Source organism: Hyla sarda, chromosome 8 (genome assembly GCF_029499605.1).
Source record: "Hyla sarda isolate aHylSar1 chromosome 8, aHylSar1.hap1, whole genome shotgun sequence".
Lineage (NCBI taxonomy): Eukaryota > Metazoa > Chordata > Amphibia > Anura > Hylidae > Hyla > Hyla sarda.
In genome coordinates this window covers 227,511,310-227,655,488 of record NC_079196.1, presented here as the reverse complement: position 1 = coordinate 227,655,488, position 144,179 = coordinate 227,511,310, and the positions used below count along the sequence as shown (strand labels likewise).

At 46.1% G+C, this 144,179-nt stretch overlaps 2 protein-coding genes across 2 annotated transcripts; one reads left to right on the top strand and one right to left on the bottom strand.

Annotated features, from left to right (window-relative positions):
* Positions 1-39,178: 39,178 nt before the first annotated feature.
* FBXL19 (F-box and leucine rich repeat protein 19) lies at positions 39,179-75,462 on the bottom strand. The gene is made up of 11 exons (XM_056534777.1): positions 72,601-75,462; positions 72,314-72,502; positions 70,853-70,996; positions 65,934-66,020; positions 65,399-65,569; positions 63,377-63,409; positions 62,643-63,280; positions 57,129-57,292; positions 47,096-47,260; positions 40,752-40,967; positions 39,179-40,669 (listed from the first exon to the last, which is right to left on the bottom strand). The coding sequence occupies exons 2-11, from the start codon at positions 72,479-72,481 to the stop codon at positions 40,479-40,481; spliced, it is 1,977 nt and encodes a 658-aa protein (XP_056390752.1). The 5' UTR covers positions 72,482-72,502; positions 72,601-75,462; the 3' UTR covers positions 39,179-40,478.
* A 6,866-nt stretch (positions 75,463-82,328) lies between these two features.
* SETD1A (SET domain containing 1A, histone lysine methyltransferase) lies at positions 82,329-132,454 on the top strand. Its single transcript, XM_056534767.1, is given in 20 exon segments — positions 82,329-82,913; positions 89,154-89,300; positions 89,565-89,663; positions 91,070-91,340; positions 91,425-91,528; positions 91,609-91,790; positions 95,356-96,169; positions 110,944-111,393; positions 111,395-111,754; positions 111,826-111,993; positions 114,691-114,775; positions 114,869-115,014; positions 118,637-118,700; positions 119,638-119,892; positions 121,788-123,089; positions 126,588-126,757; positions 126,840-126,950; positions 127,080-127,199; positions 130,516-130,653; positions 130,813-132,454. Coding segments are annotated over 19 exon segments (5,145 nt in total). The 5' UTR covers positions 82,329-82,913; positions 89,154-89,168; the 3' UTR covers positions 130,987-132,454.
* Positions 132,455-144,179: the final 11,725 nt, after the last annotated feature.

The window sequence follows — 144,179 nt, the reverse complement described above, 5'->3', positions numbered from 1 at the left end:
TACATCCTATCCATCACTAGAGATCAGCGGTGACATCACTGAGAATACAGCCTATCCATCACTAGAGATCAGCTGTGACATCACTGAGAATACAGCCTATCCATCACTAGAGATCAGCGGTGACACAACTGAGAATACAGCCTATCCATCACTAGAGATCAGCGGTGACATCACTTAGAATACAGCCTATCCATCACTAGAGATCAGCGGTGACATCACTGAGAATACAGCCTATCCATCACTAGAGATCAGCGGTGACACAACTGAGAATACAGCCTATCCATCACTAGAGATCAGCGGTGACATCACTTAGAATACAGCCTATCCATCACTAGAGATCAGCGGTGACACAACTGAGAATACAGCCTATCCATCACTAGAGATCAGCGGTGACATCACTTAGAATACAGCCTATCCATCACTAGAGATCAGCGGTGACATCACTGAGAATACAGCCTATCCATCACTAGAGATCAGCGGTGACACAACTGAGAATACAGCCTATCCATCACTAGAGATCAGCGGTGACATCACTTAGAATACAGCCTATCCATCACTAGAGATCAGCGGTGACACAACTGAGAATACAGCCTATCCATCACTAGAGATCAGCGGTGACATCACTGAGAATACAGCCTATCCATCACTAGAGATAAGCGGTAACATCACTGAGAATACAGCCTATCCATCACTAGAGATCAGCAGTGACATCACTGAGAATACAGCCTATCCATCACTAGAGATCAGGGGTGACATCACTGAGAATACAGCCTATCCATTCACTAGAGATCAGCGGTCACATCACTGAGAATACAGCCTATCCATCACTAGAGATCAGCGGTGACATCACTAGAGATCAGCGGTCACATCACTGAAAATACAGCCTATCCATCACTAGAGATCAGCGGTGACATCCCTGAGAATACTGCCTATCCATCACTAGAGATCAGGGGTGACATCACTGAGAATACAGCCTATCCATTCACTAGAGATCAGCGGTCACATCACTGAGAATACAGCCTATCCATCACTAGAGATCAGCGGTGACATCCCTGAGAATACTGCCTATCCATCACTAGAGATCAGGGGTGACATCACTGAGAATACAGCCTATCCATTCACTAGAGATCAGCGGTGACATCACTGAGAATACAGCCTATCCATCACTAGAGATCAGCGGTGACATCACTGAGTATACAGCCTATCCATCACTAGAGATCAGCGGTGACATCACTGAGAATACATCCTATCCATCACTAGAGATCAGCGGTGACATCACTGAGAATACAGCCTATCCATCACTAGAGATCAGGGGTGACATCACTGAGAATACAGCCTATCCATTCACTAGAGATCAGCGGTCACATCACTGAGAATACAGCCTATCCATTCACTAGAGATCAGCGGTAACATTACTGAGAATACAGCCTATCCATCACTAGAGATCAGCGGTGACATCACTGAGAATACAGCCTATCCATCACTAGAGATCAGCGGTGACATTACTGAGAATACAGCCTATCCATCACTAGAGATCAGCGGTGACATCACTGAGAATACAGTCTATCCATCACTAGAGATCAGCGGTGACATCACTGAGAATACAGCCTATCCATCACTAGAGATCAGCGGTGACATCACTGAGAATACAGTCTATCCATTCACTAGAGATCAGCGGTGACATCACTGAGAATACAGCCTATCCATTCACTAGAGATCAGCGGTGACATCCCTGAGAATACAACCTATCCATCACTAGAGATCAGCGGTGACATCACTGAGAATACAGTCTATCCATTCACTAGAGATCAGCGGTGACATCACTGAGAATACAGCCTATCCATTCACTAGAGATTAGCGGTGACATCCCTGAGAATACAACCTATCCATCACTAGAGATCAGCGGTGACATCACTGAGAAGACAGCCTATCACTAGAGATCAGTGGTGACATCACTGAGAATACAGCCTATCCATCACTAGAGATCAGCGGTGAAATCACTGAGAATACAGCCTATCCATTCACGAGAGATCAGCGGTGACATCACTGAGAATACATCCTATCCATCACTAGAGATCAGCGGTGACATCACTGAGAATACAGCCTATCCATCACTAGAGATCAGCGGTGACATCACTGAGAATACAGTCTATCCATTCACTAGAGATCAGCGGTGACATCACTGAGAGTACAGCCTATCCATCACTAGAGATCAGCGGTGACATCACTGAGAATACAGCCTATCCATCACTAGAGATCAGCGGTGACATCACTGAGAATACATCCTATTCATCACTAGAGATCAGCGGTGACATCACTGAGAATACATCCTATCCATCACTAGAGATCAGCGGTGACATCACTGAGAATACAGCCTATCCATCACTAGAGATCAGCGATGACATCACTGAGAATACAGCCTATCCATCACTAGAGATCAGCGGTGACATCACTGAGAATACAGTCTATCCATCACTAGAGATCAGCGGTGACATCACTGAGAATACAGCCTATCCATCACTAGAGATCAGCGGTGACATCACTGAGAATACAGCCTATCCATCACTAGAGATCAGCGGTGACATCACTGAGAATACAGCCTATCCATCACTAGAGATCAGCGGTGACATCACTGAGAATATAGCCTATCCATTCACTAGAGATCAGCAGTGACATCACTGAGAATACAGCCTATCCATCACTAGAGATCAGCAGTGACATCACTGAGAATACAGCCTATCCATCACTAGAGATCAGTGGTGACATCACTGAGAATACAGCCTATCCATTCACTAGAGATCAGCGGTGACATCACTGAGAATACAGCCTATCCATCACTAGAGATCAGCGGTGACATCAGTGAGAATACAGCCTATCCATCACTAGAGATTAGCGGTGACATCACTGAGAGTACAGCCTATCCATTCACGAGAGATCAGCGGTGACATCACTGAGAATACAGCCTATCCATCACTAGAGATCAGCAGTGACATCACTGAGAATACAGCCTATCCATCACTAGAGATCAGCGATGACATCACTGAGAATACAGCCTATCCATCACTAGAGATCAGCGGTGACATCACTGAGAATACAGCCTATCCATCACTAGAGATCAGCGGTGACATCACTGAGAATACATCCTATTCATCACTAGAGATCAGCAGTGACATCACTGAGAATACAGCCTATCCATCACTAGAGATCAGCGGTGACATCACTGAGAATACAGCCTATCCATCACTAGAGATCAGCGGTGACATCACTGAGAATACATCCTATCCATCACTAGAGATCAGCGGTGACATCACTGAGAATACAGCCTATCCATCACTAGAGATCAGGGGTGACATCACTGAGAATACAGCCTATCCATTCACTAGAGATCAGCGGTCACATCACTGAGAATACAGCCTATCCATCACTAGAGATCAGTGGTGACATCACTGAGAATACAGCCTATCCATCACTAGAGATCAGCGATGACATCACTGAGAATACAGCCTATCCATCACTAGAGATCAGTGGTGACATCACTGAGAATACAGCCTATCCATCACTAGAGATAAGCGGTGACATCACTGAGAATACAGCCTATCCATTCACTAGAGATCAGCGGTGACATCACTGAGAATACAGCCTATCCATCACTAGAGATCAGCGGTGACATCACTGAGAATACAGCCTATCCATTCACTAGAGATCAGCGGTGACATCACTGAGAATACAGCCTATCCATCACTAGAGATCAGCGGTGACATCACTGAGAATACAGCCTATCCATCACTAGAGATCAGCGGTGACATCACTAAGAATACAGCCTATCCATCACTAGAGATCAGCGGCAACAACACTGAGAATACAGCCTATCCATCACTAGAGATCAGCTGTGACATCACTGAGAATACAGCCTATCCATTCACTAGAGATCAGCGGTGACATCACTGAGAATACAGCCTATCCATCACTAGAGATCAGCGGTGACATCACTGAGAATACAGTCTATCCATCACTAGAGATCAGCGGTGACATCACTGAGAATACAGCCTATCCATTCACTAGAGATCAGCAGTGACATCACTGAGAATACAGCCTATCCATCACTAGAGATCAGCGGCGACATCACTGAGAATACAGCCTATCCATCACTAGAGATCAGCGGTGACATCACTAAGAATACAGCCTATCCATCACTAGAGATCAGCGGCAAAAACACTGAGAATACAGCCTATCCATCACTAGAGATCAGCTGTGACATCACTGAGAATATAGCCTATCCATCACTAGAGATCAGTGGTGACATCACTGAGAATATAGCCTATCCATCACTAGAGATCAGCGGTGACATCACTGAGAATACAGCCTATCCATCACTAAAGATCAGAAGTGACATCACTGAGAATACAGCCTATCCATATACTAGAGATCAGTGGTGACATCACTGAGAATACAGCCTATCCATCACTAGAGATCAGCGGTGACATCACTGAGAATACAGCATATCCATCACTAGAGATCAGCGGTGACATCACTGAGAATACAGCCTATCCATCACTAGAGATCAGTGGTGACATCACTGAGAATACAGCCTATCCATCACTAGAGATCAGCGGTGACATCACAGAGAATACAGCCTATCCATCACTAGAGATCAGCGGTGACATCACAGAGAATGTAGCCTATCCATTCACTAGAGATCAGCGGTGACATCACTGAGAATACAGCCTATCCATCACTAGAGATCAGCGGTGACATCACTGAGAATACAGCCTATCCATCACTAGAGATCAGCGGTGACATCACTGAGAATACAGCCTATCCATCACTAGAGATCAGCGGTGACATCACTGAGAATACAGCCTATCCATCACTTGAGATCAGCGGTGACATCACGGAGAATACAGCCTGTCCATCACTAGAGATCAGCGGTGACATCACTGAGAATACAGCCTATCCATCACTTGAGATCAGCGGTGACATCACTGAGAATACAGCCTATCCATCACTAGAGATCAGCGGTGACATCACTGAGAATACAGCCTATCCATTCACTAGAGATCAGCGGTGACATCACTGAGAATACAGCCTATACATTCACTAGAGATCAGCGGTGACATCACTGAGAATACATCCTATCCATCACTAGAGATCAGCAGTGACATCACTGAGAATACAGCCTATCCATCACTAGAGATCAGCGGTGACATCACTGAGAATACAGCCTATCCATCACTAGAGATCAGCGGTGATATCACTGAGAATACAGCCTATCCATTCACAAGAGATCAGCGGTGACATCACTTAGAATACAGCCTATCCATTCACGAGAGATCAGCGGTGACATCACTGAGAATACATCCTATCCATCACTAGAGATCAGCGGTGACATCACTGAGAATACAGCCTATCCATCACTAGAGATCAGCGGTGACATCACTGAGAATACAGCCTATCCATCACTAGAGATCAGCGGTGACATCACTGAGAATACAGCCTATCCATCACTAGAGATCAGCGGTGACATCACTGAGAATACAGCCTATCCATCACTAGAGATCAGCGGTGACATCACTGAGAATACAGCCTATCCATTCACTAGAGATCAGCGGTGACATCACTGAGAATACAGCCTATCCATTCACTAGAGATCAGCGGTGACATCACTGAGAATACAGCCTATCCATCACTAGAGATCAGCGGTGACATCACTGAGAATACAGCCTATCCATTCACTAGAGATCAGCGGTGACATCACTGAGAATACAGCCTATCCATCACTAGAGATTAGCGGTGACATCACTGAGAATACAGCCTATCCATCACTAGAGATCAGCAGTGACATCACTGAGAATACAGCCTATCCATCACTAGAGATCAGCGGTGACATCACTGAGAATACAGCCTATCCATCACTAGAGATCAGCGGTGACATCACTGAGAATAAAGCCTATTCATCACTAGAGATCAGCAGTGACATCACTGAGAATACAGCCTATCCATCACTAGAGATCAGCGGTGACATCGCTGAGAATACAGCCTATCCATTCACTAGAGATCAGCGGTGACATCACTGAGAATACAGCCTATCCATCACTAGAGATCAGCGGTGACATCACTGAGAATACAGCCTATCCATCACTAGAGATCAGCGGTGACATCACTAAGAATACAGCCTATCCATCACTAGAGATCAGCGGCAACAACACTGAGAATACAGCCTATCCATCACTAGAGATCAGCGGCGACATCACTGAGAATACAGCCTATCCATCACTAGAGATCAGCGGTGACATCACTAAGAATACAGCCTATCCATCACTAGAGATCAGCGGCAAAAACACTGAGAATACAGCCTATCCATCACTAGAGATCAGCTGTGACATCACTGAGAATATAGCCTATCCATCACTAGAGATCAGCGGTGACATCACTGAGAATACAGCCTATCCATCACTAAAGATCAGAAGTGACATCACTGAGAATACAGCCTATCCATCACTAGAGATCAGCGGTGACATCACTGAGAATACAGCCTATCCATATACTAGAGATCAGTGGTGACATCACTGAGAATACAGCCTATCCATCACTAGAGATCAGCGGTGACATCACTGAGAATACAGCATATCCATCACTAGAGATCAGCGGTGACATCACTGAGAATACAGCCTATCCATCACTAGTGATCAGTGGTGACATCACTGAGAATACAGCCTATCCATCACTAGAGATCAGCGGTGACATCACAGAGAATACAGCCTATCCATCACTAGAGATCAGCGGTGACATCACAGAGAATATAGCCTATCCATTCACTAGAGATCAGCGGTGACATCACTGAGAATACAGCCTATCCATCACTAGAGATCAGCGGTGACATCACTGAGAATACAGCCTATCCATCACTAGAGATCAGCGGTGACATCACTGAGAATACAGCCTATCCATCACTAGAGATCAGCGGTGACATCACTGAGAATACAGCCTATCCATCACTAGAGATCAGCGGTGACATCACTGAGAATACAGCCTATCCATCACTAGAGATCAGCGGTGACATCACTGAGAATACAGCCTATCCATCACTTGAGATCAGCGGTGACATCACGGAGAATACAGCCTGTCCATCACTAGAGATCAGCGGTGACATCACTGAGAATACAGCCTATCCATCACTTGAGATCAGCGGTGACATCACTGAGAATACAGCCTATCCATCACTAGAGATAAGCGGTGACATCACTGAGAATACAGCCTATCCATTCACTAGAGATCAGCGGTGACATCACTGAGAATACAGCCTATACATTCACTAGAGATCAGCGGTGACATCACTGAGAATACATCCTATCCATCACTAGAGATCAGTAGTGTCATCACTGAGAATACAGCCTATCCATCACTAGAGATCAGCGGTGACATCACTGAGAATACAGCCTATCCATCACTAGAGATCAGCGGTGATATCACTGAGAATACAGCCTATCCATTCACAAGAGATCAGCGGTGACATCACTGAGAATACATCCTATCCATCACTAGAGATCAGCGGTGACATCACTGAAAATACATCCTATCCATCACTAGAGATCAGTAGTGTCATCACTGAGAATACAGCCTATCCATCACTAGAGATGAGCGGTGACATCACTGAGAATACAGCCTATCCATCACTAGAGATCAGCGGTGAAATCACTGAAAATACAGCCTATCCATTCACGAGAGATCAGCGGTGACATCACTGAGAATACATCCTATCCATCACTAGAGATCAGCGGTGACATCACTGAGATTACAGCCTATCCATCACTAGAGATAAGCGGTGACATCACTGAGAATACAGTCTATCCATTCACTAGAGATCAGCGGTGACATCACTGAGAGTACAGCCTATCCATCACTAGAGATCAGCGGTGACATCACTGAGAATACAGCCTATCCATCACTAGAGATCAGCGGTGACATCACTGAGAATACATCCTATTCATCACTAGAGATCAGCGGTGACATCACTGAGAATACATCCTATCCATCACTAGAGATCAGCGGTGACATCACTGAGAATACAGCCTATCCATCACTAGAGATCAGCGATGACATCACTGAGAATACAGCCTATCCATCACTAGAGATCAGCGGTGACATCACTGAGAATACAGTCTATCCATCACTAGAGATCAGCGGTGACATCACTGAGAATACAGCCTATCCATCACTAGAGATCAGCGGTGACATCACTGAGAATACAGCCTATCCATCACTAGAGATCAGCGGTGACATCACTGAGAATACAGCCTATCCATCACTAGAGATCAGCGGTGACATCACTGAGAATATAGCCTATCCATTCACTAGAGATCAGCAGTGACATCACTGAGAATACAGCCTATCCATCACTAGAGATCAGCAGTGACATCACTGAGAATACAGCCTATCCATCACTAGAGATCAGTGGTGACATCACTGAGAATACAGCCTATCCATTCACTAGAGATCAGCGGTGACATCACTGAGAATACAGCCTATCCATCACTAGAGATCAGCGGTTACATCAGTGAGAATACAGCCTATCCATCACTAGAGATTAGCGGTGACATCACTGAGAGTACAGCCTATCCATTCACGAGAGATCAGCGGTGACATCACTGAGAATACAGCCTATCCATCACTAGAGATCAGCAGTGACATCACTGAGAATACAGCCTATCCATCACTAGAGATCAGCGATGACATCACTGAGAATACAGCCTATCCATCACTAGAGATCAGCGGTGACATCACTGAGAATACAGCCTATCCATCACTAGAGATCAGCGGTGACATCACTGAGAATACATCCTATTCATCACTAGAGATCAGCAGTGACATCACTGAGAATACAGCCTATCCATCACTAGAGATCAGCGGTGACATCACTGAGAATACAGCCTATCCATCACTAGAGATCAGCGGTGACATCTCTGAGAATACAGCCTATCCATCACTAGAGATCAGCGGTGACATCACTAAGAATACAGCCTATCCATCTCTAGAGATCAGCAGTGACATCACTGAGAATACAGCCTATCCATCACTAGAGATCAGCGATGACATCACTGAGAATACAGCCTATCAATCACTAGAGATCAGTGGTGACATCACTGAGAATACAGCCTATCCATCACTAGAGATCAGCGATGACATCACTGAGAATACAGCCTATCCATCACTAGAGATCAGTGGTGACATCACTGAGAATACAGCCTATCCATCACGAGAGATAACCGGTGACATCACTGAGAATACAGCCTATCCATTCACTAGAGATCAGCGGTGACATCACTGAGAATACAGCCTATCCATCACTAGAGATCAGCGGTGACATCACTGAGAATACAGCCTATCCATTCACTAGAGATCAGCGGTGACATCACTGAGAATACAGCCTATCCATCACTAGAGATCAGCGGTGACATCACTGAGAATACAGCCTATCCATCACTAGAGATCAGCGGTGACATCACTAAGAATACAGCCTATCCATCACTAGAGATCAGCGGCAACAACACTGAGAATACAGCCTATCCATCACTAGAGATCAGCTGTGACATCACTGAGAATACAGCCTATCCATTCACTAGAGATCAGCGGTGACATCACTGAGAATACAGCCTATCCATCACTAGAGATCAGCGGTGACATCACTGAGAATACAGTCTATCCATCACTAGAGATCAGCGGTGACATCACTGAGAATACAGCCTATCCATTCACTAGAGATCAGCAGTGACATCACTGAGAATACAGCCTATCCATCACTAGAGATCAGCGGCGACATCACTGAGAATACAGCCTATCCATCACTAGATATCAGCGGTGACATCACTAAGAATACAGCCTATCCATCACTAGAGATCAGCGGCAAAAACACTGAGAATACAGCCTATCCATCACTAGAGATCAGCTGTGACATCACTGAGAATATAGCCTATCCATCACTAGAGATCAGCGGTGACATCACTGAGAATACAGCCTATCCATCACTAAAGATCAGAAGTGACATCACTGAGAATACAGCCTATCCATATACTAGAGATCAGTGGTGACATCACTGAGAATACAGCCTATCCATCACTAGAGATCAGCGGTGACATCACTGAGAATACAGCATATCCATCACTAGAGATCAGCGGTGACATCACTGAGAATACAGCCTATCCATCACTAGAGATCAGTGGTGACATCACTGAGAATACAGCCTATCCATCACTAGAGATCAGCGGTGACATCACAGAGAATACAGCCTATCCATCACTAGAGATCAGCGGTGACATCACAGAGAATATAGCCTATCCATTCACTAGAGATCAGCGGTGACATCACTGAGAATACAGCCTATCCATCACTAGAGATCAGCGGTGACATCACTGAGAATACAGCCTATCCATCACTAGAGATCAGCGGTGACATCACTGAGAATACAGCCTATCCATCACTAGAGATCAGCGGTGACATCACTGAGAATACAGCCTATCCATCACTTGAGATCAGCGGTGACATCACGGAGAATACAGCCTGTCCATCACTAGAGATCAGCGGTGACATCACTGAGAATACAGCCTATCCATCACTTGAGATCAGCGGTGACATCACTGAGACTACAGCCTATCCATCACTAGAGATCAGCGGTGACATCACTGAGAATACAGCCTATCCATTCACTAGAGATCAGCGGTGACATCACTGAGAATACAGCCTATACATTCACTAAAGATCAGCGGTGACATCACTGAGAATACATCCTATCCATCACTAGAGATCAGCAGTGACATCACTGAGAATACAGCCTATCCATCACTAGAGATCAGCGGTGACATCACTGAGAATACAGCCTATCCATCACTAGAGATCAGCGGTGACATCACTGAGAATACAGCCTATCCATCACTAGAGATCAGCGGTGACATCACTGAGAATACAGCCTATCCATCACTAGAGATCAGCTGTGACATCACTGAGAATACAGCCTATCCATCACTAGAGATCAGCGGTGACATCACTGAGAATACAGCCTATCCATCACTAGAGATCAGCGGTGACATCACTGAGAATACAGCCTATCCATTCACTAGAGATCAGCGGTGACATCACTGAGAATACAGCCTATCCATTCACTAGAGATCAGCGGTGACATCACTGAGAATACAGCCTATCCATCACTAGAGATCAGCGGTGACATCACTGAGAATACAGCCTATCCATTCACTAGAGATCAGCGGTGACATCACTGAGAATACAGCCTATCCATCACTAGAGATCAGCGGTGACATCACTGAGAATACAGCCTATCCATCACTAGAGATCAGCAGTGACATCACTGAGAATACAGCCTATCCATCACTAGAGATCAGCGGTGACATCACTGAGAATACAGCCTATCCATCACTAGAGATCAGCGGTGACATCACTGAGAATAAAGCCTATTCATCACTAGAGATCAGCAGTGACATCACTGAGAATACAGCCTATCCATCACTAGAGATCAGCGGTGACATCACTGAGAATACAGCCTATCCATTCACTAGAGATCAGCGGTGACATCACTGAGAATACAGCCTATCCATCACTAGAGATCAGCGGTGACATCACTGAGAATACAGCCTATCCATCACTAGAGATCAGCGGTGACATAACTAAGAATACAGCCTATCCATCACTAGAGATCAGCGGCAACAACACTGAGAATACAGCCTATCCATCACTAGAGATCAGCGGCGACATCACTGAGAATACAGCCTATCCATCACTAGAGATCAGCGGTGACATCACTAAGAATACAGCCTATCCATCACTAGAGATCAGCGGCAAAAACACTGAGAATACAGCCTATCCATCACTAGAGATCAGCTGTGACATCACTGAGAATATAGCCTATCCATCACTAGAGATCAGCGGTGACATCACTGAGAATACAGCCTATCCATCACTAGAGATCAGCGGTGACATCACTGAGAATACAGCCTATCCATCACTAGAGATCAGCGGTGACATCACTGAGAATACAGCCTATCCATCACTAGAGATCAGCGGTGACATCACTGAGAATACAGCCTATCCATCACTAAAGATCAGAAGTGACATCACTGAGAATACAGCCTATCCATCACTAGAGATCAGCGGTGACATCACTGAGAATACAGCCTATCCATATACTAGAGATCAGTGGTGACATCACTGAGAATACAGCCTATCCATCACTAGAGATCAGCGGTGACATCACTGAGAATACAGCATATCCATCACTAGAGATCAGCGGTGACATCACTGAGAATACAGCCTATCCATCACTAGTGATCAGTGGTGACATCACTGAGAATACAGCCTATCCATCACTAGAGATCAGCGGTGACATCACAGAGAATACAGCCTATCCATCACTAGAGATCAGCGGTGACATCACAGAGAATATAGCCTATCCATTCACTAGAGATCAGCGGTGACATCACTGAGAATACAGCCTATCCATCACTAGAGATCAGCGGTGACATCACTGAGAATACAGCCTATCCATCACGAGAGATCAGCGGTGACATCACTGAGAATACAGCCTATCCATCACTAGAGATCAGCGGTGACATCACTGAGAATACAGCCTATCCATCACTTGAGATCAGCGGTGACATCACGGAGAATACAGCCTGTCCATCACTAGAGATCAGCGGTGACATCACTGAGAATACAGCCTATCCATCACTTGAGATCAGCGGTGACATCACTGAGAATACAGCCTATCCATCACTAGAGATCAGCGGTGACATCACTGAGAATACAGCCTATCCATTCACTAGAGATCAGCGGTGACATCACTGAGAATACAGCCTATACATTCACTAGAGATCAGCGGTGACATCACTGAGAATACATCCTATCCATCACTAGAGATCAGTAGTGACATCACTGAGAATACAGCCTATCCATCACTAGAGATCAGCGGTGACATCACTGAGAATACAGCCTATTTATCACTAGAGATCAGCGGTGATATCACTGAGAATACAGCCTATCCATTCACAAGAGATTAGCGGTGACATCACTTAGAATACAGCCTATCCATTCACGAGAGATCAGCGGTGACATCACTGAGAATACATCCTATCCATCACTAGAGATCAGCGGTGACATCACTGAGAATACAGCCTATCCATCACTAGAGATCAGCGGTGACATCACTGAGAATACAGCCTATCCATCACTAGAGATCAGCGGTGACATCACTGAGAATACAGCCTATCCATCACTAGAGATCAGCGGTGACATCACTGAGAATACAGCCTATCCATCACTAGAGATCAGCGGTGACATCACTGAGAATACAGCCTATCCATTCACTAGAGATCAGCGGTGACATCACTGAGAATACAGCCTATCCATTCACTAGAGATCAGCGGTGACATCACTGAGAATACAGCCTATCCATCACTAGAGATCAGCGGTGACATCACTGAGAATACAGCCTATCCATTCACTAGAGATCAGCGGTGACATCACTGAGAATACAGCCTATCCATCACTAGAGATCAGCGGTGACATCACTGAGAATACAGCCTATCCATCACTAGAGATCAGCAGTGACATCACTGAGAATACAGCCTATCCATCACTAGAGATCAGCGGTGACATCACTGAGAATACAGCCTATCCATCACTAGAGATCAGCGGTGACATCACTGAGAATACAGCCTATCCATCACTAGAGATCAGCGGTGACATCACTGAGAATACAGCCTATCCATTCACTAGAGATCAGTGGTGACTTCACTGAGAATACAGCCTATCCATTCACTAGAGATCAGCAGTGACATCACTGAGAATACAGCCTATCCATGACTAGAGATCAGCGGTGACATCACTGAGAATACAGCCTATCCATTCACTAGAGATCAGCGGTGACATCACTGAGAATACATCCTATCCATCACTAGAGATCAGCGGTGACATCACTGAGAATACATCCTATCCATCACTAGAGATCAGCGGTGACATCACTGAGAATACAGCCTATCCATCACTAGAGATCAGCGGTGACATCACTGAGAATACAGCCTATCCATCACTAGAGATCAGCGGTGACATCACTGAGAATACAGCCTATCCATCACTAGAGATCAGCGGTGACATCACTGAGAATACAGCCTATCCATCACTAGAGATCAGCGGTGACATCACTGAGAATACAGCCTATCCATTCAGTAGAGATCAGCGGTGACATCACTGAGAATACAGCCTATCCATTCACTAGAGATCAGCGGTGACATCACTGAGAATACAGCCTATCCATCACTAGAGATCAGCGGTGACATCACTGAGAATACAGCCTATCCATCACTAGAGATCAGCGGTGACATCACTGAGAATACAGCCTATCCATCACTAGAGATCAGCGGTGACATCACTGAGAATACAGCCTATCCATTCACTAGAGATCAGCGGTGACATCACTGAGAATACATCCTATCCATCACTAGAGATCAGCGGTGACATCACTGAGAATACATCCTATCCATCACTAGAGATCAGCGGTGACATCACTGAGAATACAGCCTATCCATCACTAGAGATCAGCGGTGACATCACTGAGAATACAGCCTATCCATCACTAGAGATCAGCGGTGACATCACTGAGAATACAGCCTATCCATCACTAGAGATCAGCGGTGACATCACTGAGAATACAGCCTATCCATCACTAGAGATCAGCGGTGACATCACTGAGAATACAGCCTATCCATTCAGTAGAGATCAGCGGTGACATCACTGAGAATACAGCCTATCCATTCACTAGAGATCAGCGGTGACATCACTGAGAATACAGCCTATCCATCACTAGAGATCAGCGGTGACATCACTGAGAATACAGCCTATCCATTCACTAGAGATCAGCGGTGACATCACTGAGAATACAGCCTATCCATCACTAGAGATCAGCGGTGACATCACTGAGAATACAGCCTATCCATCACTAGAGATCAGCAGTGACATCACTGAGAATACAGCCTATCCATCACTAGAGATCAGCGGTGACATCACTGAGAATACAGCCTATCCATCACTAGAGATCAGCGGTGACATCACTGAGAATAAAGCCTATTCATCACTAGAGATCAGCAGTGACATCACTGAGAATACAGCCTATCCATCACTAGAGATCAGCGGTGACATCACTGAGAATACAGCCTATCCATTCACTAGAGATCAGCGGTGACATCACTGAGAATACAGCCTATCCATCACTAGAGATCAGCGGTGACATCACTGAGAATACAGCCTATCCATCACTAGAGATCAGCGGTTACATCACTAAGAATACAGCCTATCCATCACTAGAGATCAGCGGCAACAACACTGAGAATACAGCCTATCCATCACTAGAGATCAGCGGCGACATCACTGAGAATACAGCCTATCCATCACTAGAGATCAGCGGTGACATCACTAAGAATACAGCCTATCCATCACTAGAGATCAGCGGCAAAAACACTGAGAATACAGCCTATCCATCACTAGAGATCAGCTGTGACATCACTGAGAATATAGCCTATCCATCACTAGAGATCAGCGGTGACATCACTGAGAATACAGCCTATCCATCACTAGAGATCAGCGGTGACATCACTGAGAATACAGCCTATCCATCACTAGAGATCAGCGGTGACATCACTGAGAATACAGCCTATCCATCACTAGAGATCAGCGGTGACATCACTGAGAATACAGCCTATCCATATACTAGAGATCAGTGGTGACATCACTGAGAATACAGCCTATCCATCACTAGAGATCAGCGGTGACATCACTGAGAATACAGCATATCCATCACTAGAGATCAGCGGTGACATCACTGAGAATACAGCCTATCCATCACTAGTGATCAGTGGTGACATCACTGAGAATACAGCCTATCCATCACTAGAGATCAGCGGTGACATCACAGAGAATACAGCCTATCCATCACTAGAGATCAGCGGTGACATCACAGAGAATATAGCCTATCCATTCACTAGAGATCAGCGGTGACATCACTGAAAATACAGCCTATCAATCACTAGAGATCAGCGGTGACATCACTGAGAATACAGCCTATCCATCACTAGAGATCAGCGGTGACATCACTGAGAATACAGCCTATCCATCACTAGAGATCAGCGGTGACATCACTGAGAATACAGCCTATCCATCACTTGAGATCAGCGGTGACATCACGGAGAATACAGCCTGTCCATCACTAGAGATCAGCGGTGACATCACTGAGAATACAGCCTATCCATCACTTGAGATCAGCGGTGACATCACTGAGAATACAGCCTATCCATCACTAGAGATCAGCGGTGACATCACTGAGAATACAGCCTATCCATTCACTAGAGATCAGCGGTGACATCACTGAGAATACAGCCTATACATTCACTAGAGATCAGCGGTGACATCACTGAGAATACATCCTATCCATCACTAGAGATCAGTAGTGACATCACTGAGAATACAGCCTATCCATCACTAGAGATCAGCGGTGACATCACTGAGAATACAGCCTATCCATCACTAGAGATCAGCGGTGATATCACTGAGAATACAGCCTATCCATTCACAAGAGATCAGCGGTGACATCACTTAGAATACAGCCTATCCATTCACGAGAGATCAGCGGTGACATCACTGAGAATACATCCTATCCATCACTAGAGATCAGCGGTGACATCACTGAGAATACAGCCTATCCATCACTAGAGATCAGCGGTGACATCACTGAGAATACAGCCTATCCATCACTAGAGATCAGCGGTGACATCACTGAGAATACAGCCTATCCATCACTAGAGATCAGCGGTGACATCACTGAGAATACAGCCTATCCATCACTAGAGATCAGCGGTGACATCACTGAGAATACAGCCTATCCATTCACTAGAGATCAGCGGTGACATCACTGAGAATACAGCCTATCCATTCACTAGAGATCAGCGGTGACATCACTGAGAATACAGCCTATCCATCACTAGAGATCAGCGGTGACATCACTGAGAATACAGCCTATCCATTCACTAGAGATCAGCGGTGACATCACTGAGAATACAGCCTATCCATCACTAGAGATCAGCGGTGACATCACTGAGAATACAGCCTATCCATCACTAGAGATCAGCAGTGACATCACTGAGAATACAGCCTATCCATCACTAGAGATCAGCGGTGACATCACTGAGAATACAGCCTATCCATCACTAGAGATCAGCGGTGACATCACTGAGAATACAGCCTATCCATCACTAGAGATCAGCAGTGACATCACTGAGAATACAGCCTATCCATCACTAGAGATCAGCGGTGACATCACTGAGAATACAGCCTATCCATTCACTAGAGATCAGTGGTGACTTCACTGAGAATACAGCCTATCCATTCACTAGAGATCAGCAGTGACATCACTGAGAATACAGCCTATCCATGACTAGAGATCAGCGGTGACATCACTGAGAATACAGCCTATCCATTCACTAGAGATCAGCGGTGACATCACTGAGAATACATCCTATCCATCACTAGAGATCAGCGGTGACATCACTGAGAATACATCCTATCCATCACTAGAGATCAGCGGTGACATCACTGAGAATACAGCCTATCCATCACTAGAGATCAGCGGTGACATCACTGAGAATACAGCCTATCCATCACTAGAGATCAGCGGTGACATCACTGAGAATACAGCCTATCCATGACTAGAGATCAGCGGTGACATCACTGAGAATACAGCCTATCCATTCACGAGAGATCAGCGGTGACATCACTGAGAATACATCCTATCCATCACTAGAGATCAGCGGTGACATCACTGAAAATACAGCCTATCCATCACTAGAGATCAGCGGTGACATCACTGAGAATACAGCCTATCCATTCACTAGAGATGAGCGGTGACATCACTGAGAATACAGCCTATCCATCACTAGAGATCAGCGGTGACATCACTGAGAATACAGCCTATCCATCACTAGAGATCAGCGGTGACATCACTGAGAATACAGCCTATCCATCACTAGAGATCAGCGGTGACATCACTGAGAATACATCCTATCCATCACTAGAGATCAGCGGTGACATCACTGAGAATACATCCTATCCATCAATAGAGATCAGCGGTGACATCACTGAGAATACATCCTATCCAGCACTAGAGATCAGCGGTGACATCACTGAGAATACAGCCTATTCATTCACTAGAGATCAGCGGTGACATCACTGAGAACACAGCCTATCCATCACTAGAGATCAGCAGTGACTTCACTGAGAATACAGCCTATCCATTCACTAGAGATCAGCGGTGATATCACTGAGAATACAGCCTATCCATCACTAGAGATCAGCGGTGACTTCACTGAGAATACAGCATATCCATCACTAGAGATCAGCGGTGACATCACTGAGAATACAGCCTATCCATCACTAGAGATCAGCGGTGACATCACTGAGAATACAGCCTATCCATCACTAGAGATCAGCGGTGACATCACTGAGAATACAGCCTATCCATCACTAGAGATCAGCGGTGACATCACTGAGAATACAGCCTATCCATCACTAGAGATCAGCAGTGACATCACAGAGAATACATCCTATCCATCACTAGAGATCAGCGGTGACATCACTGAGAATACAGCCTATCCATCACTAGAGATCAGCGGTGACATCACTGAGAATACAGCCTATCCATCACTAGAGATCAGCGGTGACATCACTGAGAATACAGCCTATCCATCACTAGAGATCAGCGGTGACATCACTGAGAATACAGCCTATCCATCACTAGAGATCAGCGGTGAGATCACTGAGTATACAGCCTATCCATCACTAGAGATCAGCGGTGACATCACTGAGAATACAGCCTATCCATCACTAGAGATCAGCGGTGACATCACTGCCTATACAGCCTATCCATCACTAGAGATCAGCGGTGACATCACTGAGAATACAGTCTATCCATCACTAGAGATCAGCGGTGACATCACTGAGAATACAGCCTATCCATCACTAGAGATCAGCGGTGACATCACTGAGAATACAGTCTATCCATCACTAGAGATCAGCGGTGACATTACTGAGAATACAGCCTATCCATCACTAGAGATCAGCGGTGATATCACTGAGAATACAGCCTATCCATTCACAAGAGATCAGCGGTGACATCACTTAGAATACAGCCTATCCATTCACGAGAGATCAGCGGTGACATCACTGAGAATACATCCTATCCATCACTAGAGATCAGCGGTGACATCACTGAGAATACAGCCTATCCATCACTAGAGATCAGCGGTGACATCACTGAGAATACAGCCTATCCATTCACTAGAGATCAGCGGTGACATCACTGAGAATACAGCCTATCCATCACTAGAGATCAGCGGTGACATCACTGAGAATACAGCCTATCCATTCACTAGAGATCAGCGGTGACATCACTGAGAATACAGCCTATCCATCACTAGAGATCAGCGGTGACATCACTGAGAATACAGCCTATCCATCACTAGAGATCAGCAGTGACATCACTGAGAATACAGCCTATCCATCACTAGAGATCAGCGGTGACATCACTGAGAATACAGCCTATCCATCACTAGAGATCAGCGGTGACATCACTGAGAATACAGCCTATCCATCACTAGAGATCAGTGGTGACATCACTGAGAATACAGCCTATCCATCACTAGAGATCAGCGGTGACATCACTGAGAATACAGCCTATCCATCACTAGAGATCAGCGGTGACATCACTGAGAATACAGCCTATCCATTCACTAGAGATCAGCGGTGACATCACTGAGAATACAGCCTATCCATTCACTAGAGATCAGCGGTGACATCACTGAGAATACAGCCTATACATTCACTAGAGATCAGCGGTGACATCACTGAGAATACAGCCTATCCATCACTAGAGATCAGCGGTGATATCACTGAGAATACAGCCTATCCATTCACAAGAGATCAGCGGTGACATCACTTAGAATACAGCCTATCCATTCACGAGAGATCAGCGGTGACATCACTGAGAATACATCCTATCCATCACTAGAGATCAGCGGTGACATCACTGAGAATACAGCCTATCCATCACTAGAGATCAGCGGTGACATCACTGAGAATACAGCCTATCCATCACTAGAGATCAGCGGTGACATCACTGAGAATACAGCCTATCCATCACTAGAGATCAGCGGTGACATCACTGAGAATACAGCCTATCCATCACTAGAGATCAGCGGTGACATCACTGAGAATACAGCCTATCCATTCACTAGAGATCAGCGGTGACATCACTGAGAATACAGCCTATCCATTCACTAGAGATCAGCGGTGACATCACTGAGAATACAGCCTATCCATCACTAGAGATCAGCGGTGACATCACTGAGAATACAGCCTATCCATTCACTAGAGATCAGCGGTGACATCACTGAGAATACAGCCTATCCATCACTAGAGATCAGCGGTGACATCACTGAGAATACAGCCTATCCATCACTAGAGATCAGCAGTGACATCACTGAGAATACAGCCTATCCATCACTAGAGATCAGCGGTGACATCACTGAGAATACAGCCTATCCATCACTAGAGATCAGCGGTGACATCACTGAGAATACAGCCTATCCATCACTAGAGATCAGCAGTGACATCACTGAGAATACAGCCTATCCATCACTAGAGATCAGCGGTGACATCACTGAGAATACAGCCTATCCATTCACTAGAGATCAGTGGTGACTTCACTGAGAATACAGCCTATCCATTCACTAGAGATCAGCAGTGACATCACTGAGAATACAGCCTATCCATGACTAGAGATCAGCGGTGACATCACTGAGAATACAGCCTATCCATTCACTAGAGATCAGCGGTGACATCACTGAGAATACATCCTATCCATCACTAGAGATCAGCGGTGACATCACTGAGAATACATCCTATCCATCACTAGAGATCAGCGGTGACATCACTGAGAATACAGCCTATCCATCACTAGAGATCAGCGGTGACATCACTGAGAATACAGCCTATCCATCACTAGAGATCAGCGGTGACATCACTGAGAATACAGCCTATCCATGACTAGAGATCAGCGGTGACATCACTGAGAATACAGCCTATCCATTCACGAGAGATCAGCGGTGACATCACTGAGAATACATCCTATCCATCACTAGAGATCAGCGGTGACATCACTGAAAATACAGCCTATCCATCACTAGAGATCAGCGGTGACATCACTGAGAATACAGCCTATCCATTCACTAGAGATGAGCGGTGACATCACTGAGAATACAGCCTATCCATCACTAGAGATCAGCGGTGACATCACTGAGAATACAGCCTATCCATCACTAGAGATCAGCGGTGACATCACTGAGAATACAGCCTATCCATCACTAGAGATCAGCGGTGACATCACTGAGAATACATCCTATCCATCACTAGAGATCAGCGGTGACATCACTGAGAATACATCCTATCCATCAATAGAGATCAGCGGTGACATCACTGAGAATACATCCTATCCAGCACTAGAGATCAGCGGTGACATCACTGAGAATACAGCCTATTCATTCACTAGAGATCAGCGGTGACATCACTGAGAACACAGCCTATCCATCACTAGAGATCAGCAGTGACATCACTGAGAATACAGCCTATCCATTCACTAGAGATCAGCGGTGATATCACTGAGAATACAGCCTATCCATCACTAGAGATCAGCGGTGACTTCACTGAGAATACAGCATATCCATCACTAGAGATCAGCGGTGACATCACTGAGAATACAGCCTATCCATCACTAGAGATCAGCGGTGACATCACTGAGAATACAGCCTATCCATCACTAGAGATCAGCGGTGACATCACTGAGAATACAGCCTATCCATCACTAGAGATCAGCGGTGACATCACTGAGAATACAGCCTATCCATCACTAGAGATCAGCAGTGACATCACAGAGAATACATCCTATCCATCACTAGAGATCAGCGGTGACATCACTGAGAATACAGCCTATCCATCACTAGAGATCAGCGGTGACATCACTGAGAATACAGCCTATCCATCACTAGAGATCAGCGGTGACATCACTGAGAATACAGCCTATCCATCACTAGAGATCAGCGGTGACATCACTGAGAATACAGCCTATCCATCACTAGAGATCAGCGGTGAGATCACTGAGTATACAGCCTATCCATCACTAGAGATCAGCGGTGACATCACTGAGAATACAGCCTATCCATCACTAGAGATCAGCGGTGACATCACTGCCTATACAGCCTATCCATCACTAGAGATCAGCGGTGACATCACTGAGAATACAGTCTATCCATCACTAGAGATCAGCGGTGACATCACTGAGAATACAGCCTATCCATCACTAGAGATCAGCGGTGACATCACTGAGAATACAGTCTATCCATCACTAGAGATCAGCGGTGACATTACTGAGAATACAGCCTATCCATCACTAGAGATCAGCGGTGATATCACTGAGAATACAGCCTATCCATTCACAAGAGATCAGCGGTGACATCACTTAGAATACAGCCTATCCATTCACGAGAGATCAGCGGTGACATCACTGAGAATACATCCTATCCATCACTAGAGATCAGCGGTGACATCACTGAGAATACAGCCTATCCATCACTAGAGATCAGCGGTGACATCACTGAGAATACAGCCTATCCATTCACTAGAGATCAGCGGTGACATCACTGAGAATACAGCCTATCCATCACTAGAGATCAGCGGTGACATCACTGAGAATACAGCCTATCCATTCACTAGAGATCAGCGGTGACATCACTGAGAATACAGCCTATCCATCACTAGAGATCAGCGGTGACATCACTGAGAATACAGCCTATCCATCACTAGAGATCAGCAGTGACATCACTGAGAATACAGCCTATCCATCACTAGAGATCAGCGGTGACATCACTGAGAATACAGCCTATCCATCACTAGAGATCAGCGGTGACATCACTGAGAATACAGCCTATCCATCACTAGAGATCAGTGGTGACATCACTGAGAATACAGCCTATCCATCACTAGAGATCAGCGGTGACATCACTGAGAATACAGCCTATCCATCACTAGAGATCAGCGGTGACATCACTGAGAATACAGCCTATCCATTCACTAGAGATCAGCGGTGACATCACTAAGAATACAGCCTATCCATCACTAGAGATCAGCGGTGACATCACTGAGAATACAGCCTATCCATCACTAGAGATCAGCGGTGACATCACTGAGAATACAGCCTATCCATCACTAGAGATCAGCGGTGACATCACTGAGAATACAGCCTATCCATCACTAGAGATCAGCGGTGACATCACTGAGAATACAGCCTATCCATCACTAGAGATCAGCGGTGAGATCACTGAGTATACAGCCTATCCATCACTAGAGATCAGCGGTGACATCACTGAGAATACAGCCTATCCATCACTAGAGATCAGCGGTGACATCACTGCCTATACAGCCTATCCATCACTAGAGATCAGCGGTGACATCACTGAGAATACAGTCTATCCATCACTAGAGATCAGCGGTGACATCACTGAGAATACAGCCTATCCATCACTAGAGATCAGCGGTGACATCACTGAGAATACAGTCTATCCATCACTAGAGATCAGCGGTGACATTACTGAGAATACAGCCTATCCATCACTAGAGATCAGCGGTGATATCACTGAGAATACAGCCTATCCATTCACAAGAGATCAGCGGTGACATCACTTAGAATACAGCCTATCCATTCACGAGAGATCAGCGGTGACATCACTGAGAATACATCCTATCCATCACTAGAGATCAGCGGTGACATCACTGAGAATACAGCCTATCCATCACTAGAGATCAGCGGTGACATCACTGAGAATACAGCCTATCCATTCACTAGAGATCAGCGGTGACATCACTGAGAATACAGCCTATCCATCACTAGAGATCAGCGGTGACATCACTGAGAATACAGCCTATCCATTCACTAGAGATCAGCGGTGACATCACTGAGAATACAGCCTATCCATCACTAGAGATCAGCGGTGACATCACTGAGAATACAGCCTATCCATCACTAGAGATCAGCAGTGACATCACTGAGAATACAGCCTATCCATCACTAGAGATCAGCGGTGACATCACTGAGAATACAGCCTATCCATCACTAGAGATCAGCGGTGACATCACTGAGAATACAGCCTATCCATCACTAGAGATCAGTGGTGACATCACTGAGAATACAGCCTATCCATCACTAGAGATCAGCGGTGACATCACTGAGAATACAGCCTATCCATCACTAGAGATCAGCGGTGACATCACTGAGAATACAGCCTATCCATTCACTAGAGATCAGCGGTGACATCACTAAGAATACAGCCTATCCATCACTAGAGATCAGCGGTGACATCACTGAGAATACAGCCTATCCATTCACTAGAGATCAGCGGTGACATCACTGAGAATACAGCCTATCCATCACTAGAGATCAGCGGTGACATCACTGAGAATACAGCCTATCCATCACTAGAGATCAGCAGTGACATCACTGAGAATACAGCCTATCCATCACTAGAGATCAGCGGTGACATCACTGAGAATACAGCCTATCCAATACTAGAGATCAGCGGTGACATCACTGAGAATACAGCCTATCCATCACTAGAGATCAGCGGTGACATCACTGAGAATACAGCCTATCCATTCACTAGAGATCAGCGGTGATATCACTGAGAATACAGCCTATCCATCACTAGAGATCAGTGGTGACATCACTGAGAATACAGCCTATCCATCACTAGAGATCAGCAGTGACATCACTGAGAATACAGCCTATCCATCACTAGAGATCAGTGGTGACATCTCTGAGAATACAGCCTATCCATCACTAGAGATCAGCAGTGACATCACTGAGAATACAGCCTATCCATCACTAGAGATCAGTGGTGACATCACTGAGAATACAGCCTATCCATCACTAGAGATCAGCGGTGACATCACTGAGAATACATCCTATCCATCACTAGAGATCAGCGGTGACATCACTGAGAATACAGCCTATCCATCACTAGAGATCAGCGGTGACATCTCTGAGAATACATCCTATCCATTCACTAGAGATCAGCAGTGACATCACTGAGAATACATCCTATCCATCACTAGAGATCAGCGGTGACATCACTGAGAATACAGCCTATTCATTCACTAGAGATCAGCGGTGACATCACTGAGAATACAGCCTATCCATCACTAGAGATCAGCAGTGACATCACTGAGAATACAGCCTATCCATTCACTAGAGATCAGCGGTGATATCACTGAGAATACAGCCTATCCATCACTAGAGATCAGCGGTGACTTCACTGAGAATACAGCATATCCATCACTAGAGATCAGCGGTGACATCACTGAGAATACAGCCTATCCATCACTAGAGATCAGCGGTGACATCACTGAGAATACAGCCTATCCATCACTAGAGATCAGCGGTGACATCACTGAGAATACAGCCTATCCATCACTAGAGATCAGCGGTGACATCACTGAGAATACAGCCTATCCATCACTAGAGATTAGCGGTGACATCACTGAGAATACAGCCTATCCATCACTAGAGATCAGCAGTGACATCACTGAGAATACAGCCTATCCATCACTAGAGATCAGCAGTGACATCACTGAGAATACAGCCTATCCATCACTAGAGATCAGCGATGACATCACTGAGAATACATCCTATCCATCACTAGAGATCAGCGGTGACATCACTGAGAATACAGCCTATCCATCACTAGAGATCAGCGGTGACATCACTGAGAATACAGCCTATCCATCACTAGAGATCAGCGGTGACATCACTGAGAATACAGCCTATCCATCACTAGAGATCAGCGGTGAGATCACTGAGTATACAGCCTATCCATCACTAGAGATCAGCGGTGACATCACTGAGAATACAGCCTATCCATCACTAGAGATCAGCGGTGACATCACTGCCTATACAGCCTATCCATCACTAGAGATCAGCGGTGACATCACTGAGAATACAGTCTATCCATCACTAGAGATCAGCGGTGACATTACTGAGAACACAGCCTATCCATCACTAGAGATCAGCGGTGACATCACTGATAATACAGCCTATCCATCTCTAGAGATCAGCGGTGACATCACTGAGAATACATCCTATCCATCACTAGAGATCAGCGATGACATCACTGAGAATACAGTCTATCCATCACTAGAGATCAGCGGTGACATCACTGAGAATACAGCCTATCCATTCACAAGAGATCAGCGGTGACATCACTGAGAATACAGCCTATCCATCACTAGAGATCAGCGGTGACATCACTGAGAATACAGCCTATCCATCACTAGAGATCAGCGGTGACATCACTGAGAATACAGCCTATCCATCACTAGAGATCAGCGGTGACATCACTGCCTATACAGCCTATCCATCACTAGAGATCAGCGGTGACATCACTGAGAATACAGTCTATCCATCACTAGAGATCAGCGGTGACATCACTGAGAATACAGCCTATCCATCACTAGAGATCAGCGGTGACATCACTGAGAATACAGTCTATCCATCACTAGAGATCAGCGGTGACATCACTGAGAATACAGCCTATCCATCACTAGAGATCAGCGGTGACATCACTGAGAATACAGCCTATCCATCACTAGAGATCAGCGGTGACATCACATGACAATTTTGTATGATTGGTGCTTATCATCCTGAACAGTGACACCTATCGATGTAAGGATAAAAGGTGTCTTGTCCACCAGGTGGGAATCATCATCTCCTCCAGTCCTTTACCAGTCATGCCGCCCCTTATCATGAATGCTGGGATATTTTATTGTCCTCTTTGGGCGCCATCTTTATATGTTGCTTTAAAAACCGCCCCCAGGAAGAATCCCCCCCCCCCCCCTCCCAAATCTTATCCTCTGCCAATGCCGATTAGTCACTGACTAATGAAATTACTCAATAACCCCACATCTCATTTACCAACACCTTCGCATCCTTGCATAATTTTTTCCAAAATCTGCCCCAAGCTTATATGTAAAGATTATGAAATATACGACTGCGCCCAAACATCCCGCCTGGGATTCGCCAAAATATAAGAATTTCCTCCCTCTTACTGACCGGAGAGCGAAGGGGAAACACAATCAAGGAAATACAAACGCGATCACAGAAAGAAGGAAAAGTGTACAGAGAACTTAAAGGGGTACTCCGGTGAAAAAGTTTTTTTTTTAAATCAACTGGTGCCAAAAAGTTAAACAGATTTGTAAATGACTTCTATTAAAAAATCTTAATCCTTCCAGTACTCATTAGCTGCTGAATACTACAGTGTAAATTCTTTTCTTTTTGAAACACAGAGCTCTCTGCTGACATCACAAGCACAGTGCTCTCTGCTGACATCTCTGTCCATTTTAGGAACCGTCTAGAGTAAAAGGAAATCCCCATAGCAAACATAGGCTGCTCTGGACGGTTCCTAAAATGGACAGAGATGTCAGCAGAGAGCACTGTGGTCATGATGTCAGCAGAGAGCTCTGTGTTTCAAAAAGAAAAAAATGTCCCGCTGTAGTATTCAGCAGCTAATAAGTACAGGAAGGATTAAGATTTTTTAATAGAGGTAATTTACAAATCTGTTTAACTTTAAAAAAAAAAAAAAAGTTTTTCACCTGAGTACCCCTTTAACAACCCCCTCCCGATGCACAATGGGCACTGATCAGTGTTACTTATGCTCACGACTGCACTTAAAGGGGTACTCCGGTGGAAAACTTTTCTTTTTTTTTTTAAATCAACTGGTACCAGAAAATTAAAGGGGTACTCCGGAGCTTAGACATCTTATCCCCTATCCAAAGGATAGGGGATAAGATGCCTGATGGCAGAGGGTCCTGCTGCTGGGGACCCCCATGATCTTGCACGCAGCACCCCAGTTAAAATCAGTCCCCAAAGCGTGTTCACTCCGGGTCTCATTACTGTCGATCACGGGGCCGGAGCGTTGTGATGTCAAGGCTCCGCCCCCTCAATGCAAGCCTATGGGAGGGGGCGTGACAGCTGTCACGCCCCCTCCCATAGCCTTGCATTGAGGGGCGGAGCGTGACGTCACACGGGGGCGGAGGCATGACATCACACGCCGCCAGCCCTGTGGTCACCAGTAATCAGACCCGGAGCGAACATGATCCGGGGACTGATTTTAACTGGGGGGCTGCGTGCAAGATCACGGGGGTCCCCAGCAGCAGGACCCCCGCGATCAGGCATCTTATCTCCTACACTTTGTATAGGGGATAAGATGTCTAAGCGCCGGAGAACCCCTTTAAACAGATTAGTAAATTAAGAAATATTAGAGAGGCTCTTATCTCCCAGACAACCTGTGACTCGGGCGCCAAAAAGAGAAATATTGGGGCTCAGAGTCCTGAATATTAGATACAAATTAATTTATTGATAATAAGATATTCGTAATATTTGTGTCTTTTGACTCACAGGCAGAAATACACTGATATATTAAATAGTCTATACATCAAGTATTCAATGCATGAAATATGGCAAATATTATTTAACCCCTTAAGGACCAAGGGCGTACAGGTACGCCCTTGGTCCTGCTCTCCTGATATAACGCAGGGTTACACAGTAACCCCGCGTGATATCACGGCGGGCCCGGCGTCATAGTGAAGCCGGGACCCGCCTCTAATAGAGCGCAGCGCCGATCGCAGCGCCGCACGCTATTAACCCTTTAGCCGCGCTCTCAGAGCTGAGCCGCGCGGCTAAAAGTGAAACCGAAAGTGGCTGGCTAGCTCAGTCGGGCTGTTCGGGATAGCCGCGGCTAATCGCGGCATCCCGAACAGCTGACAGGACAGCAGGAGGGTCCCTACCTGCCTCCTCGCTGTCCGATCGCCGAATGACTGCTCAGTGCCTGAGATCCAGGCATGAGCAGTCAACCGGCAGAATCATCGATCACTGGTTTCCTATGAGAAACCAGTGATCAACATAGAAGATCAGTGTGTGCAGTGTTATAGGTCCCTATGGGATAACAATGATCAGTATAAGAGATCAGTGTGTGTGCAGTGTTATAGGTCCCTATGGGATAACAAAGATCAGTATAAGAGATCAATGTGTGCAGTGTTATAGGTCCCTATGGGATAACAATGATCAGTGTAAGAGATCATTGTGTGCAGTGTTATAGGTCCCTATGGGATAACAATGATCAGTGTAAGATATCAGTGTGTGCAGTGTTATAGGTCCCTATGGGATAACAATGATCAGTGTAAGATATCAGTGTGTGCAGTGTTATAGGTCCCTATGGGATAACAATGATCAGTATAAGAGATCAGTGTGTGCAGTGTTATAGGTCCCTATGGGATAACAATGATCAGTATAAGAGATCAGTGTGTGCAGTGTTATAGGTCCCTATGGCATAACAATGATCAGTGTAAGATATCAGTGTGTGCAGTGTTATAGGTCCCTATGGGATAACAATGATCAGTGTAAGAGATCAGTGTGTGCAGTGTTATAGGTCCCAATGGGATAACAATGATCAGTGTAAGAGATCAGTGTGTGCAGTGTTATAGTCTCCTATGGGATAACAATGATCAGTGTAAGAGATCAGTGTGTGCAGTGTTATAGGTCCCTATGGGATAACAATGATCAGTGTAAGATATCAGTGTGTGCAGTGTTATAGGTCCCTATGGGATAACAATGATCAGTATAAGAGATCAGTGTGTGCAGTGTTATAGGTCCCTATGGGATAACAATGATCAGTATAAGAGATCAGTGTGTGCAGTGTTATAGGTCCCTATGGCATAACAATGATCAGTGTAAGATATCAGTGTGTGCAGTGTTATAGGTCCCTATGGGATAACAATGATCAGTGTAAGAGATCAGTGTGTGCAGTGTTATAGGTCCCAATGGGATAACAATGATCAGTGTAAGAGATCAGTGTGTGCAGTGTTATAGTCTCCTATGGGATAACAATGATCAGTGTAAGATATCAGTGTGTGCAGTGTTATAGGTCCCTATGGGATAACAATGATCAGTGTAAGAGATCAGTGTGTGCAGTGTTATAGGTCCCTATGGGATAACAATGATCAGTGTAAGAGATCAATGTGTGCAGTGTTATAGTCTCCTATGGGATAACAATGATCAGTGTAAGATATCAGTGTGTGCAGTGTTATAGGTCCCTATGGGATAACAATGATCAGTATAAGAGATCAGTGTGTGCAGTGTTATAGGTCCCTATGGGATAACAATGATCAGTGTAAGAGATCAGTGTGTGCAGTGTTATAGGTCCCTATGGGATAACAATGATCAGTGTAAGAGATCAGTGTGTGCAGTGTTATAGGTCCCTATGGGATAACAATGATCAGTGTAAGAGATCAGTGTGTGCAGTGTTATAGTCTCCTATGGGATAACAATGATCAGTGTAAGATATCAGTGTGTGCAGTGTTATAGGTCCCTATGGGATAACAATGATCAGTATAAGAGATCAGTGTGTGCAGTGTTATAGGTCCCTATGGGATAACAATGATCAGTGTAAGAGATCAGTGTGTGCAGTGTTATAGGTCCCTATGGGATAACAATGATCAGTGTAAGAGATCAGTGTGTGCAGTGTTATAGTCTCCTATGGGATAACAATGATCAGTGTAAGATATCAGTGTGTGCAGTGTTATAGGTCCCTATGGGATAACAATGATCAGTGTAAGATATCAGTGTGTGCAGTGTTATAGGTCCCTATGGGATAACAATGATCAGTATAAGAGATCAGTGTGTGCAGTGTTATAGGTCCCTATGGGATAACAATGATCAGTGTAAGATATCAGTGTGTGCAGTGTTATAGGTCCCTATGGGATAACAATGATCAGTATAAGAGATCAGTGTGTGCAGTGTTATAGGTCCCTATGGAATAACAATGATCAGTATAAGAGATCAGTGTGTGCAGTGTTATAGGTCCCTATGGGACCTATAACACTGCAAAGAAAAAGTGGGGAAAAAAAGTGAATAAAGATCATTTAACTCCTTCCCTATTAAAAGTTTGAATTACCCCCCTTTTCCAATAAAAAAAATAACACAGTGTAAATAACAATAAAAATAAACATATGTGGTATCACCGCGTGCGGAAATGTCCGAATTATAAAAATATATCATTAATTAAACCGCTCGGTCAATGGCGTGCGCGCAAAAAAATTCCAAAGTCCAAAATAGTGCATTTTTGGTCACTTTTTATATAATTTAAAAATAAATAAAAAGCGATCAATAATCCTATTAATGCAAAAATGGTACCGTTAAAAACTTCAGATCACGGCGCAAAAAATGAGCCCTCATACCGCCCCATACACAGAAAAATAAAAAAGTTATAGGGGTCAGAAAATGACAATTTTAAACGTATTAATTTTCCTGCATGTAGTTATGATTTTTTCCAGAAGTCCGACAAAATCCAACTTATATAAGTAGGGTATCATTTTAACCGTATGGACCTACAGAATAAAGAGAAGGTGTCATTTTTACCGAAAAATGTACTACGTAGAAACGGAAGCCCCCAAAAGTTACAAAACGGCGTTTTTTTTTCAAATTTGTCGCATAATGATTTTTTTCTTCCATTTCACCATAGATTTTTGGGCAAAATGACTGACGTCATTACAAAGTAGAATTGTTGGCGCAAAAAATAAGCCATAATATGGATTTTTAGGTGCAAAATTGAAAGAGTTATGATTTTTTAAAGGCAAGGAGGAAAAAACGAAAATGCAAAAACGGAAAACCCCCCGGTCCTTAAGGGGTTAAAACTAATAAAATACATAAAATGAAAAAACGTTAAAATTTTTCGCTAAGTGTCCACAGAGTCCGTAGAAATAATGCAGGTAGATAATGTGAATAAATATCTCAGTTGCGGCAATAAATCCAGATGATTTAAGTTCAATTATGGTGTCTGTAGATATTGTCTCTAACGGATACAGCGATCCTTCCAGTACTTATTAGCTGCTGAATACTACAGAGGAAATTCTTTTCTTTTTGGAACACAGAGCTCTCTGCTGACATCATGACCACAGTGATCTCTGCTGACATCTCTGTCCATTCTAAGAACTGTCCAGAGTAGGAGAAAATCCCCATAGCAAACATATGCTGCTCTGGACAGTTCCTAAAATGGACAGAGATGTCAGCAGAGAGCACTGTGCTCATGATGTCAGCAGAGAGCACTGTGTTCCAAAAATAAAATAATTTCCTCTGTAGTATTCAGCAGCTAATAAGTACTGGAAGGATAAAGATTTTTTTTTTTATAGAAGTAATTTACAAATCTGTTTAACTTTCTGGCACCAGTTGATTTAAAAATAAATAAAGAAATAAAAGTTTTCCACTGGAGTACCCCCTTTAAACATCTCGCTGTTACGCTGAGCGCTCCGGGTCCCTGCTCCTCCCCGGAGCGCTCGCGGCGTTCTCCTCTCTGTAGCGCCCCGGTCAGACCCGCTGACCGGGAGCGCTGCACTGACACTGCCGGCGGGGATGCGATTCGCATCCCAAGCCACTTACCCGTCCCGGTCCCCGGCTGTCACGTTCTGGCGCGCGCGGCTCCGCTCTCTAGGGCGCTCGAGCCAGCTCTCTAAGATTTAAAGGGCCAGTGCACCAGTGATTGGTGCCTGGCCCAATTAGCCTAATTAGCCTCCACCTGCTCCCTGGCTATATCACATCACTTCCCCTGAACTCCCTTGCCGGATCTTGTTGCCTTGTGCCAGTGAAAGCGTTTAGTGTTGTCCAAAGCCTGTGTTACCTGAACTCCTGCTATCACCATTGACTACGAACCATTGCCGCCTGCCCCGACCTTCTGCTACGTCTGACCTTGCCTCTGCCTAGTCCTTCTGTCCCACGCCTTCTCAGCAGTCAGAGAGGTTGAGCCGTTGCCGGTGGATACGACCTGGTTGCTACTGCCGCAGCAAGACCATCCCGCTTTGCGGCGGGCTCTGGTGAATACCAATAGCAACTTAGAACTGGTCCACCGACACGGTCCACGTCAATCCCTCGCTGACACAGAGGATCCACCTCCAGCTTGCCGAATCATAACACTCGCCTGGTTCGCCAAAATATAAGAATGTCTGCACCCTATAACTGGCTCAGATTCTAAGTTTAAAGGGGCACTCCGCTGCTCAGCGTTTGGAACAAAACTGTTCCGAACTCTGGAGCCGGGAGCTTGTGATGTCATAGCCCCGCCCCCTTAATGCAAGTCTATGGGAGGGGGTGTGACGGAGTTTACTCTTTACTTTGGCTTTCGTGTTCTCCTGTATCCTTGACCATGGTTAATTGTGTCTCTCTGAATGTTAAGGGCCTCAACTCCCCCCTAAAAGATGCCTTTTGCAACGGGAGTTGATAACGCAGAGGGCTGATATAGTCTTTCTTCAGGAGACCCATTTTGACCACTCTGGCTCCTTTCAGTTCCTACATCATCTCTATCCGCTTGCTTTCTCGGCCTCCTCAGGGAGGAAAACGGCGGGGATAGCAATCCTTATATCAAGATCCTGTCCTCTCCAGGTCTCTTCTTCCTTCCTTGATCCTCACGGGCGATTTGTAGTGGTGAAGGTTTCTTTGGATGGGAAGCCGCTTCTTTTGTGTAACATATATGCCCCTAATGTGACTCAGATACCCTTTTTGCGTCGGGTCCTCGCGCGGCTCCACAAATACGTTGGTCTGGCTCCTTGGGGGTGATTTTAACCTTATTTTTTCCTCAACCTGGGATCGCCATTCAGCTCTCTAGGTAATCCTATCCCCCTGCTCAGTTGCACCTCGCTACCTTATTCCGACGGACCATACGTTCCTCGTCCCTATATGACTTGTGGCGGATTAATCACCCCACTGATAGATCATTTTCATTTTGCTCCCACCCTCATAAACTGCATACACGAATAGACCACTATTTTGGTAATTTACCCATGATGCGTATGCTCTCCTCTGCTTCCCTAAACCCTATCTCCTGGTCAGACCATGGCCCACTGCTTCTGTCATTTTCTCCTTTCTCTTCCTTCCCTCGGCGCTGTCATTGGCGTCTCAACAATTCTTTGCTTAAGTCTCTGCCCTCCCGGGAGTCGATCCAGGCCTCTATAACTGAATACTTTTCCCTCAACCAGGGGTCGGTCTCTTTGCAGGCAGTCCTCTAGGAGGCTCCCATCTCCCCTCTCTTCCTCTTCCACTTCCACTTCCTCGGATCGGGACACTCTCAATGCCCCGGTTTCGCGGTAAGAGGTGAGGGAAGTGCTCAAATCGTCGCCTTCGGGGTGTTCCCCAGGACCTGATGTGTTCACTTATCTATACTATAAAACTTTCTCTGCCTTGCTTCTTCCTCATCTTGTTCCTCTCTTCAATTATTTTCTGGGGGGAGGGGATCCGGCAGTCTTTTTTGCACTCTTTGCTCACCCTGATTCCCAAACCGGGGAAGGACCCGCATGATTGTTCTAGCTATAGGCGCATTGCTTTGCTCAATACGGATCTAAAGCTTTTTTTATAAAGTCCTGGCGGCCCGCCTTGGTTGCCTCCTCCCATCTCTCATCCATAAAGATCAGGTGGGTTTCATCCCCCGCAGACAGGGGGGGGTGACAACACGAGGCGGGTAGTTAATTTAATTGACCTGGTGAATCGGCAATCCGAACAGTCGTCCTTAGTTTGGACAGTGAAAAGGACTTTGATAGGTTGGGCTGGCCTTTCCTTTTTGCCACTCTTAGAAAAATTGGGATCACGGGTGCCTTCCTTACTGCTCTGCGGGGCCTCTACTCTTCCCCCATGGCCTCTCTCAAGCTTCCTCATACATCTTCTCCGTCTTTCCCTATACATAACGGTACTAGGCAGGGTTGTCCGCTCTCCCCTCTGATCTTTGCTTTATGTATCGAACCTCTGGCTGCCATGATCCTGGGATGTGCGGACATCTCGGGAGTTGCCCTCCATGATCGGGAATTCAAATTCTGCCTCTTCGCTGATGATGTCCTACTCACTCTCACAAAACCTTTTCTCTCTTTACCTAACCTATATAGGGTCTTACGCACTTATTTCTGGCTACAAGGTCAACCTCTCCAAAACTGAAGTCTTGCCTTTGAATCTCCCTCCTCCTCTGTCTGCTCAACTACGGGCTTCTTATTCCTTCCGATGGTCTCCCTCTGCTATTACCTATCTTGGCAGTTAAGATGACTATCCTTCCCAAGATACTCTATTTTTTCGAGACGCTCCCGGTCCGGGTCCTATTGGCTGCCTTAAAGTCTTTTCAATCTGCCATTTTTTGCCTCATTTGTGATGGTAAGGGACATCGGCTCCCGATGTCGGTTATGCTTGCAAGTAGAGTTGGGGGAGGTTTGTCGGAGCCAGATGTCATCAAGTATTATTGGGCTGCTCACTTGCGTCACCTGGCTGCATGCAAGTGGAATTGAAGAAACTGTGGTTGGAGTCGCTCTTCCCCACCTTCTCTCTCAGGCCCCTTGCTAGGTCCTATGGCCTTCTCTCGGTATGTCTGGGTCTACTGCTCTAGTAAGTATCAGCTCTTCTCTCTTGTTTCCCCCCTGCAATCTTTCCTCTATCATCCATCTTTCCCTCCGGGTCTTACTTCTCCTATGGTTAGAGAATGGGGGGGGTAGAGGGCTTTTCTGTTAGGCAGACCTGGTCAATCCCCTCACTCGTATATTGCTGCCTTTTGAGGATTTAGTATCCCGCTTTGGTCTTCCCTCCTCCGAACGGCTTCACTATCTCCGGCTTAGGCATTTTATGATGTCGGAAATGGAGACCCATGTGGTTTCTTTGCCATCGGCTTTTGAATGTCTCTGCCATTCAAAGCCACAGACGAAAGGTCTTCTTTCCGATATTTACTCGATTATTATAGCCCCTCCCGATGGAGATGCCCCAACCCATCGCTACATGAACCCTTGGGTGAAGGTTCTGAATACCACTATCACCCTCCATCAGTGGCAAATTATTTGGGAGAGAGCTTCCCGGGCATCCATTTGTACCGCTTACAAGGAAACACAATATAAGATGTTAATGGGATGGTACCACACCCCTGCATTACTAAATAAGTTAAATCCCAGTATTCCGCTCCAATGTTGGCGGTGTGGGGTTGGGAACGATTTTCCATATATTTTGATCCTGCCCCCTGATTGTTCCCTATTGGGTAATGGTGAGACGCCTGGTGGAGGATGTGGTGGGGACTAGGGTTCCTCTGGACCCCATGATATATCTTGTTCTCTCCTGTAGCTCTCTCCCTAAGAAACCCTTTAAAGGGGTACCCCGGTGCTTAAACATCTTATCCCCTATCCAAAGGAAAGGGGATAAGATGCCTGATCACGGGAGTCCCGCCGCTGGGAACCCCAGGGATCTTGCACGCGGCACCCCGTTTGTAATCAGTCCCCAGAGTGTATTCGTTCCGGGTCTGATTACCGGCGACCACATGGCCTGTGACGTCACGCCTCCGCCCCTCAATGCAAGCCTACAGGAGGGGGCATGACAGCTATCACGCCCCCTCCCGTAGGCTTGAATTGAGGGGTGGAGGCGTGACTTCACACGCCGCCGGCCGTGTGGTCGCTGGTAATCAGACCCGGAGAGAACACGCTCCAGGGGCTGATTACAAACGGGGTCCCGCGAGCAAGATCTCGGAGGTCCACAGCGGCGGGACTCCCGCGATCAGGCATCTTATGATGTCTAAGCACCAGAGAACCCCTTTAAACTCTTCATGCACATAGCCCTGGCGGCAAAAACCCTGATTGCTAAACATTGGAAATCTCCCTTGCCTCCATCGGAAATTGATCTGGTGGCCAGAATTCGGGAGATTCGTTCGAGTCCCTCACCGCTTCCCTTAACACTCAGCCTCTCTTCCTCTCTGTATGGGAACCTTGGGATAGGTTTCTAGACCATCAGCCTCCTTAGCTGGCTTTCTCTTTTTCATCTTCCCCTTTCCCCTCCTCGCCATCTGTCTTGTGTCCCCTTTTTTTGGTTAGTGTCTGTATGTCCATCCTTGTCTAGTTGTCCTTGGTAACATGGATAGATCCGACAGTGGGCCTCATGGAGAGTTCCAGGAGTTAGTTAACTCTTTTTAGAGATACATTTATTGATTGAGTTATCTTGTGTATGACTTGACATTGTGATGTTATGAGCCTTTTCTCAGTGTTGCTTGTATTTGTACTTATGAAAAAATTTAAAACTTCAATAAAAATCTACAGTTGAAAAAAAACAAAAAGGATTGTTGTCTCTGCTTTTCCCAGGTTACAATTCGGTCAGAGACAATACATCACTGGTCAGGTGTTGAAATGGAGCGTGTCTGTGCTTCAATAGGTAGAGCGTCCGCTGTGTGGAAGGGAGATCATTCTCCACAGGGCTGCAGGGAACTGTAGTTTCATGCACAGCACGCATGGGAGAAAGCCTAGCTGTGCTGCAATGGGTGGGGTGGTTGATGTGTGGGAGGGAAAAAAGTGACCTCACACTTATAAACAAGGGATCTTGGGACTTGTAGTTTCAGGGAGGGCATTCCAAAAGGAAATAGCCATTTCACAATAGAAAGCACCAACCTTATGGTGGACTTCCAACAGTTTAGCACCAAGACCAGCCCAGATCCTTCCTAAGCCTGTCCATTACTGTCTGGCAGGTAATTATTTAAAGTAACCTTAAAGTAGATAACCCCTTTAAATCCATGTGGATAACACAATTCTGGGACAATAATCTCCACCATGATGTCCTTTTCGACGCTTATCTAAAAAATGTCTCTTCTGAGTCACCAAGGCTTGAAAATTAAAGAGTACCTGTCACCAAAGAAAAATTTTCATATAGTGTTCCTTGGGAAATTAGCAGACACTTTCCCATTCACTTGCTTTTAAAATAATCAACATAAATATGTTTAAAATGTAATAGAGAAAACGGTCACTAGGTGGCTCTGTTCTGTTCCCTGCTGCAATTAATATAGCGAGTTTGGTCTCCTTCCTAGCCTGGCAGGAGACCAAACTCGGGAAGTGTTTCTCTGCACTGAGCTTGATTGACAGCTGCAAAGAGGCTCGCTAAAACATGCACAAAGCCTCACTGAAACATGCACCGAGCCTGTGGTCTTCTATTCATCATAGCACTGTAACAGTGTGAGGGCGGAAGTGGTCCCTCAGCAGGCTTCAGTGATGTCATTCCTGCTGGGAAATGCCCACTTTCTTTTTAGAGCTCTGAATTTATTTACTTTTAAGAGTGAGAGGGGTGTTAGGTGTAGTTATGGAGCATAGCCTGAGGTAGTTTAGAAAAGTTTATTTGGTGACAGGTACTTTTAAGTTAACTTCTTCCATTCGTATTTAAAATGTTTGCTTGTTACTTTATGTACATGTGGCTATGCTAACACCCCATTACACAATAAAAAAAAAAAAAAGCACTCCAGACCCTGACCAGATTACCTGATATGATGGGTGATGTAAGACCCCATTGCGGTTCCCATAGTTGTAATGATAGTTATGCTATTCTTATTGAAATGTCTTTTATAACATGGCAGACTTTTTTTGAGAAGCTTGCTCCTTTTAGGTAAAAACAATGGTAATTTGACAAAATTTGACAATAGCCCTGTCCGGCTGCAGCATCATCTTTGTCCCAGCTGAAGCACAGGCAGGGAGAAAGTCCTGGACTAGCACTCTTCTGTTCTCACTCCTGTCCTCTCAGACAGCAGCATGAAAACTGAGAGGAGGGTGTTGCAAAGCAGCCCACAGTGATTGGATGAAGAGACCCAGCACAGCAGACTCAGCGAGGAAGTGAGGACACGCCCCCTCCAAAGCACCGAATGACAAAGAAACAGATAGAAGGTAATTGTGAAAGAAATATAAGTGCTAGACACAAATATTATATATACACATGACCAGCATTATGTACTTCGTCAAATGTAATAAATATATTTTTTTATATGACAGTACTCTTCAATTCTTTGAACAAGTTCAAGAGGGGCCTGAATGCCTTTACTCCCCCCCGCCCCCCCCCCCCCTCTGGTAAAACCTGTACGTTCTCATGCACACAGTTTATTGTTCCGCTCCTTACGTTTCGTGCTTCACTAAACAAGAAAGACGAATCAGACAGAATGTATACAAAAAAAAACACTTTATATAAAATAAAAAGAACAAAAATAACAGAGCAGAATTGTAGAAACCGCAACAACCGGCGGCGAGATGGAGGAGGGGAGAAGAGTGATATGTGCCGGTAACCTGCCACCCGCAGAAATAGACGAGTCTTCTCTCCGCTCCCCAATACATAGCTGCACAGCGACGCTCTTCAAAGCCTTTACCCACCCCAGAATACAGCCAAAGGCGTTAATCAATACCAGCCGAATACTTTCAAGTGGTACTCCCCTGGCCAGCGCTTGGAAGTAAATGTTCCGAATGCTGTTTTCGTGCTGCGTGAGTCAGCCATGCCCCCTCGTGACATTACGACCACGCCCCCTCAATGTAAGTCTATGGGAGGGGGCTTGACGGTACTCTTGCATTGAGGGGGTGTGGCAGTGATGTCACAAGGGGGCGAGGCCGACCCGTCAGCAGGAAAACAGCGTTCGGAACATTTACTTCCGAGCGCTGGCCAGGGGAGTACCACTTTAACATGCCGATATAACGAAGATTCATCTCCCCCACCGTTGTGTAATACTCAGTGTCACCATTTTCGGGAACACTCGCCCCTTTTTTTTGTTTTTTAACCCTGAGAAAAAGGCTACAGTTCTCGGCAGCCTCTTAAGCAGGACGGGGGGTTGAGAGAGACGTTCCGCACCCTGAAAGCCCTGCAGTTCTCTGCCCCGTGTCCCCAGAAGCTTGTCCCGGTCCGTTATATGACATTCATTGCCCGTCTACCACCTAGGGCGTTATTCAGTCCACGATCCCTTTCTCTTGTCCTGCAGAGACGTACCCACATCCCAAACCATGACCCGCCCCACCCGTCGTCCCCGCAAAGTATAAACTACCTCCCGCCCCCTTCTCCTTGGAGTGAGCCGTGACCGTGCCCTTCATGCCTTGCGACCCATGTTGGAGGGGTGGAGAGGAGAATGGAAGGATTGTACAGGTCAATGACACCCGTGATGGGCTGGAGAGAGAGGTTCTGTAGTACGTTACCTGTCGGTACCTTACGTTACACCCCCACAGTGTCCATACCCCCAAGTTCTCAGGCTGAGCTAGTAGGAAGTTCCGTTTTTTTCCCTGCCAATAACCATTTTTAACACCAGATACGACCGCAGCTTTTCGCCGCCCCCTACTGGCATCACAATATAGTTAATAGTTGGGAAGGTTCAGTGCAACCTCCTTTCCAAAATCCAGGTGGAAAAAACCCATCTGGACCGGTAAAGGAGGCAGATACAGTAGAAAAGCCCCTTGCCCGGGGGCAATAGTGCTCTGACGGGAGCCATAAATGTCTGCCGCTAGCTCTCGCGGCTCAGGACGTGCTCCTCCGCACACACGAAAGGTTTTCCCTCCGATTCTGAAGGTGGATCTTGGAGCAGACGCTGAAAGCCTTCGTTGGTGAGGAGGCGGCAGGAACGCAGATCGACCTGTCGTAGGTGGGGGCAGCGCTTGAAGAAGGCCAGAGATTGGTCCGTCAGTCGGTTACACCCTGGAGGAGACAACAAGGACAGAGTCAATAGGATGGTCTATCAGGGGTCGGGGGGGCCGTATAGGAGGCGCGGAGGAGGTACCTGCGAGGTTGAGGTGAGTGAGGCTGTCCCTTAGTGGGGAGGTGGCTGCGGTCAGGATGTGGACCCCATGATCGGTCAGGTGGATGCAGTGACTTAGATCCAGGCTGTGAAGACGAGGAGTGTATCGAAGCAGCAGGCGCAGGGCGGAGTCGCCCATCTCAAGACCGCACAGACGCAGCTCTGACAGAGAAGGAAGGCGCCCCCGGAGGTCAGATCCTGAAATACACAGAAGCAATGCTAATGAATTAGACCAGAAGATAGAGGAAATATGGCTAAAAAAATTGGGACAAGGACGTACACAGATATCGGGAGTTACATAATTATATCATCCACTCCTCTTATAACGCTCCAGTACTGATATAACCTCTATATATTACATCATATGTGACTGATATCATCCTCTTATAACGCTCCAGTACTGATATAACCTCTATATATTACATCATATGTGACTGATATCATCCTCTTATAACGCTCCAGTACTGATATAACCTCTATATATTACATCATATGTGATGATATCATCCTCTTATAACGCTCCAGTACTGATATAACCTCTATATATTACATCATATGTGATGATATAATCCTCTTATAACGCTCCAGTACTGATATAATCTCTATATATTACATCATATGTGATGATATCAGCCGCTCCTCTTATAACGCTCCAGTACTGATATAACCTCTATATATTACATCATATGTGATGATATCAGCCGCTCCTCTTATAACGCTCCAGTACTGATATAATCTCTATATATTACATCATATGTGATGATATCAGCCGCTCCTCTTATAACGCTCCAGTACTGATATAATCTCTATATATTACATCATATGTGACTGATATCATCCTCTTATAACGCTCCAGTCCTGATATAACCTCTATATATTACATCATATGTGATGATATAATCCTCTTATAACGCTCCAGTACTGATATAATCTCTATATATATTACATCATATGTGACTGATATCATCCGCTCCTCTTATAACGCTCCAGTACTGATATAATCTCTATATATTACATCATATGTGATGATATCAGCAGCTCCTCTTATAACGCTCCAGTACTGATATAATCTCTATATATTACATCATATGTGACTGATATCAGCCGCTCCTCTTATAACGCTCCAGTACTGATATAATCTCTATATTACATGTGATGATATCAGCCGCTCCTCTTATAACGCTCCAGTACTGATATAATCTCTATATATTACATCATATGTGATATCAGCCGCTCCTCTTATAACGCTCCAGTACTGATATAACCTCTATATATATATATTACATCATATGTGATATCAGCCGCTCCTCTTATAACGCTCCAGTACTGATATAACCTCTATATATATATATATATATATATATATATATATATATATATATTACATCATATGTGATGATATCAGCCGCTCCTCTTATAACGCTCCAGTACTGATATAATCTCTATATATTACATCATATGTGACTGATATCATCCGCTCCTCTTATAACGCTCCAGTACTGATATAATCTCTATATATTACATCATATGTGACTGATATCAGCCGCTCCTCTTATAACGCTCCAGTACTGATATAACCTCTATATATTACATCATATGTGATGATATCAGCCGCTCCTCTTATAACGCTCCAGTACTGATATAACCTCTATATATTACATCATATGTGATATCATCCGCTCCTCTTATAACGCTCCAGTACTGATATAACCTCTATATATTACATCATATGTGACTGATATCATCCTCTTATAACGCTCCAGTACTGATATAATCTCTATATATTACATCATATGTGATATCAGCCGCTCCTCTTATAACGCTCCAGTACTGATATAATCTCTATATATTACATCATATGTGATGATATCAGCCGCTCCTCTTATAACGCTCCAGTACTGATATAATCTCTATATATTACATCATATGTGATGATATCAGCCGCTCCTCTTATAACGCTCCAGTACTGATATAACCTCTATATATTACATCATATGTGACTGATATCAGCCGCTCCTCTTATAACGCTCCAGTACTGATATAACCTCTATATATTACATCATATGTGACTGATATCAGCCGCTCCTCTTATAACGCTCCAGTACTGATATAACCTCTATATATTACATCATATGTGATGATATCAGCCGCTCCTCTTATAACGCTCCAGTACTGAAATAATCTCTATATATTACATCATGTGACTGATATCATCCTCATATAACGCTCCAGTACTGATATAATCTCTATATATTACATCATATGTGACTGATATCCTCTTAGAACGCTCCAGTACTGATATAACTTCTATATATTACATCATATGACTGATATCATCCTCTTATAACGCTCCAGTACTGATATAACCTCTATATATTACATCATATGTGATGATATCAGCCGCTCCTCTTATAACGCTCCAGTACTGATATAACCTCTATATATTACATCATATGTGATATCATCCGCTCCTCTTATAACGCTCCAGTACTGATATAATCTCTATATATTACATCATATGTGATGATATCAGCCGCTCCTCTTATAACGCTCCAGTACTGATATAATCTCTATATATTACATCATATGTGATGATATCAGCCGCTCCTCTTATAACGCTCCAGTACTGATATAATCTCTATATATTACATCATATGTGACTGATATCAGCCGCTCCTCTTATAACGCTCCAGTACTGATATAACCTCTATATATTACATCATATGTGACTGATATCATCCTCTTATAACGCTCCAGTACTGATATAACCTCTATATATTACATATGTGACTGATATCATCCGCTCCTCTTATAACGCTCCAGTACTGATATAACCTCTATATATTACATCATATGTGACTGATATCAGCCGCTCCTCTTATAACGCTCCAGTACTGATATAACCTCTATATATTACATCATATGTGACTGATATCAGCCGCTCCTCTTATAACGCTCCAGTACTGATATAATCTCTATATATTACATCATATGTGATATCAGCCGCTCCTCTTATAACGCTCCAGTACTGATATAATCTCTATATATTACATCATATGTGATATCAGCTGCTCCTCTTATAACGCTCCAGTACTGATATAACCTCTATATATTACATCATATGTGATGATATCAGCCGCTCCTCTTATAACGCTCCAGTACTGATATAACCTCTATATATTACATCATATGTGATGATATCAGCCGCTCCTCTTATAACGCTCCAGTACTGATATAACCTCTATATATTACATCATATGTGATGATATCATCCTCTTATAACGCTCCAGTACTGATATAACCTCTATATATTACATCATATGTGACTGATATCAGCCGCTCCTCTTATAACGCTCCAGTACTGATATAACCTCTATATATTACATCATATGTGACTGATATCATCCTCTTATAACGCTCCAGTACTGATATAATCTCTATATATTACATCATATGTGACTGATATCAGCCGCTCCTCTTATAACGCTCCAGTACTGATATAACCTCTATATATTACATCATATGTGACTGATATCAGCCGCTCCTCTTATAACGCTCCAGTACTGAAATAATCTCTATATATTACATCATGTGACTGATATCCTCTTAGAACGCTCCAGTACTGATATAACTTCTATATATTACATCATATGTGACTGATGATATCCTCTTATAACGCTCCAGTACTGATATAACCTCTATATATTACATCATATGTGACTGATATCATCCTCTTAGAACGCTCCAGTACTGATATAACCTCTATATATATTACATCATATGTGACTGATATCCTCTTATAACGCTCCAGTACTGATATAACCTCTATATATATATATATTACATCATATGTGACTGATATCATCCTCTTATAACGCTCCAGTACTGATATAATCTCTATATATTACATCATATGTGACTGATATCAGCCGCTCCTCTTATAACGCTCCAGTACTGATATAACCTCTATATATTACATCATATGTGACTGATATCAGCCTCTTATAACGCTCCAGTACTGATATAATCTCTATATATTACATCATATGTGACTGATATCAGCCGCTCCTCTTATAACGCTCCAGTACTGATATAATCTCTATATATTACATCATATGTGATGATATCAGCCGCTCCTCTTATAACGCTCCAGTACTGATATAATCTCTATATATTACATCATATGTGATGATATCAGCCGCTCCTCTTATAACGCTCCAGTACTGATATAACCTCTATATATTACATCATATGTGACTGATATCAGCCGCTCCTCTTATAACGCTCCAGTACTGATATAACCTCTATATATTACATCATATGTGACTGATATCCTCTTATAACGCTCCAGTACTGATATAATCTCTATATATTACATCATATGTGATGATATCAGCCACTCCTCTTATAACGCTCCAGTACTGATATAATCTCTATATATTACATCATATGTGATATCAGCCGCTCCTCTTATAACGCTCCAGTACTGATATAACCTCTATATATTACATCATATGTGACTGATATCATCCTCTTATAACGCTCCAGTACTGATATAATCTCTATATATTACATCATATGTGATGATATCAGCCGCTCCTCTTATAACGCTCCAGTACTGATATAACCTCTATATATTACATCATATGTGACTGATATCAGCCGCTCCTCTTATAACGCTCCAGTACTGATATAACCTCTATATATTACATCATATGTGATGATATCAGCCGCTCCTCTTATAACGCTCCAGTACTGAAATAATCTCTATATATTACATCATGTGACTGATATCATCCTCATATAACGCTCCAGTACTGATATAATCTCTATATATTACATCATATGTGACTGATATCCTCTTAGAACGCTCCAGTACTGATATAACTTCTATATATTACATCATATGTGACTGATGATATCCTCTTATAACGCTCCAGTACTGATATAACCTCTATATATTACATCATATGTGACTGATATCATCCTCTTAGAACGCTCCAGTACTGATATAACCTCTATATATATTACATCATATGTGACTGATATCCTCTTATAACGCTCCAGTACTGATATAACCTCTATATATATATATATATTACATCATATGTGACTGATATCATCCTCTTATAACGCTCCAGTACTGATATAATCTCTATATATTACATCATATGTGACTGATATCAGCCGCTCCTCTTATAACGCTCCAGTACTGATATAACCTCTATATATATTACATATGTGACTGATATCAGCCTCTTATAACGCTCCAGTACTGATATAATCTCTATATATTACATCATATGTGACTGATATCATCCTCTTATAACGCTCCAGTACTGATATAATCTCTATATATTACATCATATGTGCCTGATATCAGCCGCTCCTCTTATAACACTCCAGTACTGATATAACCTCTATATATTACATCATATGTGACTGATATCAGCCTCTTATAACGCTCCAGTACTGATATAATCTCTATTTATTACATCATATGTGACTGATATCAGCCGCTCCTCTTATAACGCTCCAGTACTGATATATAATCTCTATATATTACATCATATGTGATGATATCAGCCGCTCCTCTTATAACGCTCCAGTACTGATATAATCTCTATATATTACATCATATGTGATGATATCAGCCGCTCCTCTTATAACGCTCCAGTACTGATATAATCTCTATATATTACATCATATGTGATGATATCAGCCGCTCCTCTTATAACGCTCCAGTACTGATATAACCTCTATATATTACATCATATGTGACTGATATCAGCCGCTCCTCTTATAACGCTCCAGTACTAATATAACCTCTATATATTACATCATATGTGACTGATATCCTCTTATAACGCTCCAGTACTGATATAATCTCTATATATTACATCATATGTGATATCAGCCGCTCCTCTTATAACGCTCCAGTACTGATATAACCTCTATATATTACATCATGTGACTGATATCATCCTCTTATAACGCTCCAGTACTGATATAATCTCTATATATTACACCATATGTGACTGATATCATCCTCTTATAACGCTCCAGTACTGATATAACTTAAGACTTTCGAATAAACACTCAGCGTCCTGATACAGAACAGTTATGATCATAGTTCTGAGCCCTAAACTATTTAGACATTGCCACCTAATGGTGAGGATGAGGTAGTGCGCTCACTTTTCATGTGTATAGAACAATTTCTGGGTTATTACAATCACATATGTTAAAATCACAGTAAGCAGTCAGCGCCCCCTAGTGGAGACTGTAGGCAGCAGATTAATATTATTGGCTCTGATCGGGGCCCTCACCTGTTTTGCCGTCTGAGTTTGGAGGGGAGAGCAGCTCTCGGAGGTGCGAGGTTTTCATCCCTTGTATCCAGCCGAGGTCAAGTAAAGACAGGGAGGGGAACGTGGTGGTCCAGAGCGAGGAGACCGCCATCCACGTGCAGCCGGCGAGCAGCAGCTCCTTCAGTCCTGAGGAGAGAAGAGATCCCCCCCCGATCAGTCATCACCTCACCTCCTCCATCACCGGGGCCGACACTAAAGTGTACAGGGGATTTATTCTATAATAGGGGGAGAGGAGCTGAGATACAAGAGACAGGAAGTAGGGAACAAAACTATTAAAGGGGCATTCCGCTGGAAAACTTTTTTTATTTTTTATTTAATTTTTTTTTTTAAATCAACTGGTGCCAGAAGGTTAAACAGATTTGTAAATTACTTCTATTAAAAAATCTTAATCCTTCCAGTACTTATCAGCTGCTGAATACTACAGAGGAAATTCTTTTATTTTTGGAACACAGAGTTCTCTGCTGACATCATGACCACAGTGCTCTCTGCTGACATCTCTGTCCATATTAGCAACTGTCCAGAGCAGCATATGTTTGCTATGGGAATTTTCTCCTACTCTGGACAGTTCCTAAGATGGACAGAGATTGTAAGCAGAGGGCTCTGTGCTCGTGATGTCAGCAGAGAGCTCTGTGTTCCAAAAAGAAAATTTCCTCTGTAGTTTTCAGCAGCTAATAAGTACAGGAAGGATTAAGATTTTTTTAATAGAAGTAATTTACAAATCTGTTGACTTTCTGGCACCAGTTGATTTAAAAAAACAAACAAACAAAAAAAGTTTTCCACCGGAGTACGCCTTTAACCCCTTAAGAACTCAACAACTTTTTTTTTACATTTTCATTTTTGTTTTTTGCGCGACCAGTTGTCCGTTGTAATGACATTGCTCACTTTACCATAAAATGTATGGCGCAAACAAAAAATACTATTTGTGTGGGGAAATTAAAAAGAAAACCGCAATTTTGCAAATTTTGGAAGGTTTCGTTTTCACGTAGTACAATTTACGGTAAAAATGACGTGTGTTTTTTATTCTTTGGGTTAAACGATTAAAATGATCCCAATAATTAGATACTTTTCTATTATTGTTGTGCTTTAAAAAAATTACAAACTTTTTAACCAAATTAGTACGTTTAAAATCTCGCTATTTTGGAGACCTATAACTTTTTCATTTTTCCGTATAAGCGGCGGTATGAGGGCTCATTTTTTGCGCTGTGATCTGTACTTTTTATTGATACCATATTTGCTTATATAAAACCTTTAACACATTTATTAATATTTTTGGGAATAAAAGGTTATAAAAAAGCAGCTATTTTGGACTTTTTTTTTACGTTCACCAAACAGTATCATTAACATTTTATTAGTTCGGATATTTACGCACACGGCGATACCAAATATGTATTATAAATTATATACACCCATTCCACTATTCTGGATGTGCTGCTTTTTATGAACTTTCTATATATATATATATATATATATATATATATATATATATATATATATATATATATATCTATCTATCTATATCTATATCTATATATATATCTATATGTGTATATATATATATCTATATGTGTATATATATATATATATATATATATATATATATATATATATATATATATATGTATTTAATTTATTTTTTTTACACTTTTTGGGGGTGATATAGGGAAAATGGGACCATTTTACGTTTTTATTGGGGGACGGGGTTTTTCACATTTATTTTACTTTTTTTTTTTACTTTTATCTTTACACTTTAATAGTCTCCATAGGGGACTATTTATAGCAATCCTTTGATTGCTAATACTGTTCAGTGCTATGCATAGGACACAGCACTGATCAGTATTATCGGTCATCATCTGCTCTGGTCTGCTCGATCTCAGACCAGAGCAGAAGACCCATGGAAGGCAGCGGAGGCAGGTGAGGGGACCCCCGGCTGTCATTCTGGATGATCGGATCGCCGCGGTAGCGATGCGGGAGATCCAATCATCCATTTTAGTGACCGCAATGCTGCAGATGACCTGATCTGTATTGATCACGGCATCTGAGGGGTTAATGGTGGACATCTGCGTCGTTAAGGGGTTTAAGCCCAAAGATGTGTTTGAGATTAGGACTCTATTAAAGGGGTACTCCATGGGAAAACATTTTATTTTCTTATATCAACTGGTGCCAGAAAGTTAAACAGATTTGTAAATTACTTCTATTTAAAAATCTTAATCCTTCCAGTACTTATCAGCTGCTGTTATGATCCACAGGAAGTTCTTTTTTTTTTTAATTACCTTTCTGTCTGACACAGTGCTCTCCGCTGACACCTCTCTGTCTGTCTCAGGAACTGTCCAGAGCAGGAGAGGTTTTTCTATGGGGATTTTCTACTACTCTGGACAGTTCCTGTGACAGACAGAAGTGTCAGCAGAGAGCACTGTGGTCAGGCAGAAAGGAAATTCAAAAAGAAGAGAACTTCCTGTGGATATTAACAGCAGCTGATAAGTACTGGAAGGATTAAGATTTTTTTTAATAGAAATAATTTAGAAATCTGTTTAACTTTCTGGCACCAGTTGATATAAGAAAATAAAATGTTTTCCCATTGAGTACCCCTTTAATAGATTCATAATCTCAAAACACATCTTTGGGCTTTAACCCCTTAACGACGCCGGACTTAAATGTACGTCCTGGTGAGCTGGTACTTAAGTTAAATAAAAAATGTTTCCAGTGGAGTACCCCTTTAAGTGCAAACCAAATATGACTGCGTGTCATTGCAAAATACTGTGGTAGGCATGCTGGTTAAAGGGGTACTCCATTTTTTTGCCAACGCTAGGTGTGGGCTGCTGGGGTCGTGACATCAAGGCCATGCCCCTTGTGATGGCACGCCCCCCTCAATGCAAGTCTATGGGAGGGGGGGCGTGGCATTCGCCACACCCCTCCCATAGACTTGCATTGAGGGGGGGAGTGGCCGTGGCGTCACTACCCCTGCAGCCCGCACCCAGTGTTCGGAATAAAATGTTCAGAACACTGTGGCAGTGGAGTACCCCTTTAAGGCTGCAGGAGAGTGATAGAGCGATATTTCAGATAACAATCCACCCAACCTAAACCCGGTTGAGATAGTTTGGGATGAGCCAACAAGTTCTCAGCCCCTCCGGAGTCTCCTTCAGGACCATTCCAGGTGACTACATCATAAAGATGATTGAGAGAATGCCGAGAGCGCGTGAAGTCGTCAGAATAAAGAGTATGTAAGACATAAAACATTCTGGTTTAACTTCTTAAGAACGTAGGGCGTACCTGTACGCCCTACGGCTGGTAAATAAAACGGGGTCACGCCGTGACCCCGCGTCATAATGGGTCGGTCCCGGCGGCTAATGATAGCCGGGACCCTGGGCTAATAGCGTGCAGCACCTATCGTTGTGCCACGCGCTATTAACCCTTTAGACGCGGTGATCAAAGTTGACTGCCGCTTGTAAAATGAAAGTGAAAGCTTCCCGGCAGCTCTGTCGGGCTAATCGGGACCATCGCGATAAAATCGAGAGGTCCCCTTACCTTGCTCCATCGCATCTGATCAGCGATTGATTGCTCCAAGCCCGAGATACAGGCTTGAGCAATCGACCGCCTATAACACTGATAAATGCAAAGCTATGGCTTTGCAGTGAACAGTGTAAAAGATCAGGGTGTGCAGTGTTATAGCCCCTATGGGATAACAATAATCAGTGTAAAAGATCAGTGTGTGCAGTGTTATAGTCTCCTATGGGATAATAATGATCAGTATAAGAGATCAGTGTGTGCAGTGTTATAGTCTCCTATGGGATAATAATGATCAGTATAAGAGATCAGTGTGTGCAGTGTTATAGGTCCCTATGGGATAACAATGATCAGTATGAGAGATCAGTGTGTGCAGTGTTATAGGCCCCTATGGGATAACAATGATCAGTATAAGAGATCAGTGTGTGCAGTGTTATAGCCTCCAATGGGATAACAATGATCAGTATAAGAGATCAGTGTGTGCAGTGTTATAGCCTCCAATGGGATAACAATGATCAGTATAAGAGATCAGGGTGTGCAGTGTTATAGTCTCCTATGGGATAACAATAATCAGTGTAAAAGATCAGTGTGTGCAGTGTTATAGCCTCCTATGGGATAATAATGATCAGTATAAGAGATCAGTGTGTGCAGTGTTATAGCCTCCTATGGGATAATAATGATCAGTATAAGAGATCAGTGTGTGCAGTGTTATAGCCTCCTATGGGATAACAATAATCAGTGTAAAAGATCAGTGTGTGCAGTGTTATAGCCTCCTATGGGATAATAATGATCAGTATAAGAGATCAGTGTGTGCAGAGTTATAGCCTCCTATGGGATAATAATGATCAGTATAAGAGATCAGTGTGTGCAGTGTTATAGCCTCCTATGGGATAATAATGATCAGTATAAGAGATCAGTGTGTGCAGTGTTATAGCCTATAGTAGAGTATGAAAAACAAAAAAGGACAATGCGCCCGTATCTGTGCCGTTATCCTCACCAACAGAGAAATAAGGTATCACAATGAAGTGTGCTCACCTGGTAGTGTTATGCTGAGAGCATAACATCTATGGTTGCTTTGGGAGCCCAACTGGTGTGGGTCAGTGGTCACAGTGTGCTGCCTGGATCCTTCCGTCTCGCAGGACGGTCAAACGTGGAAGATGCAATAGCAATAAAGAAGCGATCCTTAGCTAAGGATTGGACCTGAGGAAGAGGGGAGCGTGTCCCTTCGTAACGCGTAGTCCCTGCACATGTTCTGAATAAAGTATGTTCCTACTTACCATCGGCCTCTGAATTTCTACTCTGCCGCACGGGTGAGCACCGTCTAAGGATCGCTTCTTCATTGCTATTGCATCTTCCAGTGTTATAGCCTCCAATGGGATAACAATGATCAGTATAAGAGATCAGTGTGTGCAGTGTTTTCGTCTCTTATGGGATAACAATGATCAGTATAAGAGATCAGTGTGTGCAGTGTTATAATCTCCTATGGGATAACAATGATCAGTATAAGAGATCAGTGTGTGCAGAGTTATAGTCTCCTATGGGATAACAATGATCAGTATAAGAGATCAGTGTGTGCAGAGTTATAGTCTCCTATGGGATAACAATGATCAGTATAAGAGATCAGTGTGTGCAGAGTTATAGTCTCCTACGGGATAACAATGATCAGCAGTATAAGAGATCAGTGTGTGCAGTGTTTTTGTCCCTTATGGGAGCTATAACACTGCAAAAAATAAAATAAAAAAATAAAGTGGAAAAAAAAATAAAAAGTTAATAAAAGTAATTTAACCCCTTCCCTAATAAAAGTTTGAATCACCCCCCTTTTCCCATAAAAAAAATAATAAATAAAATAAAATCTAAATAAAAATATGTGGTATCGCCACATGCGGAAGTGTCTGAATTATAAAAATATATCATTAAACTGCACGGTCAATGGTGTACGCGCAAAAAAAATCCAAAGTCCGTAATAGCGTATTTTGGTCACTTTTTATATCATGAAAAAAAATGCGATCAAAAAGTGCCATCAATGCATAAATGGTACCGCTAAAAATTTCAGGTCACGGTGCAAAAAATGAGCCCTCATAACGGCCGTACACAGAAAAAAGTTATAGGGGTCAGAAGATGACAATTGTAAACGTATACATTTTCCTGCATGTAATTATGATTTTTTTCAGAAGTGCGACAATATCCAACCTATATAAGTAGGGGATCATTTTAACCGTATGGACCTACAGAAGATAAGGTGTCATTTTTACCGAAAAATATACTGTGTAGAAACGGAAGCCCCCAAAAGTTACAAAATGGAATTTTCTCTTCAATTTTGTCGCACAATTAATTTTTTTTCCGTTTCGTCGTAGATTTTTTGGTAAAATGACTAATGTCACTGCAAAGTAGAATTGGTGGCGCAAAAAATAAACCATAATATGGAATTTTATGTGCGAAATTTAAAGCGTTATGTTTTTTTAGAAGGGGATGAGGAAAAAATGAAAATGCAAAAGCGGAAAAACCCTGCGTCCTTAAAGGGGTTAAAATATGTTTACTAAATTCAAAATATATCCCTTAGTGTTCAGGTCTTCAAGATGAATCTATAAGTTAGAAAAAGCAACGAAAAAAAAACAACAACAACCAAGAAATGACGACAAGCTGTGTCCAAACCTGTGTGTGGTGCATAAAGATGGAGGGAGAGAAGCTGCGCGCTGGGATATACAGGGTTACAGGGTTGGAGAAGGATTCATGAGCAAAAAGCAGAGTAAAGACCAACTGGACATTTAGGAGAGAGGATGGGAGTCCTGCTTACCCCTCTCAAAGTCTGACTGACAGCGTCCCCCGCCCACACAGGATGACTGACAGCATCCCCCGCCCCCACACAGGATGACTGACAGCATCCCCCGCCCACACACAGGATGACTGACAGCATCCCCCGCCCCCACACAGGATGACTGACAGCATCCCCCGCCCCCACACAGGATGACTGACAGCATCCCCCGCCCACACACAGGATGACTGACAGCATCCCCCGCCCACACACAGGATGACTGACAGCATCCCCGCCCCCACACAGGATGACTGACAGCATCCCCCGGCCACACACAGGATGACTGACAGCATCCCCCGCCCACACACAGGGTAATTGACATCTTCCCCCGCCCACACACAGGCTGATTGACAGCGTCCCCGACCCACACACACACACACACACACACACAGGCTGATTGACAGCGTCCCTGACGCACACACACAGGCTGATTGACAGCGTCCCCCGCCCACACACACAGGCTGATTGACAGCGTCCCCCGCCCACACACACAGGCTGATTGACAGCGTCCCTGACCCACACACACAGGCTGATTGACAGCGTCCCCCGCCCACACACACAGGCTGATTGACAGCGTCCCCGACCCACACACACAGGCTGATTGACAGCGTCCCCGACCCACACACACAGGCTGATTGACAGCGTCCCTGACGCACACACACAGGCTGATTGACAGCGTCCCTGACGCACACACACAGGCTGATTGACAGCGTCCCTGACCCACACACACAGGCTGATTGACAGCGTCCCCCGCCCACACACACAGGCTGATTGACAGCGTCCCTGACCCACACACACAGGCTGATTGACAGCGTCCCCCGCCCACACACAGGCTGATTGACAGCGTCCCCCGCCCACACACAGGCTGATTGACAGCGTCCCTGACCCACACACACAGGCTGATTGACAGCATTAGGGTACACTTACATAGTGCAGTTTTGGAGCCAAAACTAGGTGTGGATTATAAGGAATTAGATCACTTACTTCTTACTTTTGTTTTTTACTATTCCACACTAGGATTATAAAAATTTTATTGTATATAATATTTATTTTCTCTAATTCATTGTAAGAATAACTGCAGCGCAGAACTACAAAACAACTGCATTGTGTAAGAGAACCCTTAGGGCATTGTTCACACACCATAAAAAGCAGCTGCTTTCTTTTTTTACCCATTTGTGGATGAAGCAGCGCGGCCTCAATCCCATACAGCAGTGTCCGGTCATTACACCAGTCATTCATCCCATACAGCAGTGTCCGGTCATTACACCAGTCATTCATCCCATACAGCAGTGCCCGGTCATTACACCAGTCATTCATCCCATACAGCAGTGCCCGGTCATTACACCAGTCATTACACCAGTCATTCATCCTATACAGCAGTGCCCGGTCATTACACCAGTCATTCATCCTATACAGCAGTGCCCGGTCATTACACCAGTCATTACACCAGTCATTCATCCCATACAGCAGTGCCCAGTCATTACACCAGTCATTCATCCCATACAGCAGTGCCCGGTCATTACACCAGTCATTCATCCCATACAGCAGTGCCCGGTCATTACACCAGTCATTCATCCCATACAGCAGTGCCCGGTCATTACACCAGTCATTCATCCCATACAGCAGTGCCCGGTCATTACACCAGTCATTCATCCCATACAGCAGTGCCCGGTCATTACACCAGTCATTACACCAGTCATTCATCCCATACAGCAGTGCCCGGTCATTACACCAGTCATTCATCCCATACAGCAGTGCCCGGTCATTACACCAGTCATTACACCAGTCATTCATCCCATACAGCAGTGCCCGGTCATTACACCAGTCATTCATCCTATACAGCAGTGCCCGGTCATTACACCAGTCATTCATCCTATACAGCAGTGCCCGGTCATTACACCAGTCATTCATCCCATACAGCAGTGCCCGGTCATTACACCAGTCATTCATCCCATACAGCAGTGCCCGGTCATTCCACCAGTCATTCATCCCATACAGCAGTGCCCAGTCATTCCACCAGTCATTCATCCCATACAGCAGTGCCCGGTCATTACACCAGTCATTCATCCCATACAGCAGTGCCCAGTCATTCCACCAGTCATTACACCAGTCATTCATCCCATACAGCAGTGCCCAGTCATTACACCAGTCATTCATCCCATACAGCAGTGCCCAGTCATTCCACCAGTCATTCATCCCATACAGCAGTGCCCGGTCATTACACCAGTCATTCATCCCATACAGCAGTGCCCAGTCATTACACCAGTCATTACACCAGTCATTCATCCCATACAGCAGTGCCCAGTCATTACACCAGTCATTCATCCCATACAGCAGTGCCCAGTCATTACACCAGTCATTCATCCCATACAGCAGTGCCCAGTCATTACACCAGTCATTCATCCCATACAGCAGTGCCCGGTCATTACACCAGTCATTCATCCCATACAGCAGTGCCCAGTCATTACACCAGTCATTACACCAGTCATTACACCAGTCATTCATCCCATACAGCAGTGCCCATACATTACACCAGTCATTCATCCCATACAGCAGTGCCCGGTCATTACACCAGTCGTTACACCAGTCATTACACCAGTCATTCATCCCATACAGCAGTGCCCAGTCATTCCACCAGTCATTCATCCCATACAGCAGTGCCCGGTCATTACACCAGTCATTCATCCCATACAGCAGTGCCCAGTCATTACACCAGTCATTCATCCCATACAGCAGTGCCCGGTCATTACACCAGTCATTCATCCCATACAGCAGTGCCCAGTCATTACACCAGTCGTTACACCAGTCATTACACCAGTCATTCATCCCATACAGCAGTGCCCGGTCATTACACCAGTCATTACACCAGTCATTACACCAGTCATTCATCCTATACAGCAGTGCCCGGTCATTACACCAGTCATTACACCAGTCATTCATCCCATACAGCAGTGCCCGGTCATTACACCAGTCATTCATCCCATACAGCAGTGCCCGGTCATTACACCAGTCATTCATCCCATACAGCAGTGCCCAGTCATTACACCAGTCGTTACACCAGTCATTCATCCCATACAGCAGTGCCCAGTCATTACACCAGTCGTTACACCAGTCGTTACACCAGTCATTCATCCCATACAGCAGTGCCCAGTCATTACACCAGTCATTCATCCCATACAGCAGTGCCCAGTCATTACACCAGTCATTCATCCCATACAGCAGTGCCCAGTCATTACACCAGTCATTCATCCCATACAGCAGTGCCCAGTCATTCCACCAGTCATTCATCCCATACAGCAGTGCCCGGTCATTACACCAGTCATTACACCAGTCATTCATCCCATACAGCAGTGCCCAGTCATTACACCAGTCATTCATCCCATACAGCAGTGCCCAGTCATTACACCAGTCATTCATCCCATACAGCAGTGCCCGGTCATTACACCAGTCATTCATCCCATACAGCAGTGCCCGGTCATTACACCAGTCATTCATCCCATACAGCAGTGCCCAGTCATTACACCAGTCATTACACCAGTCATTCATCCCATACAGCAGTGCCCGGTCATTACACCAGTCATTCATCCCATACAGCAGTGCCCAGTCATTACACCAGTCATTCATCCCATACAGCAGTGCCCGGTCATTCCACCAGTCATTCATCCCATTATTCCCGCTCACCCTGCAGTCGGTGGATCAGCCACGTCAGCTGTTTTTCGGATATGTTGGTCCAGCTCAGGTCTAGTCTGACCGGTTGCCTTCGGACTATACCACTTAACATAGGAGGGGTGATTGATTTTCTTCTACTCAAGTCGATGGATGTCCACAGCTGCCGATCACAACACCTGAAACATCAAAGGACACGTCAGAGAGAAGGCAAAACAACCGCCGGATGAGCGAGAGACGTGTGACGGCCAATTACAAGACTGATCCCCCCCCCACAGAGGGCGAAACAACCACTGGATGAGCGAGAGCCGGGTGATGGCCAGATATAAGACTGATCACCCCCCCCTCCCCCCCAGGGAAGGTGAAACAACCGCTGGATGAGCGAGAGACAGGTGATGGCCAGATCCAACACTGATCCCCCCCTCCCCCCAGGGAAGGTGAAACAACCGCTGGATGAGCGAGAGACAGGTGATGGCCAGATCCAACACTGATTCCCCCCCCCCCCATGGAGGGTGAAACAACCGCTGGATGAGCAAGAGCTGGGTGACAGCCAAGTTGTCTTAGGGCCGGAGTACCCCTTTAAATAAGGGCAGAACAAAACTATCCAAGTAAATGGAAACATCACTAAAAGCGCCAACACGGTAATAAATGTTCTCTGTACGGGAAAGATCTTCAGTAAAAAGAAATCCACATGAACGGCGGACTCACCGTGTAGTTGTGGCCGAATACTTAGAGACTGACACAAATTTTAGTTTAGTGTTTTTTTAGTTTAGGTTTCTATGGTTACTGAAGGACAATTATAAGTGTTTCATCCTTTTTTAGGTTATTTTTACATAGATCTGATGTATTTATTAATAAGACTCTATATATCTCCAGTATTGACCCTTCTCCCAGATTCCTGCAGTTCCCCCCGTGATGCTCCTGGGCCCAATCCTGACCTCTGACCTCCCATTCTTACCCCATCACAGATTTGGGGTTTTTGTTTGCTCTCCCAGGATTGACCACAGGTTCTCCATGGGATTGAGATCTGAGGATTTTCCCGGCCTTGGACCCAAAATTCTAAAAATTTTCCCCCCAATCCCCTTAGTTATGACTTCTGCCTGGTCACATGGTCTCCATAATGCTGTGGAAAGGAACGTCTATCAACACCTTGGTCCTGGATGGCTGGAGATGTTGCACCTGGAAAACATTTTTTTTTTTTTTAAATCAACTGGTGCCAAAAAGTTAAACAGATTTGTAAATTACTTCTATTTAAAAATCTTAATCCTTCTAGTACTTAGCTGCTGCATAATACAGAGGAAATTCTTTTCTTTTTGAATTTCCTTTCTGTGCTCTCTGCTGACACCTCTGTCCATGTCAAGAAGCAAATCCCCATAGCAAACCTCTCTTGCTCTGGACAGTTCCTGAGACAGACAGAGGTGTCAGCAGAGAGCACTGTGGTCAGACTGGAAACAACTACACAACTTCCTCTGGAGAATACAGCAGCTGATAAGTACTGGAAGGGTTAAGATTTTTAAATAGAAGTAATTTACAAATCTGCATAACTTTCTGGCACCAGTTGATTTAAAAAATAATGTTTTCCACCGGAGTACCCCTTTAATGTTTACATCCCAGTAAGTGCCAGGACGTCTCCTGAAGAGGATTTAGCTCAGGGATGGGTTCAGCACCAGGACAGATATTAAAGGGGTACTCCACTGCCCCAGCGTTCAGAACATTGTGTTCCGAATGCTGAGTGCAGGCTGTAGGGGTCGTGATGTCACAGCCACGCCCCCTCATGCTGTCATGCGACTGCTCCACCCCCTCCCATAGACTTGCATTGAGGGGGCGTAGTGTGACATCACGACCACGTCACATGGCAGAAGTGATAACTAACGGGAACAAAACATCAACATCTTGAATCCATGACCAGGAATCTCCCCAGATCTCAATCCTATAGAGAACCTATGGTCCCAAAAACAAAATCCCCAAAATTGTGATAAACTAAACAATGATGAGGTGAGAATGGGAGGTCAGAGGTCAGGATTGGGGCTAGATGCTGATATCCAGTATCACAGGGGGAACTGCAGAAATCATAAAAAAGAATAAGAAGGGTCACAGCAATGGGAGTATAGAGTCTAAACATAAACCTGATGTATTTGTCTATAAAAGCTTAAAACTTATCAAAATGTGTGTCAGTCTAAACTTTTGGCTGACAACTGTACATACATTACTAACCCCTGCATTATACTCCAGAGCTGTACTCACTATTCTGCTGGTGAGATCACTGTGTACATACATTACATTACTTATCCTGTACTGATCCTGAGTTATATCCTGTATTATACTCCAGAGCTGTACTCACTATTCTGCTGGTGAGATCACTGTGTACATACATTACATTACTTATCCTGTACTGATCCTGAGTTATATCCTGTATTATACCCCAGAGCTGTACTCACTATTCTGCTGGTGAGATCACTGTGTACATACATTACATTACTTATCCTGTACTGATCCTGAGTTATATCCTGTATTATACCCTAGAGCTGTACTCACTATTCTGCTGGTGAGATCACTGTGTACATACATTACTTATCCTGTACTGATCCTGAGTTATATCCTGTATTATACTCCAGAGCTGCACTCACTATTCTGCTGGTCAGGTCACTGTGTACATACATTACTAACCCCTGCATTATACTCCAGAGCTGTACTCACTATTCTGCTGGTGGGGTCACTATGTACATACATTACTTATCCTGTACTGATCCTGAGTTATATCCTGCATTATACTCCAGAGCTGTACTCACTATTCTGCTGGTGAGATCACTGTGTATATACATTACATTACTTATCCTGTACTGATCCTGAGTTATATCCTGTATTATACTCCAGAGCTGTACTCACTATTCTGCTGGTGAGGTCACTGTGTACATACATTACATTACTTATCCTGTACTGATCCTGAGTTATATCATGTATTATTCTCCAGAGCTGTACTCACTATTCTGCTGGTGGAGTCACTGTGTACATACATTACATTACTTATCCTGTACTGATCCTGAGTTATATCCTGTATTATACTCCAGAGCTGTACTCACTATTCTGCTGGTGAGATCACTGTGTATATACATTACATTACTTATCCTGTACTGATCCTAAGTTATATCCTGTATTATACCCCAGAGCTGTACTCACTATTCTGCTGGTGAGGTCACTGTGTACATACATTACATTACTTATCCTGTACTGATCCTGAGTTATATCCTGTATTATACTCCAGAGCTGTACTCACTATTCTGCTGGTGAGGTCACTGTGTACATACATTACTTATCCTGTACTGATCCTGAGCTATATCCTGTATTATACTCCAGAGCTGCACTCACTATTCTGCTGGTGAGGTAACTGTGTACATACATTACATTACTTATCCTGTACTGATCCTGAGCTATACAGGGGGGCAAGAAAGTATTTAGTCAGCCCCCAATTGTACAACTTCTCCCCCTTATAAAGATGAGGCTGTAATTTTCATCATAGGTTATAACCTCAACTATGAGAGACAGAATGAGAAAAAACAAAACAAAAAACACATTGTCTGATTTTTAAAGAATTTGGGGGACATTTATATAATCTTGCTTATGCATGTATTTTTTTGTTGTTTTTTTTTGCTTAGGTACAACAAACGTATAACAAGTCACATTACCTTTATAAATTTGTCTCACGTAAGCAAATCAGCTGTTGTATCAGTTTCCCTTTTGAGATTTTGCTCATGTAAGTAAGAGCAGGAGTAAATATATGGCATTTTTTGATGGTGTGCGACTTTTTTGCGACAGTCGCACGTTATAAACCTCTGACCACTGCAATTCCATTTTCAAAACTTAGGCAGAAAGTCACACAAAAAACAGCATGGTCGCATATGCGACATTTGAGAGAATTATAAGCAAGAAAAAGGGAGTAAATCCTTTTATATCCTTTTATATCAAATGATGGTGGAAAATAAGTATTTGGTCACCTACAAATAAACAAGATTTCTGGCTCTCACAGACCTGTAACTTCTTTAAGAGTCTCCTCTGTCCTCCACTCGTTACCTGTATTAATGGCTCCTGTGTGAACTTGTTATCAGTATAAAAGACACCTGTCCACAACCTCAAACAGTCACACTCCAAACTCCACTATGGCCAAGACCAAAGAGCTGTCGAAGGACACCAGAAACAAAATTGTAGACCTGCACCAGGCTGGGAAGACTGAATCTGCAATAGGCAAACAGCTTGGTGTGAAGAAATCAACTGTGGGAGCAATTATTAGAAAATGGAAGACATACAAGACCACTGATAATCTCCCTCCATCTGGGGCTCCACGCAAGATCTCACCCCGTGGTGTCAAAATGATCACAAGAACGGTGAGCAAAAAATCCCAGAACCACACGGGGGGGACCTAGTGAATGACCCGCAGAGAGCTGGGACCAAAGCAACAAAGGCTACCATAAGTAACACACTACCCCGCCAGGGACTCAAATCATGCAGTGCCAGACGTGTCCCCCTGCTTAAGCCAGTACATGTCCAGGCCCGTCTGAAGTTTGCTGGAGAGAATTTGGATGATCCAGAAGAGTATTGGGAGAATGTTATATGGTCAGATGAAACTAAAGTAGAACTTTTTGGTAAAAACTCAACTCGTTGTGTTTGGAGGAGAAAGAATGTTGCATCCAAAGTACACCATACCTACTGTGAAGCATGGGGGTGGAAACATCATGCTTTGGGGCTGTTTTTCTTCTAAGGGACCAGGACGACTGATCCGTGTAAAGGAAAGAATGAATGGGGCCATGTATCGTGAGATTTTGAGTGAAAACCTCCTTCGATCAGCAAGGGCATTGAAGATGAAATGTAGCATGGTCTTTCAGCATGACAATGATCCCAAACACACCGCCTGTGCAATGAAAAAGTGGTTTCGTAAGAAGCATTTCAAGGTCCTGGAGTGGCCTAGCCAGTCTCCAGATCTCAACTCCATAGAAAACCTTTGGAGGGAGTTGAAAGACCGTGTTGCCCAGCGATAGCCCGAAAACATCACTGCTCTAGAGGAGATCTGCATGGAGGAATGGGCCAAAATACCAGAAACAGCGTGTGAAAACCTCGTGAAGTCAGAAAACGTTTGATCTCTGTCATTGCCAACAAAGGGGAAATAAAGTATTGAGATAAACTTTGGTTATTGACCAAATACTTGTTTTCCACCATAATTTGCAAAATAAATTCTTTAAAAATCAGACAATGATTTTATGGATTTTTTTCTCATTCTGTCTCTCATAGTTGAGGTTATAACCTATGATGGAAATTACAGCCTCTACCATCTTTTTAATTGGGAGAACTTGCACAATTGGGGGTTGATAATACTTTTTGCCCCACTGTATCTTGTATTATACTCCAGAGCTGTGGCTGTCCGTTCATGCTGGGAGTTGTGGTTTTGTAACAGCTGAAGACACACTGACACCCTGCCCAATCACACACGACCACAGTGACAATTATTGCCTGTGTGTCCCGCCCCACCCCCACTCTTACCACCGGTTCCAGGTCCGGCACACCCGCATACAGACGCATAGCTCTTTGTGTCCCAAATGCCTAAAAACAGCAAGCCAGACCCCCCTCTGCATTACATGGTCCGTTCCACTGTCCAAAGGCAGGGAGTCTGGCTCGGGGCTATGAGGAGGGGGTCGTACCACGTGTCTCTCTAGTTGGAGGGGAGGTGGTTTAGGTGGAGATGGCACCAGCGGCCTTTTTAGTATCTGAGTCCTGGACAAGGCCTGAACCGCGTTGCGACCACATGTCCCTTTCCTGATGGCCACCCCTCCTCTCCGGTTCTCCTTCTCCCTGCTGTTCCCCCGGGGTGATTTCTGTTTGCCGTTCCTGGTGCCGTTTTGTCCGTCCGTGGCAGAGCCCCCTCCTCCTCCCTCCTCGTCTTCCTCTGAGCTGGTGCTGAAGCTGATCCGGGACGACCGCCCCTCCCCTCCTCCTTCGCCGGTGTCGCTGCTTCCCCGGGAAGCCTTTGAGTCTGAGTCAGAATCGGAGTCGGAGCTGGAGCTCGAGGTGCTGCTTCTGGCCCGTTCCAGCATCTGGCACATCTGCTTGAAGCGCTCGATCTTCTCTCGCTGGTGAGAGCGGTCAGACACTGGCACCGGTTCTGATGGCGCCTGCGGCTCCTGCGGGGGGGGGGGAAAACGGAGCCGTCAGTTCTATTATCAGGAGGAGGAGAAACCTACCACAACAATAATGCAGCGGCTCCGCGGCGGACGCACCTTCTTGATCTTCTTGTCTTTCTCGGCCTTCACCTGCCAAATCAGAAGAGAAAACATGAGAAATACAAAACAAGGGCAAATGTGGGATAACAACGGACTATAGAGAGTTAATAAGGCACTCACCCCAATGACGTTCAGATCTTCTAATGCCATTACGCCCCTGCACCTTCATCCCTTGGTGTCGCAGCTATTGTAATCTGATGTTAAAGGGGTACTCCACCCCTAGACACCTTATCCCCTATCCAAAGTAAACTTCACTCCGTGCCAGATGACTGGCGATGCAGGGCGGAGGCTTGTGACACCACGGCCACGCCCCCTCAATGCAAGTCTATGGGAGGGGGCGTGACGGACGTCACGCCCCCTCCCATAGACTTGCATTGAGGGGGCATGGCCGTGGCTTCACAAGCCTCCAAGGCTTGGATAGGGGATAAGATGTCTAGGGGCGGACATCATCATCAGGGTGAGTGCCACGTTTTAATTTCCTTGCCTTTGGAATGATGTATGTCGCTATATACCATCACTACATAGAGCTGTCGTTTCACTAAATGGATACTCCGTTACATCTGCTGTGCATAGTCCCAATTAGAGATGAGCGAACTTACAGTAAATTCGATTCGTCACAGACTTCTCGGCTCGGCAGTTGATGACTTATCCTGCATAAATTAGTTCCGCTTTCCGGTGCTCCGGTGGGCTGGAAAAGGTGGATACATTACTAGGAAAGAGTCTCCTAGGACTGTATCCACCTTTTCCAGCCCACCGGAGCACCTGAAAGCTGAACTAATTTATGCAGGAAAAGTCATCAACTGCCGAGCCGAGAAGTTCGTGACGAATCAAATTTACTGTAAGTTCGCTCATCTCTAGTCCCAATACCCCCTTGTGTTTTGCACTATGGAGTAAAGCGGATATTTGTGATCTGTCAGCCAATATGATAACAGCAAAAAATGGATTTATACAGCTTTTATCTTATTTAACTAATGTTAAGAACTAATTTTTATTTTTTTATAAATCTCAAAAAAATTTAATAAAATAAAATACCAATAAAAATCAACCAATTTTGACCTCTCACTCCCCCCCCCCCCCCCCCCATCTTTGGGGCTCAATTTTTTTTTGCGCCCTGATGTGTAGTTTCCAGTTGTATCATTTTGTAGTAGTTGAGACTTTTTCTTTATTGCTTTTTATTCTATTTTTTCTAATACACTGGGGTCCTGGGTTCAACCAAAGGACAACATCTGCAATGAGTTTGTATGTTCTCCCTGCGTTTGTGAGGGTTTCCCCTGGTTACTCCGGTTTCCTCCCACACTCCGAAAACATGCTGATCGGTTCATTTAGATTGTGAGCCCCATGGGGACAGAGAACCAAATTGAGTGTACAATACTATGTGCACTATAGGAAGAATCTTATTTTTATTTACATTTTTATTATTATATCATCATTATATTATATAATTTTTATATATTTTTATATTATTGTTATTATATGTTTAGTATTTTATTATATTTGTATGTTATATTATCAAAATTTTATTTTTTTATTACTACTTTATTATTATAGTTATTATATTTTTTATATTTTATTTGTATATGAATTTTTAGATTATTTACTATTATATATATTTTTAATAATTTTTATTATAATTTTTTTTTTTTTTTTTTTTTTTTATACATTCTAAGACCCTGTGTGGTTCCCGGGGTTAAACAAGTGCTGGCAGGTTCCCTTTAGGCTATGTTCACATGGTGGATTTTTTGCGGCGTGTCGGCTCAGCGAACTTTCCGCAGACAGTGAGCACCGGCAAAATATGGATTCCACAATAAGAATTTACATGTCGCTTCTTTCTGCGCAGGCCGCAATTTGAATTTCCATGCCAGATGTTTCCGGCGTGGGAATTCCCCCTTGTGCGTGGTGCGGCAGAATCCCACTGCAACCAGAATTGGTTTTTGCAACAGAATTTGAACAAGGACTCAACCAGACAAGCTGATCATTCAGGATTCTGGAAAGCTGGGTTTCCACAAACCGATAACTGACCTTTTTCTTTACCCCTGCGTCCTGTTCCGGTTCCTTCTCCTTCTTCCTCTTATGTCCCTGGTTCTCGTCGGGCGGTTTCTTCCTGCCGGGGGCCTGGTCATCCGTCAGTTTCCACCGTACGGCGTCTTCTCTGTTGTCCAAGCGCCGTTTACCTGAACCGTCCAATGGATCCTGTGAAAGGAGCACGAAGAGGTATCATTAGGTCATGACGACGGACAATGTGGCGGATTATCGGACGATCCATGTAACATCTGCTTCCCAACCAGTGTGCCTCCAGCTGTTGCAAAACTACAACTCCCAACATGCCCGGACAGCCAAAGGCTGTCCGGGCATGCTGGGAGTTCTAGTTTTGCAACAGCTGGAGGCACACTGGTTGGGAAACACTGCTCTAAATGCTGCAGATGGAGTGACACGTGTTATGGCAACCCAATATGGTTTCCGTGTAGAAACTTTAGGGCCCGTACCCTGGAGTACGGTGATCCAAACAACCTGTCACTGACAGTCCAATGCCCCCTGCCCCTTAGTGCACACTCACCTTACACGTGCGGCCTTCCCTCACACAGCGCGGACACTCCCAGCAGTTGGGGATTTCCGTGTCGATGACGGCTTCAGCTTTACCCATCTGAGGAGAAACAAAGGGCGAGAAGAGGGAAGAAAGTGAGAACACGGATCACAGAAGTGACATCTGCACCAAATCACCACAACAAGGAGGAAACCTGCAAAAACTGCACAAAGTATGCGCCCAGTTGCAATACACAAAAAAATAAATTATAATATAATTAATATATTATAACGAATATAATATAATCATTTAACGAAAATATAATAATTTAACGAATATAATATTATAATAATATAATGAATATATTATAATAATATAATGAATATATTATAATATAATGAATATATTATAATATAATGAATATAATATAATAATTTAACGAATATAATATTATAATATAATGAATATAATATAATCTAATGAATATAATATTATAATAAAATGATTATAATATTATCAATAATATTATAATAATATAATGAATAATATAATAAAATATTATAATGATATAATGAATATAATAATATAATGAATATAATATATATATAGGGATATATAGGAATACACCTAAATTTTGGCTGCTGAAAATGCCCCTTTTGGCTGAGTAAATTTTCCGCCGATAATTTCAGTGGGCGTGGCTTAATCCTCTCCTAACCCATGACATACATGTACGTCATGGATCGGGTGAGGACATGACAATCAGTCCGCGTCATGCACAGAAGATGCCATCAACAGCTGAACTCTGCCTGTAGTGACTGAGATTGCTCCGACATTTAACTAGTTGCCACATTGTATGGTGCGGGTTCCTGACTCGAGCCCGCGCAATACCCGATGGCTCCTGATTCTTGTAGCGGGGGCCGCAGCTAATAGCCGACACATGGGAATTGCCACATGGCGGCTATTAACCATTTAGATTGCTGCTGTCAAAGCTGGCAGCGGCACCTAAAGGGTACTTTAAACACTCTCTGGTGGTCCAATGGGGTGGATCACTTCCCCGCAGTGCGACGATCCACTGTGGAGGTAGCCGGAGGGCTTATCTCTCCATCCCTGGGGTCTGTGGCTCAATCAAATGATTGCAGAGCACACAGATCAAGTGGGTTCTATGGAACCCCAGTGATCTGTATGAGGAATCTAATGATTTCTCCTAAAAGTCCCCTAAGGGGGCTAATAAAGTAAAAAAATAAAAATAAAAAGTTAAATAAAAAAAGTAAAAAAAACAGCCATTAACCCCTTCCATAAAAGTTTAAATCACCCTCCTGTGCTTGTCTCTCATCAGGCACGGAGCGGAGTTTGTTCCGTGCACGGGATGACTGGGGTGCCACGCCAGAAATCCTAAGGTCCCAGATAGGGGATGAGATGTCTAGGGGCGGAGTACCCCATTAATCATATAGATCAGTGGTCTTCAACCAGCGGACCTCCAGATGTTGCAAAACTACAACTCCCAGCATGCCCGGACAGCCATCGGCTGTCCGGGCATGCTGGGAGTTGTAGTTTTGCAACATCTGGATGTCCGCAGGTTGAAGACCACTGCTATAGATGATGTGACCAATGCAGATCATTACATCTATAGGCAAAAAGTAGGTAACTGTGGGTTTAGGTGGGCTTATTGGACCCCCGTAATGGAATAGCAGGGGTCTGATGAACACAAATGGCCGCTGAAGATCTCTTACCCTCCTCCGGCATGAAGGATGGCTGTACGAGAAGATCGCCGATAGTACTGATCAGTACTAGGTTATAACATCGTACAGAACATAGAAATTTATACATAATTTATTGATTACCATTAATAGTCCTCTCCCCCCCCCCAATAAAAATATAAATCAATAACTATTATAATGTTTATGATCCTGCAATTGATTCCATAACTTAAAAGGTGTATTCCAATAAAAAAAAAATTATCAACTGGCTCCAGAGAGTTAAATAGATTTGTAAATTACTTCTATTAAAAAAAAATCTTCATCCTTCCAATAATTATCAGCTGCTGAAGTTGAGTTGTTCTTTTCTGTCTGGCAACAGTGCTCTCTGCTGACATCTCTGCTTGTCTCGGGAACTGCACAGAGCAGGAGAGGTTTGCTATGGGGATTTGCTTCTACTCTGGACAGGTGTCATCAGAGAGCAGGTAGACAGAAAAGAACAACTCAACTTCAGCTGCTCATAAGTACTTAAAGGATTAAAGGGGTTATCCAGGAAAAAAAAAAAAACTTTATATTTTATATCAACTGGCTCCAGAAAAGTTAAATAGATTTGTAAATTACTTCTATTAAAAAAATCTTAATCCTTTCAGTACTTATGAGCTGATGAAGTTGGATAACCCATTTAAAGGGGTATTCCAGGCAAAACCTTTTTTTTTTTTAATATATCAACTGGCTCCGGAAAGTTAAACAGATTTGTAAATTACTTCTATTAAAAAAAATCTTAATCCTTCCAATAGTTATTAGCTTCTGAAGTTTTCTGTCTAACTGCTCAATGATGATGTCATGTCCCGGGAGCTGTGCATGATGGGAGAATATCCCCATAGGAACTGCACATGGGACGTGAGTCATCAGAGAGCAGTTAGACAGAAAACAACTCAACTTCAGAAGCTAATAACTATTGGAAGGATTAAGATTTTTTTTAATAGAAGTAATTTACAAATCTGTTTAACTTTCCGGAGCCAGTTGAAATATAAAAAAAAGTTTTGGCCTGGAATACCCCTTTAAAGGATGTACCCATTAGAGGGAGGTCTCACATCTTCAATCTCAGCTTTCCAGACCCCCGTGGCCTGTTTGTGGCCGCCGGGTTGGTCAGGAAGCGGCGAGCAGATGAAAGGGGGAAGTTACGCAATTTATTCTTCACTCCCATTGGCTTTAATAGGAATTGTGTAACTTTCTCGCTTCGGCTGCTTTCGGATTCCCAATCACATTCACTGGCCACAAAACAGGCCCAGAAGGGTCTGGAAAGCAGAGATTAAGAGATGGCGGGTATTTACCATTAATAGGTGTTCCACCGCAACAAGGAGGTAGATAGCGCAATTTATTTTTAAGCAACATAAGCAAAGATTTGCCCCTAATACATGCAGCATCATTCACACCATCAAGATTTCGGTCATATTTTTTGGTTCTTAAAGGGGTTATCCATGAAAAAACTATTTTTATATATCAACTGGCTCCAGAAAGTGAAACAGATTTGTATATGACTTCTATTAAAAAATCTTAATCCTTTCAGTACTTATGAGCTGATGAAGTTGAGTTGTTCTTTTCTGTCTAAGTGCTCTTTGATGACACCTGTCTCGTGAACTGTCCAGTTTAGACGCAAATCCCCATAGCAAACCTCTTCTACTCTGTGCAGTTCCTGGGACAAGCAGAGATGTCAGCAGAGAGCACTGTTGCCAGACAGAAAAGAACAACTCAACTTCAACAGCTGATAATTATTGGAAGGATCAAGATTTTTTAATAGAAGTAATTTACAAATCTATTTAACTTTCTGGAGACAGTCGATATATAAAAAAAGTTTTTTTCCTGGATAACCCCTTTAACTGCAGGGTGTAAAGCCAACTCCAGGGGGCGTCCTAACTACTCTTGATACTGCAAGGTTCCCCAACCTGTGGCTCTGGGAGAGCAAAACTACAACTCCCAGCATGCCCTGACAACCTTAAAAGTGTTGCTATCACTTTGCTCCGGTGGCAAGATACATTTCAAGGGCAGTGTTTCCAAACCAGGGGGCCTCCAACTGTTGCAAAACTACAACTCCCAGCATGCCCGGACAGCCTTCGGCTGTCCGGGCATGCTGGGAGTTGTAGTTTTGCAACAGCTGTAGGCACTCTGTTTGGGAATCACTGGTCTAGGTCTCCTAGATTGCCATCAAAGTTTAAATGTATCCTGTCGCCAGGGTATAATGATAGTAACACTTTAAAGGCAGCTCTCCAGTTGATGTAGAATGACAACTCCCAACATGATCAGACAGCCTTAAAGGGGTACTCCAGTGGAAAACGTTTTTTTTTTTTTTTAATCAACTGGTGCCAGAAAGTTAAAGAGATTTGTAAATTACTTCTATTAAAAAATCTTAATCCTTTCAGTACTTATGAGCTGCTGAATACTACAGAGGAAATTCTTTTCTTTTTGGAACACCGTGCTCTCTGCTGACATCTCTGTCCATTTTAAGAACTGTCCAGAGTAGGAGAAAATCCCCATAGCAAACATCTGCTGCTCTGGACAGTTCCTAAAATGGACAGAGAAGTCAGCAGAGAGCACTGTGCTCGTGATGTCAGCAGAGAGCTCTGTGTTCCAAAAAGAAAATAATTTCCTCTTTAGTATTCAGCAGCTAATAAGTACTGGAAGGAATAAGATTTTTGTAATACAAGTAATTTACAAATCTGTTTGTTTAACTTTCTGGCACCAGTTCACTTAATAAGACCTAAAAAATAAATATTTTCCACCGGAGTACCCTTTTAAGAGGGGGGGTGAGGTGATTTAACAGGGGAGTGCAGATTTTTTTTACGCAAGCGTGTGAATGCATTTGCCCCCCTGGATAATGCAAAAAAAATAAAAAATAAAAAAAGTTAATAAATAAATAATAAAATAAATAAAAACGCCAACTACACCAACTGCAGCTGGTCGGTGGAGTACATTGGCGCAAAAATTTGCACGAAAAATTATTATTATTTTTTTTTTTGTGCAGGTCAAAGTATCTGTAACCCACAAATCAAGAAAGATGATGAAACAGATGCTGACAACGTGGACATATAGCGCAAAATTAAATAACTTTGGCGCAAGGCAGCTTCCAAAATAAAAGCGGTTTGTAGAGTTGATCCTAAAGTTACAAAACCATCTGGTATAATCGCGGCGTAGGACCGTACGTGTTCACGCAAGGCGCCGCTGCCGCCACGGAGGGGGCGGGAGGGGGGGGGGTCGTACCTTGATGCAGCCGGGGTGGACGATCTCGTTGCATATGGTACATTCCATGAGGGACAGGTTAAACTTCTGCTCCTCCTCCTGAGCGGTGTCTTCCTTCCCGGCATCTCCGCATAGGAGACAGACGGCCGTGTGAGGCAGGACGGGCTGAAAGGGAAGAAGCAGGCGTTACAACGGCGCTTCGCAAACCTGGTTCAAAACTACAACTCCCAGCCGTTGCTAGTTAAGGCATGCTGGGAGTTGTAGTCTTGCAGCACAAGCAGGTGATAGAACAACATTTCTCAACTCTATGGCTCTCCTGCTGTTGCTAAACTACAACTCCCAGCATGCCCTGACAGCCTTCGGCTGTCAGGGCATGCTGGGAGTTATAGTTTTGCAGCACAAGCAGGCGTTAGAATAGACTCAACCCTGTGCCTCTCCGGCTTTTGCAAAACTACCACTTCAGCTGTCAGGACATGTTGTTCAAATAGAATTTCTCAACCCTGTAACAAAACTACAACTCCCAGCATGCCTTGACAAGTCTGCAGCTATCAGGGCATGCTGGGAGTTGTAGTTTTGCAGCACAAGAATGCATTAGAACAGCATTTCTCAATCCAATGGCTCTCCTGCTGATACAAAATTACAACTCTCAGAATTCCCAGACAGCAATCGGCTGTCAGGGCATGCTGGGCGTTGTAGTTTTGCAGCAGAAGCAGAACAATCCTGTAGCACTCATGGTGTTGCAAAACTACAACACCCAGCATTCCCCAACAGCTTATGGGCATTCTGGGAGTTGCAGTTTTCCCAACAGAAGCAAAAGCAGGCGTTAGAACAGCATTCTATTCTGTACCATGGGGCTCCCCAGCTGCCGCAAAAAAAACTACAACTCCCAGCATGCCTTTACAGCTGAAGAAGTTGTAACCTAAAAGGAGTAGTCCAGTGCTGAAAAACGTATCCCCTATCCTAAGGGGGGATGGGTATAAGTTTCAGATCACAGGGGGGGTCTGACCGCTGGGACCCCGGCCGCTGTTGACCACCACACGAAGCGGTGGCTGAAACGCCCCTCAATACAACTCTATGGCAGAGCCATCGGTCGGACCCCCCGCGATCTAAAGCCGTTGGCTGTCCGGGCATGCTGGGAGTTGTAGTTTTACAACATCTGGAGGTCCGCAGGTTGGAGACCACTGGGATAGGGGATAAGTTTTTCAGCACTGGACATCTCCGTCACCACATCTCCTCCTACACAGCTGTTGCAAGACTACAACTCCCAGCATGTCCTGTCAGGGAATACTTGGGAGTTGTAGTTTTGCAACAGCTGGAAAAGCAAAGAAGCAGCAGCAGGAATTAGAACATCATTTCTGAACCCTATGGCTCTCCAGCTGCTGTATACCTACAACACCCAACATGGTGCATGCTGGGAGTTGTAGTTTTAGCCACAGCTGGAGCAGCTTTACACTAGCGCCCCCTTTCCCGCCCCCGTCTCACCGCCGTGCACTGCCTCTTCAGACAGGACTGCTTCATGCGCCCGGGACCCCCGAACTTCTTCATGTCCTTACAGAAGTTGCACTCTCCGCACTCGCTGCGCACACAGGCCTCGCACTTCCGGCAGCGCGTCCTCCTGCGCCGCGCTGCCCCCAGGCCCTTCCCCGACATCTCCCTCAGCTGTGCCCGCACCTAGAGAGAAGGGGGGAGACGAGACGCCTCGGTCACATGACACGTTACGTTTATAAAAAGAACCGCCATATCGGCGACGCTCTGCTGTCCGTATTTACCTGCTCTCCGCTGCTGACTGAGCCGGCTCGGGGCTCATGATCAGAATCAGAGGGTGTTCTGGGGGGGTTATTATTACGTGCTGCCCCCCACCATACTATAGGGGGTCCGTACCCCAATAATATCTGACCCTATGACACGTCTCCCCTTATACTCCAAGCATCCTATGGTAACGGGGGTCTGCGGGAATGAACTACAACCCCACCCTTCCCCCGATTCCCCCAGGAACGTCTTGTCCCCTAATATTGGGGTGTCTAGAGCCCCTCACGCTCCCACAATCCTCTAGGAGGGGCCTGAACACCAATATTAGGGTATCTAGAGCCCCTCACACTCCCAGAATCCTCCAGGAGGTGACCTCTGGCTCAGGTGTAGGGCCTCTGGCAGGGGGCGTCCTGCAGGGGGCAGTGTGGGGCTCAGGGCTGTGGGGTGGGGAGGCCTGCACCCCTTTTCCCAGCAGTCCCAGCTCCTCCTTCCTCTATGACTCCCCCACCGCCTCCCTCATCTCTCTGATTGATGGCCCCGGATTTCCGACTACACGGGACACGGCCGACTACTCCTCCACCACAAGCGGCATGGGCTGGGAGCGTGCGTGGCCCCTGATTGCCAAAACCGGGCCCTAAAGGAGCTGCCCCCCTTCCCTTGCCTGCCTTCCCCTCACATTCACACTCACACACATAACAATACCACATCCAACATGGCCGCCCAGTGGGAAAGGCTACAGCTCCCGCCCACAGAGCCGCGGAGCACGCCGGGAAACGTAGTCCTCACCAGAGCCCCGGCCTCCTCGTCTGCTACGGAAGGCGGAAGTGCGCTGGACTACAGGGAAGATGGCGGCGGAGGGGTGGCCGCGGGGGACGCGTGGAAATGTAGTCTTTAAACGGGGACATGAGAAGGAAAGGGAAGTGTCCGGCTTCCTGGGGGTGGGGGATGCCGGGAAATGTAGTGCGAGGAGCGGTAACTAGGTCAAGGGGCGAATGTGCGACATTGAGGGAGACAGACGAGAAGGGAAGACCTTACACATGGCAACAATGGATATGAGATGGAATCTTGTTGCTATGGGCAAAAAAGTATAACCGTCTCCCATAGTAACCAATCAGACACGGCCTCAATGCTAGAATATGGTTGGTTGCTATGGGCAACCATAAACAAGAAAAAGCAAAATGTATAACCATCACCCATAGCAACAATCAGCAATGGAGCCATCGCCTTTAGCAACCAATCAGCAACGGACTTAAAGCTAGAATCTGGTTAATTGCTATAGGTAACTATAAACCAGTAAGAGCAAAAAAATTAGAGTTGTCACCCATAGCAACCAATCAGCAATGGAGCCAATAACCATAGCAACCAATCAGCAATGGAGCCAATACCCATAGCAACCAATCAGCAATGAAGCCAACAACCATAGCAACCAATCAGCAATGGAGCCAATACCCATAGCAACCAATCAGCAATGGAGCCAACAACCATAGCAACCAATCAGCAATGAAGCCAACACCCATAGCAACCAATCAGCAATGGATCCAACAACCATAGCAACCAATCAGCAAAGGAGCCAACAACCATAGCAACCAATCAGCAATGAAGCCAACACCCATAGCAACCAATCAGCAATGGATCCAACATCCATAGCAACCAATCAGCAATGGATCCAACAACCATAGCAACCAATCAGCAATGGAGCCAACAACCATAGCAACCAATCAGCAATGGATCCAACATCCATAGCAACCAATCAGCAATGGATCCAACAACCATAGCAACCAATCAGCAATGGATCCAACAACCATAGCAACCAATCAGCAATGGAGCCAACAACCATAGCAACCAATCAGCAATGGAGCCAACAACCAGTCAGCGATGAACCATCACCCATAGCAACTAATAAGATACTGCCAGTCGATTGCGATGGACAACCATAAACCAGAAAAAGCAGAGCCAATCAGCAATGGACTTCTACAAAATGGTTGGTTGCTATGGGTGACCATGAACCTGTAAAAGCAAAAAAGTAGAGCCGTCACCCACAGCAACCAATCAGCAACAGACTTCAGGCTAGAATCTGGTTGGTTGCTATGGGAAACCATAAACAAGTAAAAACAAAATGTATAGCCATCAACCATAGCAACCAATCAGCAATAGAGCCATCACCTATAGCAACAAGATATGGCCTCAATGCTTGAATATGGTTGGTTGCTATGGACAACCATAAACAAATAAAAGCAAAATGTATAGCCATCAACCATAGCAACCAATCAGCAATGGAGCCATCACCTATAGCAACCAATCAGCAACGGACTTAAAGCTAGAATCTGGTTAATTGCTATAGGTAACTATAAACCAGTAGAAGCAAAAAATGTAGAGTTGTCACCCATAGCAACCAATCAGCAATGGAGACAACAACCATAGCAACCAATCAGCAATGGAGACAACAACCATAGCAACCAATCAGCAATGGCGCCAACAACTATAGCAACCAGTCAACGATGAACCATCACCCATAGCAACCAATCAGACACTGCCTGTCTGTTGCGATGGAAAACCATAAAGCAGAAAAATCAGAGCCAATCAGCAATGGACTTCTAGAACCTGGTTGGTTGCTATAGGCGACCATAATCTGGTAAAAGCAAAAAAGTAGAGCCGTCACCCACAGCAACCAATCAGCAATGGATATGGGATAGATGGAATCTGGTTGCTATGGGCTGCCATAACCCAAAAGAGATTAAAAAAAATATTGTCGCTGTCCTCTAATCGTACGTATATTCGTAATTGCGAATATTTAGCGCTATACTCGCAATATTCGCGAATTCACGAATATGCGATATTCGCGATAAATATTCACATTGCGAATATTCACTCCCAACACTATGCAAAACTACAACCCCCAGCATGCCCAGACAGCCAACGGCTGTCTGGGCATGCTGGGGGTTCTAGTTTTGCAATACCTAGAGGTTCTTGTAAGACATGTGCAAATCTTAAAGGGGTACTCCGGTGGAAAACTTTTTTTTCTTAAATCAACTGGTGTCAGAAAGTTAAACAGATTTGTATATGACTTCTATTAAAACATCTTAATCCTTCCAGTACTTATTAGCTGCTGAATACTACAGAGGAAATTATTTTCTTTTTGGAACACAGAGCTCTCTGCTGACATCTCTGTCCATTTTAAAGGGGTACTCCGGTGGAAAACTTATTATTTTTATTTTTTTAAATCAACTGGTGCCAGAAAGTTAAACAGATTTGTAAATGACTTCTATTTAAAAAAAATAAAAATCTTAATCCTTCCAGTACTTATTAGCTGCTGAATACTACAGAGGAAATTCTTTTCTTTTTGGAACACAGAGCTCTCTAGTGACATCACGAGCACCGTGCTCTCTGCTGACATCATGACCACAGTGCTCTCTGCTGACTTCTCTGTCCATTTTAGGAACTGTCCAGAGCAGCATATATGTTTGCTATGGGGATTTTCTCCTACTCTGGGCAGTTCTTAAAATGGACAGAGATGTCAGCAGAGAGCACTGTGGTCGTGATGTCAGCAGAGAGCTCTGTGTTCCAAAAAGAAAATAATTTCCTCTGTAGTATTCAGCAGCCGATAAGTACTGGAAGGATTAAGATTTTTTTAATAGATGTAACTTACAAATCTGTTTAACTTTCTGGCACCAGTTGATAAAAAAAAAAAGTTTTTCAAGGGAGTACCCCTTTAATAATATGTGGACAGGACAAAGGGACCTGTTGACTCCCCGCGGAGTGGCTACAACGTTTGGGTTCACTGCAACACGTAAACACACGTTATATATCACCAATCGCAACCATAAGCCAGGTTCACACTGCATTTTGACTCTCATGTATTCGTGGGCATCAGGACAAGAACAGGGTGCCAGCGTACATTGAGGAGGAGAGCAGCAACTTCTATGACCGCAAAAAAAAAAAAACTTCTATGACCCCCCCCAAAAAAAAAAAAAAACTTTATTTGTCATTGGAAGTTGAACACTGTTAGGCAATGTTTACATGGCTGATACTGTGCGGACTGGCATTAGGCACATTTATGGACATTTATCAACGGGTTTAGTCAGGTTTTCTTTATTATAATTGTTGCAAAATTGTCGCAACTGCGACTACGCGATTTTTCGTGCAACATTTTGACTGGAAAGCTAGAAAAGCACGTTTTCCAAAAATTAACTATGTAGTAATAATTTTAAAATGGACTACGGGTAGTCAGGTATTTATTGACTGACGCAAAAAAAAGTCGCAACAGGGTTAAAAATTGACTCAATTTACTCCAGCTCAAACGTGGAGCAGAAAAAGCTACAACCAAAGTAAAAAAGGAAAAATTGCTTACGTGAAAGAAAATCATCAACGGGCTGAAAGCAGATGATAAATAAGTCGCACATAAGCAAAAAAAAAGTAAGGAAAAAATTACTAAAAAAAAGAATACATAGGCAAATATTGATAAATGTCCCTCATTATGAATGTTCCTGTGGGCGCTAGGACCGCTCAGAAATTTGCCGTCTCATAGACGCCAATGCATTTCCGAGTGAAATCCGCAGAAAGAATTGACGTGACTATATTCTGTGAAGAGATTCCGTAGTGTGAACGAGGCCTTACTGTAAATACAGTGGTCCCTCAGCATATGATGGTAATTTGTTCCAAACGACCCATCGTTTGTCGAATCCATCGTATGTTGAGGGATCTGTGCAATGTAAAGTATAGGAAGTTATACTCACCTGTCCCCGCCGCTCCGTACCAGGTCCTCACCGCTCCCAATGCTGTCCCAGGGGCTCCCGATGCTGTCCCAGGGGCTCCCGATGCTGTCCCAGGGGCCCCCGATGCTGTCCCAGGGGCTCCCGATGCTGTCCCAGGGGCTCCCGATGCTGTCCCAGGGGCTCCCGATGCTGTCCCAGGGGCTCCCGATGCTGTCCCAGGGGCTCCTGATGCTGTCCCAGGGGCCCCCGTTGCTGTCCCGCTGCTCCGGTGTCTTCTTCGCGATCCTCCGGCTTCTTCCGCATCTTCTCCGGTGTCCGGGCCTCGCTTTCTGGTGACGTTATTACGTTGTGCGCCGGGACGGCGTGCGTAGTGACGTAATAACGACGCCAGAAAGCGAGGCCTGGACCCCGGAGAAGATGCAGAAGACGCCGGAGGATCGCGAAGTGGACCCGGAGCAGCGGGAATAGGTAGGCGAACCTGCCCGGGATGCTTATACTACTATCCGACAGCAGCTTAAGCATTTTGCGCTGTCGGATAGCAGTTAATGCGATGGCCCCGACATATAAAAGCATCGTATGTCGATTTTATCATATGTCGGGGCCATCGCAGGTCGGGGGGTTACTGTATCCTTGAAATATAAAGATGGGGAAAATGTATCTTGCTTTGTGGCTATGCAGTAAATAAAGTCATGAGTTCTGAAACTAAAGATACCATGGTTATGTCCTTCCTAAGAGCTCATCCTTGCCGCCGCCAAGACCACCTTTAGGGTACGTTCACAAGCGCGGATTTTCGCAGCGTATTTAGCTGCGGATCCACTGGTGAAGGCCCCGCTCTATGCTGGCTTTACATGTGCCTGCTGGTAGCAGCAATACTCCGCTACCAGCAGACACACTGCAGCGATGTGCGCGGCGTACTCGCACATCGCGGCCACTCTACCTGCTCTGAGAGAGCTCCCGCGATGTGCGAGTATACTGCGACTCGCACATCACAGTGTGTCTGCTGGCAGCGGCATGTTGCCACTACCAGCAGGCACATGTAAAGCCAGCATAGAGCGGGGCCTTCACCAGCGGATCAGCAGCGTAAAATACACTGTAAATCCGCGCGTGTGAACGTACCCTTACAGAGATAAAAAAACATAAAAACCTCAGGGGTCTCAGCCTGTGTGGACTAAATTTAAAGTGCAGTTTTATAATAATTTCACCGTATAGTGGTCCCTCAAGTTACAATATTAATCGGTTCCAGGACAACGATTGTATGTTGAAACCATTGTATGTTGAGACCATCACTCTATGGAAACCTGGTAATTGGTTCTGAAGCCACCAAAATGTCATCCGAAAATAGGAAAAAGTGAGGATTAAAGATAAATAAGTAGATAACTAATATAGATAAAGCAAATCCTTACATATAAAAGTAAGAAAGATCTGCTGGGAGCTGTAATCACTGTCTATTTCAGTGTTTTTCCAACCAGGTTTCCTCCAGCTGTTGCAAAACTACAACTCCCAGCATGCCCGGACAGCCTTTGGCTGTCCAGGCATTCTGGGAGTTGTAGTTTTGCAACAGCTGGAGGCACCCTCGGTCTATGAAGAGGACAGGAGCTTTTTCAGGGTCCTGTACAGTACACACAGTGTCCTAAAAAAAGGAAAATGGAGCCGCCCTCACCTGGTATCCAAAAGAGCAGATAACCCCGACACAGGTAAAGAGTACAGAACATGTAATACCTCCCAGTACTGTAGGGGGCGCTACCAGACATCAGTCAGTGCATACACTTCAGTAATGCAAGTAAAGAGTACAGAACATGTAATACCTCCCTGTACTGTAGGGGGCGCTACCAGACAGCCAGTCAGTGCATACACTTCAGTATTACAGGTAAAGAGTACAGAACATGTAATACCTCCCTGTACTGTAGGAGGCACTACCAGACACCAGTCAGTGCATACACTTCAGTAATACAGGTAAAGAGTAAAGAACATGTAATACCTTCCTGTACTGTAGGGGGCGCTACCAGACACCAGTCAGTGCATACACTTTAGTAATACAGGTAAAAGAGATCAGAACATGTAATACCTCCCTGTACTGTAGGGGGCGCTATCAGACACCAGTCAGTGCATACACTTCAGTAATACAGGTAAAGAGTACAGAACATGTAATACCGCCCTGTACTGTAGGGGGCACTACCAGACAGGAATTCAGTGCATACACTTCGGTAATACAGGTAAAGAGTACAGAACATGTAATACCGCCCTGTACTGTAGGGGGTACTACCAGACACCAGTCAGTGCATACACTTCAGTAATACAGGTAAAGAGTACAGAACATGTAATACCGCCCTGTACTGTAGGGGGTACTACCAGACACCAGTCAGTGCATGCACTTCAGTAATACATGTAAAGAGTACAGAACATGTAATACCTCCCTGTACTGTAGGGGGCGCTACCAGACACCAGTCAGTGCATATGCTTCAGTAATATAGGTAAAGAGTACAGAACATGTAATACCTCCCTGTACTGTAGGGGGCGCTACCTGACACCAGTCAGTGCATATGCTTCAGTAATACAGGTAAAGAGTACAGAACATGTAATACCTCCCTGTACTGTAGGGGGCGCTACCAGACACCAGTCAGTGCATATGCTTCAGTAATACAGGTAAAGAGTACAGAACATGTAATACCGCCCTGTACTGTAGGGGGCACTACCAGACAGGAATTCAGTGCATACACTTCGGTAATACAGGTAAAGAGTACAGAACATGTAATACCGCCCTGTACTGTAGGGGGTACTACCAGACACCAGTCAGTGCATACACTTCAGTAATACAGGTAAAGAGTACAGAACATGTAATACCGCCCTGTACTGTAGGGGGTACTACCAGACACCAGTCAGTGCATGCACTTCAGTAATACATGTAAAGAGTACAGAACATGTAATACCTCCCTGTACTGTAGGGGGCGCTACCAGACACCAGTCAGTGCATATGCTTCAGTAATATAGGTAAAGAGTACAGAACATGTAATACCTCCCTGTACTGTAGGGGGCGCTACCTGACACCAGTCAGTGCATATGCTTCAGTAATACAGGTAAAGAGTACAGAACATGTAATACCTCCCTGTACTGTAGGGGGCGCTACCAGACACCAGTCAGTGCATATGCTTCAGTAATATAGGTAAAGAGTACAGAACATGTAATACCTCCCTGTACTGTAGGGGGCGCTACCTGACACCAGTCAGTGCATATGCTTCAGTAATACAGGTAAAGAGTACAGAACATGTAATACCGCCCTGTACTGTAGGGGGCACTACCAGACAGGAATTCAGTGCATACACTTCGGTAATACAGGTAAAGAGTACAGAACATGTAATACCGCCTTGTACTGTAGGGGGTACTACCAGACAGGAATTCAGTGCATGCGCTTCAGTAATACAGGGGTTTTACCAGTGAATGTCCATCCTGATTGGTCGGTTCTTCCAGCCATTGACACGTTTCACAGATCTGGACTGTCCATACATTGTATTTTGTGTCTGGTTTCAAGTTACAATGGTCCAGAAAAGATCATTGTATGCTGAAACTATTGTATGTTGAGGCCATTGTAAGTTGAGGGATCACTGTATATAACTGGTTAGAGCAGCAGTTTGTGCCCAGGAGCTGCTCTTCTGACTGAAGTTATATTCTTGGTGTTATGACTCTCCGTCACAGGTATCCCATTCTCGTTCTGATGCCAAGAGATATCTGTCAAAACACGGTGTGAACCCGGGGAACACACCATGGTTATAACTTGTATCAGAAGAACAGCTCCGGGGTACAAACTTCTGCTGTAACAAGGGACATAATTACACATCTGTGCCTTATATTCAGTCCGCACAGGTTGAGACCCTTATGGTCTATTCGCACGTACAGTATTCTGCGCAGATTTGATGTGCAGTCTTTTCTGCTGCAGATTTCAATGCAAGGCTGGTTCACATCATGTTTTGTCCCATACGGGACCGCATACGGCAGGGGAACTGAAAACTTGCGCTTCCGTATGCGGTCCCTTATGTAATTCATTTCAATGAGCCGACCGGAGTGAAACGCTGACTCCGGTTGGCTCATTTTTGCCCCGTATACGGTTTTCCACCGGACCTAAAATCGTAGTCGACCACGATTTTAGGTGCGGTGGGAAAACCGCATAAGTGGCAAAAATGAGCCGACCGGAGAAAGCGTTTCACTCCGGTCGGCTCATTGAAATGAATTACATAAGGGACCGCATACGAAGGCATACGGGAGCGCACGTTTTCAGCTGCCCCTGCCGTATGTAGTCCCGTATGGGACAAAACGTGATGTGAACCCAGCCTAAATGTGTGAATAGACCGTTATAGTTGTTATGGGTTTATTCCACCCCACTGACGGATACCTGTGCGTATCCATTGGCACCAGGACAAGAATGGGATGCCGACGTATACTGTGGGGGAGGTCAGAGGTTCCATTCATTTCAATGGCCTGAATGAACCTAGTGACACTGTTCGGGCTATATGCCATAACCAAACTCAAAACTGCGCTCTACTGCGTTATCCAGTCCCGATTGGAGTCACTAGGTGATTGAAATGAATGGAACCGGCTGCTCACCGCCGCAGTATATGTCGGCATCCTTTTCTCATACTGATGCCAATGGATACCGTGACGGCGAGTTATAACCTCATGTCCCCAATTTTATGTGGAAGAACAGCTCTGAGGCGCAAACTGCTGCCCTAACACGTGAAAACTGAGACATAATGATAAATCATTCCACACAGGCCATGGTTACAGCTTCATTCCACCACATGGCAGAGGTGAGGATGAGCTCTTAGGAAGGACATCACCATGGCAACCTGTAGTTTCAGGATAAATCAGGAAAAGTATAAAATGGTGAAAATTATAGTCAGTTGTCGTATCCATCCAGTACACATGACTTTATTTACTGTCCAGACACATAGCAACATATATATTCCCCATCTTTATATTTGAAGGGTATTTACATTAACATTGTTCAACTTTCATAAACAAATAAAGTTATTTTTGGTATTAAAAAAAAAAAAAAAAAAAAGGCCGCGGTCATAGAGTTTGAGATTGACAAGCCGCTCTGCCCAGTAGTGTGCTCTATGGTATGAGCCCGCCTTAGCTCCCTCCTCGGATGTCGCCGTTTACAATAGCGTGAGAGATGCAGATTCGTCACAGGACAAACACTAAATCGCTATAGATTAATATTTTTTCTTCTCCGATCGCCTTTTTGTTGCGATATTTACCAGGACAAATGTCAAATTACTTTTTTACACAATTAACTGGATTTTTGTATTCGTGTGTGGAAAGTGCGGGTGAGGTTGAGCGGAGCAGGTAAAGCTATTAGTCGCGCCGCCTGGCCGCAGATTCATCACAGATGTAATTGTGGATATATTAATAACCGAGGCATTCGGTGTAAGGGCGGACTGCCGCCGAGAGGCGATAGAGAAGCGGGGAAGCCGAGGAAATAATCCTGAGATAAGTGGAGAGGTGCCAAGAGAAGGGGACGTGCTGCGGCGAAAGTGCGACCCGGGGAGCAGGCGGCGCTACTGAGAGACACAGAGGATCCGGGGGAAGAGACAGCTAGAGACAGCCGGGAGCGGACCGACACTCAGGTGAGACAGTGCTGCCCTCCCCGACCTGAGAGACACCCCGAACACCCGGGAGACGGCCCGAGAGGTGACGGTGCGGAGCCGGGAGCGGGAGAGCCCAATGTGACCGGGGGGCGATAGAGACGGCACCGGAGACTGTCACACAGTGCCCGGGAGAAAACGGGAGGATAGTAGACCGGCAGACGGAGGGCCCGGCTACCAGACAACGAGAGACCAGACTACCGGAGAGACAGGAGACTGTACAGAGAGACGGAGGGCCCTGGGGACTATAGAGAGAGCAGACAGAGGGCCCTGGGGACTATAGAGAGAGCAGACAGAGGGCCCTGGGGACTATAGAGAGAGAGCAGACAGAGGGCCCTGAGGACTATAGAGAGAGAGCAGACAGAGGGCCCTGGGGACTATAGAGAGAGAGCAGACAGAGGGCCCTGGGGACTATAGAGAGAGAGAGTGAGCAGACAGAGGGCCCTGAGGACTATAGAGAGAGAGCAGACAGAGGGCCCCGGCTCCCAGAGAGAGAGCAGACAGAGGGCCCTGGGGACTATAGAGAGAGAGCAGACAGAGGGCCCTGGGGACTATAGAGAGAGCAGACAGAGGGCCCTGGGGACTATAGAGAGAGCAGACAGAGGGCCCTGGGGACTATAGAGAGAGCAGACAGAGGGCCCTGGGGACTATAGAGAGAGCAGACAGAGGGCCCTGGGGACTATAGAGAGAGAGAGAGAGAGCAGACAGAGGGCCCCGGGGACTATAGAGAGAGCAGACAGAGGGCCCTGGGGACTATAGAGAGAGAGCAGACAGAGGGCCCCGGCTCCCAGAGAGAGAGCAGACAGAGGGCCCTGAGGACTATAGAGAGAGAGCAGACAGAGGGCCCTGGGGACTATAGAGAGAGAGCAGACAGAGGGCCCTGGGGACTATAGAGAGAGAGCAGACAGAGGGCCCTGGGGACTATAGAGAGAGAGCAGACAGAGGGCCCTGGGGACTATAGAGAGAGAGCAGACAGAGGGCCCTGGGGACTATAGAGAGAGAGCAGACAGAGGGCCCTGGGGACTATAGAGAGAGAGCAGACAGAGGGCCCTGGGGACTATAGAGAGAGAGCAGACAGAGGGCCCTGGGGACTATAGAGAGAGAGAGTGAGCAGACAGAGGGCCCTGAGGACTATAGAGAGAGAGCAGACAGAGGGCCCTGGGGACTATAGAGAGAGAGCAGACAGAGGGCCCTGGGGACTATAGAGAGAGAGCAGACAGAGGGCCCTGGGGACTATAGAGAGAGAGCAGACAGAGGGCCCTGGGGACTATAGAGAGAGAGCAGACAGAGGGCCCTGGGGACTATAGAGAGAGAGCAGACAGAGGGCCCTGGGGACTATAGAGAGAGAGAGTGAGCAGACAGAGGGCCCTGAGGACTATAGAGAGAGAGCAGACAGAGGGCCCCGGCTCCCAGAGAGAGAGCAGACAGAGGGCCCTGAGGACTATATAGAGAGAGCAGACAGAGGGCCCTGGGGACTATAGAGAGAGAGCAGACAGAGGGCCCTGGGGACTATAGAGAGAGAGCAGACAGAGGGCCCTGGGGACTATAGAGAGAGAGCAGACAGAGGGCCCTGGGGACTATAGAGAGAGAGAGTGAGCAGACAGAGGGCCCTGAGGACTATAGAGAGAGAGCAGACAGAGGGCCCCGGCTCCCAGAGAGAGAGCAGACAGAGGGCCCTGGGGACTATAGAGAGAGCAGACAGAGGGCCCTGGGGACTATAGAGAGAGCAGACAGAGGGCCCTGGGGACTATAGAGAGAGAGAGAGAGCAGACAGAGGGCCCCGGGGACTATAGAGAGAGCAGACAGAGGGCCCTGGGGACTATAGAGAGAGAGCAGACAGAGGGCCCCGGCTCCCAGAGAGAGAGCAGACAGAGGGCCCTGAGGACTATAGAGAGAGAGCAGACAGAGGGCCCTGGGGACTATAGAGAGAGAGCAGACAGAGGGCCCTGGGGACTATAGAGAGAGAGCAGACAGAGGGCCCTGGGGACTATAGAGAGAGAGCAGACAGAGGGCCCTGGGGACTATAGAGAGAGAGAGTGAGCAGACAGAGGGCCCTGAGGACTATAGAGAGAGAGCAGACAGAGGGCCCCGGCTCCCAGAGAGAGAGCAGACAGAGGGCCCTGAGGACTATATAGAGAGAGCAGACAGAGGGCCCTGGGGACTATAGAGAGAGCAGACAGAGGGCCCTGGGGACTATAGAGAGAGAGAGAGCAGACAGAGGGCCCTGGGGACTATAGAGAGAGAGCAGACAGAGGGCCCTGGGGACTATAGAGAGAGAGCAGACAGAGGGCCCTGGGGACTATAGAGAGAGAGCAGACAGAGGGCCCTGGGGACTATAGAGAGAGAGCAGACAGAGGGCCCTGGGGACTATAGAGAGAGAGCAGACAGAGGGCCCTGGGGACTATAGAGAGAGAGCAGACAGAGGGCCCCGGCTCCCAGAGAGAGAGCAGACAGAGGGCCCTGAGGACTATAGAGAGAGAGCAGACAGAGGGCCCTGAGGACTATAGAGAGAGAGCAGACAGAGGGCCCTGGGGACTATAGAGAGAGAGCAGACAGAGGGCCCTGGGGACTATAGAGAGAGAGAGTGAGCAGACAGAGGGCCCTGAGGACTATAGAGAGAGAGCAGACAGAGGGCCCCGGCTCCCAGAGAGAGAGCAGACAGAGGGCCCTGAGGACTATATAGAGAGAGCAGACAGAGGGCCCTGGGGACTATAGAGAGAGCAGACAGAGGGCCCTGGGGACTATAGAGAGAGAGAGAGCAGACAGAGGGCCCTGGGGACTATAGAGAGAGAGCAGACAGAGGGCCCTGGGGACTATAGAGAGAGAGCAGACAGAGGGCCCTGGGGACTATAGAGAGAGAGCAGACAGAGGGCCCTGGGGACTATAGAGAGAGAGCAGACAGAGGGCCCTGGGGACTATAGAGAGAGAGCAGACAGAGGGCCCCGGCTCCCAGAGAGAGAGCAGACAGAGGGCCCTGAGGACTATAGAGAGAGAGCAGACAGAGGGCCCTGAGGACTATAGAGAGAGAGCAGACAGAGGGCCCTGGGGACTATAGAGAGAGAGCAGACAGAGGGCCCTGGGGACTATAGAGAGAGCAGACAGAGGGCCCTGGGGACTATAGAGAGAGAGCAGACAGAGGGCCCTGGGGACTATAGAGAGAGAGCAGACAGAGGGCCCTGGGGACTATAGAGAGAGAGCAGACAGAGGGCCCTGGGGACTATAGAGAGAGAGAGTGAGCAGACAGAGGGCCCTGAGGACTATAGAGAGAGAGCAGACAGAGGGCCCCGGCTCCCAGAGAGAGAGCAGACAGAGGGCCCTGGGGACTATAGAGAGAGAGCAGACGGAGGGCCCTGAGGACTATATAGAGAGAGCAGACAGAGGGCCCTGGGGACTATAGAGAGAGAGAGAGCAGACAGAGGGCCCCGGGGACTATAGAGAGAGCAGACAGAGGGCCCTGGGGACTATAGAGAGAGCAGACAGAGGGCCCTGGGGACTATAGAGAGAGAGAGAGAGAGAGCAGACAGAGGGCCCCGACTCCCAGAGAGAGAGAGAGAGAGAGAGCAGACAGAGGGCCTGGGGACTATAGAGAGAGAGAGAGAGAGCAGACAGAGGGCCCCGACTCCCAGAGAGAGAGAGAGAGAGAGAGCAGACAGAGGGCCCCGACTCCCAGAGAGAGAGAGAGAGCAGACAGAGGGCCCCGACTCCCAGAGAGAGAGAGAGAGAGCAGACAGAGGGCCCTGGGGACTATAGAGAGAGCAGACAGAGGGCCCCGAGGACTATAGAGAGAGCAGACAGAGGGCCCTGAGGACTATAGAGAGAGAGAGCAGACAGAGGGCCCTGGGGACTATAGAGAGAGCAGACAGAGGGCCCTGGGGACTATAGAGAGAGCAGACAGAGGGCCCTGGGGACTATAGAGAGAGCAGACAGAGGGCCCTGGGGACTATAGAGAGAGAGAGTGAGCAGACAGAGGGCCCTGGGGACTATAGAGAGAGCAGACAGAGGGCCCTGGGGACTATAGAGAGAGCAGACAGAGGGCCCTGGGGACTATAGAGAGAGCAGACAGAGGGCCCTGGGGACTATAGAGAGAGCAGACAGAGGGCCCTGGGGACTATAGAGAGAGCAGACAGAGGGCCCTGGGGACTATAGAGAGAGCAGACAGAGGGCCCTGGGGACTTTATAGAGAGAGCAGACAGAGGGCCCCGGGGACTATAGAGAGAGAGCAGACAGAGGGCCCCGGGGACTATAGAGAGAGCAGACAGAGGGCCCTGGGGACTATAGAGAGAGAGCAGACAGAGGGCCCCGACTCCCAGAGAGAGCAGACAGAGGGCCCCGACTCCCAGAGAGAGAGAGAGCAGACAGAGGGCCCCGACTCCCAGAGAGAGAGAGAGCAGACAGAGGGCCCCGACTCCCAGAGAGAGAGAGAGCAGACAGAGGGCCCCGACTCCCAGAGAGAGAGAGAGCAGACAGAGGGCCCCGACTCCCAGAGAGAGAGAGAGCAGACAGAGGGCCCCGACTCCCAGAGAGAGAGAGAGCAGACAGAGGGCCCCGACTCCCAGAGAGAGAGAGAGCAGACCGAGGGCCCCGACTCCCAGAGAGAGAGAGAGCAGACAGAGGGCCCCGACTACAAGACAATTAGAGACTAGACTACCGGAGAGACAGGAGACTGTACAGAGAGACTGAGGGCCCCGACTCCCAGAGAGAGAGCAGACAGAGGGCCCCGACTCCCAGAGAGAGAGCAGACAGAGGGCCCTGACTCCCAGAGAGACTATTACTATAGGGAGAGCAGAGAGATGGCCCAACTCCCAAATAGACAGGAGACTGTACAGAGAGACGGAGGGCCCTGGGGACTATAGAGAGAGCAGACAGAGGGCCCCGGGTGACTGTTACTATTGGGAGAGCAGAGAGATGGCCCCAACTCCCAAAGAGACAGGAGACTGCACAGAGAGACAGAGGGCCCTGACTACTGGAGAGAGAGAGAGAGAGAGAGAGAAGACGATAAATAGATAGAGACTGAGGGCCCTGGGGACTATAGATAGAGCGAGAGAAACGGGGAAAGGGCCCAGACTTCCGGAGAGAGACTGAGGACTATAGAGAGAGGGCCCCAACTACCAGAGAGACAGAAAAGTAGAGAGAGAACAGAGATGGCCTTGACTAACAGAGAGAAAAGAGACTGTACAGAGACATGGAGGGCCATGGGGACTATAGGGGAAGAAACCGGGAAAGGGCTCAGACTACTGGGGAGACAGAAGACTATAGAGAGAGAGAGAGCGCAGAGAGAAGGCCTTGACTACTGGAGAAACAAGAGGATGAACAGAGATGATGGGCCCCGGGGACTATAGAGAGAGCAGGTCCCGGCCACCAAAGAGACCAGGAGAGAGCAAACTGTGGACGTCTGAGGGCCCCGACTACTGGAGAGACAAGAGACTAGACAGAGAGAGTCACCTGAAAACTATAGAAATAGGCAGAGAGAGAACCCTTACTACTGGAGAGACAGAAGACTATAGAGCCCTGGCCTAGAGACTATAGAGAGAGACACAACTACCAGAGAGACAGCCTATAGAGTGAGTGCCCCAGCTACAAGACAGCCTGGAGACTGTACAGAGAGAGAGACCTATAGAGGCAGGAGACTATATGGAGAGATTCCCAGCTACGAGACATCCAGGAGACTATAGAGAGAGACCACATAGTCTTCCCTGTTGTCTCTCCCTCTCTCTGTACTCTTCTGGCTTTCTTGTAGCTAGAGATAGAGGACTGTAAGAAAAGACAGGGAGAGACCACAGAGAGAGTTGGAAGCCTTTAGAGTGAGACGGGCAGGACAGCTCCTGGGATTCAGCAACTTGATCACTTGGCCATGAGACTGATCACCATGAACCTGTAGAAACCCGAGACAGAAGCGTCAGAGATCCCCAGCTATTAGAAAGCCAGAGACAGCTCTCAGGATTTAGAAATATAATAACTCTGGATAAGACTGTAGAGTCACTGAGAAAGGGAGACCTCATGTAGATCCCAGACATGAGAGTAAAGAGACCGCTCCATAGACCCAGCAACATGGTCACTGAGTTGCTACTAGACAGCCAGGAGATGTCCGCAGTTTGGAGACCACTGCTGTAAGGGAAGAGATCGCTATAGACTCCTCATTAAGAGACATGGATGTAAAGAGACAGTCCTGTCCAGGAATGCTGCGGTCTTCTGTATATCTCATGGTCCTTGTCTCTTTCGCAGGTCAGATGTCCCCAGATGGAGCCCGAGGGCGAGAGTCACAGAGCGGCCGGCTTCCAGTGGAGAAGTTACAAACTGCTGCTCGACCCCGCGCTCCGGAAGGCCGCACAGAAGGTTTACCGCTATGATGGAGTGCACTTCAACATCACTGTAAGGGTTGCGGAGCGAGGGGCCTATGGGGTGGGGGCTCGGGTTATACTGAAATCACTGAAGAGCGGTTGCTATGGACACGCTGCCTGACAACACACAACCACGAGAACAAATCCTTAGCAACCGGACGGTGTGCTCAGAACTGGTCGTGTCTGCAATAAGAAGGTTTATTGAAATGAGCACTAAAAATGAAGCTGCAGCGGTGTTGACCATGGCTGAGCAGGGTTTTACCGCTTATCTTCTTCCTCTTCTCCGTTTTACCAGGATGGATCGTTTCTTCCAGTCGGAGATGTGCGGGATCCTCGGCAGCAGCGCCTGTGGAGTAAACCCAGAGATGTCACCCTTCCCGTCCCTAAATTTAAGGTAGCGGGTCCGGTTGGGGGAGGGGAGAGGGGTTTGTGGACTACAGGATTAGATACATGGCTCAGCATACAGTATCGCACTAGAGAGGATTAGATACCCAGCTCTTGACAGTATCACACAGGATTGGATTAGATACACTGCTCAGCAGACAGTACAACACATACGTTAAGATTAGTGTTTCCCAACCAGGGTGCCCCCAGGGTGTTGCAAAACTACAACTCCCAGCATGCCCGGACAGCCAAAGGCTGTCCGGGCATGCTGGGAGTTGTAGTTTTGCAACACCCTGGGGGCACCCTGGTTGGGAAACACTGGTTTAGATACACAGCTAACACCAAAACAGTTGGTGGCACAACTGCAGCGACAGATCCCATTGACTTATAAAAGCGTCCGTCAGGTTTCCATAGGGCGTCCATTTATTAGCAGGGATTGAGCGAACAAAAACTTACCACTTGCATTTTGTAGATACGGAAGCTGGGCGAATAGTATCCAACATGATGACATTAGATACAGAGGTGCAGCATCTAACAGGGAGAGACTTAGATACGGCAGCTCAGTAAACAGTATCACCAAGGACTGGCTTGGGGACAGAGATTCAGAAAACAGTATCAAACTAGACAGGATTAGATACACAGCTCTGCAGAACTTTGGCTCTCCAGTTGTTAAATAAGTAAATCTCTCACCATGCCTTGGCAGCTATAGAATAGCTAAGAAACACTGGGGAATAGGATGCATTGAAGCATGCTGGGAGTTGTAGTTTGCAACAGCTGGAGAGCCACAGGTACAGGGACAGGATGAACTGGTGGGATGTGCTGAAGGCTGTCGCGCATGCTGAGACTTGTAGTTTTGTAACAGCTAGAGAGAGATTGAGATGCTCTGTTGGGCACCAAATGCTGTTAGAGCATGCTGGGAGTTGTAGTTTTGCAACAGCTTAAAGGGGTTATCCAAGAGAAAACTATATATATAATATATAATCAACTGGCTCCAGAAAGTTAAACAGATTTGTAAATTACTTCTATTAAAAAAATCTTAATCCTTTCAGTACTTATGAGCTTCTGAAGTCAAGGTTGTTCTTTTCTGTCTAAATCCTCTCTGATGACACATGTCTCGGGAAACGCCCATTTTAGAAGCAAATCCCCATAGCAAACCGCTTCTAAACTGGGCGTTTCCCGAGACAGGTGTCATCAGAGAGGATTTAGACGGAAAAGAACAACCTTGACTTCAGAAGCTCATAAGTACTGAAAGGATTAAGATTTTTTTAATAGAAGTAATTTACAAATCTGTTTAACTTTCTGGTGCCAGTTGATATATAAAAAAAAGTTTTTTTTTCCTGGAATACCCCTTTAAGGTTGACATTTTGGAGACCACTGATCTAATCTGATCAGCCATTTCTATCTCTTCCCGTGCAGTTTGATGAGTTCTACGTCGGGCAGCTCCCCCAGAAGGAGGTCACCTTCGCTCATCTTAACGACAACGTGCGAGAGCTCTTCCTCAAGGAAATGTGCCGCAAATTTGGGGACGTGGAAGAAGTGGAGATCCTGCTGCACCCCAAAACCCGCAAGCACCTGGGCCTGGCAAAGGTCCTGTTCTCCAGCTCCCGGGCAGCGAGGGAGACGGTCACCCATCTTCACAACACGTCTGTCATGGGCAACATCATCCACGCTGAGCTCGACCTTCGAGGTAAAGAACAGGGGGATGAAGGCGCGGCTGCTGCGGTGGTCCCCTGCTGCCTCCAGATCCTCACCTTATGTCCTATCTTTACAGGTCAGCAGCGGCAGAAATACTATGACCTGATAGTGAACGGATCCTACAACCCTCAGACCGTTCCCACCACTAGCAGGTGGGGGCAGGAGAGGCCTCCGGAGCCGGTGAGCGTTCTCTGTCTGTGACATGGAGTCCACCCGGGTACCGGTCCAGCCTGCTACATTCACCTCTTATATGTCTGCAGGTTGACTGTCGCCGCCGCCCGTCCAGTGACACCGCCTTTATTCCCGGCAACGGGACCCCATCTTCACAAGACCCCGGCTCCACCTATAGCCAGTACACCCCGTCCCTATCCTCCTCACAGGGCACCCCATACACTCCGAGGAGCGGGACACCCTACTCTCAGGACTCTGCCTACTCTAGCAGGTGAGAACGGATCGGACTTAATAGAAGCTGTAGCGAAATTACAATTCTCAGCTTATTCAGATGGCTGGGAGTTGTAGTTTCGCCACAGGTTTGAGGCCATTGCCGTGTGGTTTAGGTTAACATGCTGATTGAGGGGGAGAGTCACATGGTATATCTACGAGGAGCTATTGCTATAAAATGTAGGTGGGGATAGAGCATCACAGATTGAGGAAACTGCAACTCATACAATGCTCTAACCCATTGTTTCCCAACCAGGGTGCCTGCAGCTGTTGCAAAACTACAACTTGTAGAATAGCAATAGCTGGAGGCATCCTGGTTGGGAAACAATCTGTGATTGTTTTCTCACAAGTTGGAGGCTACTGCCATATGATCTAGGTAAGAATGTCCATTAGGGCTGCAACTAACAATCATCTTCTAGTGATCCACTTCTGAGGTAGCCTGAGGGCTTACTTCTCCTCCTGGCAGGACCAGGCTTTATCAATCGAGTGCAGAGCACACAGATCAATGTGGTTCTATGGAACCACATTGATCTGTATGAGGAATCAAATGATTCCTCCTAAAAGTCCCCTAAGGGTCCCCTAAGACTAAAAGTGTCATTTAAAAAAAAAAAAAAACACATATTAACCCCTTCCTTATTAAAAGTTTAAGTCACCCCCCTTTTCCCAAATTCCATATAAAAAATCTATAAACCTAATAATAAAAAATAAACATATGTGGTATCGTCGCGTGCGTAAATGTCCAAACTATAAAAATATATCGTGAATTAAACAGTAGGGATCGACCGATTATCGGTTTGGCCGATATTCACGATTTTTTACTTTATCGGTATCAGCAATTGCCTTGCTGATAATCCGATAATATCCCTCGCCCTGCCCCCACCGCACCGTTTTATAACTGGGGGAGAGAAGCGGGTGGCGGCGGTGGTCTCTGATTCGGCCAAAGCTGCTGCAGTTCATTGATTTAAAGCGCCCACTTTAAATCAATGATCTGCAGCTGCTTCTTGGTGGGTGGAGAAATAGCCGATAACTTATACCGGAATATCGGTATAAGTTATCGGCCTGAAAGGCCACAGATTATCGCAAAATTAGCGCAAAATATGAGCCCTTATACAGCCCCGTACGCGAAAAAAGTTATTGGGGTCAGAAGATTTTTCCTGCATGTAGTTATGATTTTTTCCAGAAGTGCGACAATATCCAACCTATATAAGTAGGGGATCATTTTAACCGTATGGACCTACAGAATAATGATAAGATGTCATTTTTACCGAAAAATGTACTGCGTAGAAACGGAAGCCCCCAAAAGTTACAAAATGACGTTTTTCTTCAATTTCGTCGTACAGTGATTATCTTTTTTTTTTTTTCTGTTTCGCCGTAGATTTTTGGGTAAAATGACTGATGTCATTACAAAGTAGAATTGGTGGCGCAAAAAAAGCCCTCATACGTTTTTGTTTTTTTATAATTTTTTTTTTGGGTCTAAATTCAAATGGTTATGATTTTTTAAAAGGAAGAAAAAACAAAAATGCAAAAATAAACAGAAAAGCGCTCAGTCCTTAAGGGGTTAAAAGAGTTTGTGGGGTCGGCTAAATGTTGAGCTTTGTGGAGGATGGGAGGAAAAGCTTTTTATTTAATTTAAATACATCTAATGTGTGTGTGTGTGTGTGTGTGTGTGTATGTATGTATATATATATATATATATATATATATATATATATATATATATATATATATATATATATATATATATATATCACACAAGAAAAACGTCCGGCACTCGGGAAGATGCAGGTAAAACTTGTCAATGGCTTTATTCACACGCTTGAGGCAGGACACAATCTGACGCGTTTCGCTCGCTCAGGTGCTTAGTCGTAGAATCTACGACTAAGCACCTGAGCGTGCGAAACGCGTCAGATGGTGTCCTGCCTTAAGCGTGTGAATAAAGCCATTGACAAGTTTTACCTGCATTTTCCCGAGTGCCGGACGTTTTTCTTGTGTGACTTCTACTAAGCCGGGAGCGGTACCGGTGTCAGTAGCACGAGATCGTGCAGCACACGCGGGAGTGGTGAGCAGCCTTACCTCGTCTGCACCTAATAAATATATAGATATATATAATTTTTTTTTTTTATTTTTTTTTATTTTTCTTGTAAGGGATTTACCCCCTCCCTGTTTCTTACCTGTGACCGGATAGGAGGGGCACCACATTCCCTGGGGTCCATCCTACGTGCCCCCAGCACCCCTTTTAATGAAGAGGGCCCCAGCACACACAATCTTCCACTTCCTGCATCTTCTCTCTGCAATAATTGCAAATTAGGACTGAGCCTAACAACTGGGGACTCACGAAAGGAGCTGCAGGAAGCAGAAGATTCTGGTGTGTGCTGGACCCCCTCTTCACTACACATGCTGCCGAGGGCCACAGATGTGTGTGGGTATTCCAGGCCAAAACTTTTTTTTATATATCAACTGGCTCTGGAAAGTTAAACAGATTTGTAAATTACTTCTATTAAAAAATCTTAATCCTTCCAATAGTTATTAGCTTCTGAAGTTGAGTTGCTGTTTTCTGTCTAACTGCTTTCTGATGACTCACGTCCCGGGAGCTGTGCAGCTCCTATGAGGATATTCTCCCATCATGCACAGCTCCCGGGACGTGACATCATCATTGAGCAGTTAGACAGAAAACTTCAGAAGCTAATAACTATTGGAAGGATTAAGGTTTTTTAATAGAAGCAATTTACAAATCTGTTTAACTTTCCGGAGCCAGTTGATATATATTTTAAAAAGAAAAAGGTTTTGCCTGGAATACCCCTTTAAGTGTATATCAACTTTAGAAATTGGCTGACCAACCGAACGATTATGAAAATAGTTGACAACTATTTCCATAATCGATTAGTTACCGATTAATCGATTAGTTGTTTCGGCCCTAATGTTCATAGAGTTGGGTGGGAGTCCCATGGTATATTCTGGAGCAGTGTTTCCCTACCAGTGTGCCTCCAGCTGTTGTAAAACTACAGCTCCCAGCATGCCCGGACAGCCGTTGGCTGTCCGGGCATGCTGGGAGCTGTAGTTTTGCAACAGCTGGAGGCACACTGTTTGGGAAACACTGTCCTGGAGGGACTTATCATTACATAATGTAGGTGAGATTACACAGCTCAAGGCTGGGAGTTTCGTCACAGGTTGGGTCATGTCTAGAGATGAGCGAATTTACAGTAAATTTGATTCGTCACGAACTAGTCGGCTCGGCAGTTGATGACTTTATCCTGCATAAATTAGTTCAGCTTTCAGGTGCTCCGGTGGGCTGGAAAAGGTGGATACAGTCCTAGGAAAGAGTCTCCCAGGAATGTGTCCACCTTTTCCAGCCCACCGAAGCACATGAAAGCTGTACTAATTTATGCAGGAAAAGTCATCAACTGTCGAGCCGAGAAGTTTGTGACGAATCGAATTTACTGTAAGTTCGCTCATCTCTAGTCATGTCCATAGACTGGGGGGATGTGGGAGTCACATGGTATAACTCTACATGTGGGGTGACTAGGAGAGACCGAATGTTCCTGTATGACGCTGTCTCTATTTCACAGGCAGGGGACGCCCAGCCATTCCAGTTCCCAGGACTCCTCAGGATATAAGTCGCGGCGCCACGAGAACAGCACCGGTGATTCGTACTCTCGCCGGTCTGGACACCACTATTCTCCTGCCGCCACCTCCTCATCAACCTCCACCTCCTCCTCTTCATCCCAGCACGAGAGCAGCAGCAGCAGCCACAGACGTTACCACCGCCATCAGCACCGCTCCTCCCCACAGTCCTCCTACCGCTCTCGCCATCGTAAGCCGCCGCCACCCCCGGAGGAACCGCCCTTACACCGCTTTCCTGGGACTCCACCACTGCCTACCCCTCCACCGCCACCACCTGACGAACCTCAACCCGACCGGGACTACAGAATGGCCCACCCACCACTTCCTCCATCTCCGCCCTCCTCCTCCATACCGCATCCTCCCCCTCCGCCATCTGAAAGCTGGGAGCCTCCTCCACCACCGCCACCTCCTCTACCGGCCTGCTCCCCTCCCCCGTCACCCGCCCGCTCCTGTTCGCCGCTCCCGGACGGTATCTCGGAGAGCCTGCCCTTCACTCAGCACAGCAGTAGCCTGGACTCCCGCATTGAGGCTCTCCTGAAGGAGCAGCGATCCAAGTTCTCCTTCCTCCCCTCCGACACCGAGGAAGAAGATGAAGGAACGGCAGAGGGCACCGCACAGGAGACCGCTGTCCATGAAGAAGTCCCACTGCCTGCTCATGGTCCGTACACTCCGCCCCCACCCGCCAGCTTCGAGGATGTTTCGGCGGAGGCCATTCTGAGGTTTGGGGATCTTGGCAGAACGGCAAATGGACAAGAACGGGTAAGATCCTAAACCGCCATTATGATTTATATCGCTCTGATGATCGCTCCATGCATGATATCTGCTCACAGATCAGACCTGACCAATCAATTCTGCAATAAGCCCCGCCCCTTCCTGTCTCTGAGGCCGCTCTATCAGTGGCTGCTTGTCTCTTTATTCTCTCACCTTTTTTGGGATATCTGCTTGTTGTTAGCAAATGAAAACTGCAAATGAAAAAATATCCCCTTAAAGGAGAGATCCAGTGCTGAAATACTTATCCCCTATCCTATGCGTTGGGGGATAAGTTTCATATCGCGGGGGGGTCCGACTACTGGGGCCCCCCACCCCTGCGATCTCCTGTACGAGGCCCCGACAGCACCCGGGAAGTGGGCGTGTTGACCACTGCACGAAGCGGTGACCGACACGCCCCCTCAATACAACTCTATGGCAGAGCCGGAGCCTTCGGCAATCTCAGAGACTGCTATAGAGTTTTATTGAGGGGGGGGGGGGTGTCGGCCGACGTTAGTGCGGAGGTCGACACCCGCTATCTGGCCAGCGAGCCGGGGTCCCATACAGGAGATCGCAGGGGGCCCCAGCGGTCAAACCCTCCGTGATCTGAAACTTATCCCCTATACTTAGGAAAGGGGATAAGTTTTCAGCACTGGACTACCCCTTTAAACATCTGAGGGTTTGTCACAATGTGTCCAGTATTGAGAATTCTCAGTTGAAAAAAAGTGAAGTTTACCTAACAGGATTGTCTGTATTGGTACATTGTGACAAACCCTCAGATATTTTAAAGGAGTAGTGCAGCGAAAAATAACTATCCCCTATCCAAAGGATAGGGGACAAGTTGTAGATCGTGGGGGTGTCTGACCGCCGTGACCACAACATTCCCCCCCCCCCCAAACCTGTGAACTCCTGAATGGAATGGGCCCGGCAGTCTGCCAGAAGCAGCCGTTCCGACCCCTGCAGGAAGCTGCAGGCGTGTCGGCCGGCGCTCCTTACGGGGATCGGCGCGTCCCCTCCCAGCAGACTGCCGGGGCCCCGATCAGGTCTATCTTTTGGATAGGGGACAAGTTATTTTTCCCCACAGAACTCCTTTTAACTAGACTTGAACAGCCGGGGCTTTTAGTAAACATTTTATTAATAGTAAGCAGAGATCTTGAAGATGTTGCGTTAATGAAGAGCTAAAATAGCAGAGTGCACCATTTTCAATATCTCTGCTTGCTGCCAGTAAAAGTTAATTGAAACCATTATTATGCTTTATTCTCATTCAGAGGCTAAAAAAAAAAATCCCTGATCTGTTGTTTTTTTTTGTCACAATGTGTGTAGACAATACTAAACACGTCGGTAACGTAAATCTGTCCTGAGAGTTTGTTGCAGTGTCTCAGTGTGATGTCCAGGCTTTTCTTACCTCACAAGGAATTGTTTACACTGCATACAATTGTAGCAAACCCTCAGCTGTGTGAGACGTTTGTTAGGTCCGTCCAGGTTTTCTCGTTCACTGACACTAAGCAGAGAACTTGGAAATTAGTTTTTCCTTCTATTCACAATGGGGGATACATGTACAGTGTGATTTTTGGGTTAGGGGTATGTTCACACGTACGATATATATGCGGCACATTTTATTATGGACTTAACAGCTTAAAAGCTTCTGCATATATAAAACGTGGGAACATAACTTTAAAGGGGTACTCCGCCCCTAGACATCTCATTCCCTAAGGATAGGGGATAAGATGTCTGACAGCGGGGGTCCTGCCTCTCCGTGCCGGGTGACTAGCGATGTGGGGCGGAGGCTCATGACATCACGGTCACACCCCGCTTGTGACATCACAGCCGTACCCCCTAAATGCAAGTCTATGGGAGGAGGCGTGATGTTCGTCACGCCCCCTCCCATAGACTTGCATTGAGGGGTTGCGGCCTTGACGTCACAAGCCTCTGGCGCTGCACCCGACGCTCTAAACGAACGCCGGGTGCAGGAGGGAGATCGCGGGGGTCACCAGTGGCCACCCTACGATCAGACATCTTATAGGGAATCCCCCCTATTTAGTCAAAGCCCCCAGTAGATAGGGAACCTTCCTTTTTTTTTTTTTATATATATTTTTTTTTTTGGTAGAAGCCCCTAGTAGATGGGGACCCCCCTCCCCTTTTCAGATAGAAGCTCCCAGCAGTCAGGTAGGTAACCTCATGTTGGGTAGATGCTCCCAATAAGTCTCCTCCAAAACAAAGAAAACAATAAAAATCCCTCTTCCCTTTCCTCCACTTCCGCACTAAGGCCTCAGCATCCTTTGTTAGTGATGCAGGACGTTCTTCTTCCCTCCATTATCTGGAGTTATGGAGGACCTGCCGCACATTACATCATTGTATGGCAGGTCCTGCAGCACTCTGGATAAAAGAGAGGACAATGAAGACGCCTCAGCGAGCGGAGGGAAGGGGAATTTTAATGAATTTTTTTTTTTTTAAGGTCTGCAGATATCCAAGACATTGGCAGATACAAATGTAACAACAGTGACGCTTTAAAGGAGTACTCCAGTGCGTTTATTTTTATTTCTTTTTAACCTTCTGTCTACGAGCTGCCAAACAAAACACACTTTAACTCGTCAATGTCCCGCTCTCCGACTTCTTCCGCTTCCTGTAAGTCGAAGAGTCACGTGATGCTCAGCGTATCACCGGCCGCAGCAGTGCCCCCCCCCCCCCCCCCCCCACCTTTGTGGCCAGTGATAAGCTGAGCGTCATGTGACTCTTGGATTTACAGGAAGTGGAAGAAGTCGAGGAACGGAGAACGGAACATTGATATCAGCGCAAAGGGGGAACGTAGGAAGGCGAGTTAAAGTGTGTTTTAATTCGTTTGGCAGCTGGGGACATAGGGTTAAAAAAAAAAAATTTAAAAAAAAAAAAAAACAGAATACTTCTTTAAACTGCCTTGAAATGTAGCAAATGTGCGCAAAAAAATTACATTTCTTGTTCTATACTGAAATGGGACCGAAAGTGGGTGTGGCCACTAAGTCAAGTGGGTGTGGTCTACAGAGAGTGGGAGGTGCAGATCACTGAACAATCCCCTTCTCTCTGCTCCGTGAACATGTGGCCCCGGGATATTGGCTGCAGGGCCCCTTGTCCTCCTCATTCAGGGGTTGTGTCCTGAGCCCCTGTGGTGGATGATGAGGATTCTTGCTCCTTTTACACTCCTGTAGATCTCCCCGGGGTGGTCAGACCCCATCACTACACATGTCCGTCCCCCCGCGCACATTTCAGTAGGACGCATGTTCTGATATCCCTCTAGAATATCCCAGGCCTCTACATTGGACAGATGTTGATTAAATATTTATTTATTATTTTTTTTCCATTAGGCCTCACACTACAGGTATCAATCATCCTGTAAAAAAAAAACCTCCGTTATTACTCCTGGCAAAAGTCCTGAATTGTCCGTCAAAAGATCCCATTCATGTTAATGGGATTTTTTTTGACCATCCTTTTGCATCAGTTACGTCTGTTTTTACTAATGTAGGTTATTTTTGCCGACACAAACGACGGTGCATGCACTAATTTTTGGTCTGGCAAAAAAAAAGGGTGAAAAACCGGATGTTAAAATTTGCAAAAATCAACAATAGTTTAAAAAAAAAAAATAAAAAAAATCCGTTATCGTCAGGTTATTTAACATCCGTTTTTTTGTACTGAGCATGCGCAGTACAGCTTTACAAAAAAGGTTAAAAACCTGCTAATAAAATAAATATATAAAAAAAAAAATGGATGTAACTGGTAATAACGGATGATAACTGAACATCAGGTTTTTTAAGAAAATAAAACCATTAAAAATAATGGATGATGGTCGTCAGTTATCACCTGTTATTGCATCTGTGTTTGTTTTTTTATTTTAATTTTTAATTTTTTTTTATTTTTTTATTCATTGTAAAATAATGGCAGTAAAAAGGCAGGATGATACCTGTAGGTGAAAGGGGCCTCGTAGAGCTTATACTAATTTACTTCATGATTCCATCATAAACATTATCCAATACTCTGTACCACATAACAATACAATATTTTCGTTTGATTTATTTTCCCCTTTTCTTCTCACCTACCACCCATTGTGCCTCAGATGGAGAAGAAAAAGACATAAATACATAAAAAGGGAAAGAAAAATGCATATATCTCTATAATTAGCTCCTATCTATCCAACTTTTCCAGATCTGGTTAAAGGGGTATTCCAGGAGGAGGAATATAAATAAAATAATAATAATTAATTAATAGTTAATTATAATTAATAATAATTATAATTTAAAAAAATAATTATTATTAATTATTATTTTATTTATATTCCTCCTCCTGGAATACCCCTTTAACCAGATCTGGAAAAGTTGGATAGATAGGAGCGAATTATAGAGATATATGCATTTTTCATATATATATGTATATGTGTATATATATATGTGTGTGTGTGTGTATATATATATATATATATATATATATATATATATATATATATATGTGTATATATGCATATATATATATATGTGTATATATGCATATATATATATATGTGTATATATGCATATATATATATATGTGTATATATGCATATATATATATATGTGTATATATGCATATATATATATATGTGTATATATGCATATATATATATATATGTGTATATATGCATATATATATATGTGTATATATGCATATATATATATGTGTATATATGCGTATATATATATGTGTATATATGCGTATATATATATATGTGTATATATGCGTATATATATATATGTGTATATATGCGTATATATATATATGTGTATATATGCGTATATATATATATGTGTATATATGCGTATATATATATGTGTATATATATATGCGTATATATGCGTATATATATATGCGTATATATGCGTATATATATATGCGTATATATGCGTATATATATATATGCGTATATATATATATATATATATATATTTATATTTCAATTCAACTGGCTCCAGAAAGTTAAAAAACCATCATCCTTTATTTTAAATTATTATTTTTCTTTAAAAACCTGCTGTTGTTAATCTGTTATCAGTTATTACCAGTTACATTTTAATTTTTTTTAAATCAGGTTTTTGACTTTATTTTTTTTTTTTTTGTAAAGCTGTACTGAGCATGCTCAGTACAAAAAAAGATGTAAAAAATACCTGACAATAACGGATGTGTTTTTAAATTTTTTTTTTATTTATAATTTTTTTTTACATCCGGTTCCCGTAGACTTGTATGTTAAATTTTAACGTCCGGTTTTTCACCTTTTTTTTTTTTGCCGGACCAGAAATTGGTGCATGCAGCGTCTTTTGTGCCGGCAAAAATAAGGGACATTAGTAAAAACGGACATGACTGATGCAAAGGGATGGTCAAAAATTCTCATTGACATGAATGGGATTTTTTTTTCTGGCCGTTTTCAGGACTTTTTGCCAGGAGTAATAACAGAGGTTTTTTTTTTTTTATTACAATATGATACCTGTAGTGTGAATGGGGCCGCACTGGTCTATGGAATAGAAGCTTGTACTGTGCTATACTGACATGTACCGGCCTCATGAAGGCCGAGGGGGCGACGTGTTTTCTTCGGTCATGTGACTGGGCCCTCAGAATATATTTGGTTCATATACACCAGGAGCTTTTCTCCCCAAACCTTGTGCTAAATGTGAACAAAGACCTGATGGCGCTAGAAATTCATGAGACGCGTGATGTCCGCGATTCACATAACTCTGCAGATGAAATGAACGTTATAAATGTTATAGAATTATTTTTGAGCTGTTTTTTGTGCTGTTCTAAGTGCAGCCTGCAGTGTAAAGAATAGAGGTTTTGGTTGTCATGGTTACACCCTGCTGTAATTGTTTGCTGTATTCACCATCTCATATATATTGTTTATGTTTAGTATATAGATCACATGTTTACATACAGGCCGTGCTATGGATTCTACCTTCTTTACACTGCAGTGTGATGGGATCAGCTGTGTATAGTACATTTAGGTCTCTCTGAGATGTGGTCTGTTGTGTCGTGCTCTGCCCTCCAGCCCTTCTCTCCTCAGCTCTGCCCTCCGGCCCTTCTCTCCTCAGCTCTGCCCTCCGGCCCTTCTCTCCTCAGCTCTGCCCTCGGCCCTTCTCTCCTCAGCTCTGTCCTCGGCCCTTCTCTCCTCAGCTCTGCCCTCCAGCCCTTCTCTCCTCAGCTCTGCCCTCCAGCCCTTCTCTCCTCAGCTCTGTCCTCGGCCCTTCTCTCCTCAGCTCTGCCCTCCAGCCCTTCTCTCCTCAGCTCTGCCCTCCGGCCCTTCTCTCCTCAGCTCTGCCCTCCAGCCCTTCTCTCCTCAGCTCTGCCCTCCGGCCCTTCTCTCCTCAGCTCTGCCCTCCGGCCCTTCTCTCCTCAGCTCTGCCCTCCAGCCCTTCTCTCCTCAGCTCTGCCCTCCGGCCCTTCTCTCCTCAGCTCTGCCCTCCGGCCCTTCTCTCCTCAGCTCTGCCCTCCAGCCCTTCTCTCCTCAGCTCTGTCCTCGGCCCTTCTCTCCTCAGCTCTGCCCTCCGGCCCTTCTCTCCTCAGCTCTGCCCTCCGGCCCTTCTCTCCTCAGCTCTGCCCTCCGGCCCTTCTCTCCTCAGCTCTGCCCTCCGGCCCTTCTCTCCTCAGCTCTGCCCTCCGGCCCTTCTCTCCTCAGCTCTGTCCTCGGCCCTTCTCTCCTCAGCTCTGCCCTCCGGCCCTTCTCTCCTCAGCTCTGCCCTCCGGCCCTTCTCTCCTCAGCTCTGCCCTCCGGCCCTTCTCTCCTCAGCTCTGCCCTCCGGCCCTTCTCTCCTCAGCTCTGTCCCCTCCGGCCCTTCTCTCCTCAGCTCTGTCCTCCGGCCCTTCTCTCCTCAGCTCTCCCCTCCGGCCCTTCTCTCCTCAGCTCTCCCCTCCGGCCCTTCTCTCCTCAGCTCTGTCCCCTCCGGCCCTTCTCTCCTCGGCTCTGTCCCCTCCGGCCCTTCTCTCCTCGGCTCTGTCCCCTCCGGCCCTTCTCTCCTCAGCTCTGTCCCCTCCGGCCCTTCTCTCCTCGGCTCTGTCCCCTCCGGCCCTTCTCTCCTCGGCTCTGTCCCCTCCGGCCCTTCTCTCCTCGGCTCTGCCCTCGGCCCTTCTCTCCTCGGCTCTGCCCTCGGCCCTTCTCTCCTCGGCTCTGCCCTCGGCCCTTCTCTCCTCGGCTCTGCCCTCGGCCCTTCTCTCCTCGGCTCTGCCCTCCGGCCCTTCTCTCTTCTTTCCTCGGCTCGGTCCGTCCCCCCCCCCCCCCCCCCCCCCCCCCACCACCACCACCACCACCACCTCTTCTCTCCTCAACTGTCCTTCTTTTCTCTCCTGGGTTTGGTTCTGCTCCTTTCCTGGGTTCTCCACTGTCCTCTTCTCTTCCAGGCTCAGCTCTGCCCTCCTCTGTTCTCCCTGATTCCTCGTCTCCTCTGCCCTCCCTGTGCTGTGCCCTGTCATCCTCTTCTCTCCTGGGCTCAGCTCTGTTCTCTTCTGCCCTCCTCATCTGTACTCTGTTGTCCTCTGTCCTCGGCTCTGTTGTCCTCTGTCCTCCTGGGCTCGGCTCTGTTGTCCTCTGCCCTCCTCATCTGTACTCTGTCCTCCTGGGCTCGGCTCTCTTGTCCTCTGTCGTGTCCCCTTCGTCATGTATTCTGGTGGTCACTTATAAAATGGCGCTGTAATAACCTCCTCCTTATTTTGCTGTCTCACTGAAGTGCTGCCCCGGCCTCTTGCGCCCACGCAGCCGTCACGCCTTCACATTCACGGACGGCTACTGGGATCGCACGTACTGACCAATCACTGGCAGAGACTCCACTGGACCGCTGCGTGCCGGGGGCCGCGACGTCTGCAGCCGCCAGGACGGACTCTTCCTGTTGTATTTTTGTCCCTGTGAGACAGGTGACCACAGGACGCCATTCCCTAGGGATCCCCTCTGACCGCCATTGTTCTTGTCCTTATTTCTGTTTAAATTAAATCTTCCTGCCTGAAATGTGTCATGTCGCCATGTTTAAGTGGAGGAGACGCAGCTTGTGACCGGTTATCATGTGACACACAGATCCCTGGAATCCATACAGGATCCATCTCTGGATCATAATACAATGCACAGGGGTCTGCAGCCCCCCAGCCCTATGTCCAAGGCTTCACCTTCCTGAATTTATACTCCAGTCACATCCAGAGCTGCATTCACAATTCTGCTCTCAGGTGCTGAACTCTCCCGTTCAGAGCGCCCTCTACTGTAGGGTGTTTGTTGTCGGGAACCCTCGCAATCTACCTGCTGCACCCGGCGCTCTAAACACCAGTGTTTCCCAACCAGTGTGCCTCCAGCTGTTGCAAAAACTACAACTCCCAGCATGCCCGGACAGCCAACGGCGTCGGTTGCAGTGCCGGAAGCTCGTGATGTCACAGCCACACCCCCCTCAATGCAAGTCTATGGGAGGGGGAATGATGGCCGTCACGCCCCCTCCCATATACTTGCATTGAGGGGCGTGGCCGTGACATCACAAGCCTCCGCCCCACATCACCTGTCATCCGGCACGGATCCCCCGCGATCCCCAGAACTTCGCTCCGTGCCGGATGACTGGCGATGCGGGGCGGGGCCTCATGATGTCACAGCCACGCCCCCTCAATGAAAGTGTCTGGGTCATCATGCCTCCTCCTATAGACTTGCATTGAGGGGGCGTGGCTGTGACGTCACTCGCGGGGTGTGTTCATGATGTCATGCCCCCTCCTATAGACTTGCATTGAGGGGGCGTGGCTGTGATGTCCTGCGCGGGGTGTGTCCGTGATGTCATGCCCCCTCCTATAGACTTGTATTGAGGGGGCGTGGCTGTGACATCACGAGCGGGGTGTGTCCGTGATGTCACAAGCCTCCGGTGCTGAACCCGACGCTCTAAACAAATGCCGGGTGCAGCAGGGCGATCGCAGGGGCTCCAGCGGCGGGACCCCCGCGATCAGACATCTTATCCCCTATCCATAGGAAGTCTAGGGTCACAACCAGCATCCGCAGCATGAAATATGCTGCGGATGCTCCGACGGCAGTCACATCCCAGATTGTTATTCTGTATCCATAGTATAGGGGATGACCTGCTGATCGGTGGGACCCCCCCCCCACCGCTGATCCCATGAATGTGAACATAATGTGCGACCACCGCTCCATTCATTCTTTATGTGGCCACTGAATGTTTCGGAGTTCGACCTTCGAAAATGTTCTACGGCCCAATAAAAATAAATGGCGCGGTGTCTGCGCGTTATGTCCCTGTTCTCAGGCTTGTCTGAATTCCGGACGATCCGCTTGTTATACCCTTTTCCTATGTATAGGGGATAACCAGGGTAGATGGGAATACCCCTTTAAAGGAGAACTCCAAAGGAAAAATAGTTTTCAACTGGTGCCAGAAAGTTAAACAGATTCATTCTTGAGATTTCAAACTTTTAAAGGGGTACTCTGCCGCTAGACATCTTATCCCCTATCCAAAGGGTAGGACGGGGGTCAGAGGTTTCCTACCTGTCTCCATCCTGTCTGATCAGCGCTCTGTACTGCACGCTGTAGTAATAGAGTGCCCATAACACTGATCAATGCTGTTCTATGGCATATCATAGGTAAAGGGGTACTCCGGCCCCAAGACATCTTATCCCCAATCCAAAAAGCCTCCAGCGCTCCCTGCAGTGCTTACAGGTGGGGGCTGCATGCTAGATTGCGGGGGTCCCCAGTGGCAGACATCTTATCCCTTATCTTAGATGTCTTGGGGCCGGAGTACCCCTTTTTTTTATTGTGTAAACAATCTAAAAATCGCATGTAATAGAAAAAATAGTAAATAAAATGTAGAATAAATAGTTAATAAATGTGAAACCCCCCCCCCCCTTCTCAGCTGATAAAAACTACAGATCACGGAGCAAAAAAATGAGCCCTTATACAGCCCCGTACACAGAAAAAATACGTTTTGGGGGTCAGAAGAGGGTCATTTAACCCATTAATGACTCAGTTTTTCATTTTTGCACTTTTTCATTTTTTCCTCCTCCACTTCTAAACAATCATAACTTTCAATTTTCCACCTACAGACCCGTATGAGGCTTGTGTTTTTTGGGCCACTAATTGTACTTTGTAATAACATCAATCATTTCACTTCTATGGTGAAACCAAAAATAAATTTATTTGTAGAGAAAAAAAAAAATAATAATCTGCCATTTTGTAATTTTCGGGGGCTTCCGATTCTACGCAGCGCACTTTTCAGTAAAAATGAATTTATTTTCCCGTATACGGGGCTATGAGGGCTCATTTTTTGCGCCATGATCTGTAATTTTTATCGGTACCATTTTTGTTTCGATGAGACTTTTTGATCATTTTTTTTTTATTTTATTTTTTTTATGGAATACCAAATGACCGAAAATACGCAATTCTGGTCTTTGATATTTTTTTTCTTTACGGATACGCCATTGGCCATGCGGTTTAATTAAGGTTATATTTTTAGAGTTTGGGCATTTACACGTGCGGCAATACCACATATGTTTTATTTTTGTTTTGCCTATTATTATTATTATAAAATTTTATTTTTATATATATACACACACACATTATATTTTAACATTTTTTTTTTTTTTTAAGGGAAAAAGTTGGGTGATTCAAACTTTTATTAGGGAAGGGGTTAAATGACATTTTATTAACTATGTTTCTTTACTTGCATAGCATTGATCAGTGCTATCTGTGCTCCATTGCTCCAGCCTGCTGAGGCTGACTGGAGCCTTGGAGAACCGATCGGACGGCGAGGAAGCAGATAAGGGTCTTCCCGCCGTCCTCTCAGCTGATCTGGACATCGAAATTTCCCCGCAATGATTCCTATCGCCCTCGCTGAGCTGCCAGGAGTGTAACCTGTGTCATTTCTTCATTTTAAATGCTGCGTTCAACTTTGATCGCGGCATCAAAAGGGTAAATGGCCGACATTAACAGCCTGCACCAGAAGCTCCTGAGCTTGCTTTATAGACCTATAGACCATATAAATAAATTTAAAAAATTATATATATATATATATATATATATATATATATATATATATATATGCGCGCAGGTCGTTAAGGGGTGACGCATACTAATTGTTTATAAAAAATTTAATTTTTCATTTATTTTTTTAAAGTGGTTAAATAAATTTGGGTGTCGTCTGTAGGAGGACAATTGAAAGTGTTATGGCTATTAGGAGGAAAAAAATGCCCAAAAACCCCCAAAAACTTATCCTTAAGGGGTTAAATGCAATAGAATATATGCCCCCCCCCCCCCTCCCCATCTCTACACTTGTTCAGACATTGGTCAGCGACCTCCTCCATCCTCTGTTATTGCCCATGGTTAGTATCTGCAATGTCTTTCTATTAAAGGGGTACTCCGCTGGAGAACTTTATTTATTTTTATTTTTTAAATCCACTGGTGCCAGAAAGTTAAACAGATTTGTAAATGACTTCTATTAAAAAATCTTAATCCTTCCAGTACTTATCAGCAGCTGTATGCTACAGAGGAAATTATTTTCTTTTTGAATTTCCTTTTTGTCTTGTCCACAGTGCTCTCTGCTGACACCTGATGTCCGTATCAGGAACTGTCCAGAGCAGGAGAAAATCCCCATAGCAAGCCTATGCTGCTCTGGAACAGTTCCAGACAAAGACATCAGGTGTCAGCAGAGAGCACTGTGGACAAGACAAAAAGGAAATTCAAAAAGAAAAGAATTTCCTCTGTAGCATACAGCTGCTAAAAAGTGCTGGAAGGATAAAGATTTTTTTTTAATAGAAGTAATTTACAAATCTGTTTAACTTTCTGGCACCAGTTGATTTAAAAAAAAAAAATTTTTTTTTTTTAAATGTAAGTTTTTCCAGCGGAGTGCCCCTTTTAAGGGGTTAAATGCAATAGAATATATTCCCACCCTCTCCCCTTATCTACACTTGTTCAGACATTGGTCAGCGACCACCTCCGTCCCCTCAGTTATCGCCCATGGTTAGTATCCGCAATGTCTTTATAATAATATATATTGCTTCCTGTGATGGCTTAAGGCAGTGGTCTCAAACTGTGGCCCTCCAGATGTTGCAAAACTACAACTCCCAGCATGCTCGGACAGCCAAACACCTGTCTGCCTCCTCCAGAAGATCCACCCTGTCAGGAAAGGTAAATCAAGGCTTCCTTTTTGCAAAATTTCAACTCCCAGCATGCCCGGACAGCCAACGGCTGTCCGGGCATGCTGGGAGTTGAAGTTTTGCAAAAGGGAAGCCTTGATTTACCTTTCCTGATCATTGTAGTTCCTCTGGAGGAGGTAGACAGGTATTTCACTGTCCGGGCCTGCTGGGAGTTGTAGTTTTGCAACATCTGGAGGGCCACAGTTTGAGACCACTGGTATACGGGGTGATTTACCAGCAGCCACTAGAGGGCGCAGTGCTGATTGGGAGACGAGAAAATACTGCACGAGTGTTCGGGTAGAAGACAGTCTCTTCCTCCAGAGCAGACGTTCCTGGAATAGACACGGAACTCCATCATGGCCGCTGTACAGTTTTTTGGTTTTATGCCGGATAATAATAATAAATTGATGATTTTTGCTTTATTGAAGCCTTTTTCATAAATGTGTTGTGTGTGAACACGACCCAAGGGGCAGTCATGGAATAAACATTAGTCGTCTCCGCCTGTCGCCTTGTTCTGCTGCTCCTTCTGTTTCGTATGTTCCTGGTGAAAGTTCGGACACTGACGGATCCTGTAGACTCTCGGGCACCTAAGTGTTATACAGGGGGAGGACCTGGGGTGTCCTGGAGTAATAAGGGACCATCTGCCGTTCAGAACTCCGGGAAAGATGCATCACAAGACCCTGTGGTAGTTGTCCGACAATTTTCCCAGGGACTGATAGAAGTGACGGGAGGATAAGACCTGATGTAACAGCAGAATAGCGAGTGCAGCTCTGGAGGATAAGACCTGATGTAACAGCAGAATAGCGAGTGTAGCTCTGGAGGATAAGACCTGATGTAACAGCAGATTAGCGAGTGCAGCTCTGGAGGATAAGACCTGATGTAACAGCAGAATAGCGAGTGCAGCTCTGTAGGATTAGACCTGATCTAACAGCAGAATAGCGAGTGCAGCTCTGGAGGATAAGACCTGATGTAACAGCAGAATAGCGAGTGCAGCTCTGGAGGATAAGACCTGATGTAACAGCAGAATAGCGAGTGCAGCTCTGTAGGATAAGACCTGATGTAACAGCAGAATAGCGAGTGCAGCTTTGGAGGATAAGACCTGATGTAACAGCAGAATAGCGAGTGCAGCTCTGGAGGATTAGACCTGATGTAACAGCAGAATAGCGAGTGCAGCTCTGGAGGATAAGACCTGATGTAACAGCAGAATAGCGAGTGCAGCTCTGGAGGATAAGACCTGATGTAACAGCAGAATAGCGAGTGCAGCTCTGGAGGATAAGACCTGATGTAACAGCAGAATAGTGAGTGCAGCTCTGGAGGATAAGACCTGATGTAACAGCAGAATAGCGAGTGCAGCTCTGGAGGATAAGACCTGATGTAACAGCAGAATAGCGAGTGCAGCTCTGGAGGATAAGACCTGATGTAACAGCAGAATAGCGAGTGCAGCTCTGGAGGATAAGACATGATGTAACAGCAGAATAGCGAGTGCAGCTCTGGAGGATAAGACCTGATGTAACAGCAGAATAGCGAGTGCAGCTCTGGAGGATAAGACCTGATTTAACAGCAGAATAGCGAGTGCAGCTCTGGAGGATAAGACCTGATGTAACAGCAGAATAGCGAGTGCAGCTCTGTAGGATTAGACCTGATGTAACAGCAGAATAGCGAGTGCAGCTCTGGAGAATAAGGCCTGATGTAACAGCAGAATAGCGAGTGCAGCTCTGGAGGATAAGACCTGATGTAACAGCAGAATAGCGAGTGCAGCTCTGGAGGTGACTGGAGGCTAAAACACCTTAGTGAAGACCCTTGTTGCACTCATCTAGTCCCCTGAACCTACTCTTGCTGCAGACATTGCCCACTTGCCCCGGGTTATAGAAGAAGGTTGGTTCCATGTGCTGCATGTTCACTGTCATGGAGCGTGCATCGGTGCTGACCCCCCTTAAAGGGGTACTCCACTGGAAAACTTTTTTTTTTTTTTTAATCAACTGGTGACAGAAAGTTAGATTTGTAAATTTACTTCTATTAAAAAAATCTTAATCCTTCCAGTACTTATCAGCTGCTGTATGCTCCACAGGAAGTTGTGTAGATCTTTCCAGTCTGACCACAGTGCTCTCTGCTAACACCTCTGTCCATGCCAGGAACTGTCCAGATCAGGAATAAATCCCCCATAGCAAACCTATCCTGCTCCGGACAGTTCCTGACATGGACAGAGGTGTCGGCAGAGAGCACTGGGGTCAGACTGGAAAGATCTACACAACTTCCTGTGCAGCATACAGCAGCTAAGTACTGGAAGGGTTAATATTTATTAATAAAAGTAATTTACAAATCTGTTTTTAAGTTTCTGGGACCAGTTGATTTAAAAAAAAAAAAATGTTTTCCAGCGGAGTACCCCCCTTAATCCTTTGCTGGGGTGCGCAGCACCCCAGCAAAGGATTAAGGGGGTACCCTGCTGGAAAACATTTGTTTTTAAATTATGGTTGTCTCGTACATGAGAGCTCTTCCCCGGAGTCACATGGTGTCCTCTCCTCTAGTCACAGAGCTGTGGTTTGGCCTTTATATTGGTGTCTGTGTGATTTGTTACGTGTAGCGCCCCCGCTGGTAATGGCGCGCTCTTGCCATGGTTTCTGCTTCTAATTGTTTTCTCCCTGTCTCCTCAGCTGTCTTCTGGAGAGGACATGGAAATCTCAGATGAAGAAATTGCCATTGAGATGCCTGGAGCACCGGGTCCACCTTACCCCCTCCTGCCCCACATGGCAGGTCCTGGGGGCACTTACCCCACTCAGACTATACCCACAGCTCTTCTATCAATGCAGCCTCACCCGCACCATCAAGGACCCAATGCATATCCAATCATGGCCTCCACAGCAGCTAGAGGCCGAATTGGAGAACTTGGGGCCCGCCCAGCCTCCCCTTCCCAACTAGACCCTTCATCCTCCTCTACCGTATCGGCTCCCCATATCTATGACTTTGTGAACTCCATGGAGCTGGTGACCAGACTGGGTAACCAGTGGGGGGGCACGTCCATGTCTTTCCAGATGCAGACCCAGATGCTGAGCCGTCTGCAGCAGAGCAGGCAGGATAAGGGGCAGCCGTTTGAGGACCCTTACCCCCCCACCCCTGCTCCCTCATCTGTTATCGCACAGACATCGTCAGCCGCACCCACCCCCACTCATGGCCGAGGCGGTGTTTGGGGCGGCCTATTCCCACTTCCCGTCCCAAGAACCACATCCCTTGTTACCAATGAGGGACCTCGGCGCCAGGACAAATCGAACTTTGGGTCAGGATCCCCGGCCCATGGGCTGGGTACAAGAAGTGGATCCTCATGCCGCCACAGTCATGAGCGTCCTGTCCTCTCTAATCCAGGAGATGAAGAGCACCATGCAAAGAGACCTGAACAGGAAAATGGTGGAGAACGTGGCCTTCAGAGCCTTCGACGAGTGGTGGGAACGCAAGGAAGAAAAGGCTAAGGTAAGAGGCGATGGAGGACCTCTAGGGGGCGACGTCAGGATCCGGGTTACTGACTCTTCTTCTTTCTGCAGCCGTTTCAGAATGTGCCCAAACCAGCCCCCCGGGAAGAAGAAAAGGAGAAGACCCGTCCCAAGGAGCCTGGCCTTGTGTCCTTGGTGGACTGGGCCAAGAGCGGGGGGGCCGAAGGCTTTGGTTTTGGGTCTGGTCTCCGGGAGGCGCTGCGACTTCCTTCCTTCAAGGTAAGAGGCCGATATGTTGTGACGCTGTATTCGTTCCGGTCCATTTAGCGTGCAGATCTGTGTTTCCATTTTGTAGAGAAGGTGGCACCGATCCCACTATCTTTTGGTGATTGACACCCTTTAAAGGGGTACTACCGTGCTGACAACTTATCCCCTATCCAAAGGATTGGGGATAGGATGCCTGATCGCGGGAGTCCCGCCGCTGGGGACCCCCGTGATCTTGCACCCCGTTAAAATCAGTCCTCGGAGCGTGTTCGCTCCGGATCTGATTGCTGCCAATCACGGGGCTGGAGCGTTGTGATGTAAAGGCTCCGCCCCGTGTGATGACACGCCCACTCCCATAGGCTTACATTGAGGGGGCGGAGCCTTGACGTCACAACGTTCCGGCCCCGTGATCGGCAGTAATCAGACCCGGAGCGAACACACTCTGACGACTGATTTTAACGGTGTGCGGCGTGCAAGATCACGGGGGTTCGCAGTGACGGGACCCCCGCGATCAGGCATCTTATCCCCTATCCTTTGGATAGGGGATAAGATGTCTAAGCGCCGGAGTACCCCTTTAACCCCTTAACGACGCAGGAAGTAAATGTACGTCCTGGTAACGTGATACTTAACGCACCAGGACGTACATTTACGTCCTGAGCATAGCCGCGGGCATCGGAGCGATGCCCGAAACATGCGCGGCAGGTCCCGGCTGTGGATCGCAGCCAGGGACCCGCCGGTAATGGCGGACACCCGCGATCCCGCAGATGTCCGCCATTAACCCCTCAGATGCCGTGATAAATACAGATCACGGCATCTGCAGCATCGCTATCACTTAACAGGATGATCGGATCGCCCGCAGCGCTGCCCGCGGCAATCCGATCATCCTGCACGGCAGAGGGAGATCCCCTCACCTGCCTCCGCTGCCTTCCCACAGACCAGAGCAGAAGATGGCCGATAACTCTGATCAGTGCTGTGTCCTATACATAGCACTGAACAGAATTAGCAATCGAGTGATTGCTATAAATAGTCCCCTATGGGGACTATAAGAGTGTAAAAATAAAAGTAAAAAAAGTAAAAAAAATTAAGTTAAAAAAAATGTGAAAAAAACCCTCCCCCAATAAAAACGTAAATTGTCCCATTTTTCCTATTTTACCCCCAACAAGTGTAAAAAAAATTATTTTATATACATATTTGGTATCGCCGCGTGCGTAAATATCCGTATTATTAAAATAAAATGTAAATGATCCCGTACGTTGAATGGCGTGAACGTAAAAAAAAAAAGTCCAAAATAGCTGCTTTTTTTATAACATTTTGTTCCCCAAAAAATTTATAAAAAATGTAATAAAAGTTTTGTATAAGCAAATATGGTATTAATAAAAAGTACAGATCACAACACACAAAAAATGAGCCCTCATACCGCCGCTTATACGGAAAAATGAAAAAATTATAGGTCTTCAAAATAGGGGGATTTTAAACGTACTAATTTGGTTAAAAAGTTTGCTATTTTTTTTAATCGCAACAGTAATAGAAAAGTATGTTATCATGGGTATCATTTTAATCGTATTGACCCTCAGAATAAAGAACACACGTCATTTTTACCATAAATTGTACGGCGTGAAAACAAAACCTTCCAAAATTAGCAAAATTGCGGTTTTCTTTTTAATTTCCCCACACAAATAGTATTTTTTTGGTTGCGCCATACATTTTATGGTAAAGTGAGTGATGGCGTTACAACGGACAACTGGTCGCGCAAAAAACAAGCCCTCATACTAGTCTGTGGATGAAAATATAAAAGAGTTATGATTTTTTGAAGGGGAGGAGGAAAAAAACTAAAATGGGCTGAGTCCTTAAGGGGTTAAAGGGGTATTCCAGGAAAACTTTTTTTTATATATCAACTGGCTCCAGAAAGTTAAACAGATTTGTAAATTACTTCTATCAAAAAATCTTAATCCTTTCAGTACTTATGAGCTTCTGAAGTTGAGTTGTTCTTTTCTGTCTAAGTGCTCTCTGATGACACCTGTCTCAGGACTCCAGAGTAGAAGCAAATCCCCCATAGAAAACCTCTTCTACTCTGTGCAGTTCCTGAGACAAGCAGAGATGTCAGCAGAGAGCACTGTTGTGAGACAGAAAACATCAACTCAACTTCAGCAGCTGATAATTATTGGAAGGATAAACAGATTTGTAAATTACTTATAATTAAAAAATCTTAAACTTTCTGGAGCCATTTTTTTCCCTGGAATACCCCTTTAATACCCAGAAGGTTCTATAAAGGGTCTGGGTGCAGTTTATGGAGTTGGTGCAGATGGAGGGTCTTGTCTCTGCGATGTCCTGTCCTCCATTGCTTTTTAGCTTGATCTTTAGTGACCTGCATTGTGCAAATAACTAAAGAAAATAAAAAATGGAGGCACCTGACTAGCACACCCGAGACAAGTGCATGAAAAATGGCGGATCAATGGTAAAGCAAGTGTGTAACAGCATGATAAAGCCGCCATGGATGACCGGGACGGTGCGGGAAGCTCAGAGGCTACAACCGGTAAGTTTCGTGCCTAGCGGCCGGAAGAAGTGCACTTGCACGAAACTTACCGGTTTGCAGCCTCTGAGCTTCCCGCACCGTCCCGGTCATCCATGGCGGCTTTATCATGCTGATGGACACTTTGCGGTGAGTTGCTGCATTTCATTGTTTATTTGCTAATCTGCTTTGTGTTCTTACAGGTTAAGAGGAAGCAGCAGTCAGAGAGTGAAGACGGAGAGCAGAAGAGACCCCGACCCTCCACACCACCAGAGGAGGAGGAAGATGGTAAGTGTCATGGACAGCAGGGACCCCCACATGCACTGCCGGAGTCACCCCCTTTTATGTTATCTGAGTTACCCTGTAAACTTCTCCTTTCAGAGCGAGAGAAAGAGACCCCAGCAGATCCACGAGCCGGAGCGAAGGCCGCACAGCGGGAGGCAGACATACCGAAGCACAAGCGCAGGATCCCCTTCCCCCTGGACAGCGAGGGCGAAGAGGAATCTGAGGAGTCTGCGTCTGATAAGGTGAGAGGGCTGGAATGGTCTTAAGAAGCATTCTGTGGGCCCGGACAACATCCCTTTAACCCATTCCCGGCCTATGACGTACATGTATGGCATGGAACGGGCTCGGGTCTGTGCCGCTACCAGCGCATGCCTGCTGCTATCAGCTTCCATGTCCATCATTTTAACTGATTAAATGCCGCCTGTAATAGGCACCTGGGGTGGATGGGTGATCGGGTGGGGAGTCAAAAAAATAAAATAAAAGTGTAATAAAAAAATCACATACGCCAAAGTTGATGATTTTTGGTCACATCCCAGAAAGACAATGTTATTTAAAAAAATTTAAAATGTATTTAAAAAATCAGAACTACGCAAAAATTGTACCATTTAGGAAATGCACCTAAATGGCACAAAAAATTTACTTGTCAGTAGGTAGAAAAATAAGAGAAGTTTATAGGGGTCAGAATGTTTTTTATTAGCATAAAACGAAACCTAAATTATCCAAGTTTGATATAGTTAGAATCGTACTGACCCAAAGAATAAAGGGAGCATGTCAGTTTTAAAGGGGTATTCCGGGATCTAATTCCAAAGGATAAGGGATGCAATGTCTGATCACGGGGGGGGGGGGGGGGGGGGTTGTATTCTCTCCTCTGATATAGCAGAGTCCGTCCTGTTCTCTCCTCTGATATAGCAGAGTCCGTCCTGCTCTCTCCTCTGATATAGCAGAGTCCGTCCTGTTCTCTCCTCTGATGTAGCAGAGTCCGGCCTGCTCTCTCCTCTGATATAGCAGAGTCCGTCCTGTTCTCTCCTCTGATATAGCAGAGTCCGTCCTGTTCTCTCCTCTGATATAGCAGAGTCCGTCCTGTTCTCCTCTGATATAGCAGAGTCCGTCCTGTTCTCTCCTCTGACATAGCAGAGTCCGTCCTGTTCTCTCCTCTGATATAGCAGAGTCCGTCCTGTTCTCTCCTCTGATATAGCAGAGTCCGTCCTGTTCTCTCCTCTGATATAGCAGAGTCCGTCCTGTTCTCTCCTCTGATATAGCAGAGTCCGTCCTGTTCTCTCCTCTGATATAGCAGAGTCCGTCCTGTTCTCTCCTCTGATATAGCAGAGTCCGGCCTGTTCTCTCCTCTGATATAGCAGAGTCCGGCCTGTTCTCTCCTCTGATATAGCAGAGTCCGTCCTGTTCTCTCCTCTGATATAGCAGAGTCCGTCCTGTTCTCTCCTCTGACATAGCAGAGTCCGTCCTGTTATCTCCTCTGATATAGCAGAGTCCGTCCTGTTCTCTCCTCTGATATAGCAGAGTCCGTCCTGTTCTCTCCTCTGATATAGCAGAGTCCGTCCTGTTCTCTCCTCTGATATAGCAGAGTCCGTCCTGTTCTCTCCTCTGATATAGCAGAGTCCGTCCTGTTCTCTCCTCTGATATAGCAGAGTCCGTCCTGTTCTCCTCTGATATAGCAGAGTCCGTCCTGTTCTCCTCTGATATAGCAGAGTCCGTCCTGTTCTCTCCTCTGATATAGCAGAGTCCGGCCTGTTCTCTCCTCTGATATAGCAGAGTCCGTCCTGTTCTCTCCTCTGATATAGCAGAGTCCGTCCTGTTCTATCCTCTGATATAGCAGAGTCCGGCCTGTTCTCTCCTCTGATGTAGCAGAGTCCGGCCTGTTCTCTCCTCTGATGTAGCAGAGTCCGGCCTGTTCTCTCCTCTGATATAGCAGAGTCCGGCCTGTTCTCTCCTCTGATATAGCAGAGTCCGGCCTGTTCTCTCCTCTGACATAGCAGAGTCCGTCCTGCTCTCTCCTCTGACATAGCAGAGTCCGGCCTGTTCTCTCCTCTGACATAGCAGAGTCCGTCCTGCTCTCTCCTCTGATATAGCAGAGTCCGTCCTGTTCTCTCCTCTGATATAGCAGAGTCCGGCCTGTTCTCTCCTCTGATATAGCAGAGTCCGGCCTGTTCTCTCCTCTGATATAGCAGAGTCCGGCCTGTTCTCTCCTCTGATATAGCAGAGTCCGTCCTGTTCTCTCCTCTGATATAGCAGAGTCCGTCCTGTTCTCCTCTGATATAGCAGAGTCCGTCCTGTTCTCTCCTCTGACATAGCAGAGTCCGTCCTGTTCTCTCCTCTGATATAGCAGAGTCCGTCCTGTTCTCTCCTCTGATATAGCAGAGTCCGTCCTGTTCTCCTCTGATATAGCAGAGTCCGTCCTGTTCTCTCCTCTGATATAGCAGAGTCCGGCCTGTTCTCTCCTCTGATATAGCAGGGTCCGTCCTGTTCTCTCCTCTGATATAGCAGAGTCCGGCCTGTTCTCTCCTCTGATATAGCAGAGTCCGTCCTGTTCTCTCCTCTGATATAGCAGAGTTCGGCCTGCTCTCTCCTCTGATATAGCAGAGTCCGTCCTGTTCTCTCCTCTGATATAGCAGAGTCCGTCCTGCTCTCTCCTCTGATATAGCAGAGTCCGTCCTGCTCTCTCCTCTGATATAGCAGAGTCCGTCCTGTTCTCTCCTCTGATATAGCAGAGTCCGTCCTGTTCTCTCCTCTGATATAGCAGAGTCCGTCCTGTTCTCTCCTCTGACATAGCAGAGTCCGTCCTGTTCTCTCCTCTGACATAGCAGAGTCCGTCCTGTTCTCTCCTCTGACATAGCAGAGTCCGTCCTGTTCTCTCCTCTGATATAGCAGAGTCCGTCCTGTTCTCTCCTCTGATATAGCAGAGTCCGTCCTGTTCTCTCCTCTGATATAGCAGAGTCCGTCCTGTTCTCTCCTCTGATATAGCAGAGTCCGTCCTGTTCTCTCCTCTGATATAGCAGAGTCCGTCCTGTTCTCTCCTCTGATATAGCAGTCCGTCCTGTTCTCTCCTCTGATATAGCAGAGTCCGTCCTGTTCTCTCCTCTGATATAGCAGAGTCCGTCCTGTTCTCTCCTCTGATATAGCAGTCCGTCCTGTTCTCTCCTCTGACATAGCAGAGTCCGTCCTGTTCTCTCCTCTGATATAGCAGAGTCCGTCCTGTTCTCTCCTCTGACATAGCAGAGTCCGTCCTGTTCTCTCCTCTGACATAGCAGAGTCCGTCCTGTTCTCCTCTGATATAGCAGAGTCCGTCCTGTTCTCTCCTCTGATATAGCAGAGTCCGTCCTGTTCTCTCCTCTGATATAGCAGAGTCCGTCCTGTTCTCTCCTCTGATATAGCAGAGTCCGTCCTGTTCTCTCCTCTGATATAGCAGAGTCCGTCCTGCTCTCTCCTCTGATATAGCAGAGTCCGTCCTGTTCTCTCCTCTGATATAGCAGAGTCCGTCCTGTTCTCTCCTCTGATATAGCAGAGTCCGTCCTGTTCTCTCCTCTGATATAGCAGAGTCCGTCCTGTTCTCTCCTCTGATATAGCAGAGTCCGTCCTGTTCTCTCCTCTGATATAGCAGAGTCCGTCCTGTTCTCTCCTCTGATATAGCAGAGTCCGTCCTGTTCTCTCCTCTGATATAGCAGAGTCCGTCCTGTTCTCTCCTCTGATATAGCAGAGTCCGTCCTGTTCTCTCCTCTGATATAGCAGAGTCCCTCCTGTTCTCTCCTCTGATATAGCAGAGTCCGTCCTGCTCTGCCCCCTGCTGGGATCTGTTATATATTTGTTCCCTCCGGTGGATTACAGGATCCTTTTTGTGTCTATTTACAGGATGGCGATGAAGATGATGATGAAGATGATGATGATATCAGCACCAAGGATGAAGACTCAGAAGGTAAGAGCACAAGTCGTGTGATCAGGTGGTTAGAGCGCGTGTCGTGTGATCATGTGGTAAGAGCGCGTGTCGTGTGATCAGGTGGTAAGAGCGCGTGTCGTGTGATCAGGTGGTAAGAGCGCGTGTCGTGTGATCAGGTGGTTAGAGCGCGTGTCGTGTGATCAGGTGGTAAGAGCGCGTGTCGTGTGATCAGGTGGTAAGAGCGCGTGTCGTGTGATCAGGTGGTAAGAGCGCGTGTCGTGTGATCAGGTGGTTAGAGCGCGTGTCGTGTGATCAGGTGGTTAGAGCGCCTGTCGTGTGACCAGGTGGTTAGAGCGCGTGTCGTGTGATCAGGTGGTTAGAGCGCCTGTCGTGTGACCAGGTGGTTAGAGCGCGTGTCGTGTGATCAGGTGGTTAGAGCGCGTGTCGTGTGATCAGGTGGTTAGAGCGCCTGTCGTGTGACCAGGTGGTTAGAGCGCGTGTCGTGTGATCAGGTGGTTAGAGCGCCTGTCGTGTGACCAGGTGGTTAGAGCGCCTGTCGTGTGATCAGGTGGTTAGAGCGCGTGTCGTGTGATCAGGTGGTTAGAGCGCGTGTCGTGTGATCAGGTGGTAAGAGCGCGTGTCGTGTGATCAGGTGGTTAGAGCGCGTGTCATGTGATCAGGTGGTTAGAGCGCGTGTCATGTGATCAGGTGGTTAGAGCGCGTGTCATGTGATCAGGTGGTTAGAGCGCGTGTCATGTGATCAGGTGGACGGGGGTGTATATTTATGTTGGGTTACTGTACAGGGGCAGCGTTCATTAAAATGGAGGTAGCCAGTGTTTCCCAACCATCGTGCCTCCAGCTGTTGAAAAACTACCACTCCCAGCATGCCCGGATAGCCAAAGGCTGTCCGGGCATGCTGGGAGTTGTAGTTTTGCAAAAACTCCTTCATATTTACCATTGTTTTTCTGCCGTTCAGATGAGACGCCTCTCGCCAAACTTTCCAACAAGATTGTGTCAGATGACAGCGACAGCTCCAGTGAGTCGGACAGCAGCAGCTCCTCCTCGTCTTCCTCCTCCTCTTCATCATCTTCCTCTTCATCACCGGCGTCCTCCGATGATGAAGATGATCAGGAGGACCCTCCTCTAACCCCATCGGTTACCGAGCCCCTGAGACCACCCAGCCCCCCGCCGCTTCCCTCAGAAGAGAAGAGTCACAAAGAAGAGACACCGGGTAAGTCCTGTGTGTATTGGTGCAGAATAGTGAGTGCAGCTCTGGAGTATAATACAGGATATAACTCAGGATCAGTACAGGATAAGTAATGTAATGTATGTACATAGTGACCTCACCAGCAGAATAGTGAGTACAGCTCTGGGGTATAATACAAGATATAACTCAGGATCAGTACAGGATAAGTAATGTAATGTATGTACATAGTGACCTCACCAGCAGAATAGTGAGTACAGCTCTGGAGTATAATACAGGATATAACTCAGGATCAGTACAGGATAAGTAATGTAATGTATGTACATAGTGACCTCACCAGCAGAATAGTGAGTACAGCTCTGGGGTATAATACAGGCTATAACTCAGGATCAGTACAGGATAAGTAATGTAATGTATGTCCACAGTGACCTCACCAGCAGAATAGTGAGTACAGCTCTGGAGAATAATACAGGATATAACTCAGGATCAGTACAGGATAAGTAATGTAATGTATGTACATAGTGACCTCACCAGCAGAATAGTGAGTACAGCTCTGGGGTATAATACAAGATATAACTCAGGATCAGTACAGGATAAGTAATGTAATGTATGTACACAGTGACCTCACCAGCAGAATAGTGAGTACAGCTCTGGGGTATAATACAGGATATAACTCAGGATCAGTACAGGATAAGTAATGTAATGTATGTACACAGTGACCTCACCAGCAGAATAGTGAGTGCAGCTCTGGGGTATAATACAGGATATAACTCAGGATCAGTACAGGATAAGTAATGTAATGTATGTACACAGTGACCCCACCAGCAGAATAGTGAGTACAGCTCTGGGGTATAATACAGGATATAACTAAGGATCAGTACAGGATAAGTAATGTAATGTATGTACACAGTGACCTCACCAGCAGAATAGTGAGCACAGCTCTGGAGTATAATACAGGATATAACTCAGGATCAGTACAGGATAAGTAATGTAATGTATGTACACAGTGACCTCACCAGCAGAATAGTGAGTACAGCTCTGGGGTATAATACAGGATATAACTCAGGATCAGTACAGGATAAGTAATGTAATGTATGTACACAGTGACCTCACCAGCAGAATAGTGAGTACAGCTCTGGAGTATAATACAGGATATAACTCAGGATCAGTACAGGATAAGTAATGTAATGTATGTACACAGTGACCTCCCCAGCAGAATAGTGAGTAAAGCTCTGGAATATAATACAGGATATAACTCAGGATCAGTACAGGATAAGTAATGTAATGTATATATACAGTAACCTCACCAGCAGAATAGTGAGTACAGCTCTGGAATATAATACAGGATATAACTCAGGATCAGTACAGGATAAGTAATGTAATGTATATATACAGTAACCTCACCAGCAGAATAGTGAGTACAGCTCTGGAGTATAATACAGGATATAACTCAGGATCAGTACAGGATAAGTAATGTATGTATACAGTGACCTCACCAGCAGAATAGTGAGTACAGCTCTGGGGTATAATACAGGATATAACTCAGGATCAGTACAGGATAAGTAATGTAATGTATGTACACAGTGACCTCACCAGCAGAATAGTGAGTACAGCTCTGGAGTATAATACAGGATATAACTCAGGATCAGTACAGGATATGTAGAGTGAGGACACAGTTTGCTGCAGTTCAGTGTGGGGGGGGATGTGCTCTGCGGCTCTTCTCTCTGTTCTTTCTCTTTCCTTTGATAGGACGTTGTATGTGGTGATTTATATAACATTATGGGAGGTGACTGGTGACATTGAATTGCGCAGGGGATGTGACCATCATGGTCTGTCCTAAAATATCATCTTTTAATCTATTACTTATTTTTGTAACTTCTTCTCATTGATTATCTTCTTCCTTTTGTTCTTTTTTTCCTTAGATAAATCTCCAGCCGTGGAAGTGAAAGATGAACCTTGTATAGAGCCGCCCCCTCCGCAGCTCCCGCTCCCACCTCCGGTGACGCCCCCCAAACCTTGCACACCTTCATCTCCTCCACTGCCGCTTCTTCCTCCTCCCAAGAAAAGGCGCAAGACTGTCTCCTTCCTCCTCACTCCAGAAGAAGAGCCTGAACCTGTAGAAAGCAAAGCCCCAAACCATTTGGTCCCAGAGAGAACTATCCCCGAAATCCCACCAGTCATTCAGGAGGAGCCAAAGGAGGAACTCCCTCCCCCTCCTGCACTGGAGGAGACCCCTCTACTTCCCTCCAAGGATCCTTCTCCCATTGTACAGCCAACACAGACTCCTCAGGTCCCAAAACCAGAGCCTGTAATCCCCCCACCTCCTGCCAAAGAGCCGTCCCCTCAGAAGTCGTCTCCGGAACAGCTGACTGTATTAAACCTTCCCTGGGACCATGCTTGTCTTGTGAAGTCCTATCCACCCCGCGCGGGACTGGAGGAGGCTCTGCAAGAAGATGGCGAGGTGGATGACGACTATGACAATGTAGAGGAGGTCAAAGCTTTGCCCATTCCAGAACCACCGCTAGCACCAGTACCGGAGATTGTTCCACCTGTACATGAGCCGTGTGAGCCGGAGAGGATAGAATACGTAGAGGAGATTCTCTTCGCCCCCATACGGCAGATCTTACTGGAGCACAGCTACGCTTCTATACCCGCAGCACTGAAGAACCCGCCCAGGAGGCAACGAGCAATATCTGTAGACTTGGAGAAACCCAGTGAGCTCCTCCATGTAGACCTCGGACAACCTGTGCTGGAGGCCCCGGAGGAGGTGGTGTGTGTGGGCGGAGGCCTGTTCTCTGGGCTGGAGGGTGACACGGGTGTCCTGGATGTCGGGGACTTGCAGATGACATCTTCAAGGAAAACTGAGGAGACTGTAAAAGCCGCTTACGAGGAATCTAGGAGTAAAAAACGGAGACAGCAAGAAGTGAAAGAAGTGACGGAGCCTGGAGAGATCTCCTCTGAGGAGGAGGATGAGGAGGATGAAGACTCCTGGGTGTGCACACGGGAGCTGAGGTCTCACAGGAACCGGCGTCCATACTTCCCCTTATCTCCTCCTAAATACGAGATCCGCAGCGAGTTTGAGCAGATGACCATTCTTTATGACATATGGAACACTGGACTGGATACCGAGGACATGGTCTTCTTAAGGGACACGTACGAGAGGCTCCTACAAGAGGATCACAGCACGGACTGGCTGAATGACACCCATTGGGTTCCTCATACTAATATCCTTTACTGATGGGCTGTTGTGGGGATAAAGTTATAAGCAAAGGCTCCAGCATGGGGCGATTTTCTGCTGCCTAAAGGGTTAACTCCGGTAATAGACATCTAAACCCTTATCCTTGGGATGTCTGATCGCGGGGGGTCCGACTGCTGGGACCCCCGCGATCTCTGTCCCGGCATCCTGGTGTTCTGAACATGCCAGCTCTGCGAGGCTTTGGAGTGTCCGTAGTCATCGCACCCCCTCCATTCATGTCTATGAGCAGAGATCGCTCCGTGCATGCAGATTACTGGGGTGTCGGGCACGAGATCGCAGGGGATCCCAGCGGCCAGACCCCGACAGTGGATAGGGGATAAGATGTGTAGTACCGGACTACCCCTTTAAGTCACCTGGGGTCAGCTGTTGGACACCGGTCCCTAGAGAAGCCCCTGCTGGCCACAACTTGTCACTGCAGCAGGGGAAATGTGACCATTCAGATGTATAACTCACATAGACGTACCACTGTGTGTTGTGCCTCTGCTCTGGCACATAAAGGGTGCCCCGGAGTGAAGAAGCCCCTCTATGATGTTGGGGTGCCCTTATAGTGGACAGATGGTCAGGATTTGTCCTGAATTTTACCAAGCATCTCTAGTGACATATGTCTGTAAATAACATTGGTGGAGATCTGTGGCTGCCTTGCTAGAGGGGCCTCGGCCTTCTACAGAGCAGTCACAACATGTTGGAACTGCCCATAGACATTAAAAGCTGATTATCTGCATAAGATAGGGGGCAGGCAATGCTCTTGACTCACCGAAACCAAGAGAGGGTACACCTGGCGCAGCTAGTGGTCTATTATGTGTATATAATCCTGTATGACACTTAGTAGCAGTGCGTCTGTCCTGTGGGTTGGTGGTGGTGCAAGCTTGTATAAGCAGCAGGTACTTCAGGGAATAAACATATGTAGAGAATAGACGAGCGCACTCACCACGTCAGCAGCTTCAATCACGTCCGCTTTATTGTAGACATCCAGGTACAGACAGTACAAGTGCAGGGGGACGACAAGGAAAGGAGGTAGACCCGGGCTACTCAGGGGCCTTAAGAAGCGCAGCCAGCGCGAGACGGTTCCGTAGCCCGAGTCTACCTCCTTCTCCTTGTCCTCCTGCACTTGTACTGTCTGTACCTGGATGTCTACAATAAAGCTGACGTGATTGAAGCTGCCAACGTGGTGAGTGCGCTCGTCTATTCTCTACATATCTTTATGCTCTTGACTAAACAACACACATGAATACCCATCTCTGCCATGTGTGCATGTGTTGTGAATGAGAGAGAAAAGAAAGCTGCTGCCAGAAACCCTATCCTCTAGACTCCCCCTCTCTCTCCATACAGACTCCTCTCTGTCCCCCCCCCCCTTTCCCTACAGACTCGTCTCTGTCCCCCTCTTCCCTACAGACTCCTCTCTGTCCCCCTCTTCCCTACAGACTCGTCTCTGTCCCCCTCTTCCCTACAGACTCCGCTCTGTCCCCCTCTTCCCTACAGACTCCTCTCTGTCCCCCTCTTCCCTACAGACTCCTCTCTGTTCCCCCCTTCCCTACAGACTCCGCTCTGTCCCCCTCTTCCCTACAGACTCCGCTCTGTCCCCCTCTTCCCTACAGACTCCTCTCTGTCCCCCTCTTCCCTACAGACTCCTCTCTGTCCCCCTCTTCCCTACAGACTCCTCTCTGTCCCCTTCTTCCCTACAGACTCGTCTCTGTCCCCCTCTTCCCTACAGACTCGGCTCTGTCCCCCTCTTCCCTACAGACTCCTCTCTGTCCCCTTCTTCCCTACAGACTCGTCTCTGTCCCCCTCTTCCCTACAGACTCTGCTCTGTCCCCCTCTTCCCTACAGACTCGGCTCTGTCCCCCTCTTCCCTACAGACTCCTCTCTGTCCCCCTCTTCCCTACAGACTCCTCTCTGTCCCCCTCTTCCCTACAGACTCCTCTCTGTCCCCCTCTTCCCTACAGACTCCTCTGTCCCCCTCTTCCCTACAGACTCGGCTCTGTCCCCCTCTTCCCTACAGACTCGGCTCTGTCCCCCTCTTCCCTACAGACTCGGCTCTGTCCCCCTCTTCCCTACAGACTCCTCTCTGTCCCCCTCTTCCCTACAGACTCCTCTCTGTCCCCCCCTCTTCCCTACAGACTCCTCTGTCCCCCTCTTCCCTACAGACTCCTCTCTGTCCCCCTCTTCCCTACAGACTCCTCTCTGTCCCCCTCTTCCCTACAGACTCCTCTCTGTCCCCCTCTTCCCTACAGACTCCTCTCTGTCCCCCTCTTCCCTACAGACTCCTCTCTGTCCCCCTCTTCCCTACAGACTCCTCTCTGTCCCCCTCTTCCCTACAGACTCCTCTCTGTCCCCCTCTTCCCTACAGACTCCTCTCTGTCACCCTCTTCCCTACAGACTCCTCTCTGTCCCCCTCTTCCCTATAGACTCCTCTCTGTCCCCCTCTTCCCTACAGACTCCTCTCTGTCCCCCTCTTCCCTATAGACTCCTCTCTGTCCCCCTCTTCCCTACAGACTCCTCTGTCCCCCTCTTCCCTACAGACTCCTCTCTGTCCCCCCTCTTCCCTATAGACTCCTCTCTGTCCCCCTCTTCCCTACAGACTCCTCTCTGTCCCCCTCTTCCCTATAGACTCCTCTCTGTCCCCCCTCTTCCCTATAGACTCCTCTCTGTCCCCCTCTTCCCTACAGACTCGTCTCTGTCCCCCTCTTCCCTACAGACTCCTCTCTGTCCCCCCTCTTCCCTACAGACTCCTCTCTGTCCCCCTCTTCCCTATAGACTCCTCTCTGTCCCCCTCTTCCCTACAGACTCCTCTCTGTCCCCCTCTTCCCTACAGACTCGGCTCTGTCCCCCTCTTCCCTATAGACTCCTCTCTGTCCCCCTCTTCCCTACAGACTCCTCTCTGTCCCCCTCTTCCCTACAGACTCGGCTCTGTCCCCCTCTTCCCTACAGACTCGGCTCTGTCCCCCTCTTCCCTACAGACTCCTCTCTGTCCCCCTCTTCCCTACAGACTCCTCTCTGTCCCCCTCTTCCCTACAGACTCCTCTCTGTCCCCCTCTTCCCTACAGACTCCTCTCTGTCCCCCTCTTCCCTACAGACTCCTCTCTGTCCCCCACTTCCCTACAGACTCCTCTCTGTCCCCCTCTTCCCTACAGACTCCTCTCTGTCCCCCTCTTCCCTACAGACTCCTCTCTGTCCCCCACTTCCCTACAGACTCCTCTCTGTCCCCCTCTTCCCTATAGACTCCTCTCTGTCCCCCTCTTCCCTACACAGTGAGACCCGGTCATGTCCTGTGCTGGGGGTTCTAGAAGCTGAGATCTGCAGGAGGCCCGGTAGGTTTGGGGTGTGATGTGCCGGGCGCTGTCTCTGGTCCTGACTTGGTTGATGTGATGGTCACCAGAGCTGTAGATGTCTCCATTGTGGTGAATGACGGGGCGCTCTGTGTTATCTGCCTCATGAATGCCGCTGTTTTTCCTTAACACCGTTTCACTCACTAATATTGCTGACCCCAAACGGCGGAAGAATCGTCAGGACGGCCTGCGGGAGCACCAGACGGGCTGCGCCAGGAGCGAGGGTTACTACGCCATCAGCAGGAAGGACAAGGACAAGTATCTGGACGTCATCCCTGTGTCCGTACGGGAGCTTTATAGTGACACACAGGTCTGTGCCGGTCACCGTCTGCCTCCGGGGGGCGCCGAAATTCTGCGTACGCATCCTAAATCCTTTCTATGTTTTATTTCAGGGAACAAACCGGGTGCTCTCGGAACGTCGCTCCGAGCAGAGACGTCTCCTCAACGCCATCGGCTCCTTCTCCCTGATGGACAGTGACTTACTGAAACTCAACCAGCTCAAGGTAAATGGTCACGTGTAATGTTTAGTGTAGACCACAGGGGGGCGATGTTGTACTGCAGTATTGAGCTGGAGTACAAGCTTTTTTTTTTTTTTTTAATATTCTCCTTTATTTTACCTTCTCTTCTTGCAGTTCCGAAAAAAGAAGCTGAGATTTGGGCGCAGCCGCATTCACGAGTGGGGTCTTTTCGCCATGGAGCCCATCGCGGCGGATGAGATGGTGATAGAATACGTTGGACAGAACATACGGCAGGTGAGGTTACCGTAAGCTTCATCCACTAGGTGTCGCTCATGGACAGGCATGATCGGCATCCTGTTGCTCCGGTGTTTCCCAACCAGGGTGCCTCCAGCTGTTGCAAAACTACAACTCCCAGCATGCCCGGACAGCCAAAGGCTGTCCGGGCATGCTGGGAGTTGTAGTTTTGCAACAGCTGGAGGCACCCTGGTTGGGAAACACTGCGTTGCTCCATCCATGCTGGTAGTTGTAGTTCACATCAGCTGACACTTGAACATAGGTGCGTGCTCTGGAATATCTTGGCCTGCTCTCGTGCCTGGCAGGTTATCATGGCGCGTTGACCATCGTGGTGCCAGGTGTTGGCGGAGAGACAGAGCCTCCTCCAAAACAAAGGAGGAAACTTTAAAGGGGTACTCCACTGGAAAAACATATTTATTTATTTATTTATTTTAAATCAACAGATGTGTAAGTTACTTCTATTAAAAAAAAATCTTAATCCTGCCAGTACTTATAAGCTGCTGTATACTGCAAAAGGAAGTTCTTTTCTTTTTGAATTTCCTTTCGGTCTGACCCCAGTGCTCTCTGCTGACACCTCTGTCCATGTCAGGAACTGTCCAGAGTAGGAGCAAATGCCCATAGGAAACCTCTGCTGCTCTGGACAGTTCCTAAAATGGACAGAGGTGCCAGCAGAGAGCACTGTGGTCAGACAGAGAGAAAATTGAAATAGAAAAGAACTTCCTGTGGATCATACAGCAGCTGATAAGTACTGGAAGGATTAAGATTTTATTAATAGAAGTAATTTACGAATCTGTTTTAACTTTCTGGCACCAGTTGATTTAAAAACAAAAAATAAATAAAAAATAAAATAAAATAAAGTTTTCCAGCGGAGTACCCCTTTAATGCCCTGTGAAGGGGCCGGGCCTCTGCGTATACAGCTCAGTCCTTGTGTGTCATGTTTCATTAGGAATCAGAAAGCAGAAAGCTGCTTGCTGTCAGTGAATGAGAACACTGTTTACATTCAGAGGCTGAGGTTGTGTACAGCTGAGGTTTTGCTACAATTGATGTCATAGGTCTCAAAAAGTTCCATTGTGATTTATTCTTCCACTGTTTCCCAACCAGGGTGCCTCCAGCTGTGGCAAACCTACAACTCCCAGCATGCTTTTGTCTTGCCACAGCTGGAGGCACCCTGATTGGTAAACGCTGATGTAATCCCTACAAGCGATAATCTGGTCTGTGTAGAACTATAAATCCCAGCATCCCTCCATGACACACTATAATATCTCCTCGTCCCTGGGAGTGGCTGTCCGCCCTATGTGTTTATAGATGATTTACAGAGAGGATTACAGGCATCTGTTCTATTATAGACAAACATTATGTTATCCCCCAAAGATTAGAATGTAAGCTCCTGCGCCCGGGAATGGATTTGGACTGATTTGAGTTCTCGTTTACATTCAGACACTGATCTACGGCTGTGTGGCTTGTTACAAGTGTGTGCCCTGATACATTGTAACAAGCTCCACAGCTGTGTTGGCTCATATGACTTCCTTCCTACCCATGGTTACGTCTTTACATCCTATAGGGGCACCATGGACATTAATACCGGCCTGTGTTTCCTCTCTCCATTCTGATGGTGTCATTCATTATGGGAATAAACGTGTGGAGGGAGGAAAGAGAAGTCTGGAGAAAAGGGGCGAAAGAGAGAGGGAGGCTGGAGGAAAAAGGAGTCAGGGGGACAGAGAGGGAGGCTGGAGGAAAAAGGAGTCGGGGGGGGGACAGAGAGGGAGGCTGGAGGAAAAAGGAGTCGGGGGGACAGAGAGAGGGAGGCTGGAGGAAAAAGGAGTCAGGGGGACAGAGAGAGGGAGGCTGGAGGAAAAAGGAGTCAGGGGGACAGAGAGAGGGAGGCTGGAGGAAAAAGGAGTCGGAGACAAAGAGAGGGAGGCTGGAGGAAAAAGGAGTCAGGGGGACAGAGAGGGAGGCTGGAGGAAAAAGGAGTCGGGGGGACAGAGAGAGGGAGGCTGGAGGAAAAAGGAGTCGGGGGGGGGACAGAGAGGGAGGCTGGAGGAAAAAGGAGTCAGGGGGACAGAGAGAGGGAGGCTGGAGGAAAAAGGAGTCGGGGGGGGGGACAGAGAGGGAGGCTGGAGGAAAAAGGAGTCAGGGGGACAGAGAGAGGGAGGCTGGAGGAAAAAGGAGTCGGGGACAGAGAGAGGGAGGCTGGAGGAAAAAGGAGTCGGGGGGACAGAGAGGGAGGCTGGAGGAAAAAGGAGTCAGGGGGACAGAGAGAGGGAGGCTGGAGGAAAAAGGAGGGGGGGGTTTGGACAGGGGCAAGGGTGTGGAGGGGGGGGGGTTTGGACAGGGGCAAGGGTGTGGAGGGGGGGGTTGGACAGGGGAGGGGTGTGGAGGGGGGGTTGGACAGGGGGAGGGGTGTGGAGGGGGGGTTGGACAGGGGGAGGGGTGTGGAGGGGGGTGGGTAGGACAGGGGGAAGGGGTGTTGAGGGGGGTGGGTAGGACAGGGGGAGGGGTGTGGAGGGGGGTGGGTAGGACAGGGGGAGGGGTGTGGAGGGGGGTGGGTAGGACAGGGGGAGGGGTGTGGAGGGGGGTGGGTAGGACAGGGGGAGGGGTGTGGAGGGGGGTGGGTAGGACAGGGGGAGGGGTGTGGAGGGGGGTGGGTAGGACAGGGGGAGGGGGGTGGGTAGGACAGGGGGAGGGGGGTGGGTAGGACAGGGGGAGGGGTGTGGAGGGGGGTGGGTAGGACAGGGGGAGGGGTGTGGAGGGGGGTGGGTAGGACAGGGGGAGGGGTGTGGAGGGGGGTGGGTAGGACAGGGGGAGGGGTGTGGAGGGGGGTGGGTAGGACAGGTGGAGGGGGGTGGGTAGGACAGGGGGAGGGGGGTGGAGGGGGTGGGTAGGACAGGGGGAGGGGGGTGGAGGGGGGTGGGTAGGACAGGGGGAGGGGTGTGGAGGGGGGTGGGTAGGACAGGGGGAGGGGTGGGGGGGGTTGTACATCATTGTCTGTCAGCTCTGTAATCTGTATGGCCAGCTTTATTCTATATACATATCAGTAGCTTTGGTCAGTGTATTGATAGGTGTTGTGTCGGAGTTCTCTGTGGAGATGGACATAACCGGATTCCTCTATAGTCTTCTCTATCCTTCCATCTATAAATCCCTCTATGTTGCTCACCTCAGGAATCTTAGGATTAGGGTACAGTGAGACTAGTGGCCCCTCTCAGGTTTTATGGCATCTTAATCATGATACAATAAAGATAAGGCGGAGTAATACCTATGCGTATGTAAGTGACCCCGATCTTCTAAGGCATTTATCCTGTATGTATCTGTGCAGGTGGTGGCTGACATGAGAGAGAAGAGATACGCCCAGCAGGGGATCGGCAGCAGCTATCTGTTCCGTGTGGACCATGACACCATCATAGACGCCACCAAAAGTGGAAACCTGGCTCGCTTTATAAACCACTGCTGTACGGTAAGTCCCCACCCACCAGGGGCTCCAGTCACATGATCAGACCACCACTCCATGTGATTGGCTGCCACACTGCATGTGACACCTGTATGCACCAAACGCCTGATCTTATTAAAGATTCTTAGATTTTAACCATCATCCCCCATTCTATTTTCGTTACAGCCTAATTGTTACGCCAAAGTCATCACCATCGAATCCCAAAAGAAAATCGTCATTTACTCCAAACAACCAATTGGCGTGAATGAGGAGATAACGTACGACTACAAGTTCCCCATCGAAGAGAACAAGATTCCATGTCTGTGCGGGACTGAGAATTGCCGGGGCACCTTGAACTAACGCTAAATGTCCTCAGGCCAACTTGGGCTGATCGGATCTTTGTCGCTGTTTACAGCTCAAGTGATCAAATTAAGCCAAAAGCTTGTGTCCGGTGACCACACACAGACGTCCAGATGTGGACTTAGGCAGAACATGGGGCATTTACTGGTACGGCGGCGGCCATTTTGTTTTCATTTTTTTTGAAGAAGCGAGCAGCCTGACCTGTCTGTGGCTCTGTTACACAGCGCCGGAAGATGAACGCGTTTCTGCCGAGCTCCTTCCACAAGTTCCTTCATGCAGTCACCCTGGGGCGTTCTTATATATGTATAATGTTAATTTTTTTGTTATTTTTTTAGCCTATTTTTCTATACATTTTAGTTTTCTGTTCTTTTATTCCTTTCTGGGAGTATGTAATTTATGCCGGGCGGCGGCAGCAGGCGAGAGATCAGGACCCTCCCAGCCCCCTCTCCCGGTCGTCGCTGACCTCCACTGAAGTAGGTCCGGAGTCCTCGCGCTTAAAGCCCAAGGCTTTGAACCTAAAGTTACTTGTGGCCCCGGCCTTTGCCTGTCCTCACGTGACCCCGGAACGCACAAGTCTCCCCCTCCCCAGCCTCGGACGTGACCCCCTCTTACCTGTATATACACTACGTATTGTTCCCTTGTATATAATCCCAAGAACTGACATTTCACTGACCAGTCTACGACAAACCCACGGCTGAACTTTAGACCCCGCCCCCTAGTTTCCTCTCTCCGCCCCTGCGGTGTAAAGTGTTGCGGAGTATCTGCTTTCTCTTGCCTGTTCTTGTCGATAGTTTATTGCGATTATACAGATACGTCTCCACCATAGGTCATACTCTGTATCACGATCAGCTGCAGCGGCGTCAACGTCACATTTTAACCAATTTTTTTTCCCTCAGGTTTTTAAAGTGTTTAATTTATTCAAATTATATTTTAAAATTTAGAACCTTTTTTTTTTTTTTTTTTACTGCCCTAATTGTGGGGGGAGGGGGGATTCAGTGTCAGTGGAGGTAGAAGCTTCAGGGGGTCCCCAAGATGCTTTGTATTTTAAGGGGGTTATCTGGCATTACAAAAACATAGCTGCTTTCTACCCCAAAAAAAAAAAAACAGTGCCACCCCTTGTCCACAGGTTGTGTTGGGTATTGCAACTCCTTTCACTTTATTGGAACCAAGCTGCAATACCGCAGAAGTGTGGCGCTTGTTCCTGATAGAAGTTAGCTCTGTTTTCCTAATCCCAGATAACCCCTATTAAGCCTTATTGAACGGGTTCCGCTAGCATTTTGACATTTCGGTGGAGGCCAGGTTTTTCCCATGTGTTTACATACACATGGGGGGGGGGGGGGGAGGCTCCACCACACACATTCTTTTTGCCTCCACCCTTTGTGCTGTTGCCCTGATACTTTGAGTAGGCGCCATTGTTGTGCGTGGGGTGGGGGGCGGTGGACGTGTCCTTTTGTGGAGTCAGCAGAAGTCCGTGGAGGGGTCTGTGAGGGCGGGGGGGGGGGGGGGGGTCGGGCTTGAGATTGTTGTATATTCTGTATATTAACTGCTTTGTTTCTTGTAGAAACACGAGTTTATTACGTATACGCCCTGTGTGTGTCTCTTTATTTCAGCAATCCCGGGAAGGGGAGGTGTAGAGATTATAAGGTGAGATGTGTCGTGTCTTTTGACTCCGCGTTACCCTGGATTGGGGCCAGAGGTTAAGCATTTCTTCTTATCTCAAGGCTGGTCAAAGAACATCAGGGAGGTCACTGCATACGTTCAAGGTTTATCGACCGGTTATCTGTGCGGAGCATCACATGACCGTCCCAGGATAGACTCCAGTTTCCCTGTAAATCATCACCTGGCTCAGTCTTGTTGCACGGATCAGATGCTTTGGCCAAGTGTTCAGGTTCTGACATTACGTTCCCGTGATCTGCTTGGCTCCGTAAATGGCCTTTTAGCCGTGTAACACTCTGGACCTGCGGGAAGGGGAGGGGATGACTCTCAATCTTCGGCTATGGTGGGAAAATGTGTTGATGAGACGTGAGACGTGCGAGGGGTTGTTTTGCAAGTGTTTCTTCACGAGGCCCGTCTCCGCACTTCCCGTTTGGGTGTTTTTCTTGCACCTGTCTGATACTACGATTCCTAGAAGTAAAGGCTGAGCAGGAAGTTTAGCAAATCGTGGCGTGTTCCTCATTCAGACCCCAAGCGTCGTCCTCCGGTCTTCAGTACCAAGAGTCTGTATCACGTGACCACAGTTGAAGTTTCAGTGAGTACAGTGGTCCCTCAAGTTACAATATTAATAGGTTCCTGGACGACCATTGTATTTTGAGACCAGAACTCTATGAAAACCTGGTAATTGGTTCTAAAGGCATCAAAATGTCATCCAAAAATAGGAAAAAGTGAAAATTAAAGAAAAATATAAGTAGATAACTAATATAGATAAAGCAAATCCTTACATATAAAAGTAAGAAAGAGCTGCTGGGACTTGTATATAAAGGAAATCCTTACATATAAAAGTAAGAAAGAGCTGCTGGGAGCTGTATATAAAGCAAATCCTTACATATAAAAGTAATTAAGATCTGCTGGGAGCTGTAATCACTGTCTATGTCAGTGTTTTCCAAGCAGCAAGTCTCCAGCTGTTGCAAAACTACAACTCCCAGCATGGCCGGACAGCCAAAGGCTGTCCGGGCATGCTCGGAGTTGTAGTTTTGCAACAGCTGGGGACACCCTGCTTGGGAAACACTGGTCTATGTAGAGGACAGGAGCTTCTTCAGGGTCCTGTACAGAACACGCAATGTCCTGAAAAAGTAACATGGAGCCAGCCAAACCCGGTATCCAAAGGAGCAGCTAACCCTGGTACAGGTAAAGAGTACAGAACATGTAATACCTCCCTGTACTGTAGGGGGTGCTACCAGACACCAGTCAGTGCATACACTTCAGTAATACAGGTAAAGAGTACAGAACATGTAACGCCTCCCGGTACTGTAGGGGGCGCTACCAGACAGTGCATACACTTCAATAATACAGGCAAAGAGTACAGAACATGTAACGCCTCCCGGTACTGTAGGGGGCGCTACCAGACACCAGTCAGTACATCCTTTTCAGTAATACAGGTAAAGAGTACAGAACATGTAATACCTCCCTGTACTGTAGGGGGCACTACCAGACATCAGGCAGTGCATACGCTTCAGTAATACAGGTGTTTTACCAGTTCTGATTGGTCGGTTCTTCCAGCCATTGACACGTTTCACAGATCTGGACTGTCTGTATCATTGTATGTTGAGTCTGGTTTCAACTTACAATGGTCCAGAAAAGACCATTGTATGTTGAGGCCATTGTAAGTTGAGGGGTCACTGTATTTGGATTCTACTTTTTTACATGACCAAAGCAGCGTTGACTGTACACTTTAAAATTCCTGGAAACAATGTCATGGCTTTAGAAGCTTCTGGTAGACTCTCTAATCTCATGTGAGTTCATTGGATTTATAAGGCCTACTTGCCTCTGTGCTTGACATCATGGAGAAAATCAAAAGAAATCAGCTAAGATGTCAGAAGAACAATGGTAGACCTCCAGAAGTCTATGTCATCCTTGGGAGCAACTTCAAAACTCCTGAAGATACTCCGTCCATCTGTACTTATATATTATAAGTTTATACATCGTGGGTCTGTGCAACCTTCAGACCATTCACAAAAGAAACTCCCTCTGTCTCTTAGAGGTGGACTATGGTGTAAAAAGATATTAAAAAAACACAAACGTCTTGGGAAGATGCTGGAGGAAATGGGCGCGAAAGTATATGAACAAAGACCTGTTCTAGATCAACAAGACCTGAAAGGCCGCTCAGCAAGGAAAAAGCAGATGCCCCGAAAATGGTCACAGCTGCACATGGAGGCATCTTACTTTATGGAGAAATCTCTTCCGGTCTAATGAAACAAAAAGGGAAGACCTAAGAGTCAATAATACCACCCTAACCGTGAAGTACGGGCTCAGCATTATGGGATGGATTGAGCTTATCACAAAATATGTGGAAATGCGACACATCTCTACACATCAGCCATGAAGTTTAAAGCTTTGGTGCAAATGGGTCCTCCAAATGGACAATCACTCCAGTCATACCGAAGTTGTGGCAAAAAGGACAAGAAAGTGAAGGTAAAGGAATAAGCATCACAAAGCCCTGAACTCAAAAATTAAAGAAGGCCTAAAGACCTGACTCTTATACCAATTCTAGCAGAAGGAAAGAACCAGACAGTAGGGAGATTTATCTAACCTGTGCAGAGGAAAGGTTGACCTGTTGCCCATAGCAACTAGTCACATTGCTGCTTTCATTTAGAGAAGCAATATGATTGGTTGCTATGGGCAACTGGTTCGCTTTTCCTCTGCACAGGTTTTCATAAACCTTACTCAATGTTCCAAAATACTAAGCATGTGTATGTAAAGTTTTGAGCCTCTGAGAATGTAATAGAAGTATGGATGAACATGGCCTGGTCAGATGAATCCAGATCTATGAGGAGAAACATGGCCTGGTCAGATGGACCCAGATCTCTGTAGAGAAACATGGTCTGGTCAGATGGATCCAGATCTCTATAGAGAAACATGACCTGGTCAGATGGATCCCGATCTCTATAGAGAAACATGGCCTGGTCAGATGGATCCAGATCTCTATAGAGAAACATGGTCTGGTCAGATGGATCCAGATCTCTTTAGAGAAACATGGCCTGGTCAGATGGACCCAGATCTCTGTAGAGAAACATGGCCTGGTCAGATGGATCCAGATCTCTATAGAGAAACATGGTCTGGTCAGATGGATCCAGATCTCTTTAGAGAAACATGGCCTGGTCAGATGGACCCAGATCTCTGTAGAGAAACATGGCCTGGTCAGATGGATCCGGATCTCTATAGAGAAACATGACCTGGTCAGATGGATCCCGATCTCTGTAGAGAAACATGTCCTGCTCAGATGGATCCAGATCTCTATAGAGAAACATGTCCTGGTCAGATGGACCCAGATCTCTGTAGAGAAACATGGCCTGATCAGATGGATACAGATCTCTATAGAGAAACATGTCCTGGTCAGATGGATCCCGATCTCTGTAGAGAAACATGTCCTGCTCAGATGGATCCAGATCTCTATAGAGAAACATGTCCTGGTCAGATGGATCCAGATCTCTATAGAAAAACATGGTCTGGTCAGATGGATCCAGATCTCTATAGAGAAACATGACCTGGTCAGATGGATCCCGATCTCTATAGAGAAACATGGCCTGGTCAGATGGATCCAGATCTCTATAGAGAAACATGGTCTGGTCAGATGGATCCAGATCTCTTTAGAGAAACATGGCCTGGTCAGATGGACCCAGATCTCTGTAGAGAAACATGGCCTGGTCAGATGGATCCAGATCTCTATAGAGAAACATGTCCTGGTCAGATGGATCCCGATCTCTGTAGAGAAACATGTCCTGCTCAGATGGATCCAGATCTCTATAGAGAAACATGTCCTGGTCAGATGGATCCAGATCTCTATAGAGAAACATGACCTGGTCAGATGGATCCAGATCTATGGAGAAACATGGCCTGGTCACATGGATCCAGATCTCTATAGAGAAACATGTCCTGGTCAGATGGATCCAGATCTCTATAGAGAAACATGACCTGGTCAGATGGATCCAGATCTCTATAGAGAAACATGGCCTGGTCAGATGGATCCAGATCTCTATAGAGAAACATGACCTGGTCAGATGGATCTAGATCTCTATAGAGAAGCATGGCCTGGTCAGATGGATCCAGATCTCTATAGAGAAACATGGCCTGGTCAGATGGATCCAGATCTTTATAGAGATACATGGTCTGGTCAGATGGATCCAGATCTCTATAGAGAAACATGGCCTGGTCAAATGGATCCAGATCTATGGAGAAACATGGCCAGGTCAGATGGATCCAGATCTCTATAGAGAAACACGGCCTGGTCAGATGGATCCAGATCTATATAGAGAAACATGGCCTGGTCAGATGGATCCGTGATTTGGGCCAAGCAGCATGCATTGATAAATGCTTCCTGTCAGGTGTGCGCTATTCACGCTGGTGAAAGGTTTTCTTGGCTGCGTCCTCTGAAATAAAAGCTTGGACAGTAGACTCAGCTAAACATCACTTGTTCATCACATTTATTGCCGCGGTTTCCCCTATGACAGAAAGAGACTGTCAGCAGGACACAGTCTTGTAATTGTTTTCCTTTGCAAGTCTTCTGATTCTATGGTGAAATCTATAATCGCAGGTCCAAAGTCTCATTCCATGGGGCAATCGGAACACCTGGAAACCGGAATGACCTTCACAAGACGAAACAAATCGGCAGTCAAGTAATAAGATTCAGGATTGGTGAATTTTACTGTAAATTCTCTCAACCCTGGCCAGAAATAGTGAAAAACATGAGTTATAATGAACATCCGCGGCCGGCTGCAGAATACACTTATGGCCTAATGTCAGAGGATGGCAAATCCCAGAAAATATCTACCACGTACGTGTAGAGTGCATGGGGAGAACTGTGCTGCACATGACGGTCATTGACACCAACCCTCTGCAGCTGAATACGCATCAGACTCGGCTTATCCTGTTTATTCACGTGTAGGAGCATCTCCCTACTGTGTATACAGAACATTCTACCACCATCGCTCAAATTCTAGATGGTTACAACATCAAGAGCTAATGTGTGCCAGGCAGCAGCTGGTCATGTGAGGGGGAGATATATACAAAGCCATAGAGCCCAAAGCATAGATCTGTGTCTGATGATGTAGGATGAGTCTGTGTACTCCAATCACATCCAGAGCTGCGGTGCTGTTACAGGATAAGCACATTGGGGGGGATATATATGACCATTGTATTATAAACAGGAGAACTGACAAGGAAAAGGACTGTTATGTGACTGTAATCGTACCTGTAGAAACCAGTGTCAGGCGGCTACTGTCAAGAAAAGTAAGGCCCCTTTCACACTGCCGCTATGCCCCGTCAAACTCCTTTTTCTCGATCCTAAAATGACGGGATTAACACTGCCTGAGACAACCGGCAGTGTGAATGTAGCCTAAGATGATGGCAAGAATCAGAAGGGGAATAAATGCGCACTAAGAGAACATGCACGGAATGGCCACGACCCTTTCATAATTTGTGCTCGCCTGTATGGATATTAGACCTGTGACCCTGAAGTGCAGCATCAAATTCAAGTGGGAAATGGTAAAGTAAAAATTAGTAAATTTAAAATTCTTAATGTGGATCCAGATCTCTGTGTAGAAACATGACCTGGTCAGATGGATCCAGATCTCTATAGAGAAACATGTCCTGGTCAGATGGATCCAGATCTCTATAGAGAAACATGTCCTGGTCAGATGGATCCCGATCTCTATAGAGAAACATGACCTGGTCAGATGGATCCAGATCTCTATAGAGAAACATGGCCTGGTCAGATGGATCCAGATCTCTGTAGAGAAACATGACCTGGTCAGATGGATTCAGATCTCTATAGAGGAACATGTCCTGGTCAGATGGATCCAGATCTCTATAGAGAAACATGGTCTGGTCAGATGGATCCAGATCTCTATAGAGAAACATGGCCTGGTCAGATAGAGTGAGATCTCTGTGGCACCATACTGGTGAAGGGAGCAGGATGTGGCCCAAGCAGCATGAATTGATAAACCCTTCCTGTCAGGTTTGGGCAGGCAGAATGTTTTTTTGGCACCCTCTGGGTTGTCTGAAACTTGTGCATGTCAAGTGGACAGTAGAGTTTATCTAAACATTTTAGTGACCGTTTATCCCTATACAGCAGCTATTTGACAGCAGTCACTTTGATGAGGCGGAACGAGCAACAAGAGGTCCCGATGGACCCCATTATAGTCAATGGGGTCTGTCGGGCGCCGCTGTTTTCAGAGAGAATAGCGTTAGAAAAAGACGATGCAAGCACTATTTTTTTTCTTCCGCTATTCTCCCCGGCGGTCCTGATAGTCGTCATGCTACCGGGTCATAACTGTACTGTGAAAGGGTCCTTAACCACACAAGGGTATCTAATGAATTATAATACCCCTTAGGTTCTTTTCTCTACCATTATACAATTTGAAGAACATGACAAGTTATGGTACATTAAAGGGGTACTCTACTGCCCCAGCATCCCGAACATTTAGTTCCGACCGCTGGGTGCTGAAAGTCTATGGGAGGGGGCGTGGTTGCCGACCCCGAGACCAGATGCACCCGAGATAGATAAAGAAGAGGAGGATTACTGGAATAGGAAGCAGATGATTGATGTTAATGCCAAAGGTCAAACCAACAAGGTTCTGCCCATCTGTGATGTCATCGGCTCCACCAACATGAGATCATAGAGAACGAGGTCATCTCTACTCCAAGTGTAAACAGGTGTTTCCTCTAGAGTCTATGAGGGTGGAGGGCGTATATCTGTATGGGGGTCCAGGACATTAACAGATGTAAGAAATATGATATATATATATATATATATATATATATATAAAAATACAGGAGGTATATACCTTATACCAGCAGTACATATATAATTATATACCGTATATACCCAGGTTATACCAGCATGGTCCATATCACTATATACAGGAGATATATAACTTATACCAGCTGTACATATATATATTATATACAGTATATACCAGGTTATACTAGCATGATCCATATCACTATATACAGGAGATATATAACTTATACCAGCTGGACATATATATTATATACAGTATATACCAGGTTATACCAGCATGGTCCATAACACTATATACAGGAGATATATAACTTATACCAGCTGTACATATATAATTATATACAGTATATACCAGGTTATACCAGGATGGTCCATATCACTATATACAGGAGATATATAACTTTTACCAGCTGTACATATATAATTATATACAGTATATACCAGGTTATACCAGCATGGTCCATATCACTATATACAGGAGATATATAACTTATACCAGCTGTACATATATAATTATATACAGTATATACCAGGTTATACCAGGATGGTCCATATCACTATATACAGGAGATATATAACTTATACCAGCTGTACATATACATTATATACAGTATATACCAGGTTATACCAGCATGGTCCATATCTCTATATACAGGAGAGATATATAACTTATACCAGCTGTACATATATATTATATACAGTATATACCAGGTTATACCAGCATGGTCCATATCACTATATACAGGAGATATATAACTTATACCAGCTGTACATATATATTATATACAGTATATACCAGGTTATACCAGCATGGTCCATATCACTATATACAGGAGATATATAACTTATACCAGCTGTACATATATATTATATACAGTATATACCAGGTTATACCAGCATGGTCCATATCACTATATACAGGAGATATATAACTTATACCAGCTGTACATATATATTATATACAGTATATACCCAGGTTATACCAGCATGGTCCATATAACTATATACAGGAGATATATAACTTATACCAGCTGTACATATATATTATATACAGTATATACCAGGTTATACCAGCATGGTCCATATCACTATATACAGGAGATATATAACTTATACCAGCTGTACATATATATTATATACAGTATATACCAGGTTATACCAGCATGGTCCATATCACTATATACTGGAGATATATAACTTATACCAGCTGTATATATATTATATACAGTATATACCAGGTTTTACCAGCATCATCCATATCACTATATACAGGACATATATAACTTATACCAGCTGTACATATATATATATTATATACAGTATATACCCAGGTTATACCAGCATGGTCCATATCACTATATACAGGAGATATATAACTTATACCAGCTGTACTTATATATTATATACAGTATATACCAGGTTATACCAGCATGGTCCATATTACTATATACAGGAGATATATAACTTATACCAGCTGTACATATATATTATATACAGTATATACCAGGTTATACCAGCATGGTCCATATCACTATATACAGGAGATATATAACTTATACCAGCTGTACATATATATTATATACAGTATATACCAGGTTATACCAGCATCATCCATATCACTATATACAGGACATATATAACTTATACCAGCTGTACATATATATATATATTATATACAGTATATACCCAGGTTATACCAGCATGGTCCATATTACTATATACAGGAGATATATAACTTATACCAGCTGTACTTATATATTATATACAGTATATACCCAGGTTATACCAGCATGGTCCATATCACTATATACAGGAGATATATAACTTATACCAGCTGTACATATATAATTATATACAGTATATACCAGGTTTTACCAGCATCATCCATATCACTATATACAGGACATATATAACTTATACCAGCTTTATATATATAATTATATACAGTATATACCCAGGTTATACCAGCATGGTCCATATCACTATATACAGGAGATATATAACTTATACCAGCTGTACATATATATTATATACAGTATATACCCAGGTTATACCAGCATGGTCCATATCACTATATACAGGAGATATATAACTTATACCAGCTGTACATATATAATTATATACAGTATATACCAGGTTATACCAGCATGGTCCATATCACTATATACAGGAGATATATAATTTATACCAGCTGTACATATATATTATATACAGTATATACCCAGGTTATACCAGCATGGTCCATATCACTATATACAGGAGATATATAACTTATACCAGCTGTACATATATAATTATATACAGTATATACCCAGGTTATACCAGCATGGTCCATATCACTATATACAGGAGATGTATAACTTATACCAGCTGTACATATATATTATATACAGTATATACCCAGGATATACCAGCATGGTCCATATCACTATATACAGGAGATATATAACTTATACCAGCTGTACATATATATTACCGTATTTATCGGGGTATACCACGCACCGGCCTATAACACGCACCCTCATTTTACCAAGGATATTTGGGTAAAAAAAGTTTTTTACCCATATATCCATGGTAAAATGAGGGTGCTTGTGTGCGCGTGTATACCCCGATATACCCCCAGGAAAGGCAGGGGGAAGGAGGCCGTCGCTGCCCGCTTCTCTCTCCCCTGCCTTTCCTGGGGTCTAGAGCCCTGCTGCCAGCCCTTCTCTCCCCCCTGGCTATTGGCGCCGCTGCCCGTTCTGTCCCCCTGACTATCGGTGCCTGCGCCCCATTGCTGGCGCCGATAGCCAGGGGGAGAGAAGTGGCGCCGACAGCCAGGGGGAGAGAAGGGGCAGCGGCACCCATTGCCGGCGCCGCTGCCCCGTTGCCTCCCCCCATCCCCGGTGGCATAATTACATGGGTCGGGTCCGCGCTGCTGCAGGCCTCCGGCGTGCGTCCCCGGCGTCGTTGCTATGCGCTGCACGGCGCGGCGCATGACGTCAGTGCGCCGCGCTGTGCATAGCAACGACGCAGGGGACGCACGCCGGAGGCCTGCAGCAGCGCGGACCCGACCCAGGTAATTATGCCACCGGGGATGGGGGTAGGCAACGGGGCAGCGGCGCCGGCAATGGGTGCCGCTGCCCTTTCTCTCCCCCTGGCTGTCGGCGCCGCTTCTCTCCCCCTGGCTAGGGGGAGAGAAGGGCTGGCAGCAGGGCTCTAGACCCCAGGGAAGGCAGGGAGAGAGAAGCGGGCAGCGACGGCCTCCTTCCCCCTGCCTTTCCTGGGGGTGCATCGGCGTATAACACGCACATAGACTTTAGGCTAAAAATATATATAGTGATATTGATGATGCTGGAGTACCCTGGGCTTTGTTTATTATGTTACAGACAGGATAATGGGTGCTCATGCCTCATTGAGGTGCGTTGGGGTAAAGGCCTGTTTGGTCCAATCCCACAGATGAGCTGCAGTAGAGCAAACTGCTGAAAAACTTCCTTCTGATTATGGTATAAAGATGGCAGATGACACAGGACATGGCAGCTTGTTGTATGTGGCTGGTAGGAGATGGGATTAGGTGACATTTCCTGACATTCTCTGTGTGTTCGGGGCCCCAGATCCTCTTTTCAGCTGCCACGAATGGTTGGCACTTGATAGAGGAAGGAACACAACAGGGACTTGATGCCAAGATCAACGAACATGAGAAGTGACCATTGTGCAGCTCCCTGGGGTCACAGACTGGGGCCCGAGTATATCTATGCAGAAGACGCCATCAAATCTGGGATCATGTTTCTGAGAGGACCCAAAGTCTTATCTGCCAAATAATGACACCAGTATTATAAATGATACACAATAAGTGGGAGCCCCAGAGCATTGAGTTACACCTCTGTTGAGGACCCTTGCCTCCAGAACCAATTAGCAGCTTTCTAATTGGCTAAAAGACTGGGATTAGTGACATCACTGGGCCTGGTAACATAACTTAGCCTGGCAACATCTTTGGGCCTGGTAACTTTGAAACATCACTGGGATTGGTAGCATCACTGGGATTGGTAGCATCATTGGGTTTGGTGACATCACTGGGATTGGTAGCATCACTGGGATTGGTAGCATCATTGGGTTTGGTGACATCACTGGGATTGGTAGCATCACTGGGATTGGTAGCATCATTGGGTTTGGTGACATCACTGGGATTGGTAACATCATTGGGTTTGGTGACATCACTGGGATTGGTAACATTACTGGGATTGGTAGCATCACTGGGATTGGTAGCATCACTGGGATTGGTAGCATCATTGGGTTTGCTGACATCACTGGGCTTGGTAACATCACTGGGCTTGGTAACATCACTAGGCTTGGTGACATTACTGGGATTGGTGACATCACTTGGATTGGTAACATCACTAGGCTTGGTGACATTACTGGGCTTGGTGACATCACTGGGATTGGTAACATCACTGGGCTTGATGACATCACTGGGCTTGGTAACATCACTGGGCTTGATGACATCACTGGGATTGGTAACATCACTGGGCTTGGTGACATTACTGGGATTGGTGACATCACTTGGATTGGTAACATCACTAGTAACATAGTTCATAAGGTTGAAAAAAGACCAGAGTCCATCAAGTTCAACCTATTACCCTAATGAGTCCCTGCTGAGTTGATCCAGAGGAGGCAAAAAACCCTCATACTAGAGGTAAAAATTCCTTCCTGACTCCAAATATGTCATTAGAATAAATCCCTGGATCAACGTTCTGTCCCT

Bases quoted from the DNA above. Each gene is read 5' to 3' on its own strand.
- FBXL19 (XM_056534777.1), bottom strand. From the start codon at position 72,481: ATGTCGGGGAAGGGCCTGGGGGCAGCGCGGCGCAGGAGGACGCGCTGC. The intron at 63,281-63,376 runs GTGCGTCCGCCG...CCCCCCCCGCAG, and splicing joins AAGACAAGAAGATCAAGAAG to GAGCCGCAGGCGCCATCAGA. The intron at 40,968-47,095 runs GTGAGGGCCCCG...TGTGTATTTCAG, and splicing joins AAACTCAGACGGCAAAACAG to GATCTGACCTCCGGGGGCGC.